The sequence below is a fragment of the Hydra vulgaris genome, chromosome 15, assembly GCF_038396675.1.
Source record: "Hydra vulgaris chromosome 15, alternate assembly HydraT2T_AEP".
NCBI lineage: Eukaryota > Metazoa > Cnidaria > Hydrozoa > Anthoathecata > Hydridae > Hydra > Hydra vulgaris.
In genome coordinates this window covers 40,969,544-41,090,098 of record NC_088934.1, presented here as the reverse complement: position 1 = coordinate 41,090,098, position 120,555 = coordinate 40,969,544, and the positions used below count along the sequence as shown (strand labels likewise).

At 28.1% G+C, this 120,555-nt stretch overlaps 3 protein-coding genes and 1 non-coding gene across 8 annotated transcripts; 1 reads left to right on the top strand and 3 right to left on the bottom strand.

The window, feature by feature from the left end:
• Positions 1 to 14,890: 14,890 nt before the first annotated feature.
• LOC100212538 (mRNA cap guanine-N7 methyltransferase) lies at positions 14,891 to 31,823 on the bottom strand. 2 transcript variants are annotated; one of them, XM_065818849.1, is made up of 9 exons: positions 31,278 to 31,823; positions 30,836 to 30,987; positions 30,379 to 30,533; positions 29,522 to 29,753; positions 27,873 to 28,054; positions 27,506 to 27,670; positions 27,277 to 27,388; positions 20,262 to 20,595; positions 14,891 to 15,464 (listed from the first exon to the last, which is right to left on the bottom strand). In XM_065818849.1, the coding sequence occupies exons 1-9, from the start codon at positions 31,453 to 31,455 to the stop codon at positions 15,043 to 15,045; spliced, it is 1,932 nt and encodes a 643-aa protein (XP_065674921.1). In that variant the 5' UTR covers positions 31,456 to 31,823; the 3' UTR covers positions 14,891 to 15,042. The 2 variants fall into 2 exon arrangements, with proteins under 2 accessions (XP_065674921.1, XP_065674922.1); XM_065818850.1 differs by lacking the exon at positions 30,836 to 30,987 and having other exon boundaries at positions 31,278 to 31,490.
• Positions 31,824 to 35,605: 3,782 nt separating this feature from the next.
• Positions 35,606 to 51,898, top strand: LOC100205540 (uncharacterized). Of its 3 annotated transcripts, XM_065819027.1 has the most exons (4): positions 35,606 to 35,786; positions 41,148 to 41,375; positions 44,124 to 44,301; positions 51,173 to 51,898. In XM_065819027.1, exons 3-4 carry the CDS (start codon positions 44,137 to 44,139, stop codon positions 51,689 to 51,691), a joined length of 684 nt encoding a protein of 227 aa, XP_065675099.1. In that variant the 5' UTR covers positions 35,606 to 35,786; positions 41,148 to 41,375; positions 44,124 to 44,136; the 3' UTR covers positions 51,692 to 51,898. The 3 variants fall into 3 exon arrangements, with proteins under 3 accessions (XP_065675099.1, XP_065675100.1, XP_065675098.1); XM_065819028.1 differs by lacking the exon at positions 41,148 to 41,375 and having other exon boundaries at positions 35,691 to 35,786; XM_065819026.1 differs by lacking the exons at positions 35,606 to 35,786; positions 41,148 to 41,375 and adding an exon at positions 43,031 to 43,204.
• Positions 51,899 to 64,557: 12,659 nt separating this feature from the next.
• On the bottom strand, positions 64,558 to 77,827 carry LOC100209047 (uncharacterized). Of its 2 annotated transcripts, none has more exons than XR_010644060.1 (4): positions 77,696 to 77,827; positions 68,396 to 68,433; positions 65,216 to 65,380; positions 64,558 to 65,125 (listed from the first exon to the last, which is right to left on the bottom strand). It is a non-coding gene; the product is annotated as an uncharacterized LOC100209047 (transcript). The 2 variants fall into 2 exon arrangements; XR_010644061.1 differs by lacking the exon at positions 77,696 to 77,827 and adding an exon at positions 69,485 to 69,621.
• An 18,151-nt stretch (positions 77,828 to 95,978) lies between these two features.
• Positions 95,979 to 104,047, bottom strand: LOC100196999 (uncharacterized). Its single transcript, XM_065820134.1, has 7 exons — positions 103,894 to 104,047; positions 103,724 to 103,744; positions 102,280 to 102,358; positions 98,423 to 98,725; positions 96,725 to 96,862; positions 96,472 to 96,621; positions 95,979 to 96,301 (listed from the first exon to the last, which is right to left on the bottom strand). Exons 1-7 carry the CDS (start codon positions 103,915 to 103,917, stop codon positions 96,294 to 96,296), a joined length of 723 nt encoding a protein of 240 aa, XP_065676206.1. The 5' UTR covers positions 103,918 to 104,047; the 3' UTR covers positions 95,979 to 96,293.
• Between the last annotated feature and the right edge of the window lie 16,508 nt (positions 104,048 to 120,555).

Sequence of the window (120,555 nt, the reverse complement as noted above, 5' to 3'; positions counted from 1 at the left end):
CACTTCCAAAAATGGAAACCTTGCTTTCATAACTCTTGCCCAGTCTTCCTTTGTCCACTCCTTGTGTTCTTTTGCCCTAATCAAACAATTCTTTCGTTGTTTTTTGTTTAAATATGGTTTTTTTCTGGGTCTTCTTGCTTTTAAATTATTTTCAAAAAGCCTTCGGCGAATTGTTTTTGAACTAACCGAAACTCCGGCGGCCTCTAAATCATTTTTAATTTCAGATGAAGTTGCTCTTCGGTTCTTAAGCGCAAGCCTCATTATCATCCTATCATCGTTGGTAGTTGTCTTCTTAATTTTTCCATTTTTTGGCATATTTTTGAAGGTATTGGTTGCCTAAAGGTGGTCGTCTGGTAAAAAAATATTTAAAAAATCAAATTTTTGTTAATAGTCCAGTTTAAAAGAAAAATTTGTGCTCTTTTAGAAAATATATACTTTTAAACATATTTTTTACCTAAATTTTTCAAAAATTTAGTTCCTGTAAAGACATGCACTAGCCTTTTCCCTTAGCAACGCCCTTAGCCAAAACTAATAACCAAACTTGTAACAATCTTTTTTGAGAAAGGCTTGTCTAAATACAATTCAAAAGGTGGTATTCCTGAAGTCATTAAAAAAGAAATTGAAAAGGTTTTTATTGGTTTAAGTAATGATGAGCTTTTGTCGCGGTGCTTACAAGGCACAAGTCAAAATGCAAACGAAGGGTTTAATCAGATTCTTTGGCGGAAATGCCCAAAATATACATTTGTTTCAAAAGATGTACTAGAAATGTGTACGTTTTCATCAGTAGTAAGTTTTAATGATGGATATTTAGCTCTAGCTAATGTTTTGAAGAATCTTTGTTTAACACCAGGAAAATATTTTATTGATCGTGCTTTAGTATTTGATAGTAAAAAAGTCAAAAATATACAAAAAAATCAACAGAGACTGTAAAGAACAAAAGAAAAAAGTAAAGAGCTATAAGGAAAGGATTTATTGATCAAGAAAAACACCAGGAAGGAGGAGATTTTATTCTGAAGGATCATTTTAATTATTTTATTTTTATTTTGTTGGTATTCTCCGTTTGTGATATTTCAGACATAAAACGCAAATATTTCAGCTTCTATAAATCATTTTTGAATGAAATTTTCAGGGTTTGTTCATCTGTGTATAAGTTAGTATGTGAACCAGAATCTAATTAATTCTTTGAGCATTTTAGGAAATATGTGTTGGTTTTTGTTGAACTTTACCCCTTTTTTAATTTACCCAAATCCGTAAAGCTGCCATTATGGATCTAAGCATAATTATAAATTTTTACTAGTTTACATACTAATTTTATATATATCCTGCATAAAAAACCAAACTTCATGCAAAACGGATGTACAGATAGCTAGAACTCTTTGTTTTAAGAAAGTAATGTTTTAACCATTTTTTTGCTGATTCAGCATTAAAAATTAAATTTTTTTTTTTTTTTTTTAATTTTTTTTTTATTTTTGTCATACAAATATAACTTCTTAATGTTGAAAAATAAAATAAACTTTCCCCCAAATTAAATTTTTGATTTTTTTACCAGACGACCACCTTAAACCTTTCGCACACCTTCCTCACTCCAGATTTTATTGCTCCATTTCCCAATTCTTGGCGATTTCCATGTACGAATAACCTTCTCCACGTAATATAACAGCTTTGCATCGCTTTGTAGGTGACCAATATCCTTTCGCCATTGTAAATAAAAGTACAATTTTAAAAAACACACTAAATCTTCATGAGAACTGTCGGCTTTTCACCAGCAATTGTTGAAACTCAACTAAATGACTACAAAACAATGATCTTGTATTTATAGCTTAAAAGATTTATGGGTAAAAATGTTAATTAATAACGTAATTAACTATTAGTCATCACAATAAATAGACTAATTTTTACAAAGCACAAAAATAATGAGACATTCACCTTTTACTAGAGAAACCCATTAGCAGAGCAATGACTCATTTTTGACACCAATTAACAATAATAATCCACAATTATGTTTAAAATTGATATAAGCGAATAAAATTTGCAATTTCCTATAAGCCAAATAATAGATGACGTGGTTTAAATATAAAAATAAATAATTAAATCCACTAAATGCATGATATGTCAACTTTTCTAAGAAAAATGGTAAAAATTACAGGGGTGTCCATTCCTATGGCCACTAGTATATATATTAGGGTAGTGCTAAAAATAAAAAATAAGTTTTCCAAAATTATATCATGTTGGGTCTCAAATGAAGCGAGATTATAAAAAATTCCAGATGTAATCACTATTTTATTAAAAAAAAAAAAATTATAATTAAAAAAATCTTGTTGAATTCCCTTTACATAGCTACAAATCTAATTAACTAATAACGTTCATTAAAAGTTTTCTTATTTTCTTAATTTTTTTATATTTTTTAATTTTTTTAAAAATCTAAAATCATTTAAAAATTAAGCATTTAACATAATTTGTTTTAACTCATTTTAAGTTTTAAATATGTAAATACCAATTATTATTTTAACAGTCTAATTAAAATTAAATCACTTAAATTATAAACTTTTATTTATCAGTTTTATTAACTAATTACTAATAAATAACTTACAGCCACTGACTAATTATTTTCAAGTTTCCATTCAAAACCTAAATAAATATTCTAATTTTTTAAACAAATTTTGTAGAAAAATTAATTTTTCTGCTACTTGCCTGATGATTGTGGAAACACATGAAACTCCGTGTTGCAAAACTATATTATCTATATTATTATAAACATTAGCTATATGCTAATTCCTGATACTGCAAGTAATAGTAATACATTCAGAATTTGCGCATGCGCATTGGAGGTATTGAGATTTATGCGTTTTTTGGACAAAAACATAACTTTTAGAACATCGCTTCCTTTTTACTTTACAAAGAAAATAGTTAGTCGTATGAAAAAAAAATTATTGTAAAAGTTCCAGTCACAATTGGTTTACTATATCCAGCCAGACTTTTTTTTCAGAGCTGCCGTTTTTCAGGATCTATAGGCTTTTTATTAAAAAAAAAGCTTTCGGGGTAAGTTGACACATTTTTCACGGGGTAAGTTGCCTCATAGCATTTACTATGGAAAAAAAATATATATTTTTATAAATTTATTCATTTTTTTTTTTTAATTTTTAACAATATTGAAAAACTTTATTCTTACAAAAGAATTAAAAAAAAAATTTTTTTTGGTTTTTTTTTTCACGGATAAAAAGTGGGCTACTGTTTGGCTTTTATACGGACTAATATTTGGTACCAGCTAAAAGTAATATTAAGTTTTGGTATAAAATTGTTGCAAAAATTGTTGGTAAAAAAATTTCTATTAATTTTTCACTTAATAGTGCATTAATAATCATTTTTAAAGTTTGCGCTAACTTACCCCACCACGGGGTAAGTTGGCGCAAATTTTTTTTTTGAGGGCCCGGAAAGGCCTCAAGAGTTTTTTTTTTGTAAATGAATGCAAATTTTATAAGTTACCCTAATCCTTACTCTTTAAAACTACACTTTAATATTTTAAAAAAAATGTACCGTTAGGGCTACAGAGCTCATAGAGTAAAAACCAAGCCAACTAACCCCGGTCTCCCCTATATCAGGGGCCATTTTAGACCATTTTCGACAGCGTCGAATTTGGGCGTCACCCAAATTAAAATTTGTGGACCTTTTTTTTTAAACTTTTTTTATGGCAAATATTGTCATTTATGCAAATAAACTCCTATTTTCAGCTAAATTTCTCCTGGACAGAAAGGGTACCGCCACCCCAAATATTTTTCCTGGAATAGCCCATACATATATATATATATATATATATATATATATATATATATATATATATATATATATATATATATATACATATATATATATATATATATATATATATATATATATATATATATATATATATATATATATTTATATTTATATATATATATAAATATTTATATATATATTTATTTATATATTTATATATATATATATATATATATATATATATATATATATATATATATATATAATACATATATATATATACAGTTATAGCCATTGAAATCCGACCACTGCTGAATATAAAGAAAAACAGTCTATGCATGCGAATAATCAATTTATTTTCTTCCCTGACATCAATGATTAGTTAATTAGCTTTTAGCCAATCACATTAGCGTTTATTTTATTGCACTGTAAAATTTATTAAGCTATATATCTCATTGTAGGGTATGGATTATCATTTAACTGTCACAATTTAATTATGACTACGAAGGAAGGTGCTAATATTAAACTTTTATGGGAGGATGGTGCAAGTGAGCGTCAGATATCAGTAAAATTGCGAATGTCTACTGTTTATGATATTATACAACTAATCAAAGACACGGGATCCACTGCACCCAGAAAACGTTTTGGTAAAGCTAGAATTACTAGCAAACAAACAGACAATATGATACGCAGGGCTGCTGTGAGAGATCCAATAATATCCAGCACACAAATTAGGGCAGATCTACCTAATGACGTTACAGTCAGCACTCGAACAATTAGAAGACGTTTATTGAAAGATGCAGGTCTACGTTCTCGTCGTCCAGCCCTCAAACTGCGACTGTCTTTAAAAAACATCCGTGATAGGATCGCATTTTGTAGAGCTCACAAACACTGGTCAATAACCAAATGACGCCAGGTAATGTTTAGCGACGAGACACAAATAAAGCAATTCGCTCCGCATAAGTCATTAGTTCGTCGCCCACCTAATCAGCGTTTTAATGCAAGGTATACCGTACCAGCTGTCAAGCAATGTCCTTCAATTATGGTGTGGGGCGCAATAGCTTCATCTGGTCGATGTGGTATTTATTTAATACAGAAGGGACAGACTGTTAACTCCCAACAATATCTAAAAATCCTTCAAAAAAAGGTTCCAAATTTGATGGAAATTCGTCGTTGCAAAATATTCCAGCATGATGGTGCACCGTGTCACCAATCTCGTCTTGTAAAATCTTGGTTGCGTTTATTTAACCATCTATTTTTAACTTAAACAAAGACCGCTAATTAAAGCGGCTTAAAAAAGCCGCTCATTAGTTTAGCGCACTTGCACTCTTATTGTCTTTTAACTTTTACTTTTTGACGTTAAATTTTTACTAAAAAGTAAATTTAACTATTTCTTTTTTTACATAATAACTGAACAAAAGTTTCTAGGATATACAAAGTATGTTTTACCTCATTTGAAATAAACTTGGTATTTTTCGCTTAAATTTTGTCCTTAATTTGACCAATAAGATAGGGGAAAAATCAATTAGCTCTGAAATAAAACAGCGTATTGTAGGACTTCATCTTGGTAGTTTCAACGGTTCTGAAATAGCTCGAACTTTTAAGTCTATCTCGTTCATGTGTACTTAAAACAATTTAGAAATGTGAAAAAACTGGTACTACTTCAGACAAAAACCGATTTAAACGACCAAGAAAAACAAGTATTACCGATGATAATAGTATCTATGGAATTGCAAGAAAAAAACCCTAAATAATCAGCCACAGAGAATGCACAAGAAATGGCTCTAAAAAATCACATCTCGAAACAAACTGTAAATAGAAGTTTGATTGATCGAAAACTTTGTTGCTACGTTGCTGCTAGAAAACCACTGCTTAAACCAACTGATCGGTTAAAACGTATCTAATTTTGTTGATCTATTTTGAAAATGACTAATTATGAACTAAGAAGAATAATATTTAGTGACGAATCCAACTTTACAGTTATTAACCAAAAGAACAAAGTGATTATCCGAAGACACTATAATGAGATGCTTCATTGTCGCTTCATTGTGCCGCGACTACAAGGTGGCGGAGGCTTGGTAAGCATATGAGGTTGTATCACTTATGTCGGCCCAGATCTCTGCTACTTATACGATGGTTGTGTGGATCAACATAAATATATTAAAACGCTTGAAAATCATTTAATGCCGACTAGAGACATATTTTTTAGCAATGAGTTGGAGTGGCAGTTTCAACAAGACAACGCTCCTTTTCACAAGACAAAAACGGTGACTATTTGGTTTCAAGAAAACAATATTAAGGTACTTCAGTGGCCAGCTAGATCATCTGACCTTAATCCAATCGAAAATTTATGGGCTGTACTTGACCGCAAACTCATTAAAGCTTCAGTAACATCAGCTGAACATCTTAGGGAAAGTTTGAAAGAGTCGTTCGACAGCTTATCAACTGATTATTGCCGAAAACTTTTTGATTCGATTAAAAGAAGATGTAGACTATTCATAAATAACAAAGGTGGACATATCCCTTATTAATCTTACTTTTAAAGCAAAGTTAAATCCAGGTGTGCTAAACTTATGAGCAGCTTTTTTTTATTTTTTTTTATGTACTAAATTTGATTAAAGATATTTAGTGATAGACACTTGTTTTTTTTTGTTTTTTTCTCTAAATGTAATTAAAAAAGTCAAATAAATATGTTACGTTTCTAAAAATCCTTAAATTTCTTGTTTTTTAAGTTTATTTCATTTTTAAAGAAAAAAACGCAACTTAAAACTAATGTGTGCTAAATTTTTGAGCAGTATTGTATTCGCTTAACGAATAACTTATTTATATAATAAAAACACTATTTGCCAGTGCTTAACTGCAAGCAGTGTTGATGTTTTAAAGTCAGTTTGTACTAAGCGGTCCTGCAAACTAAAAATGATAGAAGCCTCTGAATCGATCATCAATACCAATTTTGACAGTTTCATGAATCTTTCTTTTTCTGATTAAAATTGTGTTTTATTTGCTGATTTGAATTTTTATTTGATTTTTGTTCAATAATTGGTAAAATAAAATTTGACAATAAAGATGGTACTTTAGAAGTTTTAGAAAACTTGGTGCGCCTTGAAATGTAAATGTAGATGTAGTGTTTTTGATCATAACTAAAACAGCAATAGGATTTAAATCTTGCCATATATAGTTAATAACTTAGTTCTTCGCATTAAACGTCAATTTTATGTTTTATGTGAAAATATGCTCTAATTTAAAACAAATACACAATTCAATCAGTTTTTACTATATAATTATTATTTATGTTTGTCATTTTTCATGAAATGGACTAAAAGAAGATGTAAACAACTCCATAAAATTGATTTGGTTAAAATTGTCATTCTAATACAAAACTTGTAAAAAAATTTTAATATATGAGTTAGGTTTAAATGTTTTTCAATAAAATAATTACTAGAGTTATGAGTTCCAGCATGATTTGTTAAACTTGAACCTTCTAGCGCTTAAACAACAGGAGGAGATGTTTATTAATTTTTACTTGTATCTTTTTTAATTTCGTTTTATTTATTAATTTTTTTCTTGTAATCAATAAAGAAACAGTAACTATAAGTTAAGCACTTGGAGGTACCTTTTTTCATTTTTATATCTGAACAAACGCATAACAGGTGGTTGCACCCCAAAAACCACGTGAAAGTAGGAAAGAAGTCTAGAACAGTAATCAATGTACCGTTCTTTGCCGTAATTGAATAGGGTATAAACTTTTTTATTGAGACAAATAATATTTTTTTAATTATTATTTTTGATGAAGTTAAACAACCTTTATTATCGCTTACTTCTATATAATAAATCTTTTACAAAATTACATTAACATAAATATAGTTTTCTTAAAATCTCCATCGCGGAGCACATTCTTTCATCTTCCCCTTCTTCTTTAAATGAAATGTTTTACTATTTAAGTTCGGGAATGTTTTAATATTTTCTCCATAATTCTATAGGACGTCTTTCTCTGTTTGGATATGTTTTCGGATTCGGTTCTTGATAATGACTTGGTTGCATCGGCATAGTAGTTGTTATTTCCATTTCTGTTGAAACTGATTCGCTCTGAGAGTATTACTCGTCCCCCTCTTCTTTAATTGGTGTCGGATTAAATTTTATATCCATTGGTATTTTCTTATATGTGAAGCATTCCGAGTTTTTTGCGAGTTATCACAGGGAGATTTGGCAGTAATCAATGTACCGTTCTTTGCCGTAATTGTATAGGGTTTAAACTCAAACGGTGCCGTAGTTTTGTTATATCTTTCTTATTTTATCAGCACTATATCTCCAATATTTAAATTTGGATTTTTTGTGTGGTATTTTAAATCGTGGTATTTCTTTCTGTATAACTTAGCATTTTCTTGTCTCTTCTTGGCTTGACCATTAATATTTGTATCAACCCTTGTCTGAAATAAGGGTATTGTGAAACCTGTAAGGCGATTGAACATGAGTGTAGATGGTGGAATCCGAGTTGCAATGGGGAGTGGTACGGTAAGAGAACAGGAAGTCGTATAACTGCTTTTTCCAGTCTCTTCGTTCAATATGTGTTGCTCGTATTGTTTTCATCAGTGGTTTCATGAATGATTTGGCTTGTGAGTTAGCTTGCGGCCAAAGCGGCGTGATTTGTTTATGTTCAATATTCATTTTGTTAAAAAACATGTTTATTTTGAATGAAGTAAAAGGTGGTCCATTATCGCTGATAATTTTTTTCGGTATTCCATATACTGCGATTGTTTTCTGTAGAAAATCAATAAGAAGGTTAGCGGATGTATTATTTATAATATCGACAATCGGATATTTTGATGTTTGGTCTATGAGAACTACCAAATAAAATCCGTTAGGTAAATGACCAAGGTAATCTATGTTAAGTGTGTCCGAAACTTCCGATGGTGTTGGTGTGATTAATGGTTCGGCTGGTGGATTTTGTTTCCCAAGTGCTTGACAAATTCCACATTGTTTTATATATTGTTCTACTTTAGTGTCTATGCCCAGAAAGTAAACTTTCTGTCTAAGTAGTTTGATTTTCTCGAGTCCCATGTGACTATTATGCGTCAGTTGTATAACCGTGGAATTATAATTCGATTAGCTTTTAGGATAATGTCCAATGTTTGATTTACTGCAAGTTCTTGGCTAATCTTACAGTAAGCAAGTAACTCTTTTTGAAACTTTCTTATTTCTGGAGGACAATTCGGATGTGTTAGTTTATACCAGGTATTAGTGGCGACTAACTCTGTAAGTATTCGTAGAATAGGATCAGTTTTGGTTTCTCTTTGAATATCTAGCAGTGAAAGGGTTTGAGGCCATGCGTATTCAGCAGTAAAGTTGACATATTTTTTTAGCTTTTCGTTGTCACAAGGGTCTACCGGGTGTCGACTTGGATAATCAGATATATTATGTTTTCCTCGGACGTAGTGTAAATTAAAAGAATATCCCTGAAATCGTAAAGTCATACGCTTAATGCAAAGTGGTCTGTAGCATTTGGGTTGTTTAAAATCTTCACAATAGCTTCGTGATCGCTGTACATTTTAAAAAGGTGTCCAAACAGGTACGTCCTGTTGTGTTCGCAGGCGTACACTATAGCCAAACATTCTCTTTCCAGCGTAGAGTAATGTTGTTGTACAGGTAACAGCACTTTTGAATTATAAGATATGAGTTTAAAGTCTTGTTTATTTGGCGTGTTTTGTACAATGATTGCCGATATGCCTACAAGACTTGCATCGGTGAAGACGGTGAAGTTTCTTTGTTGGGATCGAAGTACCCAACGCATGAGTCTGATGTCATAGCGTTTTTCAGTTTATCGAACGCACGCTGGCACTCAAAGTTCCAGTTCCATGATGAATCTTTATGAAGAAGGTTTCGTAAAGGATAAGTAATTGTACTGTAGTGTAGAATGAAACGCCTAAAATAGTTCATAAGTCCGAGAAAGCTTTGGAGAGCTTTAGTGTTTTCTAGTATAGGCATGTTTTTGAAATTATCAAGTTTTTCAGAATCTGGTTGCATTCCTTCTTTTGAAAATATAAATCCAAAAAATTTGGCTTTATTTTTTCCAAATAAGCATTTTTCAAAGTTTAGAGTTAAACCTCTCTGTTTGAATCTTTCTAATACTTTGTATAATATTGAATCGTGTTGTTTTGCATTTAAAGCGAATATTAAAACATCGTCAGCAATATTAAGAGTTCCTTCTATATCTATCAAAATTTCTCGTAAAGCGTTTTGTAGTTCCTCCTGCGTAGAATTTACTCCAAAATTAAGTCTTGTGAAACGTTTAATTTGAGTTTCGGATTGAAAAGTAGTAATTGATCTCGATTCCGGCGCAAGTTTGAGCTGGTGAAATGCCTTCATTAAATCTAGTTTTGAGAAAACGTTTTGAGTCTTAAAGTTTCATAATAACATCGTCTAGGGTTGGAGTCGGGAAACGCGTTCTTCCAATAGCTTTGTTAGCGGCTCGCATGTCTACGCAAATCCTTAGGTTACCTTAATTTGTTGGAACAATTACCATTGGACTTATCCAGGGTGTTTCTTTGTCCGCTTTGTAAATTCATCTTTAACTTTTTCTCTAAGTGCAAAAGGAATTCTCCTTTCTCTTTGTGCGACTGGTGGTATACTTTCATTTATTTTCAACTTAACTTGGTAGTTTGAAAGTTTTCCAATTTTCCCGCTAAAAACAGAATTTTTGTATGAGTTTATAAGTGGTTGTAATCGTTTTGGAACGTTTAGAAGGAGAGTATTGTTTAATTTGCTAATGTTCTGCATGAAATGGCAAATTTGTTGTTTACTGTCGCCATAATTATTTTGTATTGTCTTTTGTTTGTTTAAAAGTTTCTCATTGACGTCAGTATGTACTAAAGCTTTATTCAATTGTATTAAACCGAATAATTTGGCGTCGTTTCCAGATAATAGATTTTTGCGGTGCATTTTAATCACGTGGAATGTGGACTGAAGGAATTTCGTTTGACTTTCTATCACGGCATTGATTTGCCCTTCAATTTTAAGTTTTGGATTGTTATCCCCGTAAGCTCCGGTATCTATTAAAACGGTTATTGGTATATTTTTCTATATTCTTTACCTAGAAGTTTTTGACTGCGTCAGTATTTATGTTGTTAGCATTTACATAGTACAAGTCTACTTGATTTAACTTTGCACGAAGATTTTCGGATTCATTGATATCTTTGTAAATTGTATTTATTGGTTTAGATATGTTCATTTATTTGGTATTTCTCTTGATGTTCTGTTGTATTATGCGGGAAAATTGGGCATTTTGTTGCAAAATATCCAATTTTCCCGCAGGAGTAGCAAGTTTTCCCTAAAACTAAACATGCATTAGTGTGCGGTAATTCAGTTCCGCATCGATTAAAAAAAATTTTCAGCGACATTTATAATCTCATGTGGTTCTTTACTAATTAGTTTTAAGTTTGTTTTCTTGACTGTATTTTCTTCGCTTTGTTTATTCGTTTCTTTCTCCAGTTCTTCTATTTGATTGTCTATCAATTTGAATATGTTTGCAGTAGTTAACAAATCTTGTAAAGTTTTGTTAGGATTTTGAAAACTGTATTTACGAAGTTTTGAAATGATTGTACTAAGCTCAATTTGTTGTTTAATTTCTTTATCTTTATCGAACGAAAAACTGCTGAGTGGTTTCATCTGTATGTTGAGCCATTTTACGGAAGATATAAGTTTCATAGCTCGGTTTTACTTGGGGTTTGAAGTGTTCATTAAAAGCTTCGACAGGTTGCTGGTATGTGATCAGCGTATCTTGCGGTACAATGTTTTCTTAAATTTCGTAATTAATAGAGTATTATAAAGAGTATTATAAGTTGCTTGCTGAATTCTAAGCAAGTTTTACCTGATAGGGAGAAAGTGCTAATTTTACCTTGGATTACGTAACTGGTAATATGTTTATCTTAAAGCGGGTCGTATTTATCTAGTCATTCTAAAAAGCCAAGAAAATTTAAGTTATGACATGATCCAATTTCTGGTCTGATCCACGAAATGCTAATTTTCTGATGTGTCATGCGTAGAAAGAAAAAAATCATTAGATTTTTGTTTATAAGTCTACCTCCAATTAAAGTAAGAAGTAACAAAAGTTTCTGCTTATCATCTGTAATTTTGAGTGAATTGCAAAGTAACTCGAATTGTTTAATGTTTCCAGCTAGAAAATAACTCGCATCTTCCATACGTGATCATGGTGGAAAGTTTGGTAGATTTTTCTTTTACAAAATTACATTAACATAAATATAGTTTTCTTAAGATCTCCATCGCGGAGCACATTCTTACATTATTATTGAAAGATACGCCTAAATGGGATTTTTCCTGATAGGTATGGTATATTATATCTCGTTTGTGTTCTTTTGCTTGAATGTTGATGCTAACTCATTTAGCCATGCACCCCAAAAACCACATTAACTAACTTGGCTATAATTTCTTAACTGTTAAGAATTATAGCCTGATTTTTTGAAGAACACCTGAAATGTACTACAAAAACCACATCATATGCACCCCAAAAACCAAGTTGGTTTTTTAATGATTTTTGAACAGATCTGAAAAAGTTTAATAAAACATTTATATAGTTTACTCTAAGTTTAATAAAATATTTATATAGTTTACTCTAAGTTTCTATATGTCATCTATAAAATAAGTTTAATTTTTTATTTTAATTTATTGTGGAAATACTGCCGTTGAAGCATGTTATGTTTTTTTGTTTTTTCATAATTTTAGAGGTATGTTTTTTATATTTAAAGTATTTAGTAATAGTAATTAAAATAAAACTAACATCTCCGTTACATTTACATATGAACAAAGTAAGAAATCTTTGTACAAAAGCTGATGGCAGAGTTGCCAGAAAACATACTAATGAAAGAAATAAGCAACTAGAAGATGCTATAAATTGGAGCAAAGAAATGAATGGGAGGGAACAAGCCGCATTAAAGATTGGTATGTTTCCTCTTATTAAAGATTGAGAGACAATAAACAGGCGGTTAGATGGAAAAGTGATTAATGGACGAGAAAGAAGTTATTGTGCTATACTTACAGAAGATGAAAAGGCATGTATTGCTTGTTTTATAAAAATCAAAAACAGGTCTTTAAAAACATTAATAAACAGGAAGTAACCAAGTTAATTCTAAATGTGCTACGTATTGGTCATCACACTAATACAAAAATGAAAGGTGGAAGGAAGTTTCACAAATTATCATTAAAAGCTCGAGCTGCACTGGAAAAAGGAAAGTAAGTTGGAATAAAATCATTAAACCTACAACGATCCATTGAAATCTAAATAGGGTAATCAGAATCATCTTTATATCTAAATATCCTTTTCTTAAATCTTACAATTTTTTTATATAACGGTACTCTTTTATAGATTGAGTTGATCATTTTGGCTCCGCTTCAATGCTAAACATAGCAGTCTTACCATCAAGCAACTAGGAAGAGTGTCTATAAGCCGTGCATTGAATTGTTCAAGGGAAATGGCATGCAATCATTTAGGTATCAGTTTGAAAATTTTCATAAATAAGTGTTAATATACTTTTTTAAATATACTTATTTCCATGTAATATATATTTCAGATTCCATTGCTAAAGAACTAGTAGAAGTTGGTGTTATGGTTATAAAGAGAAAATTGAAGCTGGGGTTTGGAATGGCAGTTGATACTAGTCGAATATTTAATTGTGATGAAACATCCCAATTTATTAACTATGGGGTTGATGGTACCAATACTGGATTATTTTATGCTGGCAAAGGGGATGTATGTCAAAGAATGTATAGAGAAAACAGAGAATGTGTCACAATTCAACCATTTGTTTCTTTTTTAGGTATGCAATAATATACGTGGTTCAAGATAATGTTTAATATTTTAAAAGTTTTCCTCTACTTAAAATGCAATTGGTTTGATTTCTGTAATTAGTATATAAAAGATAAGTTAACTAGATTGGATTTGCAAATTTAGTCCAAAAAACACTATTTTATAGCAATTATTCTTGAAAATTCCAAAAAAATTATAAAAATTTTCAAACTTACAACATTTGTAAAAAAATTTATAGATAATTATACTTGCTTATAATGGTTTTTAATTTTAATTTCTTATTTTAAGGCGATATATGTATATGCCAGGTGATATTTATATGCACTGGTATTACAAGCAGTAAATAAAATTCCACATTTGTTGGTCACGACATCTGAAAATGGAGTATTAAACCGTCAATCGTTTTTGACAGCATTGAATGTATTTGATGTCTACTTAAATAAAAAAAATCTTAAGTGGCCTGTCATCTTATTATCAGATGAACACAGCTCAAGACTAGACTTCGATGCTTCATCTTTTCTTGAGTTAAAAAAAATTTGTCTACTTGTCACTCCACTAGACACAACAGGTGTTACTCAACTTCTTGACCAAGTAAATAAGAACATTCATAGCGAATATTTTAATGATAATTGTATAAATTTAGTGAAAATATAATGAAAAAGATTGATTCTGGTTAATTTTTTATTAATGCGCCTAAAAAACAACACGTTGAATGGTACATTTTAAAAGTTTTCCTTTACTTAAAATGCAATTGGTTTGATTTCTGTATTTAGTATATAAAAGATAAGTTAACTAGATTGGATTTGCAAATTTAGTCCAAAAAACACTATTTTATAGCAATTATTCTTAAAAATTCCAAAAAAATTATAAAAATTTTCAAACTTTTGTAAAAACGTTTCAAACGTTTGTAAAAAATTTCCCTATATTGTTATCTTTTATTTTAATTGTTGCCGGAACATTCATGTATCAAAAAATATTTCTTTTATGGTTTTAACATAGATTTAAATGTTAATAGCAATATAACTGACCACGCTGTTTTTGGGGTGCATTCACCTGTAAACAGAATTTCTTAAATTTAAACAAAACAAATTTAATGATCAGGATCACCTGGACCGAAATTCAAAAATAATCGAAATGAAATTCATTTTTACTGTTTTAAATATTTCTTAACCTACACGATACTCAGCACAAAAACGTACCTACGTAAATTAAAAACGCACTATACAAATATTTATTTCGCTAAACGTCGCTAAAAATTTCGATTTGTTTGCTAAAATAAATTTCTCCAGGAGAACAAAAGAAAAAAACCAATACAAGTTTAAAATTCTCCCACAATCGGTAAGTTTATTTATACACATTTATAAACAGATATCTAGTCGTTAAAAAAGATTTAATATCGTTTTAAATATCCGTGCGCAGATATTTAGCCATACTTGCCAATGAATATGAAAAAACACAAATAAAAGTATCTAATGTGCCTCTTCGTCAACTGATTCTTTAGTCACTTCCTTTTCCATTTCAACTTCAGGAGCTTCGGTTAAAACCTCAGTATCGGTTATTTTGGGATTTACAACTTCATCTTCGCTGTGACTAATACTAGACTCGACTTTTACTGGTTCAGTTTCCATGGTGACTTCAGATTCATTAACAGGTGTAAGTTCTGTTGCAATATCTACCGGTTTGGAGTCTTCTGGAGTAGCTTCCATTACAACATCCTCTACTTTAACAGGAGTAGATTCCTCTGAGGTTTCAACAACCTTATCTGTAGAAGTTTCAGTTACAATTTCGACAGGCTTATCTGATGTGTCACCATTTATATCCGAAGGAGTGCTTTCTACTTCGTCATCAAACTGTATCTCATCTTTAATTTCATACACCTCAACTTCATTTTCTAAAAAATCATTTATTAGATTTAAATGCTGCAAAATTGTTTACTAGTCAATAAAATATTCAGTCGCATCTTTTCATGCATACATTTTACAGTGAACTAGTCTTTATAAATTCAGTATCGTAAAAAAGTTTTATGAAATTTTTAATCACTTTTTTTTCAAGTTATATAAATGTTTAACTAATTTTTTTATTTGACAAAAGTTTTATTTAAAATCAGCTTTTTATAAATAAAAAAATAAACCACTTGAAATAAAATAGACTAAAGATATATATCTAAATAATGAGCAAACTTATCAAAAATTATAAGTAAAATTATCAAAAACTATAAGCAAATTTATAAGTTTAACTACTTGACATCAGTATTATTTAGTAAATTCTTTCAAACCTGTTACAAAACTTTTATTTTTAAATATAGAATTTTTTTAAATGAATTTGAAATAAGCATTAAATTTAAATATGAATAGAAAAAAATTGAAATTTTTTCATTTTATAGGGTGAATTTTAAGTAACTTTAATCATCATGACAGTATTGATGAAAGCAATCAAGAGTTGGTTTCAAACACTTTGTATTTTGAATGAATAAATCTATAAATTAATGCAGTGATTAATTTACTAAATAATTTAAACATAATTTAAAAGTGAATTTGATGGTAGGGTGAATGTCGTTGATGAGTACTTGACCATTAGGAGTTCTTCTCTGGAGCCTGTAAAAATGAAAAACATCTTATCAATGAAACGTTTGTATAATAAAATGATGTGTGGAAACTGTTGAGTAATAATAGTACTATGTTAGTATCATGGATTTATCATTATATTAATAGATATGATGTTGGGCATTTATGAGGTAGATTGTACTTGGATGTCTTGTTAATGTAAAACTTAACTGCTTCAATGCCGATGACATCTGCTGCAAGGAACATGAAGTCTGTGGGAAAGTGCTAGTCATATCAAAGAGCCCATGGTGGATTAGACACATGGATGGAGAATCTCTGATGCAAGAATTCAGCAGAGAATGTCCTGGGAATTAGGGTCGTTTTGTGAGAGACCAGTATTAAGAGCTGTTATGACAATGTAGTCATAGACCAGGAATCCATGATGAATAAAATCTGTACAGAGAAAATTTTACCTATGACTCAAAGAGAAACCTCTCTAACCTATGCCATGGGTACTGACCCATGGCCACTCAGATTAGGTTCTGTTTGATGTTTAAGAAAGTTAGTGATTTTGATGATTGGCAATTTATCAACACCATCGTGTTGAAAAATTGGAAATCATCAAGTAATTACTTAAGGTAAGTCATCATGTCAATGTATGCTTATTGTATGTATGTATTATTTATGTATTATTAATGTATGTATTATTATGATGCAAAGAAAAAATAAAGATCTGGATAGTACACAAAAATGTACTCTAAATGTGAAAAATCAAATATAGAATGCTATAAACATATAAGTCATAAAATATAACAAGAAGCCGCAATAAAATAATTCACTTTCAACAATGCCCGTAATAGCCATTTTCATAAACGTAACACATAAAATGCTTTAAAAATGTTGAGAAAAAAATCAAATAATTTTTTTTTTTTTTAAATTAGAGTTTTCCACCTAATTTATATAACAAAAAAAAATTTATTCAAAAAATACAAGCCATTAAATAGTTAAATTATTGGAAAAATTTTTAAACTCAATTGCAAATTTCATAAGTTTAAAAAAAAAATGTACTTTTATATTTTAATATATATACAGTACTTCCAGAAAGTATTAATGCACTTGTAAATTTTTTATTATAGACAACTTAAAATCAATATAAATTGAAAAACTATGAGTTTGGAACTGTTGAAGACAAAAGTCCCTCAAGTCCTGTTGGTCAAAATTGCCTCAGACCTGAATACAGTAATGGGTGCACATCAAGTTAGCCATTCAACAATTAGCAACCTAATGAAGAACTAATTCATACCTTGCAACAAAGAAGCCACTACTAAGCATCAAAGACCCTCTCAAGTGAAGAAAATGGTGCAAAGAGAGCTGCATGGACTGTAGAGCAACAGAGAAAAGTAGTTTTCTCGGACGAGTCTAATTTTAAACTTATTAATTGCAAGAAAAGGGTTGTTGAGAGGAGATACAAAAACAAAAAAAATATTCATCGTTTTATCATGTCAAGAGTTCAAAGAGGAGGAGGTTTAATTGGCATTTGGGGCTGCTGGGTCTAGCAATGGCCTGATGCATCTTTACACTGATCGCCTTAATCAACATCAGTATAGAGAGATATTAAAAGATTATATAAGGCCTTCAATCAATGTTTTAAAGCTGACTCCAGCTGGCAATATCAACAAGATAACACTCCTTGCCACACAGCACACTTAATTTAGCAATATATAGAGGAAAAATAGTTGAATCTGATGCCTTGGCCTGCTTGCTCACCTGATTTAAATCCTATTAAAAATCTTTGGAGTTGGATGGACTGCAAATTACAAAAAAGCAAGCTCACTAACTTGGTGCAGCTCAAAATGCAAATACAAGCGCTGTGGAATACCATGCCACAAGATTTAATCAAAAAACTTTTTATGAAAATGACTCTACGCCGCCTCGAGTCTTGGCATGCCTTAAAAATAAAAGTGGTCCTATAAAATATCAAATTTTCTTAGAATCTTTGAAAAATTGTAATTGCGTTAATACTTTTACACACTTTTTTAAAATTGGTTTTATCACTCTGATTGTATTCTAATTAAATTCAAAATAATAATAAAGAAATACTCTTATATATTTGACAATTAGTAATTCTGTTTTATTTTATAAACAAGGTAAAAAAAATATATATATATATCAATCAGCCTTTTATTATTTTGAATTACACTAATTTGAAAGGGTAAAAAAAAATACGAATGCGCTAATACTTTCTGGAAGCACTGTATATTTAAAATAATGTTGTCTTTCTACATATTTTACAAAAAATGTTAAAGGTTAATCTGAGCAAAATTTTTTTTTAAAATTCAACAAATATTATCTTGTTATGAAATTAATTATTACAGTTTAGTTCAAAATCTTTAGTGAAAAGTTTTTCTTAGACAAATTTTTAAAGATTTCTTAAAACACACATAGACGCACATATTTGTTAGTGTTTCACCAAATTAAACTTTACCTGAAGATAAAGAGGGGGTTCAAAATTATTGTCTAAACTAATGTTTAAAGATAAGTTTTAGTGAGATCATTATCTGAGCCACCTGAAACTATAGGTAAGTGATAAGGGTTGTCTAGAAATTTATTTGATTAAAAGGTTGAGAAAAATAAAAATTTTTAGCTTTAGAGCTGGCAAGGTCAGTAGGACTTAAGCAAAGCCATTCAGTGTGGTGAGCATAAAGTCAACAATAATAACAATAGGCTGAAGGATAAAGAGGAAGGACTTGGTCAATTTGATCAGAAACAATATCAAAAAAAAAAACAAAAAAAAAAGCATAAAAAATGTGATTGAGCAAAGAAGAGGTAAGCGAAAGTACATGAAAGAATAGTAAGAGAATTCAAACCTGATTTTATGGCAAACAGATAAATTATAACATATGTCCAGCCCAGGCTATGCACATGACAATTCTAAAATTTACAAATCAAAAAATTAACACTAAGATTCGAAGATAAAACAGCAAGATTTAAATTAGTCTCACGATGAGCAAATAAGTCTGAAGTAAGAATCAACAGATGAAAAGTTTAAAAACTACAAATGTTTGTGATAAAAACAATTTAGTGGCAATGACAGTATTTTTAAATAAAATATTATATTTAATAATCTGAGAACTTGATTCAACTATAAATAGTCCATAACACCCTTAGCAAAAAGTTATTTGGTTGCCTCACTCACGCCAACCAGCTTAAAGTTACAAAGGGCTTCTTATTTGATCTTGACAATGCACACTAAAAGCACTAACAGGAACACCATCCATGCACACAATGGCATTTTTAATACTATGTTATTTTACATCTGTAAATGAAATCAACCTTGCTGAGAGCTACCACTGTTAGAGAAACCATACTACCAGCCGGTAGTATAAGATAAATATATTAAGAATAATAAAACTTTTAGAGCTATACCCTCATTATTCGATAACAGATGGGGTTGCATACTCAGTAATGATGAGGCAACAACCCTTGAGTAGAGTCAAGAAGATCCAAGATTCATTATTCATTATTAAACAATGTAATATACATTTACATCTACACCGGTTTGTTAAATAAAGAAGGGGTGCAAGGCTGGTTAACAGAAATTTATAAGGTTTATGAGGCCTTCTATAAGATAGTAGCCAGATGCAGTTAACATCTGGTCAAAATGACTATTTTTAAGATACTGTATGAAGCTATTACTTTAATAAGAGCTTTAAAACATAGGATATTTTAAATCAGAGTTAACTTTTCCTAGATTTTGCCCACAAGGTAGTAGGATATGATGCAGATTGTACTGGATTACATTACTAGTAGCAGGGTGATCTTGATGATCCTAATACCGACCTGACTATAAAACCTAGAACACATCACTAGAACATATTATAATTTATTTCAGTATTTTTAGAACATACTACTGAAGCATAATACTGGAACAATTTACTACAACAAATTACTGGAGCAACATATAATATTTGTTTCACTATATTTGTAATAAAAGTAAACACAAAAATATTTTAATAAACATAATCTCAGCACTCCAATTTTATAACACAGAACATAGTTTAATGTTAGTTTTTATTTATATTTAAAAAAATTTAACAAAAAAAATTTCTGTAAAGTGTTTTTTAAATGAAAAGAATTGGTCTTACCTCTTCTAGACTTTTTTGCTGGTCCTGAGCTATCAGATTTTCTTTTATCTTTTGACCTACTACTTCTAGAACTTTCTCTACTTTTAGCACTTTCTCTACTGACATCACGATGTCTTTTTCTGTCATCAACACGTTCACTGGATCTTGGTTGACGAGGTGGCTCAACTTTTTCAAATGCAAATGCTAAATATAGACCAGCAGCTTCCCATTCATCAGCAGATAAAGTACCAACACGCATATTTTTAGTAGCTTTTCTATCCATGTATTCAGAAGCATTTTTATACTGTCCAGCTTCTTCTGCTACTAGCTGCTTGTTAGATGGTGCAGGATAAACCTAATTAATAAAACATTAATTAGAATCCAAAATTGTTCTAAATCAGTAAAGCAAATTCAAAATTGATTCTAAAACTTATTTATTATATTTGATATTATACTTTTTGATGATACATGAAATCAGAAGATCTAAGAGCTTTACAAAAATATCAAAGTAAATTTTTCAATATAAAATCTCATTGCTGGTCTAAGAATTGATAAAAAAATGATAAAGAATTGAAGGACAGAAACTTAGGTGTGTATTACATATAATTAACAGAAACTTACATTAGTAAGCTAAATCTGTTTTTTTTTTTTTAAGTATTCAAGTTGTTTAAAATTGTTGTTTACATGTAAACATAGTATTATTAAATATTGATTATTATGATTAAAATGTTTAGAGGTATTTTATAAACAGGGGCTATTCTTAACCCTTTTTTGACAGCGCTGAATGTATTTGGGTGATGCCCAAATTCAGACATTAGACTATTATTTTTAAATACCTATATACAACGTTTCTGCCAAATGTCCTTAAAGCAGGTGCTGGTAGAAGGGGCGCTGCTCAAATTTTTTTTCCTAGAATAGCCCCTGATAAACTATAATTGTTTAAAGTATATTTTGACGAAACATACTTTAAATAATCATAGTTAATAAAATATTAAAAAAAAAAATTCAATTTAATAAGTTTTATACGATAATGATAGATTTAAAATGTTGGGTCAAATGCTAAGAGAATGTAAAAAATTAATAGATAATTTTGAGAACGTAGAAAAATCAATTTTTATTGGCGACGGTTAATTGCTAAAATAATATTTTGTGTAAAAAAATACTTTTACAACATTAATTAACTGAACAATTGATTTAGATATATGATAGATTAGATAGAGTTTAAAATATTTATAATATTTAATTATAAATACTTAATTGAAATTATAATTAATATATACCAAGTTTTATTTAAAATAAAACATGCCTGAAAACTTATAAAATTAGAAATTCTTTGAGTTTTTAACTTTTGTTCTGAAAAATACACAAATACTTTTATATATACTTGATATATATTAGCTATACTTGATAATTTTAATCGTATTTGTGTTCATGAAAAACATTCAAAAGCACAAATCATTCTTTTTTCCTTGTTGTTTAAAATAATTTTCATCCTTTGAATCACTGTTTTAAGATAACTTAGAATTTTGAATAGGAAAAAAAAAAATTTAATTAGTCTTATGGTGATTTCTTATGTTATAACATATACATATTCTTTATTTATTCAAAAAGCATAACTTATTTTTGATAATTAATAATAGATTCATTTTTTAACACGTTGAAAATTTTACGACCGCATAAAAAGGATTTCAACTTAAGGCACCATTTCAACTCATTGGTTACATAGCGATTAAATAATCTGGAGGTCTACAAAACAAGCAGTACTTAAATTTAAAACCAAATAGTTTTAACAATAAATTTTTTTAGTTTAAAAAAATTATTTAATTTTACTAATATTTCTTAATACTAAAAAATATGCAACACCGATATCTTTTAATTAATTTCAGGATCGCGATCGCTTAATTCAACTCTTGACGCGATTTTTTTTATAAATTTTTTATGTTAAAAGTTAATGTGGCATTAAATATCAAACTTTTTTGTATCGGCCTCAAAAATATTAAACAATCATTTTTTAGGCCAATAACAGATGATATTTGCATTTTATTATGCAAAAATACTAATACACTAGCACTCTAAGTTTAGCACTTCAAATCAGATAAATAATTTAGTTTGCGAAAGCATAAAGTAAATAAAAAATTATTTGTTAAGCATTTATAAGATATAGTAGATAAAAATTATTTTTTCCAAAAAAGTCCTTTTGAGATAAAAAGTTCAAGGCCCACGCAGGATTTCTTCATAGCCTTCAGGGCCAGGACACCACTGATTTTTTTTGCAGTTGTAAATTTACTTTTTTCCCTCTTAAATGTTTAGAAGATGATCAACCAGCCTTTCCATTAAATTCTTAGTAAATGCAGCTGCAATTAAAAACAAACTATTAGAATTTTAAAAAATTGTAGATTTTTCTGAGTTTTATTAAAAACAAACTTGGCAGTACTGAAAAAGGAATTTAATCAACTAAGAGCTTCAATGAGTTAGGTTATACTACTCACCTAAAAAAATTAAAAAGTAATTTGATCTATTAAGAAAGTAGAGAATTCTAATGTATTTGGATCAAAAAAATGTATAATGGGCGCATTTGTTTGAATTAGCCTTGTTTATAAACATTTATTTAAAGCAAATTTTAATGAAGCAAATAAGATTTCCTATATCACATTTATTCCATCAAGATTTACAAAATACCTTAGCAAATCTCTGAAGAGATTTAGAAACCATCAATTCAAACAATTCAAATTAATTACAAACATTACAATAAGCATAGGAGAGTGTTTTCAATCTCTTCCCTATTGGAAATTTCCCTCATATTCCATTAGGAATGACCCGGTAAAATTAAATTGAGAAAATCCCTCAATACAATCCCTAATACAATTGGTCCAGTAAATGTATGGAGAGCACAGAGGCTAGTTAAAACACTGAAGTAATAAACTAAGCTATTAATAAAAAAATTAAAAGATTTTTTATAGTTTGTTTGAAGTTGTTTTTTTCTCTTTTCTGTATAAGATTTTTCTTAATCTTTAAAAACAAAACCTTGCAAAAAATCAAACAAAAATTTAAAATCAATTCTTTGTTGAAGTTCGGGTTATTACATGGCTTTTGAAAGAATTACTTGTGTAGTTTTTTTTATAACACAAAATTACTTACTTTGAAACCCAATCTAATTGACCTGTAATTCAGTTAATTATAAATTTGTTTTTCTTTTATTCGCTAATAAACCGCCCTGAATCTGAAATTTTTCTTTAAGAAGATTAATTTGTAAAATTTGTCACTTTCTATATTTAATGCTAATGCCTCAGTCATTTGATTAGACTCAGAGAATCAAAATAAAACGGAGAGGGCAAACTTCGAAACTTCCCTCCTGTATATCATTGGATTATTTTTATCAATATTGCCCTAAAACACGATGAAACTTTTTTCATAAAAACTTTTACCACAAATATTAAATTCAGGGGCACCCGTTGCACCTATTTTTAGCTACCATTTACCAGGGATTAGCCAGGAATATTTTTTTAATCGTGTTTTGGCAATACTGGGAACATATTGAGAATACTGGGAACTTTTACAAAACATCGGAAAATTTAATTGCCATTTTACTTTTTAAATATATTAAAAAAAAAGATCATTGAATTATGGGAATTTAAAACTCAATGGGAACTCTGCAGTATATGTGGACCCATTAGGCTAGCTAACACCTTGTTTACTAAACTTTATTTATTTTGACATTAATAACAAAAAAACAGTTTAAAAAAGAATTTATCTAGAACAGAGATCATCTAGATCATATTTAAAAAACTAAAAACACTTTTTAAAAAAGTATAACCGGAAAAAGCAAGAATTTATTTCCCTCATATTAGTCTTGATTTAACTTTAAACTAGTAGCTTTCTCAATTTTTGTGAAAATTTTTTCTTTTTATGGGTAATGATTTGAAAAGTTCAAAAACATATATGTTGCAAAAATATTTAACTAAACTTGTATTTATGGAAGACTTTTTGGAAATTCAGAAAAACTAAAAGTTGAACAATATATCCGGAATTCTAGATATCTGGAAAAAGATAATCCCTGTTAAAAGGAAAATTAAACATATTTATTCAAAATCATACAAATATATAATTTATTATATATTTGTAATTAAATATAATTATTTACTTTAAAGTCGAACTTGATTTAAAAAAAAAATTATTTCAAACTGATATTAAATTGATTTAATGGATGATGACGTCTAAACTAATCAATTACTTACTTAGGGACTGTTTACACAAATCAACCTTCCCTAAACTTTCCAATCACTTCCTTACACTTTCTAATCACTTCTCATTGGGAAGTCAAAAGAATCTTTTTTTGGGGTAAATTCAATGAGGAAAGAAAGAAACTTCTTCAATGAGAAAGTAAAAGAAAAAAAAAGTTTCTTGTTTTGAAAATAAGGTCTTAACTAGCTTTTTTTTAAAAAATTTCATTTATTTAATTCGATTTCTTTTATACAGATAGCTGATTATATTTAGGGCTTTTTTTTATCACTCTTTATAACTAATGTAAACCTTAATTTTTTGACAAAAGGCTACTTCTTTCTCTCTTTTGAAAATAGTTAGCTTCAAGAAAAGCAGATTCTACTGTAACAGAAGCTGCTGGTATAACGCAATTCTTTCAAACTGCACTAGCTAACATAGGCAAACTTGATGAATTTTTTTCCCTCCAAAATTAACTAAAGCACTTACGAAATCTTCCTATCTATAAAAGTTTATTTCTCTGAGTATACGCTTATCTTCTACGCTTGTTGGAGTTACTTGAGAAACAAACTAGCCTATACTGCCAGCCAGCTTATCTGCTGCGGATTGTTTTGTTATGCTTTTCACTAGATTAGGTCTGAAATCAATTTGTTGGGTATTTTGCAAAAGAGGAAGGGTTGTATTTTTAAAGAAACTAACAAACTCATTTTCTGTACTTTTAATTTCTCCTGCACTTAACCATTATAAATTAAGTGGATGTAAATAAACTGCTTTCAACACGATTTTATTTTGTGTGTCTGTAATATTAGTCTTGCCAACTAAGTGATGGCTCAAGTTGCTAAATAGGAATTCTTTTAATGTTTTTTTTTTAAAAAACCACTATATTCAGTTTCAAGACTATGAAAGTCTGGGTGATCGAAAATTAATAAAATAGATATGACTTTCCAATAAGAAGTGATTGGAACATGTAGGGAAGCAAAGTCAAATTTAATTAATAGTAATAATATATTTTTTTAATATCATGTAAAAACCTAAAGAAAGTGACTCATTTTTAAATACTTTCCTCTTTCCAAAAGTTGGAACTCATTCAAATCTTATTAAAATTGTCTAAATGAAACAAATTAATTTTCACTATTAAAACTTGGATTATCTAAACACTTTCCGCCTTCTCAGAAGCAAAACAAAATAAAACATTAGAAATGTCCTTGATTCAATAAAAAAAATGGTGTGATTTACTTTATCCAATCAGCTACACTCATGAGCAGGGCTGACTAACTTGTTTGTGTTAATATGGAAAAAAATAGTCACCTGAGTGGAATCCTACTGAAATTAAGTGAGATCTCAGATATCCGGACTAGCCCTTTTGTCATGTAAACAAGTTTAATTTTTATAGGTAAATATTAAGCATGGATAGATCACGTTTAAGTGAGCCAGCCCATTTATATTAACATTTTATATGAGTTTAAAAGAACAAATTATACGAACATTTTATTAAGTTGATTGCTAAGTGGTAATTGCAGCGTTACAAAATCAGGCAGTCAGGGAATTAGTGACCTGGCTATTAATAAAATATATACACACACATATAAATGATCTTAAACACAAAGTGACAAAAAATGAAAAAAAAAAAGTTTGCAAAAATTAAAAAACAGAACTGAAGGATTTTACAAAAATCAACTTTGAAGTGATACTAATCTAATTTAAAATCTAATTCATTAATTTACAAGTATTATGATAGGCAAAGTAGTAATGAATACAGATTTTAAAAAAAACTTTATCATCCGAGTACGCATTTTCTTCAGACTTTAAATCACTAATATCTACATTGATCATGACTTGATCTTGACTTAAATAAGTGACTTATTTATTGAACTGGAAAAATGAACTAGAAAAATCAATCTTTATTTTTGATGAGTTTTGAGATACATACTTTGTGCTCATTTTATATTTTGTCATTTTTAATTGAGTTAATTCTTCATCTTCATTCATAACTTATTGTCACAACCAATACACACCAACAATGAAGTAATAAAAGAAAGATAGAAGAATTTTTTTTTAAAACCTCAAATAAACATCCATACTCTTGAAGTTTACTTGTTCTTTAATAAGTTCATTGGAAAAATGACATTTAATAAAAAACAAGAATTTCTACTTATTTCCAACATTTGACATATTGAACCTAAGAATAAAGTTACTAAATAGATAATCATGCCATTGCCATATGTTAGGTTTTCATTAACTAGTTCCATCTAAACCTTGTTAGCAAATGCAGTATCATCGAAACATAAAACTTGAGTTAATAAAAAAAGCGCTGAAAATAAGTGATAGGAGTACTGGCAGACATACTGGCATGTGTGAAATCATTGGCTAAACAGAGGACTAATAAACATATTTTTTTATGTTTGTAACTTGATAAAAACACATGCTATTTTTACAATTTTTTACATTGTTAAAAAAGTTTACATATAAATGCAATAAAAAATAGTTTAATAAAAAAAATGCTGAATGTGATTTTTTATTGGAAGCTTAAACACATATATAAAAAAAATATTTTTTGCAAAAAATGCTTCACAGAATTAATTTTAAAATATTTAGGAACACTTTTTTTTGATAAAAGCAAAACTTCAGTCTGATTGTAACATTTACAATTTTAGACGCCAAGCAAAACTTGAAAAATTTACTCCTTTGAAATATTATGTTTGTAATTATATGGCTATTGTAAAGGTTTAACAAAAGTAAGATTATTTACACAAGTTGTGTAAATATAACAAGTAATAATATTTTCAGAAGCAAAATTAGATATATTTTAAAACAATACCTCAAGTGCGCTCATTTTAGATAACAAACTGGAATACTCTTTTTCATGCTCCTTGAAAAGTTCATGGAAATTCTTTTTCCAAACCAGTTTCATGTTATATTTAGCCGCAATTCTGTGATTTTATAAGAAAACAATAAAAAATTTTAAATGGTAAATCAAAAAAAAAATCACAATTAATTATAATTTATATATCAGAATAGTTTATGATTGATATTATTAGAAAAATTACTTCTCAAAAGCAGGAAAGTAGACAAGAAATTCTGGGCAATCAACAACACCTTCTAAATGAAACATATATTTAGCTCCAAATAGTGGAAAATTATCTTTAGAATCCGGCTTGATGTTGTATACTGAGTTACCAAATGAATCGCTTTCCATTGATTTAATACGCTTTCTAGAAACGATTAACAGTTTTTAAAAATATGAACTGAAACTTGGGTTAATAAAGTTTTTAAGTAATTTCAACCACGGAGCAAATTCTTTTAAATGATCAAAACATCAAGTAATATAAAAAATATATATTTTATGTTTGTTTGTAAATTTCATTTGATCAAAAGCATTTTGCAAAGCCTAATAAAATATACATTTCTACTTACACTAACTTATGAGCATCTGGAGTTGTACCAACAAAATAACCTCCAGTACGAAGATTTTTGCATGCATTTTTGAACATCAGTTCTGCTTGAGAATAGGATTCAAATGAGTAATGAAAAGCAAATTGACAACTTGTTAAATCAAGTTTGATATCGGGATTCTTAAATTTTTCACATAAATTCTCCTGAAGATATAATTAATATATCATTAAAAATAATATTAAAAAGTAATTTTTACATAATAATCAAAACTTTTAAGGTCTTATTCTGCACTCTCTATATATAAATCCTTTTATTTAATAATTCAAAAATATACAATTGATAATATGAAGATATATCAATAAGAGGTGCTTTAAAAGACAAATAGAAAACTTTGACAGATTTTAACATCAAAGTGCCATGTTTGGGAGAACATAGCATTTTGATGATAAAGCACTATACAACTACACACCAGTATTGATGTAGTGCTTACTTTAAGTTTGATCTTTGCCATATACCTGCATTGCACTTAACTTGTTTCTCTGCATAGCAGCCTTGTTTGCCAAGGCATTTACACAGTTTACAGGCTTGGATAGGAATAGCGTGCAATTACACACTGTAACTGACCACACTTTTTCCCCTTAAAATTTAACCATGGCAGTTTTGATGTTTTAACAAATGCTATAAAAAAATTGTTATGTTATGAATAACTTTCAATTGCTGATCTTTCCTAAAGTTGTTATTCCACACAAAGGCTTTAAATAAAATAAAAATATACACATTTTGTTTAAATTAACAAATGTTATATTTAACTTTTTATTATGTAGGCATATATTTTTTATGATAAATTTAAATGTTTGAAATTATTTTTCCATGTTTTTCTGAAAATCTTATGAAAGATAATTTTTCAAGTTCCTTAAATTATGAATAAGTTAAATTAAATCTTCTGTTGCAATGGATAGATTTAATTGCTTTATTTTTTTTAATTTTTTATTTTACAGAGAATTGCTTAAAATGTTTTTTTTTTTCAACTTGACTAACTAATTAGAGCATAAAATGATTAAAAATTACTATTTAAATAGACAATGGTATTTTTTTTAAACAATTTTTTGGAAAAAAATGTTTATACAGTTAATATATATATATATTTATATATATATATATCACTTTTTAATAATTTAAAAAAAACTTGTTCATTCATTAAACAATCATTAGAAGTAATTTGTTAAAGCGTTTTGCATAACTTTAATAAAACATTTCAAAAGATAAGTTTGTAAAGTAATTTATTTTAAATGCAATAAAAAACGTAACTAAAAGAAATTTTTGCTTTGAGTTTAAGTTTTTTGAGCTTTATTTTAGTTTATATATATATTTATTTTTTCTGTAAGGGAACTTTTTTAAATTTTTTTCCTAGTTTAAGTTTAGCTAGCATTTCTTTTTTTTTTAGCGCATTTCTAAAATGTTTAAAATCATTTAAACAATCATGGTCAAGCTGTCAAAAAATAAAATCATTTGCATGGTCAGCAATAGTGCTTAATTGCATTCCTGTCCAAGCCTGAGTTTATAAATAACAATAAAATTTTGATTAAAATTACATAAATTAAATAAAACTCAATTATTCATCAAATATAAATAACCATATAAATTCTATAAAAATTCAAATTTCTAAATACTTTAGTGCAATCAGCAGCATAAAACTCTGTTGTAAATAATCGCTCTCTAGAATGGCGACTCCTTGATTCTTTTTCAAGTTTTGCATATCTTTCTTTACACTGATCAATTGATGTTGAAGCAATATCTGCCATAATGACATGATCAACATTAGCTTTTTGCCACTTTAACAAGTCACCCCCTTTACCACATGCTAAATCTAATATATTGATTTCATCAGAGAGACGTTTTCTTCTATAAATTAAAAATGATCCACCTATTATACTCTAATAAACCTCTATATATCATAAACATTAAGTTGACATTAAGTTTAACAGTAAGCTTATTAAAAAAATATTTCAAGATGGTCAGATAATAATAAAAAACAAAACAAAAAAACAGTAATAATAGAAAATTATAAAATCTCAATAAAATAAAATTCCAAAGCTTATAAGCATACTAAAAAATGGAATATATTATGATATTAACTAGAAATAATATTTTAAAATGTAATTTCAATTAGATTTTGAGCTTATGACCAATAAAGATAGTTAAACTAAAGATATTGCATAATACACAACACTATGAAATTGAAAATATTAATTGAACATAAGTTAATTCAGGTATTATTTTATAATAATAGCAAATATCATTACTATTTATAATTATAAACTTTGATTGAAAATATATTGGTTTTCTCTTGCACTTAACATTATTTAAGGGAATTTATAGATTTATAATTGTAAGATAATATATATAATACAATATGAAAAGATTAGTGTTTAACTGCAAGAGAAAAAGATTATACAAATATAAGTTTAAGAAAAGCTTTTATATAGAATGCTGTTAAATGGCGCTGTTACATAAAAATATATCAAACCTTTTAATTTTCCCCAAAAATTCTGTGATAATTACAGTTTTGACCCAATTATTAAAGTTACGCAGATGAAAAATACGACTTTCCTTGCGAGATTCTTTAGTACCAGCAGGTATATCATTGTAATGTTTAGCTACTGCATTTCCCACAGAATCTCCCTGTTAAATCAAATAGCACATACAAAATAGAAAAATTAAAAATACAATAATCACATATAGAGAAATAACACAAAATTGATTAAATGATCATTTGTTTCCTAAGTTTTTTATAATTTTGAATATTTTTTATAAAATTTTTTTTCCAATTTTGTTTAAAAAAATAAAAATTTAGTCTATAAAATTGCAATGTTCAAAAATGGCTTTTGTGTTATTTCAATTCCTTATAAAATTTATAAATCTTAGATATGAAGCAGAGCAGTTAAATCATTTATTTGGCCATTTCTATAGTGTTTTGCCTAAACCTTCGAAACTTCTTTGTCTTCTTTTGGCTTTTCTTCTGCGATCAAGCCATTTTCTTTTGGTTCTTCAATAGCCTTTGATTCAGAACTCTCTTCTACTGTAGGTGTCTCACTTGGTTTTTCATCTGGGACTGGAGTAGTTTCAGACTTTAGAACTATAAAATGAGTAAGTAACATAGAGAATTCTTAAATAAAATTGATTAAGAACTAGTTATGCACATGAAAAAAAATATATATACAAGTTTCATTTTGAATTCACATTATTTCCAGATAGGCTTTTAGCTTTAGAAAGCAGTCATTTGTCTGCTTTCTCCAAAAAGATACAGTATCAACTTCTTAACTGGAAATACTTTTACATATTTGGAAACAATAACGAAATATTTTTTTAAACTACTTTTAACTTTCTTTTTTTTTTATCCCGATTTAAAAAATTATATACTCTTACCTTGAACTTCTTCCTTCTCTTCTTCTTCTTGGCCAGAATTGCCATTCAAAACACAAGCATCTTCCTTAACTACTTCATCTTCCACTACTAATTCTTTGTCTTTTTTGTCTAAAACGACAGTATCTTTGGTATTAACATTCTCTTCAACATTCTCAATGACATTCTCTACATCGGCCATGTTTAACGCGCACAAGATACTGATAAATGTCACGTGATAAATCTTCGAGTTTCTGATAGAAAAACTTGAATATGGCGCGCCATCATAGCCATAAGAATTAAATTGCAAAACGAAAATTTGTTTGATACTGACGCCCTAAGACGCCAAAACTTGATTACCGTTAAATATTTAATATACAGAATGGGCTAATTGTAACCCTCGACAACTAATCCAGAAAATCTCATCAAAAATAATAATAAAAATAATGGTAATAATAATAGTTTTTATTATTCATACATTTAGAACAAGTTATTTCAAGTTTTCTAAAACAGTTCAGACATTATTCGATAACGTTATTCGATATTATTAATAGATATTCAAATTTGTTTACATTAGGATTTTTTTTCAGAAATTCGTTTTAAAAGCAGAAAAAAAAATTAAACTTAAGATTCGCGATATTTCATTTAATTTTACCCCCTGTCTCATAACCAACCCACGTTTCAATGTCATATCAGTTTATACACAGTAATAAAAGTTTAAACGGTTAATAAATATTTCACTGGTCAAAGTTTTGATGAATAACCTAATATGAAACCTAATAGAATTGGCAAAATAAGACATAGTTCACTGTTTATTTTTTCACTGTTTATTTCATGTCCATACTTAATATAGTTTCAGCATAAAATTCTGAATTATAATTTTTTTAATATTAAATTTATTAACGCAATATAAAAAAATCAATTTTATTCAATCCTCACGTGTTTTGATTAGCATGATTATAATAACTTCAATTTTTAGTTATAATGTTTTTTTTTTTTAGTTATATCTTTTTTTTAGTTATAATGTTAATAAAAATTTGATTTATTTGATTTGCTATAAAGCAGTTTCATTTTTTTTTTAATTTTTACTATTTTGCAATAATTCCAATGCTTTTTTTACTCTTTTAGTTTGATTCGCACAATAATTCCAATGTTTTTGCAACTTTTTTTAGTTTGATTTGTCAAATGCTTCCTTATTCATTATTCAAATGCTTCCAAACAACTTCCTTTTTTTTATTTAATCTTATAATCAGTGGTCGAAAAATGTTGGGATTGGTTTACGCTGGTTTTTCTCAATATGATTTTGTTTTTTCATCTAATATAGCGTGTAGGGTAGAGCCGGGGGCTAGTTGAACAATTTTTACTAAATCTAAAAAATATCATGAACGTTGCGTCAGATTTACATATTTTTTTTTTTACTATTTGAAAGATAATTTAACCTGCTTAACATTTGTTACAAAAATAGTTTTTGATTTTTTAAAAAGATATTGCCTAAAGTTTGAAATGAATTTTCATTTTTTATGAAATGAATTTTCATAAAGAAAAATATGTTAGCTAGAAATCCGTTCCATACTTGTTCGAAAACAATGCATAGAAACATTTAGCTTTGACTTTATTTAAAGATAACAATTTTATGTAATATGAGCATGCCCAAATTACCCAGTGTTTTTCATTGAAATTACCTATTTTAAAGTCTAAAATTGCAGTAGTTTTAATTGCTTTTGAATAAAAACAAATCATGGTGAACATTTATTATTTTAACAATACTAAATATCTTTTTGTAAATTAACTTCAAAAATTTTGTAAAATTTTTTGGTTTGAGTTGTCTTGTACCATGTTTAAAGGTTGGAGTTAAAAAATTGTTAAATAACGAACTAATTTCTTTTTTTTTTTTTTTTTTTTGCGTAATGCGTATTTAGAGTATGGTTTCAATATAAAGTGGCGTAAAACTGTCTGATTAGTATTTTTTTAGTTAATGTAATTTTTTTGAGCTAATTTAAAGTGTTAATTTTACAAGGTGGTTTGGGTAATATGAGCACTTTTGCTATATTTCTAAAACCTCTGTGTTTTTTAGAAAAAATTTCGGTTGCCCAATATGTAAGTGGATCATGAGTAGTGATCCTTCAAAATTATTTATTCACTAAAATTTTGGATCCAACATAATTTTTTGAAAATATTCCAATTTTCGCTCAAGGTGCTCATAATACCCTAATTTACCCTACATATAGAGGCGATTATAGGGGAAGGTGTGGATCGTCTTTGGGTAAATAGGAAAATAGATCAATTTATTTAATGTAAAATCTTCTTGATATCTTATGTTTCTAAACTGTTAATGCACATTTGAAATGATATTAAAAAATAAAAAAGTATTTAAAAAAATTATAATTAAGTACCTAATTAGGACTAACTAAAGCCGATTTTAGCAAAAAATTTAACAATATTTGGTCAAAGATTAGTAAAAAACGAAAAAGAGTTAAATACTAAAATTTTCATAAGATTAAATGTATATAGTACTTTATGTGTTAAAATTAAAAAAAAAAAGGTTCACAAAATATTTACTTTACACTATTCCACCTCAAATCCCAAATTCCTCCATCATTGAATGACAAAACAGCTGATGTTGCTGCAATTTCAACAACGGTCTTACCAACGTAAATATATTTTAGGGCTCGCATCCACACAAGGTTTTTTAGCGATTTGTTTGCATTTTGTAATCATCTCTGCATTTGCGAATGAAAAATGCCGGCAAAGTGTTAAAACCTATACTTATCACTTTACCACAAAAGTGATAAGTTTAGTGCTATATTTTCATCATACAATGTGTTTTAGTGTAATAAATCACGCGCGATGCGTTATTAAATACAAAAAAAAAAAAATACGTTTGCAAGCCATACTGTAACAATTTTAACTTTTTATTTATTTTAAACTGCTGTTAAATTTAAAAACTAGAAGACCAGTTGAAGTTAGAAGGTCTATAATGTCGGCAGGCCAAGAAGTACTTAAATCGGATCTGTTTGCCACATTACTTTTTAGCAAGCTGACGCCATTTTATATGCTAATACAAACTATGGTCGTAGTTCAGCTTTCAATCCTTTTCTTTCTCTCCTTTTTTTTTCGTACTTTGATACAATATGCTTTTTATGCTTTTGAATTTGTTCTTTGTTGCATTTTCAATAAAGCAAAATTGGTAGCACGTATCACATAGATCATTTTAGGAAAACAATTTTGAATACGTGCAAATAAATATTACGGCGTTCTATACTCTTTTTAGTCAGTTAAAGAACTGTTTTAATTTTGTTGGTACAGGAATACCAGTTTCAAGTTTATTCTTATTATAGTATGATATGTGCTTTACGTTACACAGAAAGATAAAGCAAAGAAACGGGTCAATGTTTACATCGGATTTCTGCGGTGTTGTGAATTTTATTGAAATATTTGAAATAATTTTTTGAATTTAATAAGTCTGCAGCTTTGTAAGAACTTGTGGATAAACTCAATCCGCTTTTATAGGGCATCTTTATTCAAAACTTTTCAAAAACTTTTTTTGAAAAGTTTTTGAAAGATTTTTTTTGTGTAATACAATGTAGTATTGTTTTAATATAAAGTGGCGTAAAATTGTCAGGTTAGTATTTTTTTAATTAATGTAATTTTTTTCTAACTAATTTAAAGTGCTAATTTTACAAGGTGGTTTGGGTAATATAAGCACTTTTTGCGTAAATATTAATGAAAAATATTTTTGTTTTTTATGGTAACTTTTGACAAACATAACATTTTTAACCTACGATATATGAAAATTGAAATGTTTTTTTTATTATTTCATTAAAATTTTCTTTTTAATGGAAAGTAAATTACCCGACCGATAATAAGTTAAAAACACAGCCTCATTATCCATAGAAATATAACTTAGATTATACAATTTAATTCATGGCGAAAATCAACATTTTTTTTCAGATCGCCAAAAAAAAATTTAAAAATAACTACTTTTGCATATTCTTCTTTGTTTAACACGTTTATGAGGTGCTCTATTGCGGAGTACAGCGTTTATTATTTTTTTAAATACGGTCATCATATGCGCTGCAACACCATCATAAGTGCTGCAGGACACATTTTAAAGGACATTGAAATAATAAAAAAACAGAATTTTTAATTACATTATATACTTCAGTAACACAAAATATATGCATTATAAATCCAATAAACAAGAATTACTTTGCAGGAATGCTTTTAATATATACTAGCTAGCATATAAAAATTTCCCACAATTACTGGCAACAATTACAAACATCGTTATATTAGAACATTCTAATCTCAATTTCCGACATTAAAAAGCTTATTTTAAGCTTGGGTCTAACAACAAAAAATTATGAAAAACCAAATGTATTACCTCCGGTCAAAATTATGTTACAAAAACACAATTTAAGCTAACGACTCTCAACACTTCAAAAATTAATTGAAACTTAGTTTGTATTTTATCAACAGCGCAATTGTTTGAATTTCTGGCTGTACCAAGTTTATCATATGGCTTAGAAAATCGTAAGTACAATTATAAATTCATCATTTTAATAGGCGCTGTTGAAAGATCGACAATAAAGTTTCTCTTTAGCATATAAATATACAGCAAAAACTATATACATTCTTTCTTAATAATTAAAGACGTTTCCAATTTTTATTTAAAAAAAATTAAATCTATTTATCAAACTATTGAACAACCCGACATGCCTATCGCTGATTTTTATTCAACAACCCGGCTTGTTTATCTCTGATTTCTAAGACTTGTGAAATTCTCACTCGAATATCTGATATTATTAAAAGTAACTATTTTATTAAAATACTAATAAAGGTTTGCAAGCAACTATTGTTATACTCTCTAATGCAAAATATCATGCAAAAATGTTTCAAAAATTTACTGCACGGTACGTTTTATTGACGTTTTTAATAAGCAGCCGTACGGCCGCTAAAAATTTTTGACGTGGCGTGACGTACTGGTTAAGGTTTTGTACCCCAAAACGTAAAGTCTACATCCTTCAGGCCCTAGATCGCTACAATGTCTATAAGCTCTTTCATTTATTTTTGTATGAAAGTCGTGACCTGTGAAATAACTTTTTAACTTTATTTTTATATTTATTTTAATTACTTTAATAGGATTTAAAAAAAATATGTTTATAAAACATTGTATTGTAAAAATGAAATCCCAAGTTTTTTTTTCTTGTATACTACAAATGTTGAGCGCGTTTATGCATTTTAAAATTTAAAAGTTTTAATATTGCAGAATCAGCACAAGTTAGAAAATTACTAATCCAGAGCTGTGACATAACAATTACAGGAAGTTAATTAATTATTTTTACCAATCGTTAACGTGTGAGGGTGCAACATTTGAAAAGTTAAATTAGTTAAAAATTTAGACCTGTTTATGAATATAAATTTAGTATACAACAGTAAAAAAATCATTTAAATTAGCTCATTGTTTGGGTTGGAGAGAAAACATTTCACATTTGGGTTGGAGAGGAAAATATGTATATATATATATATATATATATATATATATATATATATATATATATATATATATATATATATATATATATATATATTATTATTATTATTTTTATTATAATCTATTTTATTTGCCGTATAATATTATTTACAATAACATTTATAATATTGTACGGGCAGGACTTCAAGAAGATTGCAATGACCTTATCACGAGGCCTTTAACAAAACTCTATTTTCTGCTACAATAAAAACATACCGAAAATATATAACCATTAAATATATCATAAATTTAATACTTCAAAAGTGAAACCTACACTAAAACGTAACAAATCATTATGCAGTATAGTAACAGAAATTTTTTTTTTTTAAATCGAAAAAAATCAAGAATATCTTTTGTTGAAAAAATAATTTTTTAATAGATTGTTTGAAAAAGGAATAGGTCAATTCAGATGAAAAAACAAGATTAGGCCGTACTAATTCATTCCAGAAGAAAGGTCCAAAATAAAATATATAAAATTGAGCTTGTATATTTTTGCAAATAAGTTTTTCTAAAATGCTATTATAACATAGGTTATATTTGTTTTGGGGTTTAATTTTGTAAAGGTTTACAAAAACATCGGGGACATAAGTTCTTTACATTTGTACATAAAACACCAAACATTAAATACATTTAGTTGATAAACATTTAAGGCGTACATTTCTTTAAAAAGCGGTTCATTGTTCGAAAAACTAACTTTTAAATTTATTATGCGAGTTGCGTGTTTCTGATGCCGATAAAAAGATTTTATTTTAGTTTTGGGTGTACTTACCCATACAATATTTATATGACATATACTCTTCACCAATATATATGTATATATATATATATATATATATATATATATATATATATATATATATATATATATATATATATATATATATATATATATATATATTTATATCATAAATCAATAAACTTTTGATCAAAAGTAATGAAAACGGGTTTTATTCTGATTAGTTATCAAAAAAATTCACCCAAAACAAGAAATTTTTAAAATGGTATATAAGTAGTATTTGCAGGCAGCAGCATTAAGGCTTTCTGAAGAATTTTTATGAACGCTATGGAAATTTCTGGAATTTTTTGGACTGTTCTGAATGCTTTTAGAAATTTTTAAAACTTTCAAGAATTTTCTAAAAGTTTATGAATATTTGCAAAGTAAAGACTATAAAAGCTGCCTGACTAAGAAACGCTAATAATTATATATAAGTCTGTATTCGCCAGATAACAGCTGAATAATATTGAAGTACAATTAAAACTTAAATTTATTATTTTATAATGTTCTATAAGAAAAGTGCTTCCACTACAAAAACTAGTGGAAACACTACCACATTTATCAATTCAAGTTGTACTAGAAAAGCTGGATCAAGGGCTGAAGACGTACAATAAATGTGTAAAACAATCCATTGAATGAAGTTTTGACATCGAAAAAAAAGATGGTGGAAGACTTTGCAGTGAGGACAAAAGATTGTATTATCTTCAGATTGAAAGCAAATAACAGGTCGGGTATACAATCCGACCTGTTCTTTGCTTTCAACTACCTTCCCTTCAGCAACCTTCCAAGTTTCCCTCAAAAGACTGCTAGTTCAAAAACTATCCATCCTAAAAACGGAAAATATTCGTGAAGCCTACTTCAACAACAGTAACGGCTTCAGCAACAACGCTAATTTCGAATCTGAAGATTCAGGAGAACACTCCAAAAGAACCAACAAGAACTACTTCAAAATTAAAACTGCAAAAGAAAAAAATACCCTTAAAGTAATCAACAAGTAACGCAGCAAACATTTGTTGGTAGTTAACTCATAATGGAATTGACATTCAAACACTCTCACAGTCTGGTTTATTCATATCAACTATTTAAGAAGCTGTCAAACTTAAAAATGAAATAAAAACACTACATTTAAAATGCTGGTCATTGCACTTTGATGGTAAACGTATTAGCCACCAAGAAAAACAAGTGTTAGTGTTGAAGAATGAACAAATAGAAGTTAAGATACATGCTTTAGATCTACCTGACGGAAAAGCAGATACAGTTGTTAAAGTTACAACAGCTATTCTCGACGAAGAATATAAAAATGATTGTAGCAGTTACAAAGATGTTTTACTGAAAAAAAAACTGGAAGAACCACAGTTCATTGATTGTCAACATCATATTTTTGACCGAGTTCTTCGCGTAGTAATGGATGAAAAACTTGGAGTAAACAACATATTGCTCAATATCGTATATCCGTTTATCCCGGAACTTGTAAAGATTTACGAACAGTTCAGGAAAAATGGTAAAGAAGATTACTAAAACAGAATGCTGAATACTGAATACTGAAGCAGGATGGCGTAATGAAATGAAATTTCAATTTCATTTAACTCGGGTAATCCGCTTTTTTGAAGAATCTGGAGTATTTCCTAAAGTGAAGTTTCAGAAAATACCTAAATTAAATAATGCAAAATGGAGTTCCCAAGCAGTACTAGCTGTTTTGAAATATATTCTTCTAGAAGAGAAAAGAGACTCACGCCTCAATTTTTAGATTCATATCTTACAGATGGACAGACAATTAATGGTCCGCCCATTTGTAAGATAATGCGCAGAACGAGCAATCGAGTGTCTCAATATATTTTTGATATCAGTAAAAAGAAAGAGAACCTCCAGCTAAGATTAATTTTTTCTAAGAAAGTGTAAAAACTGTATAGTACGTTTTAATTATGCTGAATTGTAAAAAATATTTTTTTGATGTATACAGTAGCTTTTTTACTTGTAGAACAGAGAGAGAGAGAGAGAGAGAGAGAGAGAGAGAGAGAGAGAGAGAGAGAGAGAGAGAGAGAGAGAGAGAGAGAGAGAGTTGTGATTATGGTTAAAGAGGTAAATTAGATTTTCTAATTCAACAACGGAAATCTACAGTGCAAAGAAAAATTGAAAATATACTTAAGAAATTCAATAAAAATAGAAAAAAATTAGGAACATATGACTTTACCAACTTATTCATATATTACATATTATTATATATTATAATATCGGAAGAATAGACTTTGTAAAAAAATTAAAAAAATTTTTTAGGAGAAGAGGGGGGTTCAAAATTGTTGCGTAATATGGGGGGGGGGTCAATAAAGTGTTACGGATGCTTTACGACGAGGAGAAGAAGGAGGAGGGGGAGAGGGGTGAGGGGGTCAAAAAGTGTCAAAAATTGTGGGACGTAATTTATGGACGACCCCTATGTGGAATCAGCGGAGACAGTAACTTATTACTTTAAATGAAAATAATCTTATCAAAACGATTCAAAATGAAACCGTAAGTCATGATCACATTATAAATTATGTAACAGTTATTGCTGATAGGCTAAAGGAAGAGTCCGGTTATATGACAACAGATAAAATCTATGCAGGACTCAAACCTTGCCATAATTTAGAATATCACTTTTTTTGCAATCAATACTAAACCTGAAAGAACTTCAAAATTTCAAAAACTTTTTACATTAAAAATCAATTTTTTACCAAACAAAAGCTTCATTTTGCTATTTTAGCCCTGTTAGCCAAACTAAAAAAAAAGAGATTCCTAGTTATTCCTCGGTCTCTGTTTACCACACAACAAAAAATTGTGTTACAAAAACTATAACTAAGCTGCGCGTGAAGTTTTTAACGCTTTTTTTTAACGTTTTATTTTATCGCACAATCTTTATAAATATATATTTATATGTTATCAATGTTATAAATATATTGTATGTAATATTTATATGTTAAGATGTAAAAGTAATGAGAGTGATTGAGTTAAGATTGTAAAAGTATACCTCTATGGATTTTATTCTTTAAAAGAAAAATCAAACTTTGTTAAGTATGGTTCTTAAACTTCTTAAATTAAGTAAGATTATAATTGAAATTTGAGTTTGGATTTAAATTTCTAATATATAAATTGTTAAACATCAAACAACAAATTAAAGTAAAAACATCAAACTGATATTTTCATTGCTATTTGCTGTTTTTTTCTTTCGTTTACCAAAATCGCTTTGAAGCTAAAGCTTTATAAATGTTAATTATGTCACAGACTGTAGCCATGAAATGAAAGCTTTGCTGTTTGTTTGTTTTTTTAATTTGTATTACCATAGGATTGGTTAAGTTTTGTCACTAAAAGTAAAGTTAGCGAGTTTATGAATTTAGAAATAAGAATAAAACGCTGAGTAAAAGCAATTGCTTTTTTTATTCAGCTGGCCTAGAGATTCTATAAATTTAACAACAAAAATCCAAGAAAAAATATTTAAGTTGCTTTAAATTAAGTTTACATTATTGTTAAAAGTTAAAATCAAGCAGAATTTAAAAAGGTCAACGGAAATCTCATAAAGAAGGTTAATTTTTTTTTTTTTCAAAATTTGTTTTAGTTGTCCCAAGCCCTTACGGTTTTATCACAGAGAACCGCGGAAGAGCCTTCGAAAGGAAGTTCACGCCTCTTTCTTTACGGATGTTATGAAACTTGCGTTGAGGTGACGTTGAACCGCGGATCTCTAGTTTCTGATACAAGCGCACTAACCACTACGCAACGGCAACTCAAAAAAATGTTACAAAGGTACGAAAACAAGAACATCAAAAGATAACCAAAATATTAAAAGGTAACCAAAACTTCAAAAAGCAGATTAACCAGAAAATACAAAAAAATTTAAAAAATTAAAAAAAAATTCACAATTGTAAAAGAATAAACATTTTTTTTAAGCAATTACAAAAAACGCAAATAATTTGTAAAATTTATAAGAATAAAATACTTTTAAAAATTATTTAAGCAATAAAATTTTGGAAGGTTAGTATATAGTTTAAAAACTTTTATTGATAAACAATATAGTACTTATATACAATATAATATGTTGCAATTTATAAACAACAATAATAAACAAATAACTAGTAAACACTTTACAAACAAGTAATATATAAATAATTTATATACAGTATGGTTAAAGTAAAAGAAATAATTTTAGTCAAATTAAATACTTTTTACAAGATTTCTTTTTCACAAAGGAAGCTTTGTTTCTATAGTAAGTTTTATAAGTTACTATTAGAAACCTCCAAAAACCAATTGAGGAATCGAGGGGTACTTAACTATAATAACTATAAGTATAACTATAACTATAAGTAAACCTAAGAACATCTAAAAAGATTTTAAATGGCGTAATTTATATATATATATATATATATATATATATATATATATATATATATATATATATATATATATATATATATATATATATATATATATATATATATATATACTTTTTCACTGTTACTCTTTTACTGTAATATGAATTTTTCAGTAAACAAAATAAAAAATGTAATATAAAAAATGTATCAGTTAAAGGTACAAAACTAAAGACAGACCATTTGTTTTTGGAGAAACAAATTTTAAGAGTTTATTAAACAATATTTATGGTTTTTATTTTTTTATGGTCTTTAAAAATTAATTAGGTTTGGTGGTAAAGTTTATGATCAACGGTTAAATATGGTGCTCATCAAGTTAATAAAACGTCAAATAAAAACGATTAAAAAAAGTTTCAACAAATATACAGACAACATATAATTATGAAGATTAGAAGATATCCGCTTCTTAAGTATAAAATACTTTAAAAAATAATAAAAATTAAAAACATGTAATTTTATAAATTATATACATTATTTTGTATTAAAAAAAAAAAAAATTTATTATAAACTTTTTTATTTGTTATTTGTGAAAAGATTTTTATTTATTTTATATGTAAATAAAAAAAAAAAAATAATAATAATAATAGGAAGACAAAATATTATATTCTCTTTATTAATTAAATATTTTTATTTTTGTCATTTATTTTATTTTTATTCGTTTTTGTTATTTTATGTTTTTGTTATATTATTTTATTTTTTATTTCTATTTTACGTTTTTGTTATTTTGCTTCAATTGCATGTTTTTTGATATATTATTTTTACGCACATTTTATCTTTTTTATAACGTTTTCTTTCTTTTTTATGTTTTATTTTTTGTTTTATTTTTATGTAATAAAATTTTAAATAATATAGTGCAGTAAAGTTTTACTTATATTGTTACTTGCTTTAAGTAATTATAGATATCTCCCAAAAGTTTTGTGTGGTTTTTTTATGATCTCAATACTTAATATATAAATGACGTCAACCTAAGACGCATTTATATATTTAACTACAACTTGGAGTAACACAAATATAGTATTGGCTTTCCGTCATTCCACACAATGAAAAAAACATTGCGTGCTGAGACTCCCACACACAATATTTTTTTTTTCATCTCAGCGGGAAAATTTCTATCAACAAAGTAGCACTAACTACCATAAAATTTTTTGATTCGATTCCACAACATCCCTGTCATAACTCATTTTTTTATTAATTGAAAATCTCCTCAACTAAAACATTACTGTCTTAATAATTCAGAAAGACAAACTCAGTAAGTAGTATCTATATATTTTTTTTTATATAAAAATAACAATAGAACGTTTTGATTAAAAAAAAAATGTTTTTATGTTTCAGTAATATTACTAAAATTTAACACCTCCGCGTCCGTAGTTATAAAATCTATTTTTATAATTGTTTGTTATTTAACAACCACAAAAGTAAAAATTAGAAAACCTCTATTGTTTTATTCTGTTATACATTTTATCTGGGACGTGGTAAGGCACCACGCACACCTCATCGAGGCAACCTTGTTATAGGGATTGTCGAGGCGGTCCAGGTAAAAATGTGAAGACTTTTTTTTAAGAAAAAAAGTTTTAACGATCAGTCGATATTATTATTATTTTTTTAGAAAAGACAGATAGGTCAAAACTAATTGGGGTTCAGTAGTAAATTTGGGGGTCTGACTCTCTAGCTACAGCAAAGTATTTTTTTCTATTTATAGCATTTTCATACATTCGGATAAATAGTTTACCTTCAGATAAATATGATTATGATAACTGGAAATAGACAAAAAAATTCCGAAGAAAAAGCAATAGAATTTTGTAATAACCAATCAAATGTTGCAAAAGTTTGGCTAAATAGAAAAGACTGTCGTAAATATGCCATTTGATGTGTCGTTATATATTAATTGTGTAATCAGTCTAGACTTATATTTTCTGAAATGGTAAAAATAAGTTTATAAAAGTGCAAAATTTTAGAGTGAAGCTATAAGGCAGTAAAAACTTGTTTAAATCTTGCATCTAACTATGCCATTTACATTCACTTTGCAGTAGAAAATTGGCTGCGCGCTGACACTTTACCTTAGACTCTTTTATTGATTACTTTTTTATTTAATAAATAATAAAACACAGTTGCTTGAGAGCTGGTATTATTTTGCATTTAACATTATAGTAATTATATTTACGTTCTAGTTAAGAAATATAAATGGAAGTTGAGTTAAAGTACGTATTCTCAAGCGATCTCATTTTAAGATGTAGATATACAAACGGACATCCAATTCCAATCGAGGTAGTTGACTTAGTTGATATTTTGGAAAAGCTAAAAAGTTGCCTTAAAACTCAAGGATCATTGAGAAGTCGAGCTGTTTCGGTAAAAATATTAATTTTTGTACTTATTTTTTGTCTAATTAGTTCAAACTAGATAAATAAGCTGTTTTGTTAAAATTGTACAGCTTTTGTACTATGTCGTTATTATTTTAACTTACTGTCTCTATTATCAATATGATATACTTTATTTATTTGTTTGTATATACTTTTTTACTTGCCTTATGAAGAATTATTTTTTTGTCAGTTTCATATATATTTCATATTTACCGTGAGGTAATTTAAGATTTTTATTGTTTTAAAGACCAATTTTTTCATAATGATATATATGCCTAAACATATTATAAAATTGGACGAGGTGAGAATGTTGTTTAATATTCTCTACTAACTTTTTATATTATTGAAAAGAAACATTTATAATTTAGTTTAATAAAAACTATTATTTATTTTCAAATAATAAATTTTTTTTAATTTGCTGAATAAATTGCTTTATAAATACAATTTTCAAAGATCTTTATTTTTTCATCTCACAATATGTGTTTCCTATTTGAAAAACAATTTTTTCCATGCAGCAAAAAAAATAAAAGAGGTAATTGACTTCCCTACTTCCTCGAAATAATAACTATTAATAATTATCATTTTTCAAGCTATTTTTTAATTCTACTTTTGTATAGTATTTGGTTTAAAGTTTTACTTCAAACTTCTTATTAATAGGTTGTTATATTAGTATACTTGACTAAAGTATTCAAATTTTGATTTAACTGTTGACTTATTAATAGATTAGTTTAGTTTCTTGTAATTGTTGCTGGAAAATAATAAAATCTAAAGTACATGTCTTCTTAAAAAACTTTACTGTATAAAGATATACACACATATTTTCCTTATCTAAATCTAAATAAACTCAATTACGTTATGTGTTTTACGTGTTTATAATATCGTTACGTGTTTTATGTGTATGATTTCCTTTTGTGTTTTACGCGTTAATAAATTACTTTTTCTGTCTATAATTATAAAATAATTATTTATAAATTAGGAACTTCTTATAAATGACAAACGTACATTGGAAAAAAAGCAATTAAACTTAACCATAATAAAGTTGCTGATATAATATACAAACTAATTTAAAAAGTAAAATTATAAAGTATATGCGTCAGTGTAAGCACATGTAAGGTTATATTTGAATGCTGCTATTGAATTTTAGAGTGCTTACGATAACTGCAAATAATATTTTTTATTGTTGTCATCGTTCAAATCAGATCGAAAATGAAGATCAAAAACTGATTTTTAGAGTATGGCTTCACCAAAAAATATTACTTTCGGGGGAAGTTTAGTCTTTTTAATTAGCCGAAATATATTTTGAACAATTTGTTTGAAGTATTTATAACCGATGGCGGTTCACTGGTGGCGGTGGTGGTGGTGGTGGTGGTGGTGGTGATGATTTTACTGGTGTTTAACAGTTCTGCAAATATGAGTATTAAGTTTAATGGTTATAGTTTAAGAATTATTTTACTATATAATATTACATATTATCAATTGATAATTTTAGCAAAAAGCTTTTTTTAAAGCAGGTTGTTCAAACGTTAAGGGTTGCACATTGCAATGCTACATGCAACCCTTTTGTGAATACTAATTTTAATACATATTGGGTATATGTTAAAACCTATCCTAAACAACAAATAAAAATTTTTACTTCGGATTTGTAATATTTTATGTTCGAAATATTTTGAAAATAAACATGGCCTATTAAATAAGTAATGCATTTTTTAAGTTTTGTACTATGTGGTTTGTTCCAACAAATCTAAATATAAAATATTTAACTTTCAACAAACCTAAATATAAAATATTTAAGTTTCAACAAACCTTAACATAAAATATACAAGTTTCAATAACTTTAAATAACAAATATTCAATCAACATGCTTAAATATTTGATATTTAAGTTTCAACAAACATAAGCATAGTTAAAAAAATTAATAATAGAATAAAAAATTATCTTTGGAAAATTTTGGCCCAGGTGATATGCTCTAACAAAAATGTTATGAAATGAAAACTGAACATAAACTTTTAATGATTTTACCAGTTATTATATAACAATTTTATATATAATTATTAGTTATAATAATTTTAGATTTTCCCAAACTTTTAGGTATAAAAAAAAAAGAAATAAAAAACAAAATGCCTATAATAAAAACATTAAAGAAAAAAAGATTTGGTCAACGTTCTCCACTCTACAGTATACTTAAGAGAGATTGATTCCAGATAACCAGGTACCAAACTAACTGTCGCTCTCCAAAATGTCTGTTTTAGGCAGAAGCCAATATGTTTTGAGTTCTTGTTAGTTATTGTTTCAAATAAAGTAAAAGATTTTAGGCAGCCGTGGCGCAGTTGTTAGAGCTTCAGAATCAAGAGTACATGATTTGAAGCTTGCTCTGGCCATATATAAAACATAGGTATAGGAGCATGAACCTACTAGTTAAACGCTCATTGAAAGAGTGCTCTGTAACAAAACCTTAAGGTTTTTTTAAAATGCCTTAATAACCAAAAAAAAGTAATTTTTTTTTTGCAGAATGTCTTATTAAAAGTAATTTGATAAACAATTTGATTCATTAAAATTAGTTTAATGAATAAAAATATACAATAGATTACGTTTGGATGTTTTTAAAATAAATTTTTGGTAAAATATAGTGAGAAATCATAGTAAATTCAGAATTAATTATAATTTTAAACAACAAATCAATTTCAAAGGGTGTAACTTTTATTCATGTTTTAAAAAATACGAGGTCAAAGTGCTAAAATAATGAGAAGTATAGGTACTGAAACAACAACTTCATGTAATATTCTTGATTATTTCAATACAATAAATCATAGATAAGTAGAAGTTTTTAATATGTTATAATAACTAACCCATATACAACATTCTGAATGTGTCACATTTTTGTTGCATATTTGTCAGCTATGATATTTACAGACACAATTCAATGACGCTTTTTGATAGATCCATTTATTCAAAAAGTATTCCTAACGCTTAAGGTCTTTCTGACGTAAAACAACAAGTCAATAGAAGAACAAGTCAATAGAAGAACAAGTCAATAGAAGAACAAGTCAATAGAAGAACAAGTCAATAGAACAACAAGTCAATAGAACAACAAGTCAATAGAAGATTTTCAAAGTAGAATTCGATTCTTTTAGTTTAAACAATTATGAGTTGTATTTAAAAATTAATTTTACTGATGCAAAAAAAAATAAAATAATAATAATAAAAATAATTTAATTTGCCAACTTTGCTGGCACTCATTTAAAACAAACTTCATCCAGTTGTCGGTGTCAGTGTTGGTGCCAGCTTTCAGTGTCATTTGTCTGCATCATTTGTCGCTGTTAGTGTTTACAGGTCATTTTAGCGCTTTTACAATCATGAAGTAAAGTTTTTGGATCAATCCGGTATTAAAAGTTTCCGTTTTTAAGTAGAAAAATAGAAAGATGACAACTTTTATTTTAACCAGGTATTAATTCTAATATCGTATACTTTATGTGTTTATTCAGAAGTTGCTCAATATTATAAACAGCATTAATTAGGGGAGATTCTATAAAATGATGGGGGTGGGGCGAATCCTTAAAAACTAAGGTAAATATAAAAATTCTTTTTTAGAAAGGGAAGGGGGGGGGGGAAATTACTCCCCATTATTTCCTTTAAAATTACCTATCGTTTTAATGATTATCGAATGATATGGAACTATATTCAATATACATTTTATATTTTCAATTTAAAAGGTATGACAAATTAAATGTTTCGCGATACAAATTATATGTTTTCAAATAAAATACGTAAAATGTATGTTAATATTTTTAGGGTAACAGACTGCCCCAACCTTAATCGACCTTTATTGATGGACCAGCATCAATATTCAATGTTCTGTGAACCAACAAACTTCAATCTCCAAATAATCAGGTTCTAACTAAATTTACAAACCGCGAATGAGTTAGAAACTCATTCGCGGTTTGTAAATTTAGTTAGAATTGGTTTGTAATACTTCATCGGTGTACACTCTTGCCATCATACTACCAAATCTTGCTGGAAACAAGAAACCTTATTTTTCACCCTTCTGTTAGAGTTGGAGCATAAATGTTATAGACAATGAATATAACAGAAAAATAATTTTTCTGCAGTAAATAAGTGGTGAAAAGATTTTTTAAAAACTGAAAATAATTAACGCTAAGCTAAGAAACGGAAAATACGAGAAATTAATAAAGAGAGAACCAAAAGTCAACATAAATCGAAACAAAACAAAAAAAAGCTGATAAAAAACTTGATAAAAGACTAAAAACTGATAAAAATCAAAAGATCTGTTGCGAATCTGTAATTTTTATTGCATAAGTCCTGGACTTTATAAAGTGGACAAAGCTGCGTAAAAAACTAATGAGAAGTAAAATTTATTCTAAAATTTAAGTTCAAAGACGTTTTGAACAATAAAATTTTATTAAACAATGGGTTGCTTTTTTAGCTTAACTTTGAACTGAAAAGTAATCGTTTGATTAAAGTAAATGCCTTATAATGTTTATAATGAATGGGCATTATACACCAAAAATAATCCAAAACAATGGTTTTGTGAATGTCAAGTTGTTTTTCTAGTTTAATTTTGAACCGCGAAGTAATCGTTTAGTTAAAATAATTGCCTAACAAAGTTATAAATTCACGAGCATTATAAACGAAAAGTGATCCAAAATAATTGCCTAACAACGTTTAAAATCCACAGCCTGAACAAAAGTTAATTGTTATTGCAACAACTTATGAGCATTAATCACATTGCAAATTTAGGCATCTTCATAAATGACAAATGAAGATGACTTTGAGAAAGTTTACAATCATTGGACCCTAGGAATAACAAAAGCTCTAAATGTAAAGCATGACTTTTACCAAATATAAGTGTAGCACATTCCTAATCAGATGTCTGTGTATCACGCCCTTAACCAAAGGTGAGAGTTCAACTTTTTACAGTTTTAAACCAACCTTATGTTTATTTTCATTAAAGATGTTTGGAAAACTTTACTTTTATTGAAAATGTTTGGAAATTATGATCTAAATTTTGTAACCTCCTCAAATTTGCGGACTTTGTGCAAAAACAAAAATGTGCGAGCTTATCTATTAATTGTTTGTGAAATGATTTAAAAAAGTGTTTTATTTATTTTCGTTGTTGTTATATAATTATTACATAACATAAATTAAAAAAAAAACGTTTTGAAACGATTTTTCTTCAAAAATTAAAGAGATTAACTTGCACTTTTTTTTCGTCAATTATTTTCAGAATAGCTTTTTTAATATGCAGGGAATATTAAAGTACAACCTTTTAAAATTTTTGACTTTTCCTTATGCTTTAAAGTTAACATTCATCTTTTTAAGAATAACACTATTATTTGCACGAGATTTACTATCTACTTACAAAAACATGGTTTTTTACGTCACGTTTTTTACATCACATTACAAATAACTTTTTATGCTTTTTCTATGCTTGTAAAACTACTTTTAAATTTTAAAACACAATTGGTCTTAATTAACTAAAATATCTTACGACACAGAAATTAGACAAAAGTTATTTTATTTAAAACAAAATTAAATAAATGATTTTTTCTAAAAATATATGAAGTTTTTATATATCATATTATACAGTAATAGCTGCTTTCTTTATTTTCGAATCACGTGAGAGTTTACACTGAGACATTACACTGATTTCCAACTTTCTGATTTACTGAACTTTCCAAATTAAAAAAATAATTAATTACATAGTTTGTTATTATTATTATAAATTAATTTATGCTTGTAATAGTCCATTTAATTTACCTAATGTTTGAACAACAAAGCGACAAGCTGTTCTTTGTTGATTTCTTTTCACGATTTTGTATGTGAAAATTTAAAGGTTTTATGACTATTTGGTTATGTATTTTATTTTTATTCGAATTATCTTGTTTTTTAAAACGTAATTACTTATAACCTAACGAAAAACAAACTGCTTGCGTCAATGTAGAAAATTTGAATGACGATGAGCAGTTTCAAAATGTATTTCTGTTGCTGAAACAAAAAAGCTTAATCTTGCAATCATTTTTAAACGTGGTTAAATTTCCATATTTCTTATAGTTACGTGGTTAATTATTGTATATTAGTATCCTCAAAAACATTTGGAAACAAAATACCTTTTTAGAAACAAAATACCATTTTAGAAACAAAATAAATATAATCGTTTTGGATGTTTTAGGTAAAGGAATCTATTTTTGAGATAAAAAAATAATTTGTAAACTTTGCCAAACAAAAATATCAAAAGAAAGAATGTGGCGTAATATACTTTTTTACAATTTTCATTACGTTTACATTTATTGTCTCTTTGTATAGTTTGGAAAACACTAAAATTGTCGGAAGCCTCTGATAAAAATCTGTTCAAAATAGCTAAAGATTTAGTGGTTGCAGGTATGTCTACATAATAATTTAGGCTTATGCATGCATTTTTGTTTACGGAATAACTATATTTTCACATGCAAATAGAAATAAACTAAAAAAAAAACTGGTGTTTTCAAAACAAATGGTATCGGCTGATGATTACCAAAACCGATGCCGATGCATCGGCAGGTCAATATCAATGCCGATACATTGGCGCACCCCTAGTTATTACCAGATTATGCACATTAAATAAAAATAATCAAAAAAATAACAATAAATGAAAAACTATGCAACATTTTAAATAAAAAGTGTTTTATCACATTTATTTGTAACAAGTTTTTAAAAGTATAAGATAAAGTTTGATATTAAATTATTAAAGTTAATTCATGTTTCTACATTTTTAAACTTTCAAACAAGTTATTAGTTGACTAAATTAAATAGTCCAGCTTTCTAACTTTGCACCATAAATATGAATGTACATGATGTATTTTTAGGATCCTGGTTTGAAAAGAAAACCGTTTCACATTTTAAAAAATCTTATTTTATCTCCAAGTTGCGAAACTTTAGAGTCAAGAAAACAAATTTTTCACCCAGTACATACTTTGAACAAACACCGAGTATACTTTGAACAAGCCAACTCTGTAATTTTGCAAATGTCGCCAGCCATGAAATTAAGACGTCGAACATTATATCCTGTCACCAACGAAGAAAGTCCAGAAGATTTGGAGACTGAAGACGAAAAGTTTCTTAATTATTCAAAAAATTCAAGTAATCGGAGTGAAGACGATAAACGATTAGACTTTGTTTACATTAGTACTTTTGATAGATTTGACAAAGCGGAGAATTTTTTAAGAAGAATCAAGAACACAAAAAAAACATTCTCCCTTGAAATAGATGTTGGGGTTGGTAATCAAATTTCAATATCTTACCAGCAACTTTTAAACTTTGATTGTGAATATATGATTTTAAAATGCTTTAAAACGGACAGTTTTGTTTTAATCAAACCGTTTTAGAGTTTCTTGACTTTTAAAAATTTAATTCATTTAATTTATAAATGTTTAACAGGCTCTCACCCAGATATATTTGATGTTTATTATAGATAACTTTTAGGCATTAAGTCTGAAAGCTGGGTACGGGCGTGTTTAAAGTTGTATAAATATCAGATTGTTATATAATCTCTGTATAAAAAATTTACGCGTAGAAAAAGAGCTTTATTGTTATTGTTAATTATATCTACAGATTGAAATTAAAAAAAAAGCTGAGTGTCTCCTTATACAAAACCGTAGAATTTACATTGCCTCGTTTCATAACTATTTAAATTACGTTTAAGTTATGATAAAGTGGTATTCGAAATTTTAGTAACCCTTTGTGACAAAAATTCAGCATAAAATAAAGAAAAGTAGCAAAAGTACAAAGAAAAATTTAATGAAAAAAAAATTTGTACAGAATAATAAGCAATATGTTTATTTTTTACTCTCGGGAGTGAAAAAATACTTTCTTGCCATTACGACATACTGCATCAATTTTTCTGTATACAAGTTTGCACATTAGTTGTTCAACATTTTTATCAACTTTCCTTAAGCAATAAAAAATTTTTTTTTCACAGTTGATCTTCATTTTCAGTTTCCAAAATTTTTATGTTTATGTAAAATACAACTCGTCATCATAGGCGTGTCTACGGCTCTTGCTTGTCATGCACAGGCATGACCGGCAAAGTTTGATCAAACTTACATTATAAATTGCTATAGCAATCTCTATATAACAATACGCTACTTAATAGTGTTAGTAGTAGTGCTGTTAGTGACTCTTCCTTTTTTTTGACCTTTTAGTGAGTCAAAAGCGCGAAAAAATCACTGAAAAGAACTATAATTATAAAAATGGATGTGAAAAAAAGACTTTCTTAGATATAGAAAGCCTTTTTTATCATTTAGTTATCCAGGTATAGCCTAACTAATACTAATTATTACCTACAGTATAACCAGGGGGAGTAGAAACCTAATTCCTCTAATATGCCACTGTTGTGCACGACCTGTGAGTAAGGTCTGGACACGCCTATGCTCGTCATCAATGGCAAATTCACGGTTACTAAACTTACAACACATTCATCCACCTTACAGTTAAAACTGCTCTTTATACTTATCAGTGCGAATTTCTTTGTTCTATATGTCACAAATGCTTGTTTTATTTTTTAATGTTTTTACGATGTAGGACACTTGCACTTAAATTTCTTTGCAGTTTTTCTTGTCAAAGTTTTAGCCCTAGTTTTTTTCATTTGTGATTGCGTTATGTTACAGCACACATTTATTGACATATGAAAAATGCAATCATTTGCTATCATCAAACGATAAAAATTTTTATTCATAACTTACCACCAATAGATTTTATATTAATAAAAAATAAGATCTATTGATGAATACCGAATTCCGAATAGTTAAAAAAAGTCGCTGAATCGGCCGAATACCGAATAGTCACCGTATATTCGTGGCATCTCTTCACCTTTTCAAGATGTAATTAAGAACATGGAATTTGTAATTAAGAAATTGCAATACGTAATTGAGAAACACAACATGTAATTAAAAAGTTGTAAAATGTAATTGAGTTAAAAGAAAACATTATGTTTAACCTTCACCGAATGACAGAAGAAGAATTGCTGAATGTATTGAGCAAAATGACGATTGGATGACTCTGGCACAAAATTTAGGGGTCAAATATAAGTTAGCCTTTAATTCATCCTGTCATAATGGAAACTCATCATTTAATGCAGAATCTTGTAACAAGTAGATGTTAGTTATGTTTCACCAGTCAGTTACATCCAGGAGCCTTTTAGAGGATTTGGTCATTATAACAGATTATGCTGCATGTCACGCTCGTTTGGAAAAGGGGTTTAAAAATTCTCCCGCTCAGTTGTAACGTTTAGAACCCCACAATCCATTGTAGAACCCGGTGGAAATAATCTAGTCTAAAATAAAAAGTAACGTTAAAAACGCATTTCATTTGTATTTGGTGCTGACATTGTCGAACAACGAATGCAGCTTTGGAAAGAATTGGTTCTGCGGCAATTAGTATAATAATAGAAGGTGATTTTTCTCAACATACTACGAAGCTTTACGCAACGATTTTAAATATATAAGATGCCCAAGTTGGTGTTTAACTGAATATTACAATAGTTTTTAATTACATTTTTTAATTCGATTTAAATTTTTATATTTTTTTGTAAATAAGTTATTTGTGTTTTATTTATTATTCATCTGATTTCTCAAATATAATTTTCACAAACAAACAAAAAAAACACCCGATAGGATTTTTCCAGTTACCGCAGAAACCGCAATGCCTTTTTCATCACTTTTTTATTTTATTGATAGTATATTATTATTTATTGAAAACCAACCCATACGGCCACCCTGGCTAAATTAGAAACCAATCTTTAATTACAAGTTAAATTAGACGAAAAAATTAAAAGTACAAAAACTTTGTTCTGTAAACCTATATTATAAACTTTTCTTAATTACAACTACTATGTTCTCAATTGCATCTTATGATTTCTTATTTATAACTTTCATGTTCTAAATTACATCTTACGTTCCTTAATTACAGCTTTCAAGTTCTCAATTACATCTTGAAAAAGAGTAGTAATCCAAATGTCCTTGGAACTCATACTTTTATCCATTAAACCGTTACAATAGTAACATAAGTACCTTTCAATTTTTTTTTTTTTTTAAATACTGTTATAGATAGTGCTTATTTAAAATTTACTTTTAAGTTTTAAGTTTAAGCAGCTTAAAGATTGAGATAAAGAAATAAGTATTATTATAATTGGATTACGCTACTCTGCAAATTAATTTTATTTTGCTGATTACAATTTGAGTTTTTTTTTATATATAATTCAATAATACTGATGTCAATAACAGCAGTACTTTTTTCATTGGACGTCTCGTTTTTACAATAAATAAAAGGATAAAAAAGTGTATTTTTAAATATAGACAAGATCTTAGTTTATGGTATACATTGCAGAGGCAGATCCGTAGATTGAGGGGAAAAATCAAGAATATTGCCCCCCTCCCTTAAAACATAAAAAAAAAAGATAGAAAAACAAACTTTGTACAAAGCTATATGTTAGACAAGCACCAGTAAGTTCTAATTTACAGACTTAGATGCATTAAAGCAGGAAAAAAACTGCTTTTTTGATTTTTGAGCATGTTTAATCTCTCTTTAAAAATCAGCTGTTGTCAGCTTTGATATCACAACAGATGATCAAATTATGCTCTTTACAATAAATCTTCTCTAAAAACATCTTTATGATGTCATAACTTTCCTTCGGTACTATTGAATATCCAATTGGAATACAAGCTAATTTGATGTCATTGTATAGCAGGAAAAGTTTTTAACTTTTGGGGCTTTCAATAAAAGGTCAATTGAGTTATAGCAGTGTCTCATTTTCTGATTCAGAGAACAAATATCACTACAGAATACGAAGTTATCTTCTTCTGGAAACAGTGATAGTAATTCTTTCTTTTCCTTGAATCAGCAAGTTCTTTTTCAGATAATCTCGAGCCTAACAACTTAACTTTAAGAGATTTAAATCTCTGACCAAGTTGTTTAGTTTGCTTTGAGAAAACACCTGTGGTGATTGTGATTCTGTAGCGATATCCATGTACTCAATATCATTACTACCTTTTTCAATACCATGTTAATCCTTTTTCTACTTCTCTTTGCCTACTTTCTAAGATTTTTAACCTATAGTCTACAAACTGAATGAGAATAAATACTTATCTAAACAAATGTTTTCTTGCTTTATCACAAGTACCAGGAAAATCCTAGCCCTGACAAGTGCAAGAAAAAATTACTTGACAAAATTTTGAGCGAACCTTTTTTATAGAATTTTTTCAGTTGCTTTATAGTTAAATTTAGAAAGTATACGTTTGAGTATGTTTTTAAAAAGTATATATTTGAGCTACAATGAAAGGCTTGGAGCCGTTTTATCTTTTTGTTTATTATACAAGAAGATAATTATCATTTCTTGCTCAATTATACAACAAAAATCTAATTGTTTTCTATTTTTATTTTTTCCATCTTTTTAACTTAAAAACATTATACAACATTGTACAACGTTGACAACATTGACAACATTATACAACATTGACAACAGGTAGTTTTTTACAGTTTCTTTGGTAGCCTTACTATTTTAAGTTATTTTTAAGTCAAACATTTTAGCTACCAATTATTCTGGTTAAATGAAAATTTATGTTTAAACTTAATCCAAGGTCTTTATAAAATTTATGTTTAAACTTAATCCAAGGTCTTTATAAAACTTTTGTTTAAACTTAATCCAAGGTCTACAAATTCTTCATTGATTTAACTGGTAACAGTTGAACCAATGTTTGTTTTTAAATAAATACTCTTTTTGACATTTTCTACACTTTAGAAAAATATCCTTTTCTACTTTCCGACTTACTTGCTTAGTAATTTTAATATTTTAATACTATAAATCAGAGCTGTGGCTAAGCTACCCTAAATCCCCCAATCGGGAGGAGACCTATTGAATTTAGGGGGCCCATTTGAGACTAATTTGTCTGATTTTTACGTGTTATTCTTTTGCAATTAACCTCTAATTAAAAATACTTTGATTGAACATACAAGCTCAAAAGTAATATGTTCACAACTGTTCCTCATCCGTTCTAATAAATCGTTATTTCCAATAAGAGCTATTTGTCCTCTTATAGTTTTCCTAGTTTTTAAGAATGGTTCTTTACAAGGAATTAGAAAAGGCGAGTATCAGGGTAAAAAACGAACATCATAGAGATAAATACCATAAAAATATGATAATGAATGATGAAAGTTGCTTTGTCCATTACCAAGGTAAACTTTTTTTTCTCCATCAAAATACTTTTAAGTGTATTTAAAAAACTCTTAAAGATACCTGCTGTCACCCCAACACCAATTATTGCTTCACTGTGGACTGTGTTTAAAAAATTTAAAGTTAATATCATGGTTATGTTACGGCCACTTGATGACAATACACTTTGATTTGGGGTTGTTTCTTGCAGACTGTATCCGTGGCTTCTTAACATATGAAGATTGAACGGACTTTCATTGATGTAAATGATGTTTCTGTAATGTTGTTGCAATGCCATGTTTAAACACCATGAAACATATGTTTTTTTTTCTTCTTTTATCTCTCCAGTATTTTTATTTCGTCTTTCAATAATGGAAATTAAAATTTTATATGTAAAATTTAATTTATTTAATCATCACCATAATTTAGTGAAACTGACATAAACTCCCAATTCTACCTTTGTCTCCTATAGATTATTATTTTTTTAGCTCCAATTAACTTATGCTGTTTATCTCTTATTTCCTCAGTTCAACCTGACTGTCGAAAACCACTTCTAACACCAGGTTGTTATTACTTGTTGATATATATTGATGGAACAGGCGTTGTATCGAAGCCTTACTTCTATGCAAGAGTTCCAATACTTATTTCACACTTTTCCATTCAATAGTTACAAGATAAATGATCTAATTTTTTACTTTAAAATTAATTTCTGTGCATCATCTTTGTGCGTTATTCATTTTAGAGTTTTAAAAAATTAAAGCAAAAAAGGGCTTAAATTGTATATAAGCAAGTTAAATTAGGCAAAGCAATGAAATCAAAAGTATTTGTTAAAATAAAAAAAACCCTCCAGATTAAATGCAAAAAACCACTAGATTCGTACAAAAAACGAGCAGATTAAATGCAAAAACCGGTAACATTACCCATTTTTAAAAATATCTAGAAATTTGCAAAAATATTCAGAATCTGTCTTTGAAAGTTTACTTTTAGCCTGTAATAATATTCATTACATTGTAATAAAATATAATGGAAACATTAGTCCCATATTAACAGTTCCAAGATTTTTATGAAACATAGTATTGTAACATAGCGTATCCCTTTGAAAACAAATTTAAATTTGTTTACAGAGGGATATGCTATGTTACAATATCATGTTTCTCTAGGTTTTTAAACGTTTTCAAACCAATTGAGTTCAATTTTATTTTGATGCCACGTTAAATATTGATTTTGTTTAACTCATTGACTCAGGTTGATCAAATAGTTATAATTTATGTCATATTTTATGGGTATACGCAGTAAGACACGTTTTCTCTTCCTCCGAGCCAAAATACTTTAGATATTATGGCTCGGAGGAGCCAAGGAGACTAGGTCTAGTGAAACTAGGCTTCACTAGACCTAGTCTCCTTAAATACATTTCTTTAAATGTTTAACTAAACCTCAAGCATCTGTCAGTAATTCCAAAAAGTTGAGTTGGAGTCAATCTTTTAAATCAAAATAACAATAACAAGTAGATCTAACATGACGCAATACAAGTATAAGAATGATTTAAAAAAAAAGAATCTTGCATGATGCAATACAATTATAAAGATGATCTTAAAAAAAATAAAGAATTTAGAATGTTGCAATAAAATAAGTATGATGCAACGCAACGATTAAGTAAAATTAAAACTGGAAAAAATCAAAACGTTGGAATTGAATGTTGGAACTGAAACCTGCCAAAATTCCGGTATTAAAGAAATCAATAAGTTTACAGGTAATATTATTCCAAAAAGGTTACATACAAAAAAAGGAGAGATGGCTGAATGAAATAGATTTTTTTAATTTTATAAAGCTTGGTCATACATATCTGGGGGCTTGACGAGGCTATAACCCCTTCCCCCTCCCCCTCCCTCCCACACACACATAGCTTAAGTTGCGCCTTTAATCAAATATATTTGTAAACAATTTGAACTTGCTTTATAGAAGTCATTAAAACATTTTATTGAACTCGTGTTTTTGAATAACGGTTTTTTTTTTAAATTAGTTTGTATTTTTTGTCTTTGTTTCTTTGTTTTGTGGTTTATTTCAAGTTGCTTTAAAGCATTTAAATTTAATGTTTAAAGTTCAATATTATTAGATAGTTTATACATCCGTTTACATACGAGAGCAATATTGGGCTTGTTCTAAAAACCTTTGAATTCGCATTGTTTAAAGCAATTTAAATTTTAATTATGCATTTCTTAGTTTCAAACTAGATTAAAAAAAAGATTGTTATAATTGTAGCAACATTTAAAGCTGGGCAGTAGCGCGACTTTGCAACTCGGCTACATGCGGGCTCTCCATTTGGTAGCGGAGTTGCGAAAGCGCTTCCATTGAGAAAATTTGGTAGCAGACTAAGGTCGCTACCAAAAAAAAATTAAAGCGCTTCTCCGCTACCATTTAAATTTAGAAATGCCATTTAATATTATCTAAATTACAGACTTTTATTTACTTATAATGAAATGAAAAAAAATGAATCTTCCAAATACAAAATTTTTTTCCTATGTTCTCAAATTAATCTCAGAGGAGTGCAATTTGATTTTACAACTTTGAAGAAGCAGTATTATTGTTTTATATAAAATTTCTGCAACTAACTCCATGTGCTGGAAAGTTTGACACTAATTAACAATGGGGAGGGGGGGTGTTGAGGCCAAAATGATGTCAATTTAAATTATTTTTTTAGTTTTAATGAGCAGATTTTAACGGTATTTACATCTACTAAATGGTATAGAAATGATGTTTTGTTTGTGGGGGAAATTAATATTAAATGCGGGGAACTTGATATTATATTTTATTAAATTATTTATAATAAAATATTATAAATTAATATAATAAGTTTCCCAGAGACATTAAATTAATAACAACTACTAACGTAAAATAAAAATGACTATTGTTTTATTAATACATTACCGTTTGACTGCGAATCAAATTATGTTAGAAATATTAACTCTTTGTATATAAAATTCACAATCGTTATTCGCTCCCTAGCGGACTATAAAATGTGGTTCAAAATAAACTCATAAAAATAAACTCATAAATTTTTCATTTTTTGAAATTATATTGTCGTTATTTCAAATAAGATTACTCTCTAGTTGATTGTAAAACGTGATGCAATGCAAACACATAAAGTCTATTGAAAATTCGAAGCGCTAATTTCTCCCTAGTGGGTTAAAGAAACTCTTTTAAAAAGCTCGCGCTAACAATTAGCAAAATCATTATTCTGATTGTGATGTAAACAATACTAATAAACCAATGTTAAAAAATGGATAAAACTGCATTACTTAACTTATTGATGGTCTCGTATGGAAATGGTCATCCCGATAAAAAAAAGGCTAATATCCAGAAAGAAGTCCATAAAATATGGAATTAATTAAAAGAAGAGAAACTGGTGCATAAGAATCTTGAATCAAGAGTAATGTACTTAATCAATTTATTTAATGAAAAGACAATCAAGTTCAAGAGCAAGCAATTATCATTTTGGGCCAATAATCCAAAACAGTCTGCCCCCACGTATACTCCACTTGAATTTGACAAGAATTCCTCACAGTTTGTTGAACCCACCAATGATCGATTTGTTATTGATGATCAACAAAGTACATTAACTTTGAGTTTGTTGACCACGAAAAATCAAAAAAATGCAAGAACTCAAAAGTTGCTCAAAATCGACTGAATTCTGAGATTGCAGCTTTAAATTGTGAAGTTGTAGGACTGAAGGCTAGAAAGAGAAGTGGATTTATTGCTGAAGCTGAAGAGGATGATTTGAAAAAGAAAAAGAAGAAACTAGCTCATCTATATAAAAAACTGGCCAAAAAAAAGTTTGATCAAGCTCAACAGAAGAAAACTAGAGAACCGAAAAAAGCTAGAATGGAGGAAATCTGCTTGGAGCATCCAGAAGTCAAAGAAAAACTAAAAATCAGAAAGAAACATGGTCGACCATCATTAGAAGTAGATCAACCTCTTCTTTTGAAGACGATTATGGGTATTGCTCTCCGTGGTTCTTCCGCTGATGAAAGACGTCGGTCAGAGGTTCTTTGGATAATGATAGCTTAGCTATGTTTGTTAATATTGTATTTGTTAGTATTGTATTTATTAATATTTTACTCTTAATTAGTACTTACACTATTGTAAAAATCCTTGAAATGTTAACAACTAGTTTCAAGATTTGATTTGAATATAATTTACAAAATAAATCCTGTTTTCTGTAAAAAAGTTAATTATATCCAAATATATTTCTTTATTATTTAGAGCATTAAAACTTTCGACGAATTGACATCCGAGATGAACAAAATTGGATTTGCAATCAGCAAGAGCGCCCTCTATACTCGTCTACTTCCGAAAAACATTACGGAACATTAGAAGGCAAAAGGCACGTCAAAACAGTCCCTGTTAGATTGATCAGCCCTTAGAATGAATCTCATTTAAAACATGTTGACGGACTCTTTTGCAGTTCAACTATAAAATATGTGGAAGAAGTTTGTTCTATTTTAGGGCCAGATGAATTGTGTTTCATTAGCCAAGACGACAAGACTAGAGTGCCAATTGGAAAAACAGGCGCCGTTGTTGATACATTTGGAGTACCGGGTAACTCTCCCGGACCACGACTGGGTAGTGGCTGCTAAACACAAGCTTATACCATCTGTATATGCTGAAATTACGATCAAAAAAGATGGTCTCGGAAAAACAGATGCTGTTACTTATTCTGGACCTACCTACATTGCTGTTCGATCAGGAAAACACGCATCCTCGACCTTTGCTCATGGATTATACTTTCAGCGGCTCTTGGATATCAAAGAATTCGACTCTATTATCAGAGATCCTCAAATTAATATGGTTAAGCCTATCGTTGTGTTTAGCGTCGATGGAGGATCCGACGAAAATCCCAGATACCAGAAAGTAATTGAAATCGGAATTCACCATTTCTTGAAGAATATTAACCTTGACGCTCTTTTCATCATGACGAACGCTCCAGACCGCAGTGCATTCAACAGAGCTAAGCAACGAATGGCACCTCTAAGTAAAGAATTATCTGGGGTGATTCTTCCGCACGAACATTACGGAGCTCATCTTGATTCTCAAGGTTATTAATATAATTATTAATATAATTTTTAACCTATAATAACCAACATATCTTTTTAAATCAAGCAGGACAATAGATGAAAATTCAGTAAAAACAGAACTTTGGTTTTGCTGGACAGGCTTTGGCTGATATTTGGTCGGTTCTACAAATTAACGTTTATCCAACCATTGCAGAGTATATTGATCTAGACAAATCAGAGCTAGAGTCAAGAAGCCTTTTATTACAAGATCAACGTTGGATTGCCGATTATCTCCGTACAAGTCAATATTTTACTCAAATTGTGAAAGGTGAAAATCGTTCTTGTTGTCGGACTATTAGAAGCTCTTACTTTACTCTAATGAGAGCAAGATTTCTTCCGCCTCCTGTCCCTGTCAACCAAACGAGAGGCGGGCTCAAAGCAGTAGATGTCTCAGAAGGAGCAAAAGAATTGTTTCCATCATCCATCTTTATGCTCATCGCAACAAACATTGAAAGTATTCTTCCTCGTACTGCCAAAGGATTTCCAATTTTGCTGTATGATGCGTTTTGTCCATCAATTCAGTCTAGCCTAGCTGATGGAATCTGTAAAAAGTGCAATATCTACTTTGCCTCTCAAGCTATGTTGAAAAAGCACGCTTCTATCCATTCTTCTGCTATAACACTCCCTCTAATCAAAAGGGTTGTTACCAACCTGTTCGTATCGCTGCCAAGCGTCAGACAGAATTTTTGGCAATCATCGCCTTGCAGAAGAGTTCGGAAACTACTGAATAGTTAGATGAAAATGAAGTTGACGCAACGAATTTGATTGTACCTCAAGAATACGATATCCTTTTAGAGCGCGGAGAGCATTCACTACCTATTGTTTCAATCGATGATCACTTCAACAACCCATGGGAAGATTATATTAAAGATATATAACACTATTTGCTTAGTTGATTATTTAATGAGATATCGACTATCATATAATATAATTTGATGAGATCTACTATTATGTAAATGTATAATTTAGTCAGAAAAAAAATCAATGGTTTTTAAGCATTTTTATTGTTTTTAGGGGGGGAGTACACAAAAGCTAACATCATATATAACGGGGAGTTGGCCAAAAGTTTGACAAAGGGGGGAGGGGGATTCGAGAAATTGAGAAAAAATACTGACATCATTTATGGATGACCCCTAGTAGAAAACAAAACGGAAAACACAAAAAATTGAAGTTTGAAAACGTATATTTTTTTTTTAAGAAATGCAAATGGTTTGGATCTCTCCTTAACTACGCTGAGTAAAATTGCGGAATGCATCATATATTAAAACAATAAAAAGTAAAAATAAACAAACTCATAAAAGCAGAATTAATTATGCCATTAAAAGATGAAAATTTTAAAAAACTTTTTAAAAGTTCCTCAGAAACATTTTTTTTCTGTGGAATAGGTTCTTTAAAATTTTTGCTTATTGCCATAATAAACTTATTCAAATGTTGTATATCAATACTAGAAGTCTAAACTGTAAAGTTTCCTAATGTCATTGAAACGGAAGGGCTATTGAGTCAAAAGTTTGCTATCGTTATCCAAATATTGAAAGAAACTTGAAAGATTAAAGTTAGAAATTAAAGAAAATTAAGTAAAGAAAAATGTTGGAAACTTTTTAAAAAAATAAAATAAATGCAGCTTATTATGTTATAAGGTGGAGTTAAAACCCATATTAGGTTTCGATTGCTAAGATATAAACGTCAATTTGATACGAAAATTTTTGCTCTAAATGCTCGGTTTACTGAACTTTAAATTAAATATTAAGAATTTTATTAAAAACAAAAAACAAACTATAAACTTACAAAAACAATAACTTAAAAGAACTTATAATGAAGACGTATTTTAGAATTATTTTTAATGAATACTTACATAAATTATGTTAAAAATATGTAAAACAATGGTTTTAGATTACTTAAAAAAGTATTTTAGATTTGTTTTAATTTGAATACGTTAGATAATTATTATTTTTTCTTTTTCTGAAGAAAAGTGCACCTAGAGGTTCTTATCACTGAGCACCGCGGAAGCGCATTGACCTAAGAAGTTTACGCCTCCCTTTATGTCAATGTCGTTTATTGGGCTAGAGCAGACGTGAAATATCTTTGTACTGAGCCAGAACTCTAACCGCTGCGCCACGGCTACAAAGTGCTACTGCGCCTCGACTATAGTTTTGACTGAGTTCAACACATCTTGCAGTTTATTAATAGATAAATTAGAAAAATCTTTGTAAAAGCCTCCATATAAAGCATAGGAACGAAAAATATTTTAAAAACACTCTTAAAAACTTGTTTCAAAAAGAAATTGATTACTGATGTGTTAGTTATATAGTGTATAGTGTTAAAATTGTTTTAAAATAAGTAATGAATTAGAAATAAATTAATAAGTCTTAAGTAAAACATTTTAGCTCAACTACGTGTTGCATTAACTACGTTAGTAATATGCGGGGTGCTCATGTAATAATAACATAGTCAACACGTAATATTAACATGTCATATAATATTAAAATAGTCAACAGTGTTCAGGTAATATTAATATAGTCAACACGTATAAAACGTATGCATAAACAACATACAAAGCTTACACAACCTACAAAAGGTAGTTTTGTCCAAGCACATAACCCACAACAGCCTCTTAATCCTAAAAGGTTATTAAATTATTAAATAAATATTAAAAAGCGTACTTATTTATTCAAAGTTATTTTCCCTATTTAAATAACCCGGTTTAACGGTTTATATTAAATGTGTTACATTAAACGTGTGTGTTTGTATTTTTTAGTGGTGGACTTAAAATAAAATTCTTTGGGTTCTATTTTCCTAAAATTAGCAACAATAACAACTTATATTTAAAGTTAAATTTATTATAAATTATTAAAACTGCGCTGTTAAAATACAACGTTTCTAAATTTTAAACATGGCGTTAAAGTGTTAAAGGTTCTTTTAGAAATTTCTACATCACTATACTTCACACAGCTTTCAAATTAGTATTAAAGATTTATATATTAAATATAGTTAAAAACTAAAACAAACAAGTATAAATACAACAACAATTAAGTCACACCTCAAAATGGTTTTATAAAAGCCAGTCCTTCTTTTTTATAACATTTTAAAATCATGTAACTATGATCAAAATCAAAAAGTTGCTGATATGTAATTAGTATCTGATTTCCAACTCCGACATCTATTTCCACAGCGTACGTTAACTTTGTGCTTTTGAGTTGACGTAAAAAATACTCTACTTCTTCATATCTATAAAAAGTGCTGATGTAAATAAAGTCTAGTGTCTTATCATCTATTTTTATTGGATCGTTTAAATGGCTAATATTTCCCGCCTCCATCTTTTCTAGAACTTCTTTGTCATCAATTGGTTGTTTATGCCATCTTAACTGCATAGTCGATGATATTTTTGAAATAAAAAAGTCTGTTTGATCGTGGAGCATTGACTTTTTTGTCGAAAATAGATTTACCAATGAGCTGTTTATAGTTGCAGGGCTATTGAAAAAGGGCTTTTTCTTTATGCCAAGGTTCTGAAAATTAAAATCATAAAATAAACAAAAAATATTTGGTCATCATATTTTCAAATTTAATGATCGTAATATTCAATTATTTGTGTTTACCAATGCAAGCTTACACGACGTTTCTTGCATTATAAGATTACTCTTGAAATTTTCTAAAACGTCAACCATGTCAACAACTTCTACAGGAACTGAATATCCATTTGAATAAATGCATCTTAATATATGGCTGCTAGTAAACACATATCTCAGCTCCATTTATGAATTCTATAAAAAATGGATTAAAAGTGTTTATAAATCGCCTCAACGAATCGTTTAAGGAGGGTTGGGGAATTTGATACAGTTTGTTAATTTTTGACACTAAACGACACTTGTTTTTTTTTGCATTAAATGCATTAGACCAATTGTCATTGTAAGATTGTTTTTTTTTATATATATAAAACCACAATATTTCAAATAAATTTTTTAAAATTACAATAAATACTTTTTAATTAGTTAAACTGCATTTGAATACATAATAATTTCTTTTATTCGAAAGATAGAATCAATTTTAACTTGCTTTAAAAATAATTACAAACTAAATTTAACATTTCTTTCTTTTTCATGTTGTACACATTTATAAAACACTGAACAGACACTGAACAATGAATAATAAGAAAAGTACTTTATAAAACATTTTACCAAAGTTAAAATAAAATCAAGTAATAAGTTTTAAACAAAGTTAAAATAAAGTCAAGTCATAAGTCATAAACAATGTTAAAGAAAAAGTTATTAATTATTGTTAAATTAGTTTTAATAATAAAATAATTATAATGAAATTGAATAAGATATAAATTTAATAGAAACACCAATGTGCACATTTTTGCTTGCAAAAATGTTAAACGCGTAAATTTAACAATAAATAAAAAATTATTTGCATACTTCAAATTAAATGCTATGAAATAGTTGAAATGTTTTCATAAAATATTACTTCTTCTTTTTTTCTATTTCTTTCTGCTTCTTGGTTTTATTATTATTATTATTATTATTTTAATGTTTCGTTAAACATTTTTTCTTATTAAATAAATGAATGAAATAAAATTTAAAAACAAGATTTTCTTTCTAAATTTAGAATTAACGCAAGATAATATTTTAGGATAATAGCAAGTTGCATTAATTATAATAAATGATATCATTTATTATAATATATAGTTAGATAAATTATATCATGATATAATTTATCTAACTATAGATGCGTGTTTAAAAATGCTATAGCTACATAATTAATTTTTCTCAACGTATTATGAACTTTTATTTTATTTTGAGAACATTATATAGTATTGATAAGATATTAATATACACGTATAACGTTACTCACACGTATATCGTTAAGTAAACCTCGCATGTATATCGTTAAGTAAACCTCGCATGTATATCGTTAAGTAAACCTCGCTCGTATAAGTAAACTGCAATATTATGTATCTACATTTCTACGTTGTTTAGGTAAGGATTAAAGCCTTAGCATTGAAAGCATTGAACTTTAACCATTAGATTAATATGGATAATATTATTGTATCTCAGTTGCATTTAAGTTGCTTTTACACTATAAATTTTATATACCGTGCATATATACAAAAAAAATGCACAAGGAGATATATAGTATTTCAATATTCAGCTTTATTATGGCCGAAAAATGTTGATACGTGTTATTATGATTTACCTAAGATAATATATATATATATATATATATATAATATATATATATATATATATATATATATATATATATATATATATATTAATTAATTCTGTAATATTTTTGTAATTTTTAATAGAATTAGTTCTGTAATATTTTATCCTTATGAGAAATATATATATATATATATATATATATATATATATATATATATATATATAATATATATATATATATATATATATATATATATATATATATATATATATATATATATATATATATATATATATATTTCTCATAAAGATAAAATATTACAGAATTAATTCCATTAAACAAGTGTTTAGATATTGTAATCACTTTTCCCAAATTTTTCATACTACGTCTTTAATTCGTGGTAATTAATTCGCGTGATAACATTCATTTTTTTTTATTTGAAAGCTTTTTTTCAGGCGGTAAAATCTAGAAAGCACAAAGTGTTTGTCGTAGAACACCTTTATACTTTTCGTTAATCCGTAAATGAATAGTTTAGAAGATTTTATTGCATGCAAATTTAAGAAAAATCAATTTAAGAAAAATCAAATCTCCTTCATATCTATCCTAACTCCTAAAAATCCAAACTTTGAAATAAAAAACAAGATTGTTAGAGTGTTTTCAACTTTCCTTGTTGATCTATTATTCTAAATAGAAGCAAAAAATAATTTATTACCGTTTGGGATAAAAAAGACATGTTGTCAGTTTTAAAAGTTCTATAAGGTAACATATCATTTGTAAGGAAGACCCTGACTGTGCAAGCACAATCAAATATCTAATGTATATCTGAGCTTTAAACAAATATGAATAAAATTGCTTAGAGTTTTAACAGTGCTTTTTAACAGAGTTATTTTTTTCTTATTTCATTTATTTTTTATAATTAAACTTCTAAAGAATTTATGCATTGACGTCATTACACAAACCGTAACTTTTAAGCTTTAGCAAAAAATTATATAAGTGTATGCCGGGCGTATCCCATCTCCACTTTTTGAAAAGTTCGAGTTATTTATTGTGTTATGTACCTCAAAATAATGATTTTCTACTTGATTGAAACCTAAATTATAATCAAAAACGTTGTAGTGAAAAGATAAGTTATAAACCTTTTTAAATGCCTCAAGTTTTTTTTTTAAACAGATCTCAAAACAAAAATAGTTCTCTCTTTAATAGATCTCAAAACTCTAAAATGTAGAAATAGCTCTAACCTCGCGAAATAGCGACTTGCCGACTATATTCCTTTAAAAACCGACTATAATTTACAAGTCGTCTTCTTTAGGGAGGGTGTCACACACCCCTCCGCAGAAAATCTTCCCTGAGTATATTTTAAAGGCTAATAATAGTTTATAAAAAATACATCAAATGTTTAAATAGAACGAAGGTGAAACTTCAGCTTTTAAAATTCAAATTTTAAATACTTCGTTTAAAAATTATTCAAAATATTAAAAAGATCTTATAAAAAGTTTTTAATGATGTTGTTTTGAGATTTTTTCGACAAATAAATTTTTATAAGTATATTTCTCACAATTTTCATATGAAATAAAAAAGAATTATTTACAAACAGCAAAAAATTATCATACCAATATAGATTTTTTCATCATTGCCATTATGGTGATACCTAGATAAAATGTAAATATATATATATAAATATATATATATATATATATATATATATATATATATATATATATATATATATATATATATAATATATATATTATATATAAATTATGTTAGTGTATTCTACAAACAGAGCAATAATAAATTAGTAAAAACACTTATCTAATTTGTGTTTCACCATCAGTAGGTAAGAATCTCATCAGATTCTTCCTGATGAGATTCTTCCTGATGAACCTACTGGTGGTGAATAAAGTAATCATAAATTAGATAAGTGTTTTTACTAATTCATATATATATTTATATAAATATATATATATATATATATATATATATATATATATATAATATATATATATATATATATATATATATATATATATATATATATATATATATATATACAATATATATATATATACAATATATATATATATACAATATATTTATATATATATATATATATAAAATATATGTATATATCTATATATATAAAAATATATATGTATATAATATATATATATATATTCATATATATAGTATAAATATATATATATATATATATATATATATATATATATATATATATATATACATATATATATACATATATATATGTATATATATATATATATATATATAAATATATATATATATATGTATACATATATACATATTTATATAAATATATATATACAATATATATACATATATATAGTATATATATATATTTATATATAGTATATATGTATATGTATTTCTATATATATATATATATATATATATATATATATATATATATATATATATATATATATATATATATATATATATATATATATATATATATATATATATATATATATATATATATATAGATAAATAGATAGATAAAACGTAAATGCTCACGTATAAGAAGTACCACAATTTTTATGTTATTTTTTTAACCATTGTTTTCAATAAAAATTTAGCATAAGTAATTGTAAACATATATTTACAAACTAAGATATTTTTTTTATGAGTTCTATAAACACAACTTAATTTAATAATACCTATATACACTTGTTTGCTTTTTTTAATTTATATTCTCTAAACTGTTTGATAAATAAATTGGAGTTGATATGACAAAGATTTTCTTTTATATTTAAGATTTTTCCGACAAAGAAATTTAAAAAAAGTACGCGCAAAACTTTACTGGCAATTTTTGTTTGCGTAACAAAATGACGGGATGTCAAAGTATTTTATTACTAAACAATAAATCTGTTAATTTCTTGATATCATAAAATAAAATAACCAATTTAAGCTAAAATTTTATGTCTAAATCTAACTGTAGCTTTTTTGCTCAAGTATTTTAATTTTTTTTTAAATAAACTTTAGAGTAGAAAAAATATTAGACATCTTATAGGTTGTATCAATTTACCCGTTTACGGTTTAAAATTTACCTCACATAACATAGGGATCGGTATATATACATCTGTGGAAACAGTAGAAAAACATTTTTATTAACAGAGTTTTTTTTAGTTGTAGTACACACTGTTATGATATCACGGCATTGCATGCAATGTGAAGACAAAAATGACATCGAATCAATATAGAAATGTTTTTTATTGATTTATCTATACTTTTGTCTGTCTTACTCTTATTGCTGTGAGAAAGTACTTTGATAGTTTCATGGAAAATAATTTCTGCAAATACCCAGAAGCATAAAAACAAATAATAAACTAGTAATGCCTTTTTTTTTTGTCCGTCAATTTTAAAAAAATCTCTTTAGAATAAACGTGTACATAAGTTTTTTGTAGTTTATAGCGTTCTTACATATTTATTGCCGTTATTATTATTTATGTTATTACTTGATCAAAATTACTTGATAACACACTTTTTTTTATTATAAATTATAAAATAAATATTAAAAGCTTTATTTAAGTTGCTGTGTTTTTATTTTATTATTTTATTTATTTCTATTATTATTTATTCTTTAAATCTATTACCATTAGTGTTTTGTGTCAGTTGATCAAATATATTTTTGAGTCACTTTCACAATAATTTTTTTAACTTCGACTATTACTACTACTATTGTAATTATCGTTTAAATCATTGATTTTATGCAATCATCATTTAATATCGTAAAAACTATTGATTTTTTGTAATCATCGTTTTTTATTTGATTATGTGCATTTATTTGTTATTATAAATTTTAATAAGTTGTATACTTTATAAATTGAATTTATTATTTATTTGGCATTAAAGTACAAACTAAAAATAAATAAAAAAATAAATAAAAATTAAGAAAACTAAAATTGCCTATCAAATTGTACGAAGTTTTTTATTTATTAAAATCGTTTTTTTTCATCTCAAACAGTCTAAAATTAGCTAAAATTGTTTATTTAATAAAAAGTTTCAATAAAAAATATTTCCCTTAAAATTTTTTTTTTTTAAAAAAGCATTTGACATAAAAAAAAAAAATGACGTAATCAATGTACTTATTTTGGTGTTTTAAAACTAATCCTTATATTTCCAGTTTGTTATGAATTGAAGTATACAGACTTTGATAAAAAGAATTGAGTTATTGTTTGAAAACATCATGATGAAAAGTGACACATTTTTTTTATTGTCTCACTTGCAAGACAATCAGGCTTAATAAGAGCTTAGAGTTGCATCACTTAGGGTTTCCCAGGTTTTACTTGTTTGATAAAAGAATGAACCAGCATAAGTACATTACTGAAAAATTATTAATTTAATTAAAAGTAAATACTTGGTTAATATATTATCTCATTAAATTAACCAACAAAATAATGCTCAAGACAATTCAAGATTAATAGAATGATAATTAAATTAAAATTAGAATAATAACTAAATTAAATTAAAATGGGCTTTATTGTCAGTACCAACGGGGTATTAAATTAAACAAAGAATATGCACACCTTTATATAAAATGATTTTATTAGGATGTATAAAATGATTTTATTAGGGTGTATAAACGAATTTTGTTTTTATTAAGAATATCATAAGTAAAATCTTTTTCATATTAAAATAATCAAAAATTAGGCTTAAAAGTCAAAAATTAAAGCTTATTTAAATTATTTAAAATAATATGAGAATGTCTAATTTTATTTATTCTCGCTCATAAAAAAAATATTAAATACTTAAAGAAGATTCTTAATAATTTACAAAAAAAGAATAATGTACACACACACACACACACACACACACACACACACACACACACACACACACACACACACACACACACAAAACACACACACGCATACGCAAATCTGCGTTTTTTCTGACCAATCAAAACTCACAAACGTAACTGGTTCTTTCCAACTAGAGGGTATCAGTTCCCGCTATTTTTTGATCCCGGAAACGAGAAATTTAAAATGTATTTCCCGGTTTACCAAGAGTTTCCCGGGAAAAACTATTTTTTAAATAAATATATAAACACAAGAGCGCCAACCGCAACTAAGTTTTAACATTAAAAGACATTTTTTTTTTCCAAATTTGTATTTACATACAAAATTTGTATTTGTATGTGTATTTAAAATTTGTACATACATATATTGAAATATTTTTTTCCTTATAAACGTTTTTTAAACTTATTTAGTTAGAAAATTACTCTTTAAAATTGTGAAGGAAAAGATGAGTCACTAAAAGTGACAAACCTCGTTTTGTGAAGAAATTAGACGATGATGGAAATTTTTTCTCGTTTTCTATTGAGGTTTTTTGTCTTCAAGTTAGGGCATCTTTTTAAAATTATTTGTAATATTCCAATACATTTGAATACAATCTTTAGTTTTAACACAATTTTTATAGAATTATAGTTTTTATAGAATTATATTTTTTTAACTATAGAACTATAATTTTATAGGTTTATATGCTACATTTATAGCTATCGTCAATCTGTCTTTAAAATTTGTAACTGGTAAACAATCACTCTCTTCAGAGGATTCACTTTCAATTCCAATATCGACATCTTCACTGAATAATCCATTAAATAAGTCATAACGAATAATTGCAGCTTTTGATGATGAAGGAAGCTAAGGAGTTGCGGTTGAATGCAAATCGAGCGTTCGGAGGTATTTAATCAAATTTAATAGATCTTGATTTCTTCGTTCTTTTAAGCAAAAAGACTGGGCTAGTAACATCTCCTTAAAAATTAAATCATTATTATCATGCAGGGAATCGAATAAATACTTTAAAATTGAATCAGCAGTTAGCAAATTTGCATTACGTTTACCTAATGCTTCTACAGCTATTTTGATTGGTTAAGAGCTTACGAAATATTTTTCAAAGCTTAGACATAAATATTGTTTAAAAACTCTAAGTTATATCGTAAAGCTGTAAGGAGTTCAGGTCATTTAATGCTTTTTTTACTGATTCCATCACTTTTAAAAATCTTTCAACCATTTAAATGCACCTCACTTTTACATGGTCTTAAAAAACTTATTTTAGACTATTTTTCTAACCATTTATAATGCTGCATTATTATCATCTCCTTCACACATTTGAGGTTCAAAACTGTTTTAAGTATTACTTTCAGTTTCAGATTCACTAGAGTTACCACTGGAAAAACTAGAATCAATTTCTGAAGAATCAATGTAACGATTATTAGAATTTTTATTTCTTTTATAAATAACGTTCTTAACAACCAAGTATATGCCGAGTTTATAACATAATCGGTGTATAAAGCTAGACAATCTCCTAAATAACTGCTCCAGCGTCAGTAGTTGATGCAACAACATCTGAAAAAATAGTTGCAAACTCTGATAGCTTCTCTTTAACTAGATCAATTGTTACTTTAGCTGTACAAGAATAAAGCTTCCAAGAATATTAACCAGACATAAATTAATAAATAACGTAATGAAATGAATATTGATATTCAAATGTCTTCTATTGCGTAGACTATTAGCTTAGACTATTCCATTCATCAAACGTAAGACTAAAATTGCCATTATATTCTTTATGTGATTTTACTTTAACAATAAGTTCTTTTTTTGCCACAGCACAGTAGTTCAAGGTGTGCCAAAATTAAAAAAATTTTGGCACACCTTGACCAACGTAGGTTTAATGGTAATAGTTGTTTTCCATACTTATCAAGCTTTAAAAAAGATATTTTTTAGTCATTAGTTTTTATATTAAATTTTATATGGCCTGTTGAAGTTAATTTTTTTGCCAGATTTGTAAGTTTTAAAATAAAAATTAATAAAATATATGTGTTGCTACACAGAAACTGTCAACAATTTTTAATTAAAATTATTTGCGCTATAATTTTTTTATATATTGATAGTTTGATACTCTTTGAAACAAAATAGCTTCCCTGCAAATTTTTTGCTTGTAAGTAAGAAATTTTATTTAATTTTTAAGATGATGTGTTTTGACAGGTTTTTTAAGTGTAAGTTTTTGCTTACTTTATTTAATTAAAAAAACCTACAATATCCTCCAGTCTGAAAATGCATTAAAATCTTTACTAAGTATATATATTATAATTTAAAGTTAGTTTTAGCTTCAACAAAGCACCACCTTGCCCACAAATTAACTTTTAGATAGCAGGTTATAACTAAAATTTTGCCCGCGACAAACAAATCACGAGTTTTTTTAATTAGTTAATTTTTAATTAATCACTTGGCTTTTTAATTAAAAATAAAACACATCATCTTTAAACTTTTAGGCATAAAAATACTGTCATTTAAATGATTTCTAATGAATGCATTTTAGAGTTTATAGGTTAAAATGAAATACATTGATATATATACCTACATGCTAGGAAATATATTAAAAATCTTTGACCATGGTGTTTTAAAGGATGTTATCAATGGTATGAATCTAGTAAAACCTAACCCTAAGCTGGAAACATTGCTAATTCATATAAGAAAGAGATCGCAGGACTTAAAAGGTAACCGTATTTGTTTCGAAAAAAAGCATAAAGAGTGGCTACAGACAAAGATTGATGTTTTTACTGATATTCCTGTGAAACAAGATACACGTGGCAGGCCTTCAATTGAGAATTTTGATGACTATTCACTTCGAACAAAGTACAGGCGTACCAACTCTCTGCAACATGGGCATTCATAGAATGAACTACTTTTTGCAGCATAAGTTTCTCTTAAAAAAAAAATAAACTTGATGAGAATTTTTGACAGCAGTAACAAAATATCTCAACAACTCTCTGGCAATGAGGCTCTAGCTTTACTTTTAGATACAAATATGACCAAAGATGGATATCAACTACATTTAAATGCTGCTTTGAGAAAAAACTGTGAACTTTATCCTTCATATCACATAATAAAGGCAGCAAAATTATCTTGCTATCCAAATGAAATAGAAATAGATGATTTTTTTGCTAAAATCTTAATGAAGAGCTTGGTCGACCATACTGCACAAAGACTGTCAAGTACAGAATGAAGTTATTGAAACAGTTACTGGTGATACAACCATATTTGTTACTTTAAGACACAAGGCAGGATTTGATGGCTCAGCAGGAAAAAGTGCCTATAAGCAAACAGTGTCTAAAGATGGTATCCGTAATATGCAAATAGAAGAGTTATTGTTTTTAACTAGAATAGTACCACTTGACTTGAGCTCATTTGCTGGTGGAAAAAAGACAACTTTGTGGCGAAACCTAAAACCATCATCAACTCTGTATTGTCGCCCTTTGCGTTTTCAGTTTGAAAAAGAGTCTAAAGATATTATAATCTCTGAAGAAGCGCAGCTAAAAGAAGAAATAAGGAATTTAAATTGTACAAAAATTATATTAAACAATGGAAAAGTACTTCAAGTAAAGCATGTGATTGAAATAACAATGATTGATGGAACAGTACACACAGCTTTATCTGAGGCCACTAACTCAAGTCAGTGTTGCTCTATCTGATGCTTACCAAAAGAGGTGAACAACATTGATGCCAGCATAGTAAGAAATTACCAGGCAAAAGACTTGCAGTATGGTTTATCTACACTGCATTGCTGGATTCGATGTTTTGAATGTTTTCTGCATATTGGTTACAAGTTGCCTATCAAAAAGTGGCAAGCAAGAACAGCAGAAGACAAAGCACAAGTTGCTGAAACAAAGTCTCACATCCAACAAGCTTTTCTTCAACAGATGAGCCTTGTTGTTGATCAACCAAAGTCTGGAGGATCTGGTACATCTAATGATGGAAACACTTCTCGACGAGCATTTACTGATGCCATTTCTTTTGCAAATATAACAGGTGTCAATAAGGAACTAATTTTAAAATTGCACATTATTTTGTCAAGCATATCAAGTGGCTATGAAATTAATACTGAAAAGTTTACCATGATGTGTACAGAAACTGCAAAGTTATTTGTGAAACTGTACCCGTGGTACGACATGCCACAAAGCCTCCACAAACTGCTAATCCACGGCCCAGCCATCATTAATAGAATCTCACTGCCAAGTGACAAATATTTTTAGAAGCTCTAAGTATGTTATTTATATCAATTTTAATAATATTTAATAAAAAAATAAATTTGGCACAAAAATGGGCAACTGACCCACTGTGCACAGCACAAAATTCATGAGTTAGTTTAATTGTATTGTTTTAACCTTTTATAAGATGATATTGTTTCTCACTTAATGCATGACGAAAAAACTCACAACGGCCGCAAGTCAGGCTGATGCAAAACGATGCGAAAGACTTACTCTCTTTTGCAGGGACAGTCTCACAGTTACTTGGACCAGCAATTTGATTGTCATTTAAGTTTTCTTTCATAATATTAATGTTATAAACATGACGAGCCCTTACAACCTAAGAATTTATTTGCACATTTTAAACAATTGGCTTTTTCGCCTCTTTTATCTTTTAAAAAATATTGCCACACAGAATCAACCATGATAAAACAATGTTTCGGCAATATATTAAAACAAAATATTACTTTTTAAATTAAAGAAATAAGTAAGAAAATTAAAGAAAATTTTAAAACTTACTTAATCACTTGAAATAACCGAATTGAAATTGTTAATACGGAAAAAGAACCCAATGCCATTTAAATTATAAATTGAATTATAAATTTTAAAGAGTAAATAGCGATTATATGTTTGCAAAAAAGAATTTATATGTTTGCGTTAAATTTTACTAGCCGGTAGGGAGTGTTTAGCGTTTTCTATTTGAATTAATAATTTATATTTTTGCTTTGAATCACGTTTAATAGAAAAGTTATGATTTGATTTTTACATTATTTGATATATTAGATGACATCTAATGTCAGATTATATACATTAAATTGCTTTGTAAACATTAATGTATTTTTATTTTGAAAGAATAATTATTCTAATATAATAAAATGTGTACACAAGTAATTCTTTAATAAAATATTCTTCCCAAATAAAAAGATAAAAAGAAATAATATGTTTCAATTAAATACATCTTTAAATTCTCTACAACATACATACATACATACATACATACATACATACATACATACATACATACATACATACATACATACATACATACATACATACATACATACATACATACATACATACATACATACATACATACATACATACATACATACATACATACATACATACATACATACATACATACATACATACATACATACATACATACATACATACATACGTACATTGATATATATATGTATATATTCATATAAGCAGTGGCGGCGTTAGGGTAGGGCCTGGTTGGGCGATGGCCCAGGGCGCCGAATATAAAGGGGCGAAACTAATTGGTTATTTTACCCTTTGCCTTTTTTTTGAATGGGGTTAAATTGAGCTAGGGGCGCCGTAGAAATCTCGCCCAGGGCGCTGGTAGTGCTAAAACCGGCACTGCATATAAGCATATATATATATATATATATATATATATATATATATATATATATATATATATATATACTTTATTATATATATATATATATATATATATATATATATATATATATATATATATATATATATATATATATATATATAAAACTTTATATATATATGATTTTATTTTAAGTTTTATTCTACAAAGATAGTGTATGAATTTTAAATTACCCTTAAAAAAATGTATTTTGGTTTTTACTTTTAATTTCCATTTATTGTAGAGTGATAAAATAAAACTATTAGAGCCAACTTAAAAAGATTTGATTTATAAGAGAAAAAAAAACATTTTAAAGATAAAGTAATAAATATAGAATTATTAATGAAAAAAACTCGATCAAATTAAAAAATTTCTGTAGAAAATTTTACCATAATAAAAATACTAAAGAATTATTATTTAAAAATTATTCACCTTTATATAAGATTGGAATATTTCTCGATTTTTTTTCTAAAGTAGTAATGTAAAAATTTTCTAATAAATTTTATCAACCTTTGCACTTAGGAATTTTGATTGCTCATAGCTTTTTTATGCGTTCTATTAATTCTAAGATTAAATGCATTTTACAAAATGTATATTCGGCTGTATTTGAAATATAAAATAAGGTAATATTAAAATTTATTCAAATTGAATGAATTTATTGTTAACCATTTAAATATATGACTTAAGTATCTGCAAACAGAATTAAATTTAAATGGTCTTTAATAAATTTGTATATTTGCAGTACAAATAAAGTACAAGTACAAGTAAATTCAGTACAAGCACAGTAAAAACTAAGATAATATTAATATAGTGTCCTTAAAAAATTAAAATAATATTAATGTGCATATATTTAATAATATTAATATGCATATAAATAATTAATATAATAATAATATGCATGTATTTTGATAAATAATCTTTTTTCTTACTCATCAATAAACTTTGATAGGTAAGAAAAAGAACAAAAAAACATTATTTGTCGGCCTCATCGGTAACAGAAAAACGCATTGTATGCATAAGACGAGGTGTTGCATTGTATGCATGACTCAACGCGTCATGCATACATACAATACTTTACTTATTGGTCTACTAGAAGTAACTTAAGAATTACACACAAAAAAGTTGTTTATTTAACAATTTTCGTAGCACAAGATTTTATGTAACCAAGGTAACCTCGTATAACCACATAGTCTCAAGACGAAGATTAAGTAAACTGATGAAATTCATTTTAGTCATTACATTTTCCTGCTCGTTATTTATAGTCTCACTTTAATAAATAGCACATATGAGTTTTTATTTATCACATTTAAGAACATTATGATATACATGGTTCAGCCACCTAAGAATAATACGTTTCACCATTCTTCCTGCGATGATTTTTACCTTAAGTAAAAGACTTGTTTTTGAAATAAACTATTCTTTTAAAAAAGATATAGTTATTAAAGAATAATGATTAGTAGAAAAATGAACGATGATAGGAACGATGATAGGAATGATGATAGGAACGATGATAGTAACAATGATAAGAACGATGATTAGTAATCGCTCAAGTAAGTTTGTATAGAAGAAGAACAATTGTCAAATGACAATCAAAACAAATTAAAAACTTCAACATAGGTGTCTTAAAATGACGCAAAGGGTGTATTAGCATAGACTCAAAATTTTAAAATAGATTCATTTTAAACCAATCACAAATTTTTGTTAATTCAATACATACACTGTGAAATAAGATTGTAATACTATTGTGTGAGTATTGTTTCATATCTGGATGAAACACAGTTGCACAACTGAGCGGACTAAGTGAAGCAACAATTATCAAATACCAAAGAAGAGACTGGATCTTGATATTAAAAATGCTGATTTTTAGGATGAAATAGCAGAAGCAACCTATATCATTGTTATTTTCTGTTGAGAAAATGGTGATGCAATAAGCATGTCTAAAGTGAGATACAGCGTCGCGTTGAAAGAAGGACATTGAAAAAGATTTCAAAGCAACAATATTAATTTAATCAAAAAGCTCATTTTTAAACATGTTTTTGAAACAGTTCACTAGAAAAAAAAAAATTTGACAAACAAACTCGGCCAAACAAACTATGGTTGGATAAGGCAAAAATATTTGAAAGTTGTGTTACAACGTGACCTTAAGAGTTAAGATAAGACCTTAACAGTAAAAATTATGTAAAAAGTGAACAATGTAAAGAATATCTAAATTACACATTTTAACCTCAAAAATTTTAGGAGAAATATAGAGTTTTTTAGATAGTTATAAGAGTTTATTGAGTTGAACATTCGTTTTCGTATTTCCTAATGGTGGTTTCCTAATTTTAGATGAGTCAGGAAACATTGTAGTTTCACCCTGTAAATGGTCAAAAACTACTATGAGTTTTCAGCTCAAGTAGTTTTTGACCATTTTTTTTTAAACATTGAATAATTATGATATTAATGATTAGTTATGATAATTATGATCTTAACGAATAATCATGATAGTTATAATACATAGAAAGCTTACAGTTAAGGATCACATAAGGTCACTTATTACCAATAAAAACGAGTTATCAAATGATGTACAGTTTATAGCAAGCTATTTAAACAGGTTCTTCTATTCCGTATTTACAGATGAAAACTTTAAAGTTATTCCATAATGTCAAAGTGTAACAAATCCAATTTGTCCGATTCCTTTGTATAACGAAACTGATATAGCAAACAGATTATCTAAACTTAATATAAACAAATCTCCAAGAAGTGACAAAATTCACCCATTGTTCCTAAATAATTGTGCAGAAAGTCTTAGCAAACCGTTTTGCATTATTTTCAATCGATCGCTAGAATTGGGAACACAACCAGAACTTTGCCTCAAAGTAAACATTACACCGTTGTTTAAAAAAGGAGATCACTTAAAGGCTGACGACTACAGACCAATTTCTTTAACCTCGATAGTATGCAAGCTAATGGAAAATTTTGTCTGAAATACAATAATGAAACACCTTGTTGGTAACAATTTAATAACCAAAGATCAACATGGTTTTATAAAAACAAAAAACTGCATTACAAACCTGCTAGAAACCTTAGATTTGCTTACTGATCTTAAAGAAAAATGTATTTGTGCTGATATTGCCTTTTTAAATTTCGCAAAAGCTTTTGATTTGGTTGCACATAGAAGATTAATTCTCAAATTGGAGTCAATCGGTATAAAGGGGTTATTACATAATTGGTGTGTGTCGTTTTTGAATAACAGAAAACAAAGAGTAGTTCTAGGGAAACATGTATCAGAATGGGAAACTGTAAAACATGGAGTACCACAAGGATCAGTTTTTGCTCCTTTACTTTTTGTAACTTTCATCAATGACTTAACACAGGGTTTATATAACAAAGCTAAATTATTTGCAGATGACACAAAAGTGATAGCAAAAATAGATAAAAATGATAAAATTTGCATAATAATTCCCTTCAAGATGACTTGGATTATCTCTTCTAATGGTTGACTAAATGGCTAATAAGCTTTAATAGTGATAACCCAAAAAATAAATACACATTAAAATGCAATATTGAAGAATTAAAAACCTCTAGAAAAAAACTTAAAAAGACATCGTTAGAACGAGACTTAGATTTATATATATATATATATATAAAATGATTTAAAATAGGAGCATCATATTGAGTCTATTGTTAACAAAGCTAGTAGCAAGTTGGGATTAATAAAACACGCGTTCAACTATATCGACAAAAATACTATGAAACTATTATACATATCACTCGTGCAACCTCACTTAGAGTATGCATTTCAAATATGGAACCATACTACGCTTAAGATATTAATCTTATAGAAAGAGTCCAAAAACGAGCAACTAAAATTTGTTTCCCAAAAGGTATTAACTATGAACAAAGGTTACAAAGTATTGAACTTTCAAAATTGGTTGATAGACGGTTGCAAGGTGATCTAATTCAGATTTTTAGATTTCAAAACAGTATAGATAAAATAAACTGGCATATCGAACCTGAAAGAATAACTAAAACTACGAAAGGGCATGATCAGAAATTAAGAAGGCATAATTTCTTCACCAACCGTGTTGAAGAAGCTTGGAATATCCTAGATCAAGATTTTATTAATGCAACTTCTGTAAATGATTTTAAAAACAAACTAAAACGCTTCAATGAAAAACGGCTGTTATAATCTGACATCTACTGTCGTTAGACTCATTTTGCTAGGTAAAACAAGAAAGCAGCATTTGATTTATATTATATATTATACTATATATTATATTACATATTATATTATATATATTACATCGTTACAAAATTTAGAAAAAAATTCAACCCGCTTTTTCCGAAAAAACCCTTTGGAGGGATGAAAGTACACACATGTAAAAACTGAAATCAACGAATTACGTCCAAGAAAGAAAATTGGGATTGAAATTTTATTCTATGAGCACATGACACAAATGACAGCATACATTTTTTTTTGCATTTTTACAGCACATTTAATTTGAAGAACTCTATAAAAATAAAGAAGTAATGCTAAATCTTCTGATTTGATTAATAACTTATTCTGAAAACATATTGAAGTAAATGAATTCCGGTCTTCGTTGGTTTTACATGTGTACATGTGCTATTGTAGTCCACAATGCACGTCTTCAATTTGCTATCACAGTTAGGATTACTTGCGTCTCTTTTGTATCTTTTCCAGTGTTCATCAAATGAGTTGTGAAGAGCTTCTGTTGACTGCTCACTGTAAGATCCAAGAGCAGTGTGCTTCATTTCAATGAATTCTTTGATGTAAAAGAAGACTGCATGTACCTTAAGCGTCACTGAAACATTTGACAAAGCCAGATATGAGGTTCGAAATGCATCAATTTTTACTGCATAATGTGGACCAAGCTCTTGTCAAAAGCAGGCAGTCACAACTGCTCCAAATTTTTGAAGGGCATCAATGATACCAATAGCTTGTAATGCACAGTCAGTTTCTGCTAGTTTTTGAAGGAGATCAACATTCTTCAAAAACTTGTGGTATTCATTGCCAAAAAATTGACATCCATGATGGGGTTGTGGTTGAATGTTTAGGAGTCTTGGCCAATCACCATCTTTGGGCCAATTGTCTCTGAAAGGCCTTAAATAAGTGATTGAAAACCCCAAGCATTAGGTGTAGCTCCATGGGAGGTATGAGATCAAAAACAAGCTTTTGGTCAGGAAGATCAGTCAAAGGTATATGAATGACATTCTTGTAAAACTTTGCCTTTTTCAAGTCCAATCCTGCAGATTCAAAGTCTCTAAACCTCTTTCGGATAGAGCCAAAAGTCCTAAGTTGCCCAGGAAATGAAAGATGTTGACAATCAGCAGTACACCATGTTCAGGGGTGAGTGCTGGAGTGTGTTTGTAAACCACAGACAATGTTTTCAACCTTTAAGTCACAAGAAATGAAGAAGTTTGTAGAGTTGGCTTGAATCAATGAAAGCGATTGTCTGATGTTTTCATATGTATCTGACATATCTTCTGTAATTGCAACCAAAAGTTGTCGTTTAACTTCACTATCTTTGGCATGTGGTGCAGTGAGCGATCGCTCACTTGAGGGAGAGTGACTGATACTACTTGTGTCAATTATTCCCAGACTGACTTTCAGGAATCCACCTCCACCATCTATTCCAAGCTTGACAATGTTGGCAGAGAATGATTGTCGAGACTCTTAAACTTCATTCAAAAGCTTTTTCAGGTCATTGGAATGAACAACAGTTTTTGACTTTTTGGTGTTTAAAGCTTTTTTAGTTGGCACATCAATGCCAGTTTGAGTGAAATGATCTGATAAATGTCTTCCAAAGGCATAAAACTTTGCATGAAAATAACTTTTTTTTTAAGCTTTCAATAACTTTTGTTCTGCTAACTTGATTGATTGTTGATGCAAGTTTTTTAACACCAGAGCTTGACAAATTAGTATTCACCTGAACAGTGACAAGGTCTTTCACTGTCATGATTAGAGCATTGTCAAAAGGTGTTTTGGCACTAGAAGATCCTAAAATACAGAACAATTAGTTGAATAGTGTAACAAAGCTTAATCAGATCTAAATTTCGCTAAACCAGTTTGATAATAAATTTTGAATGATGTGAGGTTCTATTATTTTTATAGTAAGTTTTATACTTTATAAAATTAAAATGATATTAACAATTTACCTTTCGTGATGGGGAGAGGTCTTCCACTATGTTGTGCAGCTCTGATTGTTCCATGTGGAGATGCATCTCTTGAAGAAATCACTGAAGATGTAATCTGTTCTGCTAATGTTTGGTCTTTTGTCACAAGGGTTTGCATATTTTTTCTATATGTTGCCTGATTGCACTCATGGGGAAGGCCTCTGCCTACAAAATCAAGACACTCTGGGAATCTTCTGTGAGTTTTCGCTGCTGATGATGGCATCGGATCAGTACTAATTGGATGATTTTCATTCAATTTTAGCCTTCCAACTTTGCAAATAAGACAGTCACAGTTTTGTTCTCGTGTCTCTGGTCTGACTTGAATGCTCTTGTAGTTGAAGATAGGTTGCAAGAGGACAGGCTGACCAGAATCCTTTTTCCTCAGTTTTACTCTGCAATTCTCATATATTTCCTTTGGGACTCAATTATCAGAGAAATCAATTGGTTTATCAAGTAGAGAATGAAGTTTTTCATTGATAAATGTTGTCACTTGTCTATCACACTTTTGAAAGCACAAGAAGCAGACAACCTTCCTGTTGTCTTTATGCGATCTTGCAGAATTTGGTATTTTTAAAAATGTAAGTCTTTTTAAAATTCACCAAACTAAGTTTTTGAGCACTTTAATTTGAAGTAGCACTTTCCCAGAATTTTAGTTTGAGCACATTGTAGGGTTTTGCTGTTAGTATTTGAGTCAAATATGCTTATGGAATACTACTATGTTTTCCACAAGAAAATAAAAATAAAATAGTTCGTTTTTTTTTCAATTTTATCAACTCAAACCTTTGAACGATAAAAATTCAATTTTTTTGGATTTAAATTACAGAAAAATATTTAGTATTGTTAAAATATTAAATAGTTTTACTATATTTTATTTTTATTCAAAAAACCAATTAAAACCACTACTTTTTTAGGACTTTAAACTAGGTAATTTCAATGAAAATCACTGGGTAATTTGAGCATGCTCATATTACACAAAAATGGCATCTTTAAATAAAGTCAAAACAAAATATTTCTATGCATTGTTTTTCAAGCCAAAAGGGATTGGATTTTTAGCTAACATATTTTTCTTTACGAAAAAATTAATTTCATTATTTTAGCACCAAAATTTCGCGCCACAGATGCATTCATGCGTGATGACATTATTTTAAAAACGCAAAAAATTTAACAGCGTTTTAATTAGATGATACCCGCTAATTACTGCATATAGATTTACGCTAATTGTACTGATTCCTGTAATCACCACAAAAAGTCGATTCAAAAAATACATAGCAACTTTAACTTTACTGCTTACATCTAAGAAATCTTTAAGTATGCTCATATTACCATGGTGCTCATATTACCCTAATCTACCCTACCAGCAATAATGAAAGAAAAAAAAAAAACTCAAAAATAGATTAAAGATGTTTTCAATAGAAAAGATAATTTCTTTAATTTTAATTTAAATGCAGAATAATTTCTTTGGATTGAAATATTCAAAATTAGGTAAAACTATTTTGTTCCAAATAAGAGGTCCACGATAGAGCATACAAAATTCTTTGCATTTTGTTTTGCATAAGGAGCATTGAGATTGTTGTCAATTCGTAAGTTATATTTTTTTTTTCGTTTTTTTAGAATCAAGATATTGAAATACCTGTGGGGTTACATTTGCTTTACACTTGAAGATAAAGCATAAAATATTAAAAATATTGATAAACAAAGTTGATAAACATTCAATGTTTTCATATCTTTAAGAAGTGGCGCAGACCCAGTACAGTTGGTAAGAAGTTGGCCCGATCCTAATAACCAACTATTAGCTACAGTTGGGCCAACAAACGGCTATTTACTTTGTACCGTGATAAAAATGTAACGCTTTTACCAAACATTAAGCCAACTGTTTTAGAAACTGTTGGTACCATTAACGGCCCAACAGTAATAAAACAGTTGGCTAACAGTTGGTACCATTACCGGCCCAACTATATGATTTTTTTCGCGATTTTTTAAATTCGCTTTTGCACTTTTATTAAAAGCGCATATGTTATAAATGTTTACAACTATCTTTACAATTTGACGTGATGGTGAAAAATGAGTTGCATATTTGAAATCAAAATGAGAAATGCTATACAAAAAACAAGTTGTTTGCTTGGCACCAGAAATTTTTTTTTTATTTGTTGACCCGTGTAATACAACTACAATTATAATAATAACAGCAGTAATTTACAACAGTAACAATAATAAAAAACTATCAGTAAGCAACCCTTAATACGGGTTATGAGTAATTAAATCATTAATAACAAAAACACATTAATAACTTGATACATCATCTAAAAAATTAAATACAAATTTATCTATAAATAATATTTTAACTTTAACTCTCTATCAGTAATGTCATTGCTTATAGTTAACGACATAAAAACCGCATTAACATCAGTTAAGTTCTTTTTAAAATCTGCCAAAACACAGTTACCAGAAGAAGAAAGTCAAGTAAAGCCTGCAAATACCTAAAAAAAGAAATGAAAAAAGAAATTACAATTTTTAATTAAAAAAGATTATATGCATTTTATTGTTAGTAGAATTAGGATAATAATATTACAGAAAATATAAAGAATAAAAAAATAGCTATAACAGCCTAGGTCTATCAACACAAAACACAGTAACAATAGCGCATAGCATAAAAGATTTGAAAGCACACATTACTGTCTCCAGATTAATTAAAAAAGAAAAGACAACATAAAAAGGCTAGACAACACAATGTAGTAACACTGGCATATAACACCACGATTTAATAAGATATTTTATCGAGGGACAATTATAGTTAAACAATTTGAACAATTGTACCATAAAATAGCAAGCAACTTATAAAATATTTCTATAAATGATCATTATCAATTGTGGTATTAAGAAATACATAAGAGCTCGGTAATTACATAAGTTTTATTAATTCTCCCTCTCATCTAAGAGAGAGAGAGGGAGAGAAAGAAAGTATTTCCGAAGCAGCATGTTGAAAAAAGTAAAAAAACACGCAATAAATAGTAGTAACTGGTTTTATTGTTACCAGTAAACAAAATTATTTTTACCTTGATTTAATTTCCAGCATTTCTTAATTAACCTCCAGCTTCTCTCTAACTGTTGACTAATGATTAATAGAGTAAATTTCACATCATATTAAATTTACAAAATTAAAACCATGTTTCAACAGTAAGCAAACTAATCAAGTGACGACAAAAGCAACTAAAAAAAAAAAAGAAAAGAACATAATTAAGTTTGAAATTATAAAAAAATTTAAAATCATTTTTATTTAAAACTGTTATTAATTGTTCCTATAAATAGTAAAATTCATACTTTGCTTTGTTCTAAATTGTTTAAAGTAAAATCAAATTAACAAACACTAACACTGCTTGACACTGAATTCTGGCAAATAAGTTTTCTGCTTGCTGAGCAGCATTTCTTAGATTTCAACAACGATTAATTTCATTTTGCCTATATATATCTCTTTCACTTGACAACTACTATTTTCAAGTTGCCTATTATCATTTACACTAATAACTTTGAGCCTAATATTATCCATTTCAATTTCACTATTATCATTAAACATATTACCAATAATATTACTATTGTTACAACTGAATAACAAAAAAATGTAAAAGAATCTTACAAATTGTGATCTTTTCTAATCAAAGACTATATTTAAACTTAAGATTTATTGAAATCTTTTTATGTTTATATACATAAGTCGTTTATTAAAAATATTAAACAATATTTATTTACATCAATTATTTTTAATTTAACAAAAAATCTAGACTACAATGCACAAAATTCCTAAAGTAAGTGATCAACAAATTACTGACTGTAATTTGTTGATCACTTTCGTGTCAACAAATTACAGTTAGTTTTCCGTGTTAAATACATAAAATATATATCTAATATAAAATAGATCCAATATAAAACAAAAAAAATTAGTAAATTTACTCAAATCAGTACCAGTTATACTGTGTGAAATGACTAAAAAACACTTCTGGGTCATTCCATGCCAACTGGACCAAGGTCCAACATGGACCCCCTCAGATTTTGATGAATCTTAGTAGGTTTGTTAATATCAATGAGGAAAGCAATTCCTGAAAATTTCAGCATAAAATCTTTTGTGGTTCATAAGGTACAGTCGTTTGAAAATTCTGATTTTTCCAAAAATAAAAACTTCAGTAGCAAAAACATGTCTTGTTCATACTTTGATGCTCTATATTTTAAAAACAAAATTTCAGAAAACCTTCTAGTTTTTTTTATTGTATACAACTCTTGACCTACTTTAATAAAACTTTGACATTGAATTCTCAAATATCACATTTTTTCCGTAATGGCTACCTAAAAAAGCTAAAAAATTGTTTGCAAATATAAAAAGTTGATTTTTGATGAGTTGAATATACAAAATCTGCAGTTTAAGAAGTGAAAAGACATACTTATTTAGTTTCTATATATGGTAGGCTTCCAAATTTTTTAAAATTTACTGATAAGATACAAATCAGTAAAAAATTATAGACTTCTAAAAATGGCTGCAGCTAAATCTAAGGAAAATGTGCCTCCACTTCAAACCACCGGTAACCAAGGACCAACACTGGTTTTAATAATTTTTTTTTTTTCTTCCAATTTAATAGACTTTATTTCAGTGATTTCAGAAAAAATAAATAGTGGGTACTCATAGGGAAGTTACAAAATAACAATGACAAGAACAATGAAAATTGCCCAAAATGCATTAAAAACAATAAAAACAAAGTTATTGTTGTACTTTAGTTTGTGTTATATATTCTAATACAAAGTATGTAAGAATTTAAAAGTATTTTGCAATAAGTACTAGAAATAAGTTTTTAATCAAGCTTGAATTAAACTCAGTTTTTAAATAGCCCTAGCTCCTACCTGCCCCCTCCCCCCCTATCCCCTATCTCATATAAGAAAATATGATAAAATGTAAAAGTGTTTGTATTATTTCAGATCATTTGCAACACAATACAAACTCAGTTCATTGTTTCATTTATGAAGTAATAAAACACTTAAAAGAGTTGATGCCTTACTTTAACCACTGCATTTATTTTAGTGATGGTGCAGGTTCACAATATAAAAATTATAAAAACATATCTAATTTATGTCACCATGAACTAGATCATAAAGTATCTGCAGAATGGCATTTTTTTGCCACATCACATGGAAAGAGCGCTTGTGATGGCGTTGGGGGCTCTGTCAAAAGACTTGTAGCTAGGGCCAGTTTACAATCACTAACAGATCCTATCAATTCACCTGAAAAAATGTATGATTGGTGTAAACAAAATATTAAAGGAATATATTTTCAATACATTTCAAATGATGTAATTGTATTACATTGCATAAAGTTTAAATTAGAAGAATGTTATGCTACTTGTTCAACAATTCCAGGAACAAGAAGCCACCATTGTTTTATACCACAATCATTAACTACTTTACAGATGAGACAGGTGTCATTTGATAATATGTATACTAATGTAAATGTTTCTAAAATGCATCATATGGTTCCACTTTCTTCTCTTTCACCAGGAATTAATATAGCATGTGTTTATGATGCAAAATGGTTTTTAGGCAATATTGTGGAAATATCTGAAGAAAATCAAGATGTTCTTATCAAGTTCATGAAGCAGTCTATTTTGTTAAACACTTTTACTTGGCCACATAAAGAAGATATTTGCTGGGTTCCAATAACGCACATTTTATGCAAAATTTCATCTTTAAACGTTCAATCAACAACTGGTAGATGCTATGAACTATCAGCTCAAGAAAAAACTGAAATATTACATTTGTACAATAGCATAAGGAACATAATTAAATAACAATTTAGCAAAATTATTATAAATTAGATTTATTTGTTTTAAACATAGTTTTTTAGCAAAAATTTATTAGAAAGATGCAATGTTTATTGATTGTTTATTAGATAATATTTTTTATTACATAATCCACTTGTGCATTGTGTTGACAAATCAAATAACTTATATAAGTTATTATATTAACTTGGTATAAGTTGCAATCTAAATTTGAACATGATAATGAAATAAGTCAAATTAATAAGGAGGGGTGGAATAGTGAGTGTATTGGAAAAATATTACAAAATTAATGGCCATGGTATTAAATATTGGGTAAATTAGACTAGAAAGTCTTTTTTTTCATTTTAACCTAATAGGCTACTTATAAGTTTTATATGTAGTCTTTTTACTGTCTGACATTTAAAACTAAATTTCACAGTTTTTATATGTGTATGTTTAGTGGTGTGTTTGGGTATTAAGGCACTTCATACATCAGAGATAAAACCAGACACACCGTGTGATAAAAAGTGTACAATTACAAATTTTTTCTAAGTTCTGGACAAAAATGTGCATGTCCAAGTAAAAGTGTTTAACAAAATAGACTGCTTCATGAACTTGATAAGAACATCTTGATTTTCTTCAGATATTTCCACAATATTGCCTAAAAACCATTTTGCATCATAAACACATGCTATATTAATTCCTGGTGAAAGAGAAGAAAGTGGAACCATATGATGCATTTTAGAAACATTTACATTAGTATACATATTATCAAATGACACCTGTCTCATCTGTAAAGTAGTTAATGATTGTGGTATAAAACAATGGTGGCTTCTTGTTCCTGGAATTGTTGAACAAGTAGCATAACATTCTTCTAATTTAAACTTTATGCAATGTAATACAATTACATCATTTGAAATGTATTGAAAATATATTCCTTTAATATTTTGTTTACACCAATCATACATTTTTTCAGGTGAATTGATAGGATCTGTTAGTGATTGTAAACTGGCCCTAGCTACAAGTCTTTTGACAGAGCCCCCAACGCCATCACAAGCGCTCTTTCCATGTGATGTGGCAAAAAAATGCCATTCTGCAGATACTTTATGATCTAGTTCATGGTGACATAAATTAGATATGTTTTTATAATTTTTATATTGTGAACCTGCACCATCACTAAAATAAATGCAGTGGTTAAAGTAAGGCATCAACTCTTTTAAGTGTTTTATTACTTCATAAATGAAACAATGAACTGAGTTTGTATTGTGTTGCAAATGATCTGAAATAATACAAACACTTTTACATTTTATCATATTTTCTTATATGAGATAGGGGATAGGGGGGGAGGGGGCAGGTAGGAGCTAGGGCTATTTAAAAACTGAGTTTAATTCAAGCTTGATTAAAAACTTATTTCTAGTACTTATTGCAAAATACTTTTAAATTCTTACATACTTTGTATTAGAATATATAACACAAACTAAAGTACAACAATAACTTTGTTTTTATTGTTTTTAATGCATTTTGGGCAATTTTCATTGTTCTTGTCATTGTTATTTTGTAACTTCCCTATGAGTACCCACTATTTATTTTTTCTGAAATCACTGAAATAAAGTCTATTAAATTGGAAGAAAAAAAAAAAATTATTAAAACCAGTGTTGGTCCTTGGTTACCGGTGGTTTGAAGTGGAGGCACATTTTCCTTAGATTTAGCTGCAGCCATTTTTAGAAGTCTATAATTTTTTACTGATTTGTATCTTATCAGTAAATTTTAAAAAATTTGGAAGCCTACCATATATAGAAACTAAATAAGTATGTCTTTTCACTTCTTAAACTGCAGATTTTGTATATTCAACTCATCAAAAATCAACTTTTTATATTTGCAAACAATTTTTTAGCTTTTTTAGGTAGCCATTACGGAAAAAATGTGATATTTGAGAATTCAATGTCAAAGTTTTATTAAAGTAGGTCAAGAGTTGTATACAATAAAAAAAACTAGAAGGTTTTCTGAAATTTTGTTTTTAAAATATAGAGCATCAAAGTATGAACAAGACATGTTTTTGCTACTGAAGTTTTTATTTTTGGAAAAATCAGAATTTTCAAACGACTGTACCTTATGAACCACAAAAGATTTTATGCTGAAATTTTCAGGAATTGCTTTTCTCATTGATATTAACAAACCTACTAAGATTCATCAAAATCTGAGGGGGTCCATGTTGGACCTAGGTCCAGTTGGCATGGAATGACCCTTCTGTTCTTTTCAATTGCACTAAAAAATAGCTTTCAGTTCTTCCCAATTGCACTAAAAAATAAAACAAAACTTGCTCAGCTTTTAGTGTTTAATTGCCTAATTCTTAAGAATCTGAAAACAAATAAGTAAAAAACCAAGAACAAACAAACATTTATTTATTAAAACTACTATATTTAAACAAATTAAATTAAACAAAGAACAACATCAATTCTCCTTAAAGGCTAAGAAAAAATTTTCAGCTTAAATTTGCTTGCAGGCCTTGCTTGTAAAACATGTGAATAAGAAACACATTTAGAAAAGCCTAGAAACTACTTAAAAATGACATATACAACATTGAAGTTTTGACGTTGACTGGACTAATTATTAGTAGATGTTTTTAAAAAATTCATACAAATTTACAATACTTTGTTCTTCTATATTGCATAAATCCATCATATGATAAATCTGAAATGAAAAAATGTAACAAATAAATAAATACGAAGAAAAACATCATATATGAATCGAAAATCAGTGTATAAGGGCATAGAAGTAGTCGTTTAGGAAAATGCTAAAAATAATACCATATAAGCATACCTACATTTATAGATTCAGTCACTCTCAAACACAAAATGCATACATATAAATTATTATATTATAACAATAATAAATAATAAATTGAGCTAGGGGCGCCGTAGAAATCTCGCCCAGGGCGCTGGTAGTGCTAAAACCGGCACTGTATGTATGTATATGCAGTGCTGGGAGTATTTAAAATACTATTTTAATTACTTTCACTGAATTTGTACTTGTATTTTAAATACTTTTGTTGGAAGTATTTAGTATTTGTACTTAAAATACTTTTTATTAATATTTTGTATTTTATACTCATTGAAAATACTTATTGAAAATACTTATAATTCAAATACTGCTTAAAACATTAACAATGCATATTTGTTCTGAAGTGTCACTTAGCCACTATTTATTCTGAATTATTTCTTGTTTTATTTATCTACCTTGGTTTCATTAGGGTAATTATTAAATTATATCGCGGGAATCATTTTAAATTAAAGATGGCTGCGAAAATAAAGTCGTTTGAATCAGTAAATGAAAATCAAAAAATAATGAAATTTTACCAGCCATTGTAGATGGTACCTTATTCAAAATCGTAGGCAGATCAAAAAAAAGTAATAAAATATCACCAATATGCTGTATTATGTATTTAATGTTGCAGTATAAATTAATATTAATCAAAATTTACAATACTTACTCAGTTAAAGCAAAGTAAAAACTTTTAACTTTTAACTTTTTTTTTTTTAACTTAACTTTTAAAGGGTTTTATGTTTACTGCATAAAACTTGCACAAAAATCGCTTTGGAGACTATAATTTACATAAGGCAGATCTTCAGAAGAAACATAAGCTATGCAAAGCTGGTGTAGAAAGAATGGCTTAGGAAGGCCCTGCTATAAAGAAGTTCAAACAAACTACTTACCATGAAGCAGTATCACAATTATCAGCACGACGTCGTATTATATCGCAAGAAGAAGCTGACAATTTAATTGTGGATTACATTGCTGAAGAGATGTCTTAGCATGACTGCACACTTTATTGAAATGCCTCTAAATGAATATAGTTTGGTTTCACAACCATCAGTATCCCCTGCTTGCCGTCGATTTTATGGTAGTCACACATATGACACAATTGCTGCAATGATTTCTCAAATTCATTGTCAATAGGACCTTAACGTAGAAAAAATCTCAGCAACTGTCACCAACAATGCGTAAAAGTTTGGAAAAGCATTTAAAGAATTTTTTTAAGAGTCAACTACAAGTGCTGCAGCAACTAGTGTAAGTGTGACTATCACACCAAATGCATCTGAAGAGCAAGAGGACATGGAAGAAGATGCAGTTAATGATTATGAAATTGATGTAATTAATATTGGAGACATTCTTTCATTTTCATCAAAAAGTAAGATGTTGATGATGATGATTCCTTAGTTGAGAGAATTTCTTTGCCAACTCAAGAAACATGTATCAGCCATTCACTGAATCTGTTGGCAACTAATGATGCTAACAAAGCATGTAATACAGATAGTGCGTTTAAGTACATTTACCGTGCAGCTCTTGCAAAATGCACTTCAATATGGAATGCAACTCGACAAAATAGTGAAGTATCAGATGCTGTCTCACATATTACAGACAAAGCAATACTGTCCCATGCCAACACGTTGGAATTATGTGACAAACCTAATGATATATGTAATGCATTGAGTGCGCCAAAATTTAAAAAGCAAGAAATAGAAAGCCTTCAAGAATATGTCATGGTAATGAAACCTGTTGCTACAAGATTAGATACTTTAAAAGGAAATAATGTGTATTATGGTCATGTGTTTCCACATTTGCATAGCTTGCAGGTGAAATTGGAAGCGTTTCGAAATTGCCAGTTTAAATATGCTAAATTATTTGCTGTATAAATATATTATTAAAAACATTTAATTTAAATATAATTTAATTTTGATGACAATAAAAACCGGGTTGCATAATTAAAAAAAGATTTTCTAAGCGATTGATTTCAAAATGTAAACTTTGATGTAAAACGTTTTAAAAAAATGGCGAATATTAGGAAAAAAAAAAAGGGGGGGGGGGAGAAACTGCAGTAGCGCCATATATATATATATATATATATATATATATATATATATATATATATATATATATATATATACATATATATATATATATATATATATATATATATATATATATATATATATATATATATATATATATATATATATATGTATATATATATATATATATATATATATATATATATATATATATATATATATATATATATATATATACATACATATACATACAAAAATAATCACGTAAACATACTAATATATAGTATATACGCACGTATACATTTTAGCTGTATTTAAACTTTTATTAGTAGTTAAAATAGAGCTATAATGTCTAATACAAATACAACAATGGTGTCTTTATAAACTAAACTAAAAACTTTGACAAATGTCAAAATTTATATCTAAATGTGTAACTAATCGATAGTAGTAAAATATTTGTACTTACCGGCGTAACGGTTATATTAAAAGGTGAAGGGAACTTTGTGTTTAAAAGTTTAATTAAAGGCAAAAAGTGTTTGAAAGAAAAAAAATTATAAATTGATTCAAATTAAACTCTTTTCACTTAGACCACGCGACTAAACATTAAATATAATAATAAATACATTTATAAAAACTTAATGGGAAACTTTTACGATTCAAAAACAGGCGGTATACGGTCGGTTAATGGTTGGCACGGAATGCCAACAGTTAGTCAACTAAAACCAATACTGGTCCGTCAGTTGGACCAACTAAAGCGTGTTTACGTCAGTTGGACCAACTAAAGCGTGTTTATTCTTTATATAGAATACCGATGCATTTGGAAACTCCTGAAGAGATAATGTTAATGTAAAGATGATGTCAATGTAGAGATTAGGTAACTGATGTGGTATTCCATGTTTTTTATAGAGTGGACAAAAAAATGTCTGCAATTATTTTGGTTAGGCTTGAAGTTAAATGAGAAAAACCCAGTGGACTAATCTAAACCTGAGGAAGACTTTACTTTCCAACAGTGTGGTAATTGTATGAGTCTTGTTCCAAAAGGGTTACTTCTCAGAATTAAAACAGATAATACTTTTCATAGTGAAACCTAATATTTATAACATTAGGCATTAAAAATGTTTACATTTTCAGGAGACTAAAGTACCAGTTTATAGGTCACCAGCTTCTCAGCAATCTTAAACTCCTTCAAAGGATGGCAGAGTCTGAGTCTGCTACATAGGTCTTTGGAATCAGCGATGCCCTTCGAAAATGTGATTCTGTGGTGATAGCATGTTTTGATATTAATAATGACTGTCAATAAATTTTCGCTTCAGATACTTGAATATGGCAATGAAAATCAATGCGACCTTAAAAATTCATGTTATTATTTTTTATGTGAAGCAGTTCATTGAGATCAAAAGGGCTCCAATAGGGAACTTTTATGAGCAGGCAACAGAATCAATTCATTTCAGCTCAAACTGGCAGAGATATAAGAGACTGCAATCATTCAGAGTATGCAAAGACGCTCGTTTCATGTGTTTTGGTTTACAACAATAAGTATTTTCAAAGAATCTAACTTTAAGAAGAATTTATTTTTGAGTTAAAGTAAATTATGTTATTATTTAATATGTAAATTGTTATGAGTAATCATTTCTACTTTTAGAGTGTTTTTGAATGATGTACAATTGCAAAATTTGAAAAGCTTCACTTCACCCTATTGTGCAAAGTACTTAAAACTAAAAATCAAATTTATTTCTATGGCCGAAATAAACACATGTTAAATTTTAGATATTTGGAGTCAGTAAAAATTGTAGTTTCACCCTGTCAAAACGATTTTCTCAGGTCAGCTCAAAGTAGTTTTTTTGTCATTTAGCAACCGCTTTTTTAAAATCGGAAAATCAAAAAATATATAGATTTAATAAAATAAATGCATAAAAATTTTTATTAATCTTTAAATTATATTTTACACAAAAATAATGGATAAAAAAATAATTGTATATTGTACATTTTAAAATTAACTTGCTATATAAAAAAGAAGTACAAAAAATATGCACGTCAGTTACAAAAATATAGCATATAACACGAAAATCGATACGTATATACAAGTATGCACGTCGTATATAAAACAATCAGCTGTAACACGATCTAGTGCAGGGGGTAATCAGGGTTTTATCGTCTGTGACGAGTGTAATACTTTGTACGAAGTTTGATAATTTGAGAACAAAACGACTAAATATCTAAATGTATATAAAACCAATATGTAAATGGTAAATAAATAAAGAACGTATAAAAAATAATTATGTAATTATAATGTATATAATATAATGAATATAATAACATACATAAATATATGTAATATATATTATATGAATAAACTTTTTTTTTTCAGTTTTAACTAAAATCTTACAGTCAGTAATGTAGCATCTTTCTTTCTTCATTCTTGTTTTCATGGGAGAATAGTACCAACCGTAATTTAGTAAAAGGCCTTCATCAGTTTCTTTGTCCATAACAGATATCCAATATGTTTTCTCTTGAGTAACAGTAGTGAACGTTTCTCCTAAACATAAAAAATACTTGTTGAAAAAAAGTTCAAACATTAAAAGTACCTTTTTCGAAGTTCTTTATTGAAAATATTTGAAAAAAAATAACTTAGAAATTACCAGCTTTTAAAGTATGTTTCAGCTCTCTCTCTCCGTCCTCCTTAATTATTTCTAAAAAAGCGCGACAAGAAGTACGATTAATGAACTTCACAGTTACCTCAACACCATTAGGATTAGATGCTAATTCTGCAAGTTTTTCTAAAAAAACAAATTATATATATATATATATATATATATATATATATATATATATATATATATATATATATATATATATATATATATATATAGCTTACTATGTATTTAGATATGTTGGTGGGTTTTCCATATTCTTACTCAAAATGATATAATAAAAGAGTTAAAGCAGCTTTTTACAACCCTTTTTGGTGTTATTGTTTTTTGCAGACCAAAAATATACTGAGTATATTTATTGTAATGACCTGACAGTGTCAGGTCAGGTGTATGGTCATCATGATCACCCTACTATGGGTAACATGTAATCCAGTGCTACCTGTTCCCTGTCCAGCTGCCTTGAAGTATATTTCCTGTTATTAATATTATTTAATACCTGTTGTGTCTATAGTGGTATCTGTCCTGTTTAAAGTGGTATCTAGTTTTGGTGTAGTGTTAGCTCAATTACCAAGTAGTGACTACAAAAACATACACTCACCTTTTTTCCATAAAAAATTAATTTGAATATGGCTGAAAATTCCTTGGATCTCAGTATTGATGACTGCTTTTTTTTGATTCACAAAGACATCAATAGTCACATGCTTGGACCTGCTTTATCTGACAAGCTTGAGTTTTTCTACCATCGTCATGAGGTGCATCTCTTTGTCTTTTATACAAATACTATCATGGTCATCGCTCAAAGGAGCTATCATCTCTAGTTACATCAACAAAAACTTATACTTGCTTGATTTGTCATTCAGCAAAGTTGCATCCTTTTATAGTACCTGTCCCTTCACACTCTAAAAACTTGTATTTATCTCAATTTTTTCTTTACAATTCAACGCTTTGAAATTCTCTCCATTCTTCATGTTTTTCTGACTCATACAATCTTAACATTTTAAATCTACTGTCAACTGTTCTTTGTTTTCTAGTTAAGTAGCCTTGTTGGGAGCGGTAATCTTTCTAGGGGTGGTTTTATTTTTTTAAATACAGCGCATAGTAAGATTACCAAACAAATTTCTCTGATTACCCACAGTTAAATTAGCAGCTTCATATCAGAGTTTTAATTCTTTAAGGTGAAGCACCTCTACCATGCCTAAAAACACCAAGGTCAATCTGATACACCATCTACATACTTGCGTTTCCTAATTACAGTTTTGAGAAATGGGCAGAATCTTTCACTCATCGTAAATAAAGAATTTACATTTTATTAAAGATTGAAACTTATTTACAAGTTTATATTTTATAAAAGCTTAACTTATAAAATCATATAAAACAATCAATATTTAAAACAATAAATAAATAATTAAAAATTAAATTATTTTAATGTAAGCAAACCCTATCTCTATTACAACAGTAGCCATCTTTATAGTAATTGCTTTAATAAAATAAAGTAAAAAAAAAAGAAAAGAAAAGAAAAATGTGCTAATCCATGAATATGATTATAAAAAGGTTTATCAAACCTTGAAGGTATTTATACGGAATAAGTAATGTTTATAAGTAAAAAATACTGCATTAATATTCAAGTAATAATGATATAAGAGAGGTTTGAAATTCAATAATTAAAAACACATACATTTTTCTTACCGGGAGCTTTTCGAATCTCAGCTACAGCAAATTTTCCTCCATTTGGTCCAAGAATAGGATAATACACTAAATTATTACCAATAGTAAATGCATGATGCACCTTTTTATTACGCGCATTTGCAGCAATCCAAGGATGAGTTTCAAATGTATCAATCACATCACATTTTCCATCTAAAAGTTTAAAAGCCTTTTCACATTCTCCAACATAATTTATCCAATACAACTGTACTTCTTTACCAGTCAAATTGACAAACTTCACTCTTACTGGTTTATCAGAAAATAAGGAACGTAATCCAGCACGAACTAAAAATTAACAAAAAAACAATCAAATTTCCTCTGATATTTTTAGAGTATGCAAAAATATTTGGCATCTGGAAATTTAAAAATACAAACTATAAGAAATAATTTTAAATAAAGATTGAAAAAGAAAAAAAATATTCAAATAAAATTCAAAAGAAAATAAAATTTTCAAATGTAAACAACACTAATAAACTTATGCTTTTTGTACACTAAACTAAAAATTTTGTGAAGTTTTATTTTTGTTTTAAAAATTGAATGCATTAAAACTATGAATGTGTGTTTCCATAACATCTCTGACGTCAGACTAAAATAACCTGCTTGCGGGAAAGGAACTAGTAACATATTCTGGGAAAGGGCAAGGATTCCCATACAACAGGATTCCCATTGTCAACAAAATAAAAGACTTTCATGCCAAGTGGCAAAGTTTAAAAAGAAAACTCAAAACATAACACAACAACAGCAGGAGCAGTTATTTGTTGATACACTTGATGACCTATTTGACATCGCTCATGTAGATGCATTGCCCCTCAACAAAATTCAAGAAAACAGATTTGCTTGAAGTGCAAAGGGAAAAAAATGAAGAGGTAACTTTGAGGCAGTTGATATGAGACTTGCAAGACAAGAAGAGCGCTGTCTACCAACAACAAAAAGCTCAAAACCAATTATCATTTTGATTGCTAATCTTGCTACAGCATTAGATGTTAATCGGCAATAGAAACGCTATCAACATCCTAGCTGCTACAGCTCAATGATTGATCCTGCTGCACTTGTCATGAATCAGGAGTCCATCAGACATGCTCAGCACCAACATCAAGAGAATAATGCCAAAAAAATTTGTGCATCATTCCCTCTAATGTTCCTTTGAAAGTCTATTTAGATGGTAAGTTGTTGCCTGCTTTGCCATCAAAAGAATCTGTGGATCGGCTATCAGTACTGGTATCAGGTTGAGGAATGATGAAACTCTTAGGAGTTCCACCATTGCTCAATGGAGTTAGTGAAGCACAGGCTTCTGCTGTTTTCAATTTGGTTAAAGTGAGGTCTGGCTGGCCACAAACAATCTATGTCCTTTGGAACAACTTCTACCAATTGTGTATTAAAGTTAAAATTAAAGATGTGTTTTACTAGAGCAAAATTACAGAAAAGTGTTTTTAGTTTAGCCTGTAGACATCACATTCATAAACTTATTATGGGAAAAGTCTTCAATGTTTTGATGAATGGATTGACAATAAAATTGTTTGAGAGTTTTTTAAAAATAATGGATCTCAATTGACAAAGATGGTTGCAAAAGTAACATGATGGATGAGTTGATTGCTATTTAACTAAGACCATTTGGACAACTTGGTTAATTTTGTGCAAAGTTAGTTGAATGTCTTTCATGTATTTGATGACTACAAAGAACTTCTAAATCTGTTTTAGCTGTTCCTAGTTGTTCCACGTATTAATAGACACGCCATTGTTCTGGGGGCTTTCCATTGAGTAAGTTGAAAGACCAAGCTAAATGTATCAAAATCTATTTGCAGAACAATTAGTTCAACCTGATTGTTCTGCAAGTGCATCTAAAAACATGGTTCTGCAAGTGCACCTAAAGACATGGTTCACACACATATTTTTAACATCAGCATTTTAAAATGACTTAGAAATAATAAAACAGTCCATTGACTACAAGGAGACAAATAGAATTGTTGCTGGTGTTGAAATAAAGAGGTTTTTTTATCATTTATGTTATCCCAGCCACTCGAAGGCTTAACATTTTTTGATTCAGCCATCTCTGATAATAACAAGGTCTTCTGCGATGTATTGAAGTTGACATTAGGGAAGAGCCAGAATGACAGCTATTTGATTTTGTTACTTCAAACATAAAAAAAATAATAATATAAAAAATAATAGACGTTCTTGCAGATTTTTTAAATCAACATCCAAGCACAGAGGAGACAATTGACAGATTTTGCATTACTTTTAAGCTCAAAACTGCAAAGTTTTGAGCTTAAAAGTAATACGAAATCATTCAACAAAATTCTCACAAATCAAGAAGAACCGAAACAATACCCACTTCATGTAATTGAAAAGCATAGGAAAAAATATTCAGACTCAATTAAGCAGACCATTGTTAAGGGACTTAATTTCAGTTAATATTTAAAATATTGGAACTTTGTTGGATATTAAAACTATAGTTGTAGGTATTAGGCAGCAGTAACAGATTTTATTGTAAATTTGTTTAAAGTTATTAATGAACAATAAAAACATCTGGAATAAAGACTCAGCCTGTTGTTATGGAACTTTAATTTGCTTTTTAAATTAAAGTTCCGTAATATTCTTTTTTTTAAATCAATTTTTTTAAACTCATTTTTTTTTTTTTTTTTCAGAAAAAGCCATATGGAATTAGGTAACGAAAAAATTCGATATCTTCGATTATCGAGATTAAACTAGAACCTCCCGAATCGGATTCTTCAGACAATAAAATGCACATTAAGACAATAGATGTGAAAATAATCTATCCAATGAATAAACAGTAAATAATGACAACAGAGCAACACTCTGTCATCGAGAAGCTTTTTAAAATTGTTAATGCAATTAATCTTTCCAATATTCCTATGGAATTTCTATTTTTAAAAAGTAGTTTGATAGCTGCCTAAATTTTATATATAATTAGACTAAAATTAGATAGTAATAAACAATACATTTAAATAAAAACAAACAGAACTTTCAGAAGAACAACATTTTCTATAGTTCTTAGCTTAAGTATACTGCAAATATAAAAAAAATTTATAGGAGATTTTGTCCATAACTAATAAATAGAGGAGAGGGCATACATTGTAGTAAAACCAGATGTAATGTAGTTCCATTTAAACTTTAAAAATTGTATTAAATAAAAGTTTACCTAATTTCTCAATGAAATATCACCTTTTTTCAAATCATTACTAAACGCATCCATCATTATTGCCTCAACATAAATAATTATGTATATTCATAGCTAATTTATCATGCTCATAGTCAAATTATATATAATCAAATAAAATAATTTGCCTTCCTCGCCTCATGGTTTAACTAGTTATTTATTCTTATTATCATTTAGCATCTTTTGGAAGTGTAATTAGCACCTAAAAATCTTTTAAATTTTCTTGTGCATAAGAATTGCATTAGTTGCTAAAACACTTCAAGTTTTTCTCCTACTAATTGCTTAATCTTAAGTTTTTTTTCCAGCTCTCAATATTTTTAGAGAACATTTTTAGTTGACATATGTCAAAAACCAGTACAATTCAAGGCTTTTCAGGTAGAAATTTCATTCCAGTGAAAAAGAATTTGGTCACCATTCAACACATATGAACCAACTCCAAAATTGTCAGTAAAATATTTACACACAGTCCAAATGTTTTTCAGTTGTATTGTAAAATATAGTCTGGCAATACGTAATTTATAACAAAAGATAATTATAATTATCAAATTAAACTTATATTAGATTTTTACATTTAATTAAAAAATCAAATAAAATTTTAAAATACTTTCATATTTTAATTAAATGGGCATAACAAAAAAATTTATTAAAATTAAAAACATACTCTCTCCTTGAGGCTGACTTTTTTTCTTATCTTCTTGTAACGCATACTTATCATCTCCATCTGATCCACTATCAGGACTCTTAACACAACAATTTCAAAACAAATATTGCTAATTTAGATAAATAATATATGATATAATAAAAAAACTATTTTAATTAAATTTTGTTTTGACATTTTATATTTATTATCATCCTAATTAGACCGTTTTCACAACTGTTTGTTACAATGCAACACCAAGTTTAGTACAAAAACCTTTGTCCAAAACTTATTCACAATTTTAATTAAAACTTTTTGAGTGAAAAATGTTTAAAAAAAATGCTTCAACCTTCCATGCCACATATATATATATACAGTCCAGCGGCTGGTGGGTTGGAGGACCCCTAAAACCTACTAGCCACTTAAATTTGTAAAAAAATCCCCCTAAATTTACTAGGCTGGACACAACTCTCCCTCAATTTCTTTTTCTGTGTATGTGTTTTTATATATTATATTTTTTATAAAGAATAAATAGTAGTGAGTTTAGCTGTCAAAAATTAGAAAATTAAAAAAAAAACAACCAAAAGCCATGCAGATACTGCATTCAAACTCATGAATTTAACTTAATAGGAGATGATCATAGATCTTTGGCTCTACCCACTTTTAAGTACTATACTATTATTATAATTTCAACCAAACTTAATATAAATTTTACTATTTTTTTAAGTTAAACATTGATAATGTCAACACTTGTGTGGATTGAATAGCTTTTACATAAAACGGTTTTCTTATTTATATATGACATTATGGAAGTGTTTATAATTAATAACCAGAAATACTCCTTACATTAACCTGTTTTGCAGATCAGAAATGAATATTTTTATTGTGATAGCATCACATCTAAAGTTTATGAGCTCCTCCTACCATTTCCCATAATTAAATAGTGTTTTTTTAACAGAATTTTTCTTTTCTTAGATAAATTGTTTCCGCTATGATTAAAAATCATAGTGGAAACAACTTATAATCATCAATTGCCCCAGTATCATTGAATAATATAATAAACAAAGAAATAGGTAAAAAAATAGTAACAGGTTGGTTACAACATACTTTAAAAAATATTCAAAATCATAATCCAATGCCTTTCTTCAAATAATAAAACTAAATACTTTAACAAAATTTATTTGTTTGTAGCTTTTTTTCTAAAATTTTTTTTGCTGTTGTTGAAAAAACATCTTTTATAAATCATTAAAAAAGCACTCAAAATTTACTCACACACATCAAATGCTAATAAAAAACAGTGGAAAAATAAGATGACAAAATCTGTATACTTGTTAAATGAACTATTCAAATATGGCACAAAAAAGGTTTTGAGTTTACTTATATTCTGAGTTTTACAGCTTTCCTTATTTTATATTTTTATATTGATATAATCATTTTAAAATGTTTATTATAAAAAGTGAAATCTCACCTTACATCGAGTTAAATCCTTCTAAAATAAAATATATGCATATATGTATTTATATATATATATATATATATATATATATATATATATATATATATATATATATATATATATATATATATAAAAACTTATATATATATAAATATATATTTATGCTTAAAGTATGCACTGACCTCAGATAATTCACTAGGAGCCATAACAATCTCCTTGGTTACTAATTACAAATGGCGCATTTCTACATAAAATAATTTTATTTATCTTTGATTCTATAAAATTATATACAATTATTACTTTGTATCTAACAGACAAAAAAACTCAACCAGAAAACTTTTGTTATTTTTTGATTTTATTTTTTATAAATGTTTTTACATGTTTTAACAAAATGCTTTAATAATAATAAAACGTTAATAATATACTTCAAACCAAAACATTCAACTCAGGCCACACGCTAAGTTGCTACTATAGTTACAATTATACTATATTGCTATTCTGTTGCCCTAGTATTAATCTAAAACACAATAAAATATTATTATTTTATAACTAAACTATTATTTTAGGCTTATTGTTTCAAAACTAAACATTACTGTCTAGCGAAATTCGGCTTGACTTTGAAACTTGATTCGTTTATATGTTATCAACGGTTTATTATATTTAAAAATACAACTTATGGTTAAAATGTTAGATTTAACAACAAAAAACTTTTTTACATAACTTAGCAAATCTTTCAATTTTTTAAAACACCGTAACTGATCAATAAAATTGACACAGACTAAATGTTAAAAGCAAAATAAAATAAAAGGACACAGCTAAGTACTGAACACTCTGAATAAAATTTATCTTAGAATACTAAATATTTGAGGAGATTTGATAAGCTAGTATTTCATGTCAAAAAAGGCGCTTAGATCTTGTAATATTTCAATTCCACCAAATTGAAATATTTGATTTATTATTTTTAGGTTTTTCTAAATGTGAAAGTCAGATAACGGCACAGATAAACGCAACCCCTAATTCGTTGATTTTAAAGGGCAAAAGCGGGTTTGTTATCTTTTGCTTTTGCAACAAATGCTTGAAATTTTTTTTCGATTTTTCAATAGTTGAATGAAATTTCGATTTTTCAAGAGTTAAAATGAAAATAAAATCTTTTTATTTGGAAGATAAAATTTAACAGCTTATAAATCTAACTTCTCTGCTGGTTAATAGATATTTCTTTTAAAACATTATAATTCTTATAATACAATAATTATAAATCTTTTTTATGGCCATAAAAAATCAAAACAATTGTCAATTACGTCTTGCAAATATGGTGGGGAAAGAAAGGGGGAGGGGGAACGGGATCAGCGATTTTGTAAAGATTTCTTACAGAGAAAGAAGTGGATTGGGATTCAAAATTGAGACGCGAATTTTTTCTCTAAGTTTCAAATCTAGAAAAACTTTTCTATTGAATAAAAGAGTACCTAATTGCAACTGACTTTTTAAATTGCCTTAAATTTTATTGGAACTGAACTTTTAATTTGACTTAAATTTTGATAGATTATATGTAGACTATGCTGCGTCTTCGGCTTTCACAGTCAATGATATATCCGATATATTATTGATGAAAAATAATTAGTAATAATATAATTATTGTTTAAAAATAATAGAACAATAATTATTTAAACAACAATAATAGTTAATACGCATAAGGATGAAATATTATATTATTGTATAAATGTTAATAACCTGCACCGCGACACTAACTTGTTGTTAAAGAAGTTATTTAGATTATATATTTTTCAGCAAATCAAATAGCTTAGCGATTGTTTTGTCCTTTTAGTTACTGTTAATTTATACAACTCTATTTCGAACAATAGTTATGTAAAAAATAATATATGTACACTCCACTTCCCTCATACCTATTTAAGTCAGTCGATGCATGTAATTAGACTTCGATTACGGACATTTTAGTCAATTTATGTACGCATTGATTGTTTTTCTTTGAAACTTTAATAAACATAAATAATAAAAAAATAATAAAGTAATAATAAAACAACAATAGTAGTTACAACATATAAAACTACTTTAATCAAAACATCGAAATCCAAAACTGCGTTTCACTTAAGAGAAGTTGAAGCCTCTACACAAGCCACACCTCAAAATATATTAAACAAACCATCCACAGATATACGCCAATATATTATATAAAATATATGTTAAGTAAATATCCACGACTCTACGCCAATATATTGTGGTGGAGCCCTGAATATGTAGTAACGCAACTGATGTTATACAAAAAAAAAAAAAAATTATTAATTTCTCTCCTAACATTTTTGTAGTCGCTTAAAATCAAATCAATTCAATTTAGTTAGCTTTACGTAAATACAGAGTTTATCGAGCAATATTTTACTAAAATTTTGTACCTTATTGTCAATGTCAATTTTGAAATTAAGTTGCACAAGCATTTTTTGTTACATTTTTTTTTTACAAAAACGGTTGAAATTTTTACTTTTTTTTTTAGGGTAGGTTAAGTAATATATAATTTTTAAAATATGATATTTTAAATATAGTTTTCAACCTTAAAGATGGTAGAAAACTATATCTTAATAAGGTATAGTTTTCTACCTTTTAAGGTAGAAAGTTATATTTTAAAAAATGATTAGTATACAACTTTCTACATTAAAATTATTATTTTCTACCTTATAAATATATTTTTTTACCTTAGAGGATAGAAAATTATACCTTACTTAAGGTCTATCTCATATCCTACCTTAAGGTAGAAATTCTACCGGAATTAGTAATTAACTAGTAATAGTAAAAGTAATACCGGAATTATACCAAAATTCCGTTTTGGCCGGAATTTGTGACTTTTAGGTCAATCCGGTTCCGACCGGATTTACAATATTTCAGGCCGGCATGCCGTAATTTAATTTTTACCTTTTTTTTAAGACATGTGACACAGACTGTAAAAATTAAATCAAATATTCATTATCCCACAGGGCGATGAAGAACTATAGGTAAACAAAAAAAAAATACAAATTTCTAAACGAACACAATGTAATTTAGTTTCCAGTAATCAATTATGTAAGAATTTCTAGAAGTTTCGAAATATTGTGTCGGAATGTCACATGTCTTAAAAAAAAGAGTTGTCCTCCAGTTTTGGGCAACAAAATACTTCTTTTTTCATCAAAAATGTTATCTGCCTTTAAGAAAAATCTCATTTTAAATGTAACTTAAATTTTAAATATTATAAAATATAGGATCCCTAATACAATAAATATTTTAATTTTAACCTAAATGGAATAATAGAAAACAAAGAAATAATTTTAAATATTAATATTATGCTAGTTAAAACTTTCAATAAATGAAATTATAAGGAACAAATAAAAACAGCGTATTAGATTTAAATGAAATAAGAATCAAATTAATGAAATAAATATATATAATATAAACACAATGCTGAGGTTTTCACTTTTAATCTTGAAGGGAAAAAATTGCATAAATAATATTCTTGTTCCGGCCGGTACTTCAGCCGGAATTTATAAACGATTCCGGTACACCACGACTTTTTATTAAAGATTGGGAGGAGGAAGGGTCCCATATTTTCAAAAAGTGCGTGACTTAATTTATAGACAACCCAAAACATATTGAATAATAAAAGTGAAATTGTTTAAAAATTATATAAATAATATAATAATAATAACAATTTAAATTATGATTTATTTTGCCAACTTTTGTACATTAAAGTAAATACACTTTTACAAAACTTCGCTAGTGCAAAGCATTTAACCTGTATTGACAAGAGTAGGTTGCCCTGTACGTTGCCCTGGTGAAGCACATGCACCTAAAGACTCTGAACGAGTTGATGAAGACGAAGAAATGAGGTTTTTGTGTATTGATGACATTGCTATTAAATCTAGTTCAACTTCAGATCTTGAATTGTATAGCTACTGATGACTATGATGCAGCCTTTAAAAAAATAGTTCATCAACATATGCAAAATGACAGACATGAAGCAAGTAGTCACAAAGTAATATATCTTCAGAAATTGATAATAAATCATTTGGGCTATACCTTGTTGTTTCTAATCAGACGAGGTGGAAGTCAATCTGTGAAACGCATAAACAAACTGATAACTAATTAAGGAATCAATGCGATGAATAGCATCTATAAAAAATTGGATTTTCAACAGTTGTAGCAAGCTGGATTGGGTTGTACCTAAAAGCCAACCCAGCCATTATTTATTTAATTTAAGTTAGGATAAACAAACTAATTAAGTTATACCAAGTTTTTTTTTATTTTTTTTTTTAAACATCTTCACTTCCAACAAGGTTGCAAACAACCATTATTAGATTTGGAAGTTACTCGAGCAGAAAAGATGAAGTTTGTAAAGCAAAATAACGATTAACAGACGACTTAAAAGTTGAATATTATATGAATTAGGAAAAAAGAAGGAGGGAGCAAATTCCGAAGAACTGATGTTCGAGGAAAAAAAAAACGAATAAGAAATTTTGGAGCACTTAGAAACAGTCATAGTAAAAGTATGAGACTTAATTGAATAAAGAGGAACACGAGAATGAATTTTAGTAGATGGAACAAGAGACGCTAACTCTTTAGAACAGTGCCCATTTTAGTATTTATAGAAAAGAAAATGAAAAGCAACATTACTGCGATGTGACAATTGTTAAAGGTTAACTGCAAGTGCAGGTCTAACAACATTTACAACGCTTTTTTGCACCTTGTCTAAAATAGAAATGGCATCATTCGAAGATCCGCTCTAGATATGCCAACAGTATTCCGTACAAGGACGGTCTTGAGATTTATAGAGTTTTTTCTTTCTGAATTCTAATAAAACAAAACAAACTTATATATAGTTATTATTATTTATAATAATAACTATATATAAGTTGATGCTATTCTATACAACTTTGAGGATAAGATGATTTGGACAAAACACTCATGCACCTCATCTCTTGAAATAGAAATTTTTTTTCCATAAAACTCAGCTTGTGATACCAAAAAATATAGAATAGATATAGAATATAGAATAGAGATATAGAATCCGTAATAAGTGAGTGGCGAGCACCAAGAGATGCAATCTTTGTTGATGCAAATTTTCAAATAGATTCGATATATGGTTTCCAAGATGGATTGAAAGTAATAGTTAATTCTAGAAGATGAAGGATAGATGACTAATTGAGTACATTACCGTTCATAAATATAGGAAGATCTAGATTGTTGGTATAACAATTAGCTAAAAAAAATTGAACTTAATCTGAGTTAAAGTTCACCAGCCACTGAGAGCCCCATGCTGTGATGGGAGTGAGATCCTTTTCAAGCTCAAGTGCTCCCTTTATGCAATCAGAGAGTGTTGGCTTCCTATCAAGACAAGAATAAATGGTAGTATTATCAGTGAACAATGCCACCTTAATTACTTGTATACTTAAAAAATTATGCTACGCCTTCAGAAAGATGAGTTAATGAAAAGCTATTCATTTTTTCAGAAGAAAATGACTTGAAGCTTAAATCTAAAACATATTTTTCAAATTATATAAGTTATTTGATTGAGATCGAGAACAATCAAATATTTAAATAAAATGATTTAGCTTTGCCAATCACAAGATCTCTCTCCAATCAAATTATTATGGGAGAAAATAAAAGTAATGTCAAAAACTAATGCTTAATGATGTATAAGATGTGGAAAAAACTTATTAGTTAGTGGCCTAAAATTGACTTCGAAAAATTGGAAAAGTCATTAAGTAGAATGCCAACAATATCTATAGCGGTTATTGTCGCTAATGGTGATTAAAAATTATAAACTAATCTAATCGGAATTTATATTAATGTTTTTGTAAACCTAATAAAAAGGAAAATAACATATAATTCTGGTTGACTTTGCTAACAGTTTCTCTCCCAATAGTAAGTAAAACTATGATATCTGATATCGAAAAGTATGACCATTCGAATAATTATGGACAGTAGTCCATAATTATAGTAGTGTATATGCAACACATAAAAAAGTAACTATAAATCTTTATTATAAACGCAAGTTGCTAAAATTGGTACTTATTAGACAAATAACTCAAACAAACTCGAGTCAATAAGACATAAAAATATATATAAATTTGGGGAAACAACAAAACGATACAAAGTTTACAAAATCTTTCATGCCTATGCATACCTATATCAAATGCTGCTAACCAATCAAAAAAAAAGGAGTTTGAATAAAATATAGCAACTTCAACGAAAACAGTAAACAAAACCTTTACAACGAAAAACGTCAAAAACCACGTAGGACGGGGAAAAAAAAAATTGTATAAAAATGACAACCTAAAACTAAGATACTCTCATATACATAAACACATATACATTTATACTATACATTTACTGATACATACATTTACAGTGGACTTCCAGTCTTTTTAAGATCAGGATAAGGATCAAAAAATATTTTTTTACAACAGATGTAAACAAAGAAATTGAAAAATCTGTTAAAAATAGGCAGGATTGGTGACGGATAATGAAGAATATGAAGATAACAAAAGTGGTGAAAGGGTAAAAAAAGGGAACTGGTTCTAAGTTAACTTGAGTTTTTCTTTGATACCAGGTCTTCCACATTGTTGCTGTAGTTTTCACAGTTAAAAACTGTCATGAATTACTTCAAAACTTTGATTCTACTGTAAAAGTCAAGAAAAATGAATATTTTTATATAAAATCTAAAACTGGTTGTATAAATTTTAAGTAAATTTAAACAAACTTTGTTTACCTAGATTAGAAATAACACAGAAATTTATTACTTAAATAGTAAGAATCTGGTGTTTTGTACTTTGGCAGAACCTGCTTAATATATGGTTGGGATCCAACCTAAAATTAAACGATCAGTCTACCTCTTGAAGCTTTGTTCACTAAAAGAGATACAAGAAGATTGAAGATCTAAATAAAACTTAAGTAGTAAAATGAAAAGTTATTGAAAAATGACAAGGATCAAATGAACCAGGACAAGTAATGAATTAGTTATGTAGCAGATAAATTTATTTTACCTTCTAATAGACCAGGTAAGACAATAGTTAAACCTTAAATGAAAATAGTCTTCTCCTGCACTACGACAGCAAACAGATAAAAGAGGAGGAGATGAATCTGAATATTACTATTGAAAGAATTTTCATCAATTTTCAGCGTCTTTTGATGTTAAACACAAATCTCTTAGGAGATTAAGCTGAAATCTCTAAGAAAACTAACCAATTAGATGTGATATTAAACCTTTTAGAGTATTACAACATTGTTGATTAAATTTTTTCCATATCCTGAAAACACATCAAGCAGTAGTTATTGCAGCTATTATCAGCTTATCAAATATCGTCAATTTCTCGTGCTCTGGTTTCTCTGCATACGACACATATTGAAGTTACATATCTGTGGTTGTATGGAGACTTTTACTAGTGAGAAAACAAAAGACTAAGAGAGCACTCTAAGAAAGACTGCAGATAGCCTGGCCAAGCATTAAAGAGTAGGTAAAAAAAATGGAGAAGATATTCAATAAAATAATTAAAAAAAAAAGAATAAAATAATAAAAAAAAAGGTAAAGACAATGAAATAATGAATAAAATGATAAAGACAAGCAACCCAATGATAGTCAAATTGGTTGGCTAATAAGTTGACTTTTTAAAAATGTGTTCTAAAATCCTTTTTTAATTCTACTCAATAGAGGTTAGAATTACCCAGTGTATCACACTCTGCGTTCACGTTCTGAATTCTAATAAAACAAAACAAACTTATATATAGTTATTATTATTTACAATAATATTTGGTAAGAAATTACTTTCATGAACTTAATTTACGCTGTTTTTAATGATTTTTTGATGATTTTTGTGTTTGTACCTACAGATGATGTAGTTTTAGTTTTTGAAGAACGTATTCAACTCTATAAGACAAACATACAACGAACAAGTTGATGCTATTCTATACAACTTTGAGGATAAGATGATTTGGACAAAACACTCATGAACCTCATCTCTTGAAATAGAAATTTTTTTTCCATAAAACTCAGCTTGTGATACCAAAAAACATCAAGTCTATAAAAGGATGGCATAGCTAATAACAATCACATATTACTCGATATTGTGGAAGTTCCTCAAAAATCTTACTCGATATTTTGGAAGATTCTCGAAAAAATCTTACTCGACATTGTGGAAGTTCCTTGTCATACTTAAAAGGATTAGCGCATAATTTGGCATTCTGATGAAAAATGTAAAATAAAACTTGTTTGTGGCATAAAAACATTAATTTTTTTTGATTTAATTTTAGTTTAATAATAGCTGAACAGCATCTTTCACAACAATTTCTTTTTATTGCTATATATCTTATTCCAGTAGCGTAGCTAGGGTTTCCGGCGCCCAGGGCAATGCTGAAAATTGACGCCCCCCTGAAGCAGACATGTGAACTAAAAAAAAACTTAATGTTTCCAAGTATATGACAACTTTAATTAAAAAAATGCTAATGCTAATCATAATGCAAACTCATGTTTCCAATTACGTATCCATTATGGATCATGTGAATTAGTCATTGAAAGTAGCAGATGGTCAATCAGATCCAATAATCAATAACTACTGATAAATTATAATTTTATCTTTCTAGGTTTAACTGCAGCAAATTTATATATTGTGTCGTCAAAGTCTGTTGATTCTAGAGTTTCTCTTTCGACACTAAGGATTGCCAAATTAACAAAACATTGTTGCCCCATTGAAGTTCATAGATATGAAAGAATAAGTTTCAACTTGCTGAAAGAACGTTCACAACTGACTATTGACACTGCAATTGTGAGCAAGATTTGTAATGCAATGCATAAGTTTGGGAAAATGTCATCTCCGTATGACAAAATAAATGAAAGTAAATCCAGTGGAGTTGTTGGTATTGGGCCCCCACGAGATTTAAGCAGTATCTGACAGTCTTCAATTTCAGTAAATAATTCTGCTCCACTAATATCTGTACTGTAAAAGTTTCCCAGAGCCAAGTAATGTTGCTGCGAACTTTCTTGATTTTCATCACCATCCCTCGTTAGTAATAAACATCGAGCAGGAATCCAAATTTTTCATTGAGATCATTTAATCGTCTAAAGCGATTTGTTGGTTCTTGTTTGATCCAATATCATTTTCAAAACTCTGCTAACTTCATCTTCAGCAGAGAGGCTACTATCTTCAGCTTTCACCTGGCATTATTCGCCGTCGCCTGACTCTCCTCTCAACTTCAATTCCTCATTCCATACATCTGCCCTTGTTATACTCAATTGCATTTTGGCACAAATGATCACAAAATTCTTTGAGATAATTTTCCAACATTTTCATATCAGAGGCATCATCTTTTAAGTTCATTGTGGGATCTTGTAGTTGTTTGACTGTTAGTCACTGTTGGCTCTGAATCTGAGTTGTGAATTCTTTTATTTTTATCATTTTTTCCCCTTTTTGGCGCCCCATCCAGAGTAGCGCCCGGGGCAACCGCCCCACCTACCCTCCCCTTGCTACGCCTCTGCCTTATTCACAATGTCAAAACAAAGTGACAGACCTAATGAAGATTTTACTTGTGTTTAAAAATGTTGAGTTTAAATTTATATGAACTATGAAATTTTATTTAATAATTAAATTAAAGGAAATATTTTCTAAAATTAATTTTAATTACCAAAAAAAATTTTCAATCAATCTCATGTAATTTATTTTAAATAAATGTCTTTGTGAAAAATTGACACTGATTCAGGTTCATATCTAAATTATTTCACTTGATCAGGCGCTTTGCCAAGCAACTGGTCATATTTCATTTGATCAAGTGCTTTGCAATGGAACTAATCATATTTTTATTACAAAAAAATAAAAGCCTTATAAACTCTTGAGGGATTTTAATGTTCTTTTTAATATTAGAAGCTTAAAAAAAGAAGACTTTAATAAATTTTGATGTTACTCTGATGACTCAGATCTTACATCCCAGTGGGCACATAATCATATTGAATCATAATCATTTTTTTAATTTTCGACATTATACAATTTTTAATTATTTCGATATTAATCATTTTCTTCCAATTTCGATCTTATACCGTTTTTAGGAGTTTCGATACTATTTTTTTTCTTCACTATTTCGATTTTATTCTCTATTTCGATGTTAATCCGGAAAGTCCCTTTTTGAGTTAGTTCAGTTAGGCTGTTTCCGATGCTGTTACTACTACCCATTAATACGTCATAATACGTGTTTTAATTGTCTTAAACACGTCTTGTGCCTGCTGAGATAAGTCTATATCTTAAAGGCTTACATTCCTATTCGTACAAAAAAAAGTTAAAGTAAATTTAAAAAACAAAAGGTGGTGTACTTTTTATATAAAAGTAAACTTGTGGTCATTATTAGGTCTAATTTTAGTAACTCTAATGAACTTTAGTAACTCTAATGACAATTGGTAGTGATGCAAGTCACTTCGCGATGACAATCGCAAAGTTTTATCAACAGAGATTAAAACCAGATTAACAACAGAAGTTGAAACTTTAAAAAAACACGTTTTCAAGTTGCTTTTATCACCCCGGATTATGGCATAATTTTAAACTCTAATATATTTATTTGTCACGATATTTTAAAAATACTTTAAAAGAAAATAAACATCTTTGTGACGCAAATTTCAATTGTTTTGATAATCTCATTAATAGCAACATGAAAAAGCTTAATAACGATTTATTTCAGAGCGGTGAAATTCCTTTGATAAACAAACTAACAAGTTTAATAACATTAACTTCTTTATTAGTTAACATCTTAATGAATTACTTAAACTAGAAATAATAAAAAATGACATTTTTGAACTATTTTCATCTCTCTAAATATTGTTATCACAAACACTTTTTTAATAAATCAAATCTCCAAAAGTTTAAAAATCAATTAACCTTACTAGATTAGACCTAATTCGAAAAATCTAAACTATCGATTAAAAACAAACGTAACTGTTTTTTAGACATCTTAAAAATGTCTTGTGCCTACTGGAAGTACATTAGTTCTGATATTATTTCAATCTACTATAGAAAAAGTCATGTAAATTAAGTCTAAATTACCATGGGTTAACAAACACCTCTGGGAGTCTTCAATTATTATTAGGCTAATGCTATATACAATTAATACAATTAATATTAGGCTAATGCTATATATAATCAAAATACTTTTGTGTTTAAAAATACTTTAATACTTAAACTTCTATACAAAATTTGTATCGAAAGTAATTTAAGTAAGAAATTTGTATCATACAATTTGAAAGTAATAAACAAAACAAAGATATTATTTCAATCTACTATAGAAAAAATAAACTTAAATCAAATTGTGCTCTACAAATTTTAAGTAAGTTTACTGGTAATCAAAAAGTAAAATTATGTGCTTAGCCTACAGTTTTTTAAATTACTTTTTCCAGGTAATGACATAAGATAGAAACCGTTGAGAAAGAAATGACATCTCCATCTTTTTATATATTTGGCCTTTTTTCTAAAAAACGTAAAACGTTCAAAAATTGATGGGATGCGTAAGTTTATTAGACGTATCCTTCGAGTACCAAAAATATTTAAATGAAATTTGAAATCTAAAAATGAATATGGTTATATTTAAATAAATAATTTTTTTTCAAAGACTTTCCTTAACCAAAGGAGTTACAAAAAAAAAAACACAAAAAAACAAAGCTTTCCTCAACCAACGAAGTTAGAGTGCTCTTAAAAAGAAAAGTTTTCTTCAACCAAGAGAGTTAGGGTGTTCCAAACAAAAAATGTTTTCCTCAACCAAGGGAGTTAGGGTGTTCTGAAAATTTTTTTTTTAAAAAATATTAATATTTCATCCTGGGTGTTGTATTTATACATACATATAATAGGATGATGAAAATTTAAAAAATAGTTTGTTTGAAGTTTTTTTAAAACGTTATTGAATTGTAGCACTTTTTCAATTATTTTTTAAGTAACTTTTTCCCAAAGAAAAATATGGGGAGGGTGGAGGATGAGAGTTAAAAATGATTTTAAACAACTCGTGGTACCCCTTTACTACCATTTAGACCTTGAAAATGAAAATCAGTCCATAAATATCAATTTTAGACAACTTATAAAATTGATGTTTGTAATTATTTTATGTGCATATTTAGACGAATATTTGATAATAATATTTTAACTATGACATGTGTACTTCATATAGTTTAGTGGGGATCGATGATGGTAGAAAAGAACAGAATATTAGTTTTTTAAAAGTATATTAAATTTTACTGTAATATGCTTTATTTATAAAAGAAATGTGGGTGAAACAATGTTTATTAAGCAGAACTCTTTTAGTTTCAAATAATTACGTGAGCAATGCATTATGATTAAAAAAAATCTAAAACTCAATAATTCAGTGTATTATTACTATTAGAATTAAACTTATTAAAATTAGGATACAGTTTTCTATTTCTCTCTAAACCATAGAGGATCTCTGATCACACTTTGTAAGAATTTTACAGTAGTCTTGTGCAATCTTTACGTCTTTATTTGCAACATCATTTGTGACTTTTTAGCAACAAAAATAACACTTGCAACTCAAAAACTTTCATTACAGTCTCAAAGTTCAAACTTCAGGCACACTTAATCATATTAGTGTGGTCTTCGAATCCGCGATTAGTATCGTCTTCGGTTCGTCAAGTGATGCTGTTGTCTCATAAAGCAAGAAATATATCACATTTTACCGCTTCATGTTTAAAAATTTGTACCCTGAAAAGCAAATATATTTTAAAGTTATATATTTGAACGCGGTTGTTAATTATTGTCAATTTAATGCTTGTTTAAAACAATCTTGCATTTTTTATGTAACGTCCGAGCGGTTCTCAATGGTAAGACATCTCAATTCAAATTAAACGTAGTTAAAGAACTTCAGTTTGTGAATACCAAAAAGCTTTGCAACCCAGCAAACTTTTTTGTAGTGGATTTGCAGTAAACCTATATAGGTATTTTTTGAGAGGTTTTTTTGGAGTTTGCTCATTGGTTACTAAGTGGACCATTAGTTGTATCCGCTTTAAGTGGCCAATAGTTTTCTAACATGTTATATAGTGGCTAGTCAATGACTAACCACTTTTAGTGGCTTTCACTGATGATCTAAGTGACTGATGAGCACAATTATGTGCTCATATTTCACTGCTCTAATGCTTAAATAGATTTATTGAAATTCTGCGACAGAATGTTTTCTGGGGATATAACTCTAGAACAAACACAGTTATTAGATTACTATCTTATGCATATTTTTGATAAAATAACTGGATTTACAAGTTCTTGGATTGCGCCAAATTTATACAAGTAGAAAGTGAATACTAAAACGACAATTCAAAAAAGTTCTTCATATGTCGTTATTGTTTAAACATAACGATTTCGTATTTCTGCTGCACTACAAACTTATATTTGTAATTAGCAGTTGGCAAATGTTAGCAAGCGAAGATCTTTTTTTTTTATTTAAATTATCTTAGTCGGCAAAAAAAGTTTTCTGGGCCTTACTCGGCAAAAAACAGTCGTGTTACTCCCCCTCCTTTAAGATCTTTTCGGGACGGCCCTGTTAGTAATCATCGAGCCCTGTTGATGTCAGTTACATAAAATAAAAATTAATCAAATCAAAAATACTTGAATCATTGTTGTTGAAAGTACCCTGAAGCAAGCTAAGTCCCTTCTTGTTCATTATTTCATTATTTTAGGTGATTGGTCATAGGGGTGGTGTTGGGAAGGGGTGGGTGGGGTTTAATATAATTTTGTTTTATTAAATAAATCAAAAATCATAATAATAGGAATAGAGTTTAAACTTAAATTAATAAATAATATTAGTTAAAATAATTTTAACTAATTATATTTATTTAGTGACAAAGATTTAGTTAATAAATAAATTAAATACCCGCAATGCTCTGTGATAAGACCGTAAGGACTTCTTGGGGCACCTAAATTAAACCAATGCCGACCTAACTGCTGGCCTAAAAGTGTTTGAGGTCAACAAAAAAATGCTGACCTTGTTTCAATGTTTTATGATCAGACCTTTGTATCAAGTAATTTTTGCCGACCTGATGCTGACCTCAAAAAGATTGAGGTCATTTTTCCTAATTCCGAATGTTGAACTGGTAAAAAGCATAAATTTAATGCAGCAGATATAGTCTTTATTGGTAGTTTATTAGTTTTTTATTTTAATTTAAGTTTTTTTACTTTTATTTAATATATGTTTTCCTGAATTTCAAAAAGCTTGTAGCAAATTAATTGGCTGTGTTCTTTACAGTATAGTTGTAACTTTTTTACATTTTTTATTCTTAGATTTTAAAATAAGTACAATGAGAAAAAAAAAAAAATTTAAGATAAGTAAAAAGAGTAAAATGTTTACAATTATTATAACTTTTACATTTCCGTTAAATTATTTTTACATTTGCGATAAAGAGTTGCATGAGAATGTAAAAAAGAGTTGCGTACAAAATGTCATTAGCATGTTTAAACAATAAAGTTATTAAAGAATCAATCAAATAATAAAAATTAGCGGAAGTGGAGTATGAAGGCACATCAGCTTTTGAACAAAAACTGGTTTACCTAATATGGCAACACACATACCATTTTTTTTTAATTTTACTTTTTAAATCACGATTAAACTAAAATCAATTATTTTTTAAATCACGACAAAACAGCTATAGACGTTCATCACATTCTTTTAAAGCAAAATTTATTTACAGCTGTTTCAAATTCTAAAATGTTTTCAGAAATCTTTATCCCAAATTTAGAAAACCGAAGTTTTGTCTTTTTTACCAGATTGTTTTATTTTAACGGTAATAAAGAGTTGTAAACCGATAGTTTTCTTGATTGAACAGGTAGTAACATGACTCAATTAGTTAATCTTTGCGGACTGAATGAAACTTGAAAAAAATTATTAAGCAAAAGCTTTTTTTATATTTTTTTAATTTTTTATTAATTTAATTCATGGAGTTGAAATCTTAAGCCGATGTGGAGGAGGGCAACGAATTTAGGGGGCCCTTGTGAAAATTTAAGGACCCTTTTGTAAATATAAGGAACTTTTTTGTTTTTCTATAATGTCTAGAGGAAAATTTTAAAGAAATTGGTGCCCTAATAACAGATTTAAAAAAGGGAAAAATCTTTCAGAAATGTAAGTAAAATCACAACAGAAATGTAAGTAAAATCATGGTTTCGCTCATTGACGTATAGTGACCTGATGTGAACTTTTTTCCAATAATACGTTATTCTTCATTTACTTTTAAACATTTTTTGTTGTTGCACGTTCACTTCAAGACTATGACGAATAGGGTGGGTCGTAATTTTAAATTTTTGGATAACAGAGCGCGCGCAATATTTTTTTCATGTTTTAGGATATTAGAAGAGACGTGAATAATTTTTTTTTTTTCTTAAAAAGTTTATCTAGCGGGGGCGCAGGGTGTTTAAAAAATATAAGTTTTACTAAAAACTCATCAAAATGGCACCTTTTTTCCTTCTTTTTTAGTCCTATGGGGATTCAATCATCAAAAAATAGTTAAACATAAGATTGACATTAAAATACAACATAATTTTGGGTGCTACTCTTCATAAGGTCATTCAAAAACGTTTACGTAAGTATACCGTGTTTGCTGTAGGATATTAAAAGAAGACAAAAACTTGCTCTATAAATCAACAATATAGTTCCTACAATAATTCAAAAACTGAAGTTCAGAAACTTCTGAAGGATTAAAAATTTTCTTGTCATTAAAAAATGTCATAAAAGAGAAAAAGTATATTTAACGTCAAATTTATTTACTGTGATCATAAATAATAAAAAAAGAAAACAACTAAGAAAATTTATATTGCCTAAATTAATTTAAATAAATCTTTTTTGATTGGTTCTCAGACATGATTTCTCGATGTGCTAACGTTGTTCTGATGAACCCATCTCTTCTATCTTTTCCAAAGACCGATTGAGAAGCTCTCGGACACATTCCTGTTCATGGGCAAACTATTTTCAATAGTTTGCCCATGAACAGGAAAACAAGGTATATACATTGGGGTATCTTTGTATTTCAAAATTTCATCCTTTGACAGTAAGCATGAAAGTAAAGGTTCATGTACATCTAAACTACAATTAATTAGATCAAAAAGTGAATCAGCATTTTCATTATGTATGTGATGTTTTCTACTTCTTACAATAGTGTTTCAGTATTCTGAATCTCCTCTTAATTTTAAAATTGTTTTAATTGCAAACTCTGTCTTTGTATTTTCTAGACTACATAGCAACTCTTGCATTTTGAGGAAAAAGTAATTATGACCATGATTAATAGCTTCTCCTGTTTGCTCACAGTATATTTTATACCGCGGTCAGTAAAATGAAGAGATGGCATATGGCATTCTACTATACAGATGCTTATAGTTATGCAGATTTCAACCAAATCTGCATAAGACTCTTTAATTTTCCAGCCGTTTCAATGTTGTTCGCTGTTACCATACTTAAGACTTAATTATTTAAAATTTCTAAGACAGACATACAACTAGTAATAAGTCATGTTCTTCAGTATTTCTAATATCTCACTCTTCAAATCATGCACCTTTTTATCCTCGCAACTAGGGTTATCAGTTCGAACATATTCAGGTTCGAACGTTCGACTTTTTTTCATTTTTTGAGAGGTTCAAGTTCTAACTTTATTTTTCTAAAAGTTTAAATATGTATATATATCAAAACTAGATTTTTTATTATCATTTTTAACAGTTAAACCAAAACCTTTTTTAAACTGTGAATTTTTTAGACAGATTTCGTTACTCTTAATTTTGTTATGCAGGACTTTTTTCAAAGGCAATACTTTTAAAGTTCAAGTCACAAAGGGTTATGTAACAAATGGTTTAGAATGT

What these genes read in the sequence shown, in the direction of transcription:
- LOC100205540 (XM_065819027.1), top strand. Translation starts at nt 44,137, where the DNA reads ATGGAAGTTGAGTTAAAGTACGTATTCTCAAGCGATCTCATTTTAAGA. An exon ending in TGAGAAGTCGAGCTGTTTCG is followed by an intron (nt 44,302 to 51,172) that starts GTAAAAATATTA and finishes ATGTATTTTTAG; the next exon opens with GATCCTGGTTTGAAAAGAAA.
- LOC100212538 (XM_065818849.1), bottom strand. Translation starts at nt 31,455, where the DNA reads ATGGCCGATGTAGAGAATGTCATTGAGAATGTTGAAGAGAATGTTAAT. An exon ending in ATGCTGCTGATTGCACTAAA is followed by an intron (nt 28,055 to 29,521) that starts GTATTTAGAAAT and finishes TTATATCTTCAG; the next exon opens with GAGAATTTATGTGAAAAATT. An exon ending in TACTTTCCTGCTTTTGAGAA is followed by an intron (nt 27,389 to 27,505) that starts GTAATTTTTCTA and finishes ATAAAATCACAG; the next exon opens with AATTGCGGCTAAATATAACA.
- LOC100196999 (XM_065820134.1), bottom strand. Translation starts at nt 103,917, where the DNA reads ATGGCTCCTAGTGAATTATCTGAG. An exon ending in CTCCTAGTGAATTATCTGAG is followed by an intron (nt 103,745 to 103,893) that starts GTCAGTGCATAC and finishes ATTTTATTTTAG; the next exon opens with AAGGATTTAACTCGATGTAA. An exon ending in TGAGATTCGAAAAGCTCCCG is followed by an intron (nt 96,863 to 98,422) that starts GTAAGAAAAATG and finishes TTGTTTTTTTAG; the next exon opens with AAAAACTTGCAGAATTAGCA.